At 37.4% G+C, this 106898-nt stretch overlaps 12 protein-coding genes, 1 long non-coding RNA gene and 2 pseudogenes across 18 annotated transcripts; 5 read left to right on the top strand and 10 right to left on the bottom strand.

Annotated features, from left to right (window-relative positions):
* Nucleotides 1-14086: 14086 nt before the first annotated feature.
* On the bottom strand, nucleotides 14087-18523 carry LOC117567438 (uncharacterized). 2 transcript variants are annotated; one of them, XR_007954977.1, is made up of 3 exons: nucleotides 18509-18523; nucleotides 14279-14492; nucleotides 14087-14209 (listed from the first exon to the last, which is right to left on the bottom strand). It is a non-coding gene; the product is annotated as an uncharacterized LOC117567438 (long non-coding RNA). The 2 variants fall into 2 exon arrangements; XR_007954976.1 differs by lacking the exon at nucleotides 18509-18523 and adding an exon at nucleotides 18483-18497.
* Nucleotides 18524-18896: 373 nt separating this feature from the next.
* On the top strand, nucleotides 18897-40324 carry LOC117567436 (KN motif and ankyrin repeat domain-containing protein 2). Its single transcript, XM_034247444.2, is given in 12 exon segments — nucleotides 18897-19078; nucleotides 21953-21996; nucleotides 27842-28116; nucleotides 28231-28726; nucleotides 34305-34708; nucleotides 34767-36019; nucleotides 36021-36155; nucleotides 37935-38450; nucleotides 38523-38769; nucleotides 38834-39046; nucleotides 39131-39331; nucleotides 39392-40324. Coding segments are annotated over 12 exon segments (4113 nt in total). The 5' UTR covers nucleotides 18897-18911; the 3' UTR covers nucleotides 39554-40324.
* Nucleotides 40325-40466: 142 nt separating this feature from the next.
* Nucleotides 40467-42598, bottom strand: LOC117567437 (probable cytochrome P450 317a1). The gene has a single exon (XM_034247446.2). The coding sequence runs from the start codon at nucleotides 42299-42301 to the stop codon at nucleotides 40736-40738; it is 1566 nt and encodes a 521-aa protein (XP_034103337.1). The 5' UTR covers nucleotides 42302-42598; the 3' UTR covers nucleotides 40467-40735.
* A 2001-nt stretch (nucleotides 42599-44599) lies between these two features.
* Nucleotides 44600-46312, top strand: LOC117570014 (probable cytochrome P450 6a21; annotated as a pseudogene).
* Nucleotides 46313-47058: 746 nt separating this feature from the next.
* LOC117570013 (probable cytochrome P450 6a21) lies at nucleotides 47059-48882 on the top strand. The gene is made up of 2 exons (XM_034251429.2): nucleotides 47059-48218; nucleotides 48279-48882. Exons 1-2 carry the CDS (start codon nucleotides 47123-47125, stop codon nucleotides 48695-48697), a joined length of 1515 nt encoding a protein of 504 aa, XP_034107320.1. The 5' UTR covers nucleotides 47059-47122; the 3' UTR covers nucleotides 48698-48882.
* A 1122-nt stretch (nucleotides 48883-50004) lies between these two features.
* LOC117566349 (probable cytochrome P450 6a21) lies at nucleotides 50005-51677 on the top strand. Its single transcript, XM_034245835.2, has 2 exons — nucleotides 50005-51159; nucleotides 51225-51677. Exons 1-2 carry the CDS (start codon nucleotides 50064-50066, stop codon nucleotides 51641-51643), a joined length of 1515 nt encoding a protein of 504 aa, XP_034101726.1. The 5' UTR covers nucleotides 50005-50063; the 3' UTR covers nucleotides 51644-51677.
* A 308-nt stretch (nucleotides 51678-51985) lies between these two features.
* Nucleotides 51986-53843, bottom strand: LOC117566725 (probable cytochrome P450 6a23). Its single transcript, XM_034246268.2, has 2 exons — nucleotides 52751-53843; nucleotides 51986-52697 (listed from the first exon to the last, which is right to left on the bottom strand). Exons 1-2 carry the CDS (start codon nucleotides 53826-53828, stop codon nucleotides 52276-52278), a joined length of 1500 nt encoding a protein of 499 aa, XP_034102159.1. The 5' UTR covers nucleotides 53829-53843; the 3' UTR covers nucleotides 51986-52275.
* Nucleotides 53844-55436: 1593 nt separating this feature from the next.
* On the bottom strand, nucleotides 55437-60094 carry LOC117566350 (probable cytochrome P450 6a23). Of its 5 annotated transcripts, none has more exons than XM_052005162.1 (3): nucleotides 59012-60094; nucleotides 58667-58951; nucleotides 55437-55607 (listed from the first exon to the last, which is right to left on the bottom strand). In XM_052005162.1, exons 1-3 carry the CDS (start codon nucleotides 60087-60089, stop codon nucleotides 55477-55479), a joined length of 1494 nt encoding a protein of 497 aa, XP_051861122.1. In that variant the 5' UTR covers nucleotides 60090-60094; the 3' UTR covers nucleotides 55437-55476. The 5 variants fall into 5 exon arrangements, with proteins under 5 accessions (XP_051861122.1, XP_051861121.1, XP_051861120.1 ...); XM_052005161.1 differs by lacking the exon at nucleotides 58667-58951 and adding an exon at nucleotides 55953-56193 and having other exon boundaries at nucleotides 55442-55892; nucleotides 59253-60094; XM_052005160.1 differs by lacking the exon at nucleotides 58667-58951 and adding an exon at nucleotides 55953-56626 and having other exon boundaries at nucleotides 55447-55892; nucleotides 59686-60094.
* Nucleotides 60095-61955: 1861 nt separating this feature from the next.
* Nucleotides 61956-62480, bottom strand: LOC127565706 (cytochrome P450 6a22-like; annotated as a pseudogene).
* Nucleotides 62481-62547: 67 nt separating this feature from the next.
* LOC117566352 (uncharacterized) lies at nucleotides 62548-66406 on the bottom strand. The gene is made up of 5 exons (XM_034245839.2): nucleotides 65306-66406; nucleotides 64825-65248; nucleotides 64492-64525; nucleotides 63080-64175; nucleotides 62548-63019 (listed from the first exon to the last, which is right to left on the bottom strand). Exons 1-5 carry the CDS (start codon nucleotides 66369-66371, stop codon nucleotides 62604-62606), a joined length of 3036 nt encoding a protein of 1011 aa, XP_034101730.2. The 5' UTR covers nucleotides 66372-66406; the 3' UTR covers nucleotides 62548-62603.
* A 1080-nt stretch (nucleotides 66407-67486) lies between these two features.
* Nucleotides 67487-69338, bottom strand: LOC117570242 (probable cytochrome P450 6a13). The gene has a single exon (XM_034251744.2). The coding sequence runs from the start codon at nucleotides 69319-69321 to the stop codon at nucleotides 67858-67860; it is 1464 nt and encodes a 487-aa protein (XP_034107635.1). The 5' UTR covers nucleotides 69322-69338; the 3' UTR covers nucleotides 67487-67857.
* Nucleotides 69339-70497: 1159 nt separating this feature from the next.
* LOC117569605 (probable cytochrome P450 6a14) lies at nucleotides 70498-72246 on the bottom strand. The gene is made up of 2 exons (XM_034250839.2): nucleotides 71088-72246; nucleotides 70498-71026 (listed from the first exon to the last, which is right to left on the bottom strand). Exons 1-2 carry the CDS (start codon nucleotides 72202-72204, stop codon nucleotides 70611-70613), a joined length of 1533 nt encoding a protein of 510 aa, XP_034106730.1. The 5' UTR covers nucleotides 72205-72246; the 3' UTR covers nucleotides 70498-70610.
* Nucleotides 72247-86463: 14217 nt separating this feature from the next.
* LOC117569606 (probable cytochrome P450 6a14) lies at nucleotides 86464-88088 on the bottom strand. The gene is made up of 2 exons (XM_034250841.2): nucleotides 86945-88088; nucleotides 86464-86881 (listed from the first exon to the last, which is right to left on the bottom strand). The coding sequence occupies exons 1-2, from the start codon at nucleotides 88059-88061 to the stop codon at nucleotides 86466-86468; spliced, it is 1533 nt and encodes a 510-aa protein (XP_034106732.1). The 5' UTR covers nucleotides 88062-88088; the 3' UTR covers nucleotides 86464-86465.
* A 1501-nt stretch (nucleotides 88089-89589) lies between these two features.
* On the bottom strand, nucleotides 89590-91337 carry LOC117569607 (probable cytochrome P450 6a14). The gene is made up of 2 exons (XM_034250843.2): nucleotides 90184-91337; nucleotides 89590-90119 (listed from the first exon to the last, which is right to left on the bottom strand). Exons 1-2 carry the CDS (start codon nucleotides 91298-91300, stop codon nucleotides 89704-89706), a joined length of 1533 nt encoding a protein of 510 aa, XP_034106734.1. The 5' UTR covers nucleotides 91301-91337; the 3' UTR covers nucleotides 89590-89703.
* A 1847-nt stretch (nucleotides 91338-93184) lies between these two features.
* Nucleotides 93185-95351, top strand: LOC117569608 (probable cytochrome P450 6a14). Its single transcript, XM_034250844.2, has 2 exons — nucleotides 93185-94335; nucleotides 94392-95351. The coding sequence occupies exons 1-2, from the start codon at nucleotides 93219-93221 to the stop codon at nucleotides 94805-94807; spliced, it is 1533 nt and encodes a 510-aa protein (XP_034106735.1). The 5' UTR covers nucleotides 93185-93218; the 3' UTR covers nucleotides 94808-95351.
* Nucleotides 95352-106898: the final 11547 nt, after the last annotated feature.

Raw genomic sequence — 106898 nt, 5'->3', positions numbered from 1 at the left:
TGTCTGCGTTTTCTTGTCTTGTTAACGTGCCAATGCCAAATGGTAGTTGCAACCCAAAAGTCATTGGACACGCACACTTACACACACACACACACAAACATACAGAAATTCACACTCGTACAAGCATGCGAAGCCTATAAATAAAGATTAAAATCGGTGTAGTGAGCAAACTTAAACCTGGCTAAGACGTCTCTCTAAGCCGTCTTCCTTTTCTTCTTGCATTTTTGTTTTCTGTACTTTTTTGCACTTTTTTTTTGGCTGCCTGCCTCTGGAAATTGTCAGCAATTAACCCGCGGGTCAGTCAGTCTCTAGTCTCTGGAGTCTTTGGCATTGCTTGCAGTCCTGTGATTTATGCCACAATGTGCCTTAAAGTCAAACACAATCAACCCGGTAAAATTTATGGGACAGCACTGGGCAAGTCAGTCTCAGTCCTGCAAAAGAAACACGTATTGCTATCTGTGCCGCGAGAGCACATATTCATTCATATAATGGCCATTCACATGGTCCAATGTCACATTACTCAGCCTCCGGTTCATTCTCTTTTGCCGTTTTGTTTGTTTTGACGAACAGCTCTCCTATCCCTTAAAGATGCCAAGCATGGCACGCACAGCACTACGTGCGATAAAAGGAAAGGAACCCTAGGACTTCGTCTACCTGAATGTAAGTAAACTCATTTGCATAGGTATGTCAGAGAGAGAGAGTTAGTGAAAGAAGTAAGGAAAATTGTAATGACAAGTAGAAACCCCTAAGATTTCAACTCTTTTTTTACCAATTCTCGGATTTTAGTTTCAGTAAATATCAAATTGTATTTCTTAGAGGCAGGGGTCCCAAGACAAAATGAAGGATGATAATATTTATGGAATACAATATTGTCAGACGAAGAATCCTTATGTTTTTTTTTATAAGTTTGTTAAAAATAATAATTGGAAATGATTGATGAGAAAAATTTTGAACGTCTGAAATTAAAAAATCTTGTTAGACAGTCGTAAAAGGGTAACTCATTTCTGTTTTATGTGATTGATTTCATTTCATTTAAAACTTGCAACAGTAATCATTATTTACAGTCCCGGATTATAAAGAGGAGCTACAATACTTGCATTTACAAAATGAATTATTGTTAAATAATGAATATTGAGTAGTCCATTAAGTAATTCCTAAATAAAATTAAGAATATAATTCGTATATGATCCTTGTTAGCCAGTATAAACAATCAATGCTGTCGACATACCGCTTCTCTTATCTTTCAAGAACATTAATGCTCAGCATGACACCCAAGACAATAATTGTGTAGTTCTTTTCATCGTATCTCCATGTTTCTGCTACTTTTGTCAGTGATGACAAAAGTTCATTCGTTCGTTGCGAACTGCGTGTCTCTTTTTTTTAATTTTAATCAGGTACTCACTTTTATAGGTTTGAGGTCTGTTCCGTTCTAGGACCTGTTTTTATTACACATGTAAATGTTGAATGCTATGATTGGCTGCTAACTGCTCTTTAGACGCCTTGGTTTTTAACATTTACAAGCATAACTTGTTCTTCATTGTTTTCACTGAATTAATGTGATTTTAATATAGTTTTTTTTTTGTGATTAAAGCTTAACGATCAATGAAAACAGGGAATAAACCCGATTCGAAATTCTGCGAAATGAAGTTTCATTTGAAAGTTGGCGTGAACTAATGTTTATGGATGAAATTTATAGTTGACAAAGCTAAGAACGTAAAAATAATACAATATACTGTTAACGAGTTTTAAATTTACTTTATGGACTTTAAAGAATTTTTTTTATATATTCCTAATGTTGATTTGAATTTATTACTGAAGTTAATTTTGCAATTCAAAATGAGATCTAATTTATGTTGTCGATGTCAAGTATTAAATAAATGTATTTCAATCTAATAAATAAAATTTAATTTAATTGAGAAAGCGGAAGAAAAAGTGAAGCACTCAATAAAAGTTATTATTAGTAATTGTTAGTAATAATATCAAATTGAAAGTGTATCTCGATGTAGTAACAGTTTGTCCACAGTTTAAAACTTATTTCCTGCAGTAATTTCTCCAAGTGTAGGCAGTCGTGCTCGCCGTGCGAAACACAACGGAGCATGCACAGCAAAACGGGTAATAAGCAATAACAAACAACAACAACAGCGACGAGTTAACCCATTGAAGCCAACTACAACAACTGTTCCGACTACGACTGCGCTCAGCAGACAGCGACGGACGCGTCGCTGCTTTCTACGCTGACAGCAAGCGCCCAAGCTGCGACTGCGGCTCTGTTGAGTGTCGCACCTGGCGCTCAGTTGTGGGCAGCGCGGCCAGCTAACAACAACGGCAAACAAAACAGAACGCAAAGCGCGACGCGCGTTCAGCATTTTGTTTATTGTTTTTACGAGTCAGAACTTTTTTTTCGTGGAGTTTGCGAGAGAGTGAGAGCGCGAGAGAGATTGAGAGAGTTGAGAACACTGGAAGTGTTTGCGTGCGTGTGCGTGTGTGTGTGTAGGAGAGCGAGGGAGTGTGTCTGTGAGATCAACAGCATCAGCTAGCTGCAGCTTCTCGTCGCCTGGCTGCAACAGTTTCGATTCGTGCGCGTCGCTTGCAACATCAAATTTCGCTTGTTTTCTCGGATTTCGGATTTCGTTTTTCGGTTCTCGGAGTTCGGTTTCCGTTTCGATTACGATTTCGGTTTCGGTTTGTTGTGATTCGTGTGTGTGGGAAAAAAATGCAACAGAAACTGTGTCTGTGCATTTGTTGTAAAACGTTTTGGCGCTTCTAATTTGCGGCAGCTGCTTTTGTTGTGCTTTTAAGAGCAGCCAACAGTGAAACAGGTCGATGCGTAAAAACAAACCTCAAAAAACACACAACCAATATTTAATTGTAATGCACATAACAATCGAGAATAAAGTTCAATTAAAAGAAAATTTAAAGATGAGAATTAAATCATTAAAAATGCATTAGAAGTCTGATAACTCATCTCAGTCATGAAAATTCTTGGAGCCACAGTCGACAGACACCTGCAATGACTAGTGGAAATTTTAGCAGTGGATTCGTGGAAGATGCTCCGTAATGCGTTAATGCCAAGCTTCTCCTCGTGGAGCTGAAGCTGGAAACCGCTTCAAGCTGCCTCATTGAGTTCTGCACTAAAAACAAACCCACGCCATTCTCAAGTTTTGTGTTTTACGAGTATATCATGTGCCTTTTCGATCTTTATGACTTGACTGTAAAGCCAAAATCACAAACCAATAAATTTTTTGCTTAGTTTGGTTTCGATGGGGAATTTTGTTGATTCTCTTTAATTGCTATCAGACATTGAATTTGGCTTAAAAGAAATACCTGACTTAGACACCAACGCAGAAATTATACAAAACAAAAAAAATAATAATACTTGATTCTTTGTGTGGGTTGCATTTGCCTGGCCAACTATTGATTGAAAACCTTGTAGTGTTTAAATCTTTGCTAATCGCAGCCTCAACAAAATTCTTACCATAATTGTTCTAATTGTGAAATTGTTAACAAAGCTTAACAAGGTTATTTTTTTAGAATTCCGATTTTCAAATAGAATTTACAATGTTATGTTTATGTATTTTGCGATAGATGATATTTGAAAAAGATTTTGTCAAGTTTATTTACTATATTTGTGAGATCCCACTGAATTCTATAGAGAACATAAACTTGCCAATTAGACAAGCTTCCAAAATTAGAATATTTTAGTTTGAATATATGTAAATTTTAATGTCGAAGAAATCTTGAAATATTTTCGAACATAGATAAATAAAGTTTTATGCTTAATTTGAAATTTGAATAAACATACATGTTCTTTTTAACAAAATATTAATTTAAAGGGATCATAAACGTTTATTATTTATTTTAAGCAAAGTATCATTTTGAATATAGTTTCGTGCATATATTTTATATAACTGTCAGTTGGTTGACTTTATGATATTCATGCTCACGTCTCGCTAGTCATGAAGTTCATAGCTTAAAGTAATTTATCTAATAGATACTTGAACTGCTCATCAAGCTGACATAAAACAAATGCTGCCTGCTCAGCATAACGAAACATGAGCAGCAAATAACCACAGCATTTATACATTGCAGTGAACTACGGCAACTCAGCAGCAGAATGTGGAGGCAAATGCAGTCAAGGCGCGCTTAATTAACATGCAACTGGCAACTGGCAACAAACAACAACAACAACAACAGCAACGACGACGACGACAAGCTAACGACAACAGCACGTCGAGAAGTGTAATCGAAGATATCAAAAGAAACAAAAGTTGCCGATAGGCAAAAACATCAGCAACAGCAACGACAACGTCGTCAAGCTGTCTAACTAAAGTTCGCCAATCAGTCAAACTAAAGATGCAATGTCCAATGTTGCAAAGACCTTGCCCTGCAGCTGCTAATTAAAGCGCACCCCAGCAACAATTGCAGCATCAGCAAACAGCAACATCGACAGTCACAGCAACAGCAACACAGCAGCAACAGCAACAGCAACATGTAAGTAGCTGCTTGGCATTTGACTTTCTTTCAGCAACTGTTGGTTGGTTGGTTGGTGACTTTCTAAGCCAGTTGCCAATTTGGTGCAATGGCAAGCGACGGTTTTGGCAACATGCAACAGCAGAAACAGCGACAACAGCGGGCAGCCAACTTGCAACTGGTTGTTGTTTATTGCCGCTTAGCTGTCAACAATTGTTTGCCGGGCAAGCTAAGGATGGCTTGCGACTGGGTCGCGTGTTTGACACAAATGCCGCGCATAGTTTTGAAGGCGGTTTGGACCAACTGCGCCTTATGGTCAAAACCAGCATTAAGTATCATTCACAAACACACACACTCTCAAACGTATCGACAGCTTCCTGCGCTGATTGCATTTTAATAAGCCTGGCTGCCGCGTATCTTAGAAATACTTTAGCTGGCGAGGCAAATGTTGCATGTTTGCTTAAGTAGCCGACGGTATAAATCAGCAACAACAGCATCAAAATAATAAGCAAAATGCGGCACGCAAACAATTTCAAGCCAAAAGGTGCTTGACGGGGGCATGGATCGCGTGCCAATGGCAGACAAGGGGTCACAATGGGTTAACTTCGCACTTAATGTGCCCATAAAACTCATGAATTTTGCAAGCAACCCACAGCATAACAAATTCTTTGGATATCTTCTTAGAATACAAAGATTTGAATTATTTTGCGATGCTTATCGTTGCCAGAAAATGTCAGCAAATATTTCAAATTCTATAAAAAAATTCTTTATCTTTCGCTTTATCTGGAAGTTGACTATAAATTAACAGTAGAAGACTTGAATACAATTATATAATTTTGGGCTGGACAATAGATTAGTTTTGATGCGAAATATTTCATTATTTCCTTACATTTTTCATAAATTATTTAATATCTTAGATCTTTCACTGAATACTAATGATTTTTGTTATCTATAATACTTGCCATTTGTCGATTTGCAATGGTCAATCAATTTCGTATAGTGATTTATTTATTTTATTTCAAATTCATATAAAATTTGTTTTTTATTGGACATATATTTTAAAACTTGAATACCATTATAAAATTTGAGCTGGACAATAGATTAGCTTTGACATATTATATTCATCACTACCTTACATTTTCCTTAAATTATTCAATATCTTAAATCTTTCCCCGAATACTAATGATTTTGTATCTAAAATATTTACTGGACTATAGATTAGATTTAATGAGAAATTTTTCTTTATTTCCATATATTTTTCTTGAATAATTCAATATCTATAATTCACTGAATGCTTTGTGATTCCTTATGTCATTTGTTGATTTGCAATGGTCAATAAATTTTGCTGATTATACCCGCTACCCATAGGGTAGAAGGGTATTATAACTTTGTGCCGGCAGGAAATGTATGTAACAGGTAGAAGGAGGCATCTCCGACCCTATAAAGTATATATATTCTTGATCAGCGTCAACAGCCGAGACGATATAGCCATGTCCGTCTGTCCGTCTGTGTGTCTGTCCGTCTGTCCGTATGAACACCTAGATCTCAGAGACTATAAGAGATAGAGCTATAATTTCTTTTCGACAGCATTTGTTATGTTTGCACGCAGATCAAGTTTGTTTCAAATTTTTGCCACGCCCACTTCCGCCCCCGCAAATCAAAAAAATCGAATAACAAGCGTAAATTTAAAGCTAGAGCTGCGAATTTTGGTATATACTATAATAACTATAGTAGTTATGATTCCTGAAAATTTGGTTGCGATCAGATAAAAATTGTGGAAGTTATTAAAGAAATACTTTTGTATGGGCAAAAACGCCTACTTACTAGGGTCTGAGTTGCTTTGGCCGACAATCTGGTACATTGTGCCGTCTATGGTATATTTTGAATGGTGAACTATATCGATATACCAAATATACCATTTGGTATATTTTTAGTATTTTTTTTTTTTTTTTAGTATTTTCGGTATATTTTGAAAATAATACCGCAATATTTTGCCCTTATTAAAAATGGGTAGCGGGTATCTCACAGTCGAGCACACTCGACTTTAACTTTCTTACTTGTTTTGATTTAAATTTGTTTTTTTTTTATTTTTTAACAGTTTTGGACGTATATTTTTATACTTAAATACCATTTTCTAATTTGGGATGGTCAATAGATTAGTTTTGATGCGGAATATTTATCTTTCTTAACTGATTCTAACATACAAAATGCCTGGGAAGATTTTTCGCTGAATAGTAAATTATTCTTTATATATTTTACTTGATTTGCAATGGTTAATCAATTTGGATAATTTCGAATACTGATTAGTTTATCTTATTTTCAAATTCAAATTAATGTTAAATTTACAAAATTTTTTAAAAATTGTATCATAAATGTAGAGAAATTTAGCAAATTTTTATTTTCTGTTTCTTAAATCTATTTAACTTGAAAATCTACAGTCGATTGTGATATACTTTAGTATTTTGTAGGTATACTAATTTGGTATATTGTATGGAGTAAATCACTTTTTTGTATGCTGTTGCCCATTGTCACTCACTTTTCTTCCTATTCAGTGGCGGCGGCTACTTTGATGATCTGTGGCTTTGGCTTCAGCTTCAGCTTCGGACTTTAGCAATGTGTTGGGGTATTGGTTTTTGTACTCGGTTATTTGGCAATTTGTCGATCGCACATTGCAAGTAAAAGAGCATTTATTTCTTCTTTTTCATGAGCTTTGTTATGTGGCATAGTTTTCAAAAAGTATCTTTTATAAACGAAGTGGCTGGTGTTGCACATTGCCAGCGTGTCGCTCAGCTTTTAATAGGCTTAAAGTGGTTGAGCAATGCAGCAGCAGCAGCAGCAGCTTTTCTGTCTGATTGTCTGTCTGGCTTGCTTGGCTGTTCGGATATCCATCAAACCATTCACAGGCCATTTGCCACGCCTCTGAACAACTGTATTAAGAAACAACAATGAGAACAACAACAGAGACAACAACAGCAACAGCGATTGCTGACCCTCGAGCAGGAGTATTGCTTGATGTGAACTTGGCTAACAAAATAATCAAACACAAAATAATAAACAAGCAAGCCGCAGCTATAAATGTCCGACAGTGCAAAAAGGCCATAATAATAAACTTAAATAAACACACACAGACCAGAAGAAAAAAAAAACTACATTAAACATAATGTGAACAAATTTGTGCGCCAGTCAAGTTAACACAACAACAGCCACAACAACAACATTTGCTGCAACCACTTTTTTAGCTGTTTTTGTGGCCACTCATTTTTTTTTTTTTAATTTTTTGTTAGTGTCAGTCATTAGCCAAAATATGAACACCAAAGCCAAGTCATAGTACAAGCACAGTAGTCCATTACAATGTTCAGAGAAAAACGTTTTTTCAAATTTTCCGTCATAAATTACACTTGGCGAAAAACTCAAGGATTTTCTCCAGCTAATTATGTTCTAATTGGAAAACAAAAATACTGAATTAAACAAAAAATACTACAAATTAAAAACAATTATATGTGAAATGAGTTTAAGTAATTCACAACATAGCGGCAAAATTATACATTTTTTGTTTTGTTTTTAAGTTATGTTAAGGTCTGTTATTTTAAACTTTACTTCAATTGGAAGCGTTAAAAATGTTACCATATTAAACAACAATGTTTATTTGCTATTTTTTAAAGCATGTTATATTATTGTAAGACAATTTAATTATTTAATGTTGGAGACTTTTTGGGTTTTCTCAAATAAACTTAAGATTTAACTTAACATTGAAAATTAAATTAATTAAAAATACTATATTATACCAAATTGGATCATTATATATAATATTATAGTACACTTTACAATTTTATTATTTTATGTTTGTGACTTTTTGGGTTTAAGTAATGCAAATAAAGTGATTATTTTTTCATTTTCTTTTAAGTTACGAGTGTGTTAATTATGTTTTAATTATGTCTTGAAAACATAAAAAATTGTATTATTTTATACTTAATTATTTATTTATATTTTTCGAGAAGCATGATATATAATATTATGGTACACTCTACAATTTATTAATTTGATTTTGGTAACTATTGGATTTTATCAACTTAAGATTCTAAGAGTCGTAGTAATTCACTCGATGGTAACAAATTCATTTTTTTTTTTTTTATTTTTTTATGTAATTTTAAATATTTTAAAAAAATTGCTGATTTATTATTAAGGGTAGGGTGTTTTAATGTAATTTATTTTGTAAGACTATTTAATTTAATGTAGACTACTATTAAATGATAAATCTTATATATTATCCCTGTTTTTCTTTTTCTTTTTTTTTTTTTTTGATATATTCACAAGTAGTTGCCAAATGTTTTTGAATTCAGGGTTATATATGTAGGTAAATACATTAATTATCGCATTTATAAAATGCTAATGCATTTTCAAATACCATTCTTCGCACACTTAAGCTTAGACGTATTTACATAAATGCACACGTTTTTCTAATCAATTATGTGAAATCTTAACCAAGCTTAAACGCATAATATCTCAGCAAACGAATTTCGTAGTCAAACAACAATAGAAACTAAGTTGCACAAGTCGTGTCAAAAAAGTGCTTTGAAAGCATTATTTTTGTTATTATTTTTTGTGTTCTCTCCCTCTACGAGCTTTGTTTGTCGTGTTTTGTTTTCATCTGTGTTCGTTGTAGCATTGTTTGAGCGATTTGTTTGAATTTCGCCGGCGCCGACCGGCGACGATTGAAAACTTGGGAAGATGTCTCGCCAATGCCTTCTGCCCCATTGGGTCTCGAAGTTTTGATCTCCGTCTTTCGGGCTCTGTGTGGCATTTTATCCAGTCACGCTGCAAGATGTTCTTGGTTCTCCCTTCTGCCCCAACGATGATGTCGATGCTTGGTTTTGGGTCTGGGCTCTGTTATTATGCCAAAGCCGGTTCCATCATCAGTTTCATTGTTGAAGAATACGTTTTGCCTTGCTTTGCAGTTTCGTCCCGGTAATCGGAGCTTTTGATTTATGCAGTTGCCAACCGAAACTGTTGCAGTTGTTCTTTTTAAAGAGTATTTTTTGGAGTCAATGTGTTTATTATATAAACAAAGAATAAGTTTGAATTTTATGTAATGTACAATTTGTTCTTTTTAAAGAGTATTGTTCGGAGTCGAAGTGTTTATTATAAAAACAAAGAATAAATTTGAAATTTGAGTTATAGACAATTTTGAATAATTAAATTTAAATAAATAAATTAGAATATTAAAAATGTTTGCATAGTATTTATGTTCTTTTAGTTGCTTTTTAAAAAGTATTTTTCAGTGTAAGTGTTCATTATATAAACAAGGAATAAATAAATAATCGTTGTGGTGAATTCTATGAAGTCATTCTTATCATCAGAATTATTCAAATTTAAGAGCATTGCAAAGTCCCGAATATAATATATAATTTCATTTTTCCATTTAACTGTCTGATTGCATTTTGTATATTTATAAGATGCGAAATGCATTTGAGTTTAAATGGATGCAGCACTTGCTGAATTCTGATACATTGTGGGAAAGTTGCTAAGTGGCAGTTTCAGATTTTTGTGGGCAGCTGCTGATGCGAGTAAATCTGAAAAGATGGCGATTATATATTCATATCGAAACTCATTTCGTATGCAACAGTTGTTATGCGATATTTTTGGTTTTACGCTAATACGATTTCACAGCACAATTTTTGCAAAGTACTTGCTCGGTAATTGAAGACGAGTTTTTTGGATGAATGAAATGAGCAGCCTTGGAGACAACTTCCGTTGTTGCCAATTGTGTTAGCTACTTGTTGACTCATTGTCTATTGTCTGGATGTGTCGGAATGCCACTCCGGCATCAGCTTAATGTCCAATTATAATTTGTACAACGGCAAACGGCAAATGTTGCCACTTCAGCGTAGTTCCATTGAAGGTTGGTTGCTTGGTTTGGCCCATTGTACTATACGTTCGTAATCGTAATGGCATAATTATAATGCTTTAGGCCAATTGAAATTTGCAGGCGTGATCTTAAGTGTTGAACAGAAATTGTTTCATAGTTTTGCCTGTGGCTTTTTTTTTTGGTTGCGGTCAAGTGACCGATGATTATATTCAAGTACCTGTCTGCACTTTGATGTTTATGGATGCTGTCGCCCAACAATAGAGTGCCAAAAGTATCCGTTAAAGGGTTTTGAAAATGATATACGCCTATTTCAAGTGTCGATCAGTAGGATTGTTCCATATAATTTGGATTGTAAATTGTCTTGATATTTGATACACCGACATAATCCCTTTGTCCTACGCCACTGCTTGAAACGAGTTTTCATTTTTTTATGGGCTTACTGTGAACTGTCAACAGTATTCAAGACGATCGCAACTAATTATTTACACATCACATAGTTGCTATTTTTGGGCTATCGAATTTCAATTTCGTGTTGAAGTTCTCTCGGGGTGCCTCGTTTGCATATGACACAAATACGATCTCAGATCCCCACAGTCAAAGCCAAATTCAAAGCGAAACTATTTCTCTTATGAGTAAAGCCGACTGGCGTTAGAATTGTTTACAAGTCGTCACCAATCCGGCCTGGCCTCCAAATATTTGCATATATTTTTGTCGTTTTTAGAAGTGTTCCACCTGCTTGACAAACTTGGAGCCGAGCTGTGGACAATTGCGCAGCAACAAATCATCAATTTTAAACTCGGAAATTGTTTCAAGTTATTTTTCGTGTTTTCGTTTCTGTTTATGCGCTCACGACTGGCTCATAAAAAGTGGGCAGAAAGCACAAAAAAATAAATTAAAAGCCAACAAAGAGCATTTTTTGCATTAGTCGCTGTTGTTGTTATTGTTATTGTTGTAGGCAATGTCGATGTCTGCTTTGGCCTTTCAATGAAATCTGCGACTTACTTTCTCCAGCGTGCATTTGAAATTTGAAATTCAATTACGAAACTCAATACGCCCAGGTCTTAAAAGTCGCTTCAACTTATCGCTGGCGGGTAATCAATGCAATAGCGTAAATGTTTATTAATTGGCGGCAAAACGGGCAAAGCGAAGCGTATTGTACGCTCAATTGGCATACCCAACCTCTGGCATACCCAGTATTATTCACAATAGAGCTGTCGTATCTTTCAGAACTGGTTCGAACGAACGATTCACTGAACTGAACGAGTGAATAGTTTACAGTTCAGATCGCTCATTCTTTTAGGTGGTTTGTTTCTTCAGTTCGTTTGAGTGCCACTCTCATTCAATTAAATGTAAGTCAGTTTTTATCAGCATGACCTTTGATGGTTTATAATATGTTGATATACATTTTCAGTCCAAAATCAATCCACTAAAAATTTTAAAACAATAAGTAATTTAAAAATAAATATTGAAAATTAAAATAAAATGTAGGTTCCTTTATACGAACAATAATGGGACAGCAACGAACTAAATTAAAGCAAACTCAACTAAACTCAAAAGGGACGAACTTTATTTGGGAAGGTCATTCACATAGTTCAGGATCGATTTAGGACCATTTCCGTTCGTTTAGATCATTAGTTTTTTAGATCAGTTGAATCTCCTTCTCGCGTCGTTTCATTGATCGTTCATTCTTTTAAGTCGCTTGTTTGTTTAGTACTTTTGAGTCTCATTATCACTGGATTCAATTTTAGTTAGTTTGCCTCAGCATGATCTTTGATGACATATTATTTTGGTATAAATTTTAAGCGAAAATTACTCTATTTTCAAACAATATGTATGTTTTAAAAGTATAAATTGTAGATAATGATAATTATCAAAATTCGAAAAATAATGAATGGTAAACGAACTTAATTGAACTACTGAGTTACTTCACAAAAATGAACTACAATAAAATAAGTAGTAGAGTAGTTTTAAAGAGAGCTCTAAAAATATTGACATAAACTTCTCTAATTGATTTATTGTCAGTTTTTATTGGCAAATTTCAGTTGAACTTAAATTTTAGTAGCTTGGACGTAAACATCAAAGAACCCAAAAGTATTTATAACTACACTTTGAGTCGATCAGTTATGCCCAAATGACATTTGCTGTCAGAATTATCTCAATCAAAGTTCTTCCTCTTTAATTGATTTGCTAACCACTTGCACATGTTTGATATACCCTATAAATCAGCTGGCAATGGGTATACAGATGTGTAGAGATGTGTGTAGAGTTAAAAAAGCGAAAGGAAATAGCGAACAAATGCAATTGGGATGCGGCGTCATCGCATCAACAACATTGGCAGATGCAAATTGCGCATACGCCCCGAGGCACAAAGCGTTAGCCAAATGTCGACTGGGTTTTTCATATACATACGAGTACATATATACGCGAGTAACATTCAGCTGTCGGCTTTGTTGTTGTTAGCTGTAATCAGCCACTACTTAGCAAAATGCTTGTGCAATGATGCAATGTGCGGGAACTTGTCTCCGATTTACAATCCGAGATACGTGCGATCGGACATTGAGATAGCTGACAAATTACGGCCTGAGTTGAGCTCAACAGATCTCAGTTAAGCTGAGCTGGCAAAAAAAAAGTCCAACGACTGTGGGTGGGCAGGTCAAGCGTTGATCATGACTAGGATGATAATAGCTCGAGTTTGTTGCTCACCTTTGCCAGCGCCAGGCTGCGTCATGTCCAGCCGCCGATTGCAATCTCGCTTGAATACTATATTTATGCCTAGGCTCACCCCTCCCCGCCTCCTCAGAGCAGTCAGCCAACGACTATATCATAATTTACGAGCCGAACAAACGGCGTCAGACGTCAGGCTTCAGTGTATTCTGTTTTCGATTATGCGCCTCGTGGCATTTGGCAGGCATAATGTATTTTGTTTTTCTTTTTTTTGTTTTGTTTTCTGCACTATTCTGTAAAGAGCGTTTTTTGTTTTTTGCCGGCCTTGATGGCAAGCGCCTTTGGCGTTTGTATCTTGTATCTTGTATCTCGCTGGCCGCCGTTTTTTTTTTGCTGACCACATGGGGCGGCAGCAGGAAATTTGTTAGCCTGTCATAAAGTGCGCCGAATCGCATAAATTATGATTGCAACGGGCTACGATCGTTCGTTTATCGTTTATCGATCGTGGTGGTGGCATGCAAACTATGGAAAGAAAACCAACCAGCGAAAGTGTCGAATGTTGTTCTAGGAAACATTTTCAACAGCCGACGCCTCGCGGCAAAAGCAATTTCTTTTAATTAATTTTCAACAACTCTGTAAACCGCTCCGACGTCGTCTACAGAGTGTGGTGTGTAGAGTGGAGAGTGTAGAGTCTAGACATAACTCGACAGCACGATATTCTTCACACGCCAACGCAGGCACCGTGTGACAGGTGCTGATTGAAATGACCCCAAAAAAACGGGACGTCACTAAAAATGGAAAATGGGAATGGGAATGTCTTTCACACTTGTCTTGCCTCTTGCGACTGTTTGTAAACTATCAAAAAAGGCTGGAATTTCTTTAAAAAATACACAACTTTCTTTAGAGAACTCAATCAAATTAAATACTTAAACAGGAAAAAGCAATTATCTGCGTAGTGTCAACGATTGGATACTCAGATTCATTAAACTTCACTTGACAATAAATCGCAGTGTGTCAATTTGTTGTCAATTAGTAAGAGCAGCACTCAAATCTCTTTTGATCTTCCTGAAGATATAGCAGTCCATAAACGATTGTAGTTCACTTTATTTGTTTATTGTTTACATGTTTTTAATTTGTTTTCGTTAATGTTTGGCACTGTTTGTAATTTGTCTAAGAGAATAAGTCTTTTATGTAATCAACCATGTCGTCCTGTAAAAAACAAATACATCGATAGCTTAAAGTTTGTTCTAAATGTGAATCAATATTCATCAGACTTACAAATTTATCGGTAATATCGTCCCACAAATTGGCGTTAGACTCTGCCACAGTCAGTGCCAAAAGTAAAGCTGCACATGTGAATATTTTGTTGTTCATCTTGGGTCTTGGTTTTTATGATTTGCTCTGATTTGAAGATGCTTCGGTTGCTGCTGGAATTCTCTGACTGTCATCTTATCTGCCGTGTGCATAATAATAAATAGCTCAACAAAAGCTGCTGCTCCGAAGATAAGACGTAAGTTGTCAAAAAATAGAATACAAAGAGGGAGAACTTATACAATTTGTAAATACTCTGTAGCATAATATACTCTTAGATGATAAGTTTCTTCGAATTTGGAATATTAATTCGACTTGCAGGGTATTCAATAGTCGAGTTGGCCTAGATTATTCAGTGCGTTTATTAATGAAGTAAACAAAATAATATCATCAACTGCCTTGAATATGTTTATGTACATATATTTAGAGTACTTACTCATATATATATATATATTTACTCAGCACAAGATTCTGTCTCGCAAAGCAGATTACCGCAGTGAGGATTATATGACTGCAGAATACTCTTACTTATTAAGTAATTGATGATAAGCGACTGAAAGAGTCAAGGTTTATTCATATGATTCCTAAGAAATTAATCAGTTGTCTTCTTAGTTCGTTTGAACTGCAGGTAAACCCAAGTTGTTTAATTGATAGAGAGTGAGTTTATTATATGCTAAGTATTTATATAGAAGACAATCCGGAAATACTGCTAAGTGCCAGAGATCACCACAGCAGTTCTGTTAAAAACTCTCTTATTCACTTACTACCGCCACAGTAGTTCGACACTCAGCGGGGTCTCTGAAAAAGCAACTTGTAATAAACGTGAAAAAATATAAAATACAAATGACAATCGTTAAAAAAAAAAACAAAAACAACTGAGCAGTTGAGTAAACGATCAACTGAGCAACGCCGGCGGTCAAGCTGGCACATAAAAAATAATGATTTCCAACCAAGGCGGCAATAATTTAAACAATACAAAATTACATTAGCTACAACACATCAATAAAACATTTTCATTGATCTCAACTCGAACACTGAGATTGGACATTGTAGATTGTAAATTGTAGATTAGAGACGCCTCGGGCACCGACTCTTGGGAGGCTATCCTAGGATAGAAATCGATTGGGTGTGACGCATAAATAATTGCAGGCATTCATTTAAACTTTTATGTACGTATCTTTGGGCAATGAGAGATATCTACGAGTATGTGCAGAATTTTTTTGTCTAACGCATAATTAAAAGCCGTGAAGTCCGCAGGCAAAACTTGTTTATGAAATCATTGATACCAAAAATACGATATGAGACGACAACGACAACGGCGACGGCGGGTTCAAACCGGCTCAGTTCTCAGCTCCAATAAGTTGAGGCTAATTTGTTTCTACGCCTTGGCCTCGAGGGCCGTGACAATTTATACCAAATAGAATAAATATCACTGCCAAAAGTCATGAGGCATGAAATTTTGTTGTTAGCTCGTTAACAGTTTGCCGAACCGACTAAATATTATTCAATATTTTTATACGTGCTTCTTTAGAAACACATTTACATAATTTATAAACAAATACATAAATCAATCGGCTTGCCAGATAGTGCACACTTCTGTCTCTAATAATGAAATTAAAATATAATTTCATGGCTTGTCACTTGAGCTAGTTGGAGTTCAACACACGCTTGCATCATCATCATCATCGTCGTATGGTAATCAGCAATCAACTGGAATTTGTCTCCTACTTATAAGGCGGCAATTGTGTAAATACTATTTCCACATAATGAACTATTGATAATTACTGCTGCAGGCAAACAATTAATTTGACTTGCAATTCAATTAACTATTTCATTAACTGACTTTTTAACAACGTGCTGCTGATGGTGTCATCGAATACGGTTTTCTATTGTTGTTTGTATTAACGGGTGGATCGGTAGTTAATATTTTTTTTTTAGTGTTTCGAGAGAACAAAGATGCTTTGAATGTCGTTCGAATTATGAATATATTATGACTAATACTTTTCCCATGATCCTAATATAAAATTAAATTTTCAAGCATATCACGACAATTTTTTAAAGTAAGATTTTCATTAATTTTGTATATTAAGGTTCTTATTTCACGGTAAGATATTCTAGAGTTAAATATCGATACAATCTCCAGTTTTATATTGGTTTCTAATCCTAACAAGTTTGACCAAAAAAATAAGAGCCTTTTCAAAAATTGCAATTTTATATTAACAATCTTTAAATTTATTTCAATAATTTATTTTTGTATTTAATTTAATAATCCAGTATAATACATTTTATAAAAAATATGTATATTCTTGACCAGCGCCTATAGTCGAGATGATATAGCCATGTCCGTCCGTATATATGAACACCTAGATTTCAGAGAGTATAAGAGATAAAGTTTGCCCACTTCCTCCCACTTAAATCTACAATAATTAGGTAGCAAGCGTAATTTTGAAGCTATATTCGCGAATTTTGGTAACTAAAGTCTTATGATTCCTAGCTGCGAGCAGATATTATATATTTATTATTAAGAAATTGTTTTGTATAAGTTAAAACGCCTACTTATTAAAGGCATACAATCTGGTATCTTTTCTACTCTCTGGTATATTTAGAATGTAGTATATCAATGTATATCAATATACCAAGTAAAGCCTTTGGCATATCTTAGTATTTTTGCGGTATACTTATTTGTCATATTTAAAGAATTATACAGCTCTTATTCAAAATGGGTAGCGTGTATTTCACAGTCGAGCAAACTCGATTATAGCTTTTTTACTTGGTCAGCATTAAGATAGTCACATCAACATTGATTTTAAATTCATTTATGCTAAGCTTAAATGTCGTACTAATAATCATACAAACTTTGGAAATGTCTTCCTAATGTGAGCTTCCAAAGTGAAATTTAATTTGATAAGAAAATTGTTATGTTTTTGAACCCATTTGGGTTTTATTCCAAAGCCGATTAGTATTGTTGTTAATTCTCTATTACAATTGGCAAGTTTTCATTGTTTAATTTTCTATATTCTTTTGAATTATACCTTATGGATTTACCATTCCAACTTCTGCTGTCAGTACAGTACTTCAGTACTTCAGCTTGTCAAATCCGAGAGTGTTCGAATTTGAATGCATTTTTTTTTATATTAGCTGCTGTGGCTATTAATTATTTTTAGATCCACGTCGCATATAACCTATATTCATTTGTTTTTAGTGCATTCGCCCACTTTCATGTCGCGCTGAACGTATTTTGGTCTCTCGAACATCGTGTAAACCTCAATTGCGCTCTCGTTATTGTTGTTTCGGTGCATGTCGGAACAAACAGACATCGAGTGCATAGTACGGACAGACTGCATGACATGCAGTTTGACACATTGTAATGACGTGAAGTGTTTAGGAGTTATCTTATCGCCGCATAGAGTGTGTGTTGTTGGTATTTTGGGGCAACAACAGAATTTCTGTGTGGAGATTGTTTACAATGTGGGCAGCTGCACTCGATTATTGAACCTTTGCGTAGCTTGTTTGTGTTCTGTGGTCAAGTGTTGGGCGCGAGCTGTTCTCTAATGACTTTGCTAATAAAAATTCTAATGCTCGTAATTACATTTGTATATATTTTCGTTCATTAATTAACTATTGATCGTAGCAATGCATTGCTCGTAACATCAAAGCTCACTCCGGTAGACGGCGACACCTTTTTGGCTACATCAATCATTTTTTTCAAGGGGTTGCAGCCGCTGCTGTTCCCAGCTAAATTAATCGCAGTTCTCACACACTCACACATTAGTCTATCAATATATGTGTATGTGTGTGTGCTGCACAAACAACAATCCAATAGATACTACGCTCGAGTCGAGCTGTAAGCTATCGCTTATCGGGCATGACGCTTGTTTGGGTGTTCCAACAAGTTACGATGCCGCCTAACAAACTGGCAACTGGTTTGCTGCTGTTGCTGCTGTCGATTGTGTTGTGTTGGACGCTTGTATTTATTAATTATCGTATCGATAGCTCTCTCATTTCTGAGCTTTGCTTAAGGCCGAAAAAAATAAAAAAAATAGCTCTTGGTATTGTCTGTTTTTTGTTCTGTCTGAGATTTCATTGGCGCTCTTTTGTGGCCGTCAGCAAACAACAAATGAAAACAAAAACAAAAACAAACACACATGTATAGCGTACACCTCACACTTACACACACACACTTGCACACTCACGCACACAAATGCACATTTACAGAGCATAAAGTTCAGCGGGAACTGGTAAAGTTTTTCTCTGTTCAGTTCGATTCGAGCGATTTTCGAGCGCGGAGCGTTCACGTTTTGTTCGGTTCCGTTCCGTTCAAGCGAGTGCAGTCAGTCGGTGAATAAGTAACAAATAAATAACAAAAAAGAGTATAAATTTTTAGATTGGTTTTGGCCAAGTGAAGTGCGGCTGACTCAGCCAAATGTAACAAGAAACAGAAAAAGTACTTCTCAAGCCCCAAACGAATCGATAATGGCGTGAAGTTTCGTTGCCAATCAAATATCAGAATTGCCATTTGGCTAAATATAGCATATGCCAATTAATTAAACACACTGCCTAGTGTCAGCTAATAAAGCCATTCGGAAATTACGTATGCAGCATGAGTGTGAGTCTCAGTGATATCGGAATCGGTAGAATCGGGGCAAATGGAAATGGAAATGGAAGTGGTCTACCCGGCGATTTGCTCAGCTACGATGAGTCAAAGTTTGCCCAAAAGATAACACACCTGACACCCACGGAACAGGAAGCCGTTAAGCGATTTTGGAGGTAAAGATAAGCAAACCAAGCAGCCGATAGCCGATCTCTCATAGAGTTGCCTCAATAAGTGTTGAAAATATTAATTAATTGGGCGCAGTTGTGAAGCTGATCACAGATTACACCTAGTGTAAAGTTGTGTAGGTGCTTCAGAGGTGCGAAAGCAGTGCCAAGTGCCAGAGTGTCGAACAAAGAAAAGTAAAAACTTTTGCAAATAATAAATAAATAATTCATACATATCGACAAATTGCCTGAAATTAATTGGCAAAAAGCATTAATAGGCAAAAACCTGTTTGTTTAATTTTAAACCTTAAGCCGAAAACAAAGTGATATATCGTTTGTTTCAATATATTTGAGATTTATGCAGATTGAAAGAGTTTCAAAAACTCATTAAGCAATCAAGCATAAAATTAAATGAATTTGTATGCGATTAAAAACGCTAGAAAAACCCGCGAGAGAGAAACGCCAGCAAAACGCGCCGTGTGTCCAAGTGTTTGTTTTGCTATTGACAACTGTTCAAATAGAACTTATTTATCAGATTTATAAATAAATCAATGCATTCGAGTTGCCGATGGCACTCGCAACGCAGAATGCGACAAATATGCGCGACGCAGTTTGTTGCGTGGATACCAAAAGGTGCACGCAGATACGCAGATACAAAAGTATCTCAGCTGCAGAGATACTTTAGTGTGCTTAGCTCCACACACTTGCGTTGTCACAGGAAAATTATAATAAAATATATCAAGCTGTCAGCATTTTGAGTTCTAGTCGCGGCCCCTTTTGTTGTCATTGTTGTTGCCTCCACTCTGTTCATTTCTGTTCTGTTGTTGTCGTCGGTATTTTGAAACATCTTTGAAACTATGCGCGCCACAAAATCCACAATAATCTGTTTGCCATGCCATAAAGCACAAGGGTCTCAGGCACTGCACTGCACTCATTAGTGAACTTAGCCTCCTTGCCTGCTTCCTCTCGCCCCTTTCGTAGTGACAATGTTTTCCCGGAAAATCGTACACGCGTGGCGCATTTCTCATTTTCAATTTCATTTTCATTTGTTTTACTTGCACGCAACGGAAGCTGCAATTATTTATGATTTGTTTTTAGTTTTGTTTTTCGAATTCATTTTGAATTTGATTCGGAGTCCTTAACCTGATGCAATTAGTCCCAAAAATGGCGATGATGGAGAAACTCTGCCAACGTTCCGTGCATTTTCCCATCTTATTAGATTATTTGCTTGTCATGTTTTCTACGCACAACAACAACAACAACAGGCAACAACATTGTGGCTGATTTAAAATAAAATAAACAAATCATATTGAAAGCTGTCTTGCAATTTGCTGCCATATTTTTCATGTTGCGTTTCTTTCGATTCCAAAAATTATGTAAAATGAAAATTTATGCGTCAACTGATTTATGCGGTTTTCCGTGTCGCATGCATGACAAACCCTCCTCTCCTCCTCCTCTTCGCCTTCTGCTTGCCTTCTAATACTATTATTTTTGAACCCCTTGCCCCCTCTCGAGTCGTGCCTCTCTCGAGTTGATCGTCTGCGTCTGCAGAGTTGCATCCATGTGAAACGAGCGGCGGCGTCGCTTATTTTTGGAGTGCAGACCAAATTAATATGTGTGTTTATGATTATGATACACGAATCGTTATGCTTACACATAAATATTTTCATGCATCTGCAACAACTTTGTCAAGAAATCGGTAAAGCGTGGACCAAGAAATACTACATACATACGTATATACATATGTCTCATATACTATATATACTATATACATGCTGTATTTTATTCTAAATTTATGCACACAACATCTTTAAGATGATCGTTATTTTTGGACAAGTTGATATTATCGGCTCCTCGGCCAATTAGTATTTCGGCGCTGCCGATACTCTACCCAAAGTTCGCACAACTATTGCACAAATTTTGTAACAGTCAAATGAGCACATACGATTTCTTTATGAAAATGTTTTGATTCAAATATTCTTATATCATTAGCTTGACTCAGTGAATATTTATTTTACTTTAATTTAATAGTTTTAATACTTCCATTGTACATGTATGAGTATATTTTTCTTATTAAATACTGAACTATACTTTTACTATTTTATTATATTTTATATTTTTCTAATATATGTGGATTTCTAAGCTTTCTGCTAATGGAATATTGAATTAAGTTCCTAAGTACTTTTCTTTTGTTGTAGAGTTGCTTAATTTATCATCCGTAACTTTTTATACATAGAAGATTTCTTTATACCATTAGCTTGAGTCATTATTAATTTTATTTTAATTTAATAGTATTGATTTATGAGGATATATTTCTTATTAAATATAGCAAAATTCTTTTATATTATAAATATATACATATACTATATATATTTTTTGTGTTTTATATTTGAGGATGGCAGTAAAAGTATAAAAAGTATAAAGGATTTAGATCTTAAATATCTATTTTTTATTACGGAGTTGTCTCATTTATTATCTGTTAATTTTTATATACTACACAGCACTTAAACTTTGTTATTGTAACGCAATACTCAACACTTCAATTCAGTATTCATTACGAAATACGAACTAGTCAACACTTCACTTATTACACACCACTTCAAATTAAAAAAAAAATCGATAACAGTCCGGAAAAATTAAGGAAACGATAACGAAGCGCCACTTGCCTTGATCGTTGCTAGATATGATACTACTATTGTGTGAAATAGGACAAAACGAATTAAATTTGTAAAAAATAAATGTAACAAAGAGAAATAAATGAAATTATCACCCTTCTACAATATAATTTTAAGAAGTCAACTTTTTACCCTTTTACATTTTTAGTCCTCTTTACATATTTGCCATTATCATAACCACATTTCTTTCGCTTTTTTGCATTTGCAGGTCGCTTGTTTTGCGGAGTCAACGCGCCTTTATTGAGGAAAATGGTAAGTACTCGTATATCTGCCATTCGTGGGTTTTTTATTTAGCTATAAAATCGTGGCTTAAGCCCACATGCCACTGAATCGGATGTGGGTCAACTCGACGCCCGCACAGACATCGCATCGAGTTGACTTTAACTCTGGCTCTTTGGTCTTGTTTGGTCTATGGCAACACCCACCTTTTAAGAAATATCTTTGACTTTGCAAATTTGTCGCAGCGGCGTCTCACAGCAATTTACGATGCTTTGCTGTTGTTGCAATTGCATTTTCAACGCACTTTCCATTGTCCAGACACGTTGCCCACATGTGGAAAATTCAGCTGCCTTATGCAAATGCTTTTTGAGACTTGGCTGTCACTTAGGTTGCGTCGTTAACCCCCCCCCCCCCCCCCCCCAAACAAAAATATAACATTTGCAATTTCAAATATTTGAACACTTGTGATTTTTAATTAAGCTTGAGAGCTAAAGCCGGTTTCTGGCTTAAATATTTGGCGTAGATACATTTTTTTGGGCCAATTTATGACAGCGGATATGAGTTGACACTCTTATTTTTTGGGCGTGGGCGTGGCCAGTTTGTTGGCGTTAATTGAAGCAATTAAGTGCGAAATGTAAATGCCAAGACTTCAACTTCAACAAGCTAATTCCTAAGATTGGGCTTATTAGCCACACGCATTTTATAGTTTTAATATTATTTTTTTTTATTATGCTTTATGTGTAAAATTTATGATGACGCAAAGGTAATCATAATAAAGTTACAGTAAGAGCGAAGAGAACAGTCTTGCATTAATTGGGTAATCAAATGCGTAGAAAATGCCATAAATTGGACCACAGTGAATCGTTCCACAGGGAGCACTTTAAAGGAAATCAAAGTGAAAATAGAAGACAAGGCGAAGAAAACTCACGGAAGAAGTCTGTAATTAAGCAAAAATAGCTGCGTGCACTATTAAAATCAAGACCCTATTAATTTCACTACAATTTGGCTTTTGAGACTTGTAATTAAACATTAGCTTAGAGAAATGTTGATGTCTTTCATTTATTTGAAACAATAACCAAAGCGATAAGGCTTTGTTAGTCTATTATTATTATTTTGACAACACTTTAAGTAGATCTAATTTGTGTTAGACTTTGACATGTCTGGATAAAACTAGCAGGGTGTATTATTTTAAAACTAGAATTTGGTAAACTACATTTCAAAGAACTAAAAATATGTTTAAGTTATTCAAAGGATATTTTTTATGGAAGGCATTCAAGAAGATATTCAAGACATTTTGGTGAATCCAAATATAATAATGCTGGACTTTGCTTATATGTGAAAAATGTTTTAAAAATTTTCAAATTGTGCTCGCTTTTTAAAACAAATGAAAAACTAAAATGTTTACCTTTCACACAATAGAATGCAATAGTTAATGACCATTCTTTTAAAATCAAAACTTTTAAAATTTTATTGCCTATTCTTTTAGTTATTTCAGTTTCAAATGGTATATGATTCATTGTCGTATTTTATAAGCTTAAACAAATACCGATATACCAAATATGCTTCACATTACTGAAATTTCGGGTAAATTTTACCGAGTCTTCAATATTATTGTTTTAGCTTTTGTTTCCAAATGTCTTGAGCACACTCAAATTTCGCTTTCTCGCATATAATTTAATTTTGCATATCTCTATTTATTTATTTCAAATAATGTATAGCATAAAATGTAGAGTATTAAATTTGCAAGGCATTGATTGTACAATTTCTTTCGGTTTCATGCTGTATGTTTTTCAATTTTCGCAGTTGTCATTTTGGTCGTGTCAGGCAATTAGATTGAACAGACGCTGCACGTGTTTAGCATAATTATATTTTTGCACTTTACGGTAATTTGTTGTTGAGATTTCTGTACATGTTGTTTTGGATACATTCGCTGTTGCTGCGGCTATTGCACCGTTAACTTCATTAGCTGCAGCTGCAACTACCGCCTACCCGTTGCAGCTTCAACCCAATCTCCCTCGTGTGTGCAACATTGTACATACAGATTGGACAACAAGTTTTCATTTTATTATACCCACTAGTTAAATTGTAAATGGGTATTATGATTTTGGGTGAACTGATAATGGAGGATGGAAACATAAGGTAAAGTATTGTTACTCCATATCAGGTAGTATGTATCACACTTTTTTGTTCACAGTTTAAACCCTTATACGTACTATTTATAAATAGATATAATATGCTATGCTTATAAGAAAGTTCAATCAAATTAAAAGTACATTAAAAGTCGTTCAGAAATGTCTTTTTTTTTACATTGTCTTTACATTAATCCGAGGGTATCAGGAAGTAGTCCAAATTCTCCAACATTGAACTGACTTATTTCTCTTTTGACTCTGGCTGGAAATTCATTCACAAGCCGGCTTCATTTCGTATGCTGGGCAGCTTCTTCGTCTTCGTTTTCGACTTGGTCTTGGTCGCGTCTCGGCCAAGCCGCCCACACTGATAATTTAGTCATTACTAGCGGACGCTGATCATGATGAAGTTGTTGCTAATAATGAGGATACGATGTGGTTGGTTTTTTTCAGGGGGTATGCCATGAATACTTTACGCTGTCAACCATTAAGACCGCAACATCGATTCCCAAGTCTGACTCAGTGAAAGAGTCAGTTCAGCAGTCTGGACTCTACTCGTAATTTAGGTTTACTTGCAACTCGCTTTGCTGCCTGTCCACTGGGCTAATTTCTTAATTTTTATGTGCGCTGTGTGCGCGATTTATGTCAGTGTGCGAATAAATAGGCACCTTTTATGGTGCCTTCGGGATTGGGTAAATTAAGTTGTACAGTTTTGGGGCAACACAGATGTTTCAATGCGAGTCGTGGGCAACGGATTGGGTTAAAAGCTAATGATTATTCATTGCGGTAAGATGACTAAATTGATATATATTGCAATTGATATTTGTGGAATACGAAAATACAAGATTTAAATAAACAACTCTTGAAAATGTTTTCGCGTCATTGAGCGAACATTGCTGTCCACGACGGATAAAAATAACTTGAGGATAGGTGTCCGTTACAATTAACGTAGAGTAATTTTAAGGGATTTCTAGTAATTATTTTCAGCATATATTTTGAATAATAACTTATTAGTTACAAATGTGCAAACAATGTCATGTTTTGCTTAGAAATACGTAACAAAGCTACAGACGAGTGTGCTCTACTGTAAGATACTCTCTGGCCATACAAAAAATACAAAGAATTGCTCATTTTTCTTAAAATATACCGAAAAAAATTCTAAAATATAATAAAAGTCTGTACTAAATATATCGATACTATTACATTTAACATATATCTAATAGTTAAAAATATACCAAATTATCAACCAAAGCATTTCAAAAGAATATACCAAAAAATATAACTGAAGGCTGAAGAAGACTAAATTATAATAAAGGTGGTATTAGATATACCGATATACTATTACATTCAAAATATATTGAAGAGTACAAAATATACCATTCAAATAATATACAGAGAAAATACTGAAATATATTAAAGGCTGTATAAGGCTGTATAACATATATCATCCGGTCCAATTATACCGAATTGCCAATCAAAGTATGTTATATCCACATACTACAATAAAATACTACTACTACAAATTGTCAACCAAAGCATCTAAGACAACAGTTTTTGTCATATAAAGTATTTTTCAATTATTGATAGTTAGGTGAAATACGTGAAGTAAGATGACAACTTTGATTCGGCCTAATAAATCACATGTCTAATATTAATTGTGGAACTGTTGAGATTACATCAATTTTGCCCAAGTGTATTAGGCACTTATCATTTCCTGTGCCTCTTGTTACATGCCTACACTCTTGTTTATACTAGCTCTATAGTACACTTAACTCTAACTATTACCTTAAATAAAGTTGCAGATTGACTTCAGTCAAAAGCATTAGAAATTGCAGCAACAAGCATTTAGACAAGACACAGACAAGCACTTAGCCAGACACTCACTTGGCTACCAATTAGGCGATATTAGACAGACCGCATTCTTAGACGCCCACAAAGCAACGCCCATAGCACATGCCAAACTGAATAAACAGCTGTGATTATGCGTGTGCGTGTGAGTGTGTGAGAGTGTTTGTGGGTGGGTGTTTTGGTGTCCAACACTACAGTGTGGATAATTAAGCCGGCGAGCAACGTCATTAAGAGCACGCCCCCGTAATCGGCCATGGTCATGACTGCTGTTAATTACAACGACAACAGTCTGCTGACTAGCTCATCAATATGCGGTTAATCGGCCTGGCTAACATTGCGGTGCTTGACACACAACACGTATACGCCGCATAGTGCAGCCAACACTTTCACAAGCACACGCCCACAAGCAACACGTTTGCTTTTTATGAATGAATTGAATCGTGCATTGAAAGTGAAACCGTGAAGTGGTTTTATTTGAACATACTTCACATGTAGATGGCGCCACATATGAGACCAAGCAGAAAAGCTTCCTCCATTTCACGCTGCACTCGTATCTGGGCGTTGTTTTAACCGCTTTTCTAACGATAAGAGCCCTAAATGCTGCGTATCTTATCGCCCATTTAGCGGCTTGATGATGAGTTCAACAACAATTTCGATTCTTTTGCCATCGTCCAGTTGGGCTGAGGACGCGCCCGTCAAATGGTCGGCTGAATAGAAAAACGCGTAGCTTGCACATTACAAACGCGTATTTCTCATTATCGATTTAAGTTTTTAATGGGCCAATGCCAAACGCATACTAGAAAATGCTTTGGAATTTGTTGTGGTTGGTGGTGCTCTGGCTATGGTATGAATCGAGGCGGCAACCACGTACTCAGCATAGAATTTGCAGCACAAGTGAGTGAAAGTCGCGTATTCTTATGCTTTGCAGATACAAAAATTCATACCAAGTGCTTTCAATGATATTCTGCTGATTGCGGTTTGAGGAACTCATTGGTATTATCAAAATATTAAATTATATTTTGGATAGTTTGATTGAAATGCTGCCAAAGATAGCTGTGACTAGTTAGATATAAAATTGACTGGTTAAAGGTCGCAAGTACTTAAATGTCGTGGCAACAAAGAATTCGAATTAGGAAAAGGTAATTTAAACAAAGTAGATTCAAATTAGAACTCTTGTTCTAAATAAATCATATAAAATTATGAATTGGGAAATATAAAGTCATTGCCAATTTAAATTACAACTTTCGTTTTCATATAAAGTTTCTTAATAAATAATACAAGACTATTAGGTAATGTTCTATAAAATTATGAATTTGGGATTTCTAAAAACAATTTGAAATTAAAAATATCTAAATATTATGTCTCGTTTTCATAAGAAGGCGAAGTTCTATATAAATAATATCTGAAGTGAAAATTATATAAAATCTTTTTAAAGCAACAAAGTTTCCGAATGAATCGGATGCCGGGTGCCTTATCTAAATTAAGCCAAATTAGTTATTATATGACGCAATTAAATATATAAATATGGCCAGCAAATCACACACAATTATCTCACGGATACGTTCTGAGAAATGCGCTTAGCTTGTCGTTGGTGCTGCTGCTGCTGCTCAAATTACCAAAAGCCGAAACATGTTTTGGCCAACGCAGGTGTGGCACCGACTGCCAAATGCTTCTTGCCACGCACAACAACTAAGCCAGACATTGCCACAACAAAGCAGAAGAGAGAGAAATATGCTGGTTGGCTTTATTGTTTGGGTCTGGCCAATACTGAGAAGCGAAAGCAGATGAACTCAAGACGACGTGACCTTGATAGTGACATTTAGATATACGACTTGTCTGCAGTCGAGATACATTTAACATGCTCATCCGGTCTCCCTTCTCTCTCTCCTTTTCTCCCTCTGTAGCTCGTCAAATGCCGGGCGATAACAATGGCACCCCAAGCTCATCATCGTTGACCGGCTCGGTGCGCAGCTGCAACTGCTGTCCTTATGGCTACCACATCGATCTGGATTTCGTGCGCTACTGCGAAGCTTTGGCCAATGCCAAGCCCAGCGAGAACGAATTGCAGCGTCGCGATCGCCGACGATCACGCAAATCGATGGAGTTTATGCTGGGTTTTGAGAGTCTCTTCGGGGGAGATTGGCAGGCCGAGAATCGAGTGCAGCCCAATTTAGCCGAGGTAAGTCATAATATTCCGCTTTGATCTGTGTGTGTGTGTGTGTGTGTGGAAAGATCAAAGTGTAGTTCACTTTACGCTCGATTAACCTGTCACCTGTTTACATCTCCCTTGCAGGCGGCACATGAAAGCGAACCGGATTCGCCACAACAACTCCCGGCGGTCGGGCAATCGCCCAGCTATCGGCCACGCTCGTCGTCGGTGCCACGCTTCACCTACGGCGGCCTCGCTCCACGTGCCGAGTCACCCTATGGCACAGCCTCTTCCACTTGCTCTTCGCTGCGTGGCGGCATCGAGAGCGACGCTGGCGTCTATCAGCCACACAAGTATACCAACGGATTCAGCCATGCCCGTCCAGCCAACAGTCCGCCGGAGACACGCGCCTTTCTCCACGAGGCACTGGATGAGGTCTGCAGTGACTTTGAGCGCACTCTGGAACGTGCTTCGTCCAAGCGACGCAAGGCTGGTGCCTACAGCTACAGCAATGGCAGCTCACTCTCCATGGATCGCAACAATAACAGCCTAAGCTTGAGCTTGAGCCTCAGCAATGGCCACGGATCGCCGAGGGAGTCGAAGGGAAACAGCACTTGGGATCGCTACTTTGATGTGCCAGGTGAGTGAGAAACTGTCCGATGTGCCAGAAATAGATAAGGAAATACACTTGCCTATGTTCGCCTCGTTGCTGTATGATTCACTGTCTGCAGACGACTTCACTTCACTTTTCTGCCAGATACTTTTGCTTTCAGTTTTCAGTCTTTTTTTCGCTTTTTGTTAGTCAGCAATTAGCGACGCCGCAGCACATGTGACACTTTTACGCACGAAAGTGTGAAAAATTTTGCACAACTGTTGGAAGTTGTTGAATGCTGAATGCTGCACAGTGGAGCCAATTGAATGACAATCTATTAGAATCACATAAAGAAAAGGAAGTGTAATGTGGAGCCAAATGAATAGTAATCTATCAGATTCACATAAAGAAAAGTAAGAGTATTTTTTACTTAGTATTTCGACCTACTGTTGAACTGAGAACGTTATCCTGAATGCTGCCAATTTAATGACAATATATGAGATGCACATAAAAAGAAGGAAGTGTAATGTTTACTTAGTAATTCGGCCCACTGTAAAGCTGACAACATTACGCATGAAGCTGTCAACTTGGCACACAAGTTGTTAGATCAAAGAAACATTTAAATGCGGCTCTAAAAACTCACAGTTTACGATCACAGTTGCTCGTAATTCAATTTTCTGCCTGAACTAAAGAAAATAAAATAAAAACTCGAGTTGCAGTGCAATCAAAACACATTAAGCTGGACAGAAAACCATAGATACAGATACAAAGCTGCAGATGCAGATACTTCGGGATACTTCACGCCGATACACGCAGATACAATCTTTTGCTGTTGCTTGGCATTTCAAACTCAATTGGAGTTTAGAGGCGGCGTGGCAGCAACTTCAAGGCAATTTCAGGCATTTTTATCTTAAATCAATTTTGAAATGCGCATTTGGCGCTCAATTTGCATGCAAATACAGCTCATGTTGTTGTCGTTTTTTATTCGCTCTTTTGCTGTGGGGCTGCTGGCCCGTTTTTCTTGTATTTGTTTATGCCATAAATTTGCCATAAAGTGTGCAAAAAGCAATGCAAGAAATCCATGCAAATAAACAAATCAAATTGTCGCTGTTCTTTTTTTTTTTTTTTTTTGGGGTTTCGCCTGCGGACAATTCAGCTGGGCAGGAGGGAGTATAGAATTGGCATTGATTAATGATTACTGTGAATACATACATACATTTATGAGAGCCCGTACTTTTGTGTCTATTTGAACTCGTAATGGATGGCTTTAAAATTGCCTTTAATCAAATTGAATATTGCCAACAGAAATGTGCGCCAAAACAACACAAAAGTGTTTTCTCAATTGACGCCGACAGATGAAAAGAGCCCAGAAATCTATCTAACAATAGACAAATGCCAAATGCGTGTGCACAGATAATAAGTATTTGAACAACCTTGAGGCCTAAAAGCAACTCTTGGCTCTAGACTGGCGCCAACAGAAGACACTTACAAATTTGCTCAGATAATTATAATTTTACAACTAGTTTGAGTTCTCGTTTAAAATGCAGTAATAACAGTTTTTATGCACTTAAATTTAATATCGAGTACAAGCTCATTTTAAGCTAGTTAGCAATTAATTCGAGTTTGATCGATTAGCAACAGTTATGTGATTGATTGAATGTACTTAAATGTTGCTTAATAGAAACAAGTTTCGTCATCGTCGCCGTCGTCGACAATTGCATAGGAAGTTGCTTTCAACACACGAATTTTTAAATCGAAATTACTCTGCAAATAGCTAAAGAAATACTTCTGGTATTTGCTTGTAAAGTGATTGAACAAACTTTGGTGAAGATCCACCTTGAAATACTTTTGAACGCCGGCCTCGCACTTGTGGCTGTAGCTAAAAATATTTCAGAATCGTTTTGGGTTCGCTTTGGGTTTTCTTTCTTTGGCGTCATCATAACAATCAACAATACTCGTATCATTTAATAATGTGCATTTAGCTTATCTACGAAACTGTTGTTGTCTAGTTTTTCTGTTGCTTTTCGTTTACATTCTGTTGTTGTTGTTTAGATTGTTTAATTAGTATTTACTGAGCGAACGACGACCTTATCGCTGGGGCTCTCTCTCAGCTCTCGAGCTCCCAATATTGCTGCTATATATTTGCTGCTGTTTTTTTTTTGTTGCTGGTGTGTTTTCAGCGTTGTTTTTGTTGTTGCTTCTTGTTAGTAATACATAACATTTGTGTGTTGTGCTGTGCTGGTTTTGCACAAGAGCTGTTAAATAATAACAAAATAGCTGCTGCTAAATGATTTCAGTTTTTTGTTGGTGGTCGCTACTCGAAAATCTCAACGCAGTTTGTCGGCGACTTTCGAACGAAAAGCATAAAATGTGTCGAGCAACGAAATAAAAGCAATTAAATTAGCGAAATGCTTAAAATTAAAATAAGTAAACGAAAATGATGACGAATTGCAAATCGACTAAGATAATAATTAAATGAATAATAAAAACAACTATCGAAATGCTCGCTGGAAGTAACGACAAACAACCGAAATTAAAGCGAAATAAAATTTGATTAAATGCCAAGAAAACGCGATCGAGATCATCAAAATAATTCGCCATAAAAAATCGATCGGAATTATATAAAATTTAACTAATACTAATTTAAGAACACGCGCACATAATAAAAAACAAAATTAAAAAACGCACGTGTTTTCTCAAATTAGAAATTGAAAATCAAATAAGCAAATAATTTAAACGAAATTCAAATTTGTTGACAGCGAAACATAAAAAAGAAATACATCTATACTATATAGAAAAAGAATAAATATACCGAATCTATGAATAATATTATATATGCGTTCTCAATGCCAGTCTTTACGGCTTTTAAGAGAATCAAACAAGAGTTCATGCTGAGTGAGTTTGTGCCCGAGTAATTTTGTGCAGCACTGTAAATGATAACGCGTGACGCTGACGTGACGTTTTTTTATTGTGATTGTCTAACAAATCAAATCAATTAAATATTGTTTATTACTCACATCGAAAATGCCTTAATTAACACAACAAATAAAAGGCGAAAATATCATTATTTTTAATATTTTTTTTCCTGGCTTTACTAAAGTGCAATGTCTACCGCCTTGAACGCTGATTACGCTATTGCTAATAACAATAATGATGCTGAATTGTGCAATTATCTAACTAAAAATCAATAACAAAATCGTTTGCAACAATGTTTGCCACATCCAACGATACTTTGCCGCTGCGACGCCACAAGGAATCGACCACATCGAGGAAGATCAAAATGAAAGCGGAATCGCGGCAAAGTCCACCAAAAAGCTGGTGGCATGATTGTAGGTTCATCATCAGCCAAAGCACCAGCTAGCTAGCTAGCTACTAACTGTATTCAATTTGCATTTTGCTAATTTTCTAGCTCATAAAAACTGATTAATTATAGTTGAGACTTTTGTGCCGGTCAATGCTACCAAACACGCGACTTTGCTATTCGTGCTCTTCTGCTTTTCAGCTTTTCTGCTTCTGCTCTTTTTGCCTGCTTTGCCTTGACCATCTTTTCGACAGCTCAGCCAACTTGGCACCGCCGCAAGCACACACACAATACAAAAGAAATACAAAATAGAAATCTTTTGCTTTTTTCATTTGCCGTTTCTTTTAGTTTTTATTTAATTTCGGTCGTCAACAGTTCAGTGCACAGTTGGTTTACATAGAAATTAAGTAATAGCAGCAAATGGAGCAGCATCAGAGACAAAGTGTAAAGAAACAAAATAATGTTATAAAAAACAACAAAAAATCTTGGCAGCCGGCATAGGCGATGAGTAACAACACTCAGTGCACACTGCTTGCGATAATTGTGCGTATACGTGATTTTATTAGCGCAACGTTTAATATCAACTGTAAAAGCACATCGTGCGTATACGTGATTAAATACAAAATGCAAAGAGAGTAGTTGACCTTTTAATGTATAACATTTTTCAAACATTTATAATACGTATTACACTATATTTTGCAATTATAAAAATTGTGTTTTTATACAATTTTTGGCATATCTAAAATTGAATTAGAAAACTAGAGAACTTCAAAGAAATTAAAAGACATTTAATGTGTGGCACTTATATTTTATTAAACGCACTTATTAACTTTGTAATTTCTTTGTATTTGTCATGACAGAAAACTCGATCATTTCTATCAAATTCAAAGAATATAATGTCAATATTAAACATTTTTCAAAAGTCATATGAATAGAAAACTAGATAATTTCTACAACATTTAAAAGGAAATTATGAGTTCTGTATGTTTTATATATTGTATTGTCAACGCTTTAGGAATTTAATTTAATTTAATTTGAAATGAGTTGATGACCTTTAAGTGTAACTGTTTTCAAATGTTTGTAATGCGCATTATTATATTATTTGCCTTATTTACTCTATGGAATATTCAGTAGTATATTTATATACCAGTTATAGCTTGATAGGTATATTTGAGTATTTTTTGTGTTTCTTACTTGATTTAATTAAATTAGTTGTTTTTAAATATATTGAATTTTCGAATCATTTAAACTTGACAATTTCTTATAATAAAATTAGCTTGCTTTTGTGAAAAGCATTATTTTATTTGTTAACTTTAAAGCTTGCTTTTTCTTTATTGTACTCTTGAGGCAAATAGTCGAAATTTGTCTTACGCATTAATAATTTTTAATATTAAATTTATATTGTTCAAAAAGTAGAGAATTTCTAGCAAATTTTTGGAAATCTTATTTATTAAAAGATTAACTGCTGTCTATCTTTTAATAATTATTATATTGTTTTATCTAATTATTTGTTCGTTTCTATATAATGTATTTCAAGACCTTTAATATAGCCATATGAAATTAGATATTTTCTTATTGACATTTGTGATACGTATTATTATTTTTTTTAATTTTTCTGTATTTTTCTCTATTATATTTTCAAGGCGTTTATTATAGGATTAGAGAACTAGATAATTTCTAATGCCATTGAACATGTGCTGCACTTTTGTGCTATTCATGGTCAGATAGATAGCTGTTACAATGTGTGCTCTTCAGTTGATATCAAGTGGGTAATGCCGTTGCCCCAACGTGCACATATAAATAAATTCGTATAAATAAATGAGTGCTATATATTATGAGTATGTAATGTAGGCAAAATCAATATTGAATAATAATAACAGCGTCGTCGCCAGTCGACGTCGCCGGCTTATCTACAGTCGACGCCAGCAGAGGGCACAACAAAAGGACGGAGGCAATTCTATTTTGTTATTTTTTTTTGTTGTGTAGTATTTCAGTTTTGCCTTTGTCGTATTTTCATTTTTTCTACGCTCCACAGTTTTTGTTTGGCTCGCAAATTATGCGCAGTGTGACACAGTTTTCGGCTAATAGTTAGATAGCGTATCGTATATATACTACTATCATATTTTTTATCACCAACAAAAGAAATCAAATCAAAATGTTTCGAGCTGTTGGAGCTTCAGTAGGCAAATGCACGAGCTTATGGCAAGTCTGCAAATAAAAATAGTTTTGAGCAAGGCAATTGACAGAGCAAGTAACCAAGTGAAGACCCTGAAATAAATTCATATTTTCTATATTCATTTGTATTATTTTCCATTTATTTTTTAGACTCCTGCATGGCGGGCAATCGCTCGCCGCGGTCGAGCACGCCGCGTCTCTTTCAGCGCTCCAATACGCTGCCACTGCAGCAGCGTCCGAGTCCCGCCGAGGTGCAGTACGAGAGCTATGTGCAGGCCACGGTGGCAGCCAATGCCAAGTCGCCAGTGGAACAGCTGGAGCAGCACCAAGCGAAGGCCACGCCACCTCCGCCGCCTCCACGACGCCATCACTTGACCGCAACACCGAAAGCGGAGCAGGCGAATGGAAGTCCGCTGCAGTCGCCAGTCAGTTCCGAGGCGGGACAGACGACGGCGGATGCACAAGCTCTGTGCCAGATACGCGAGCAGATGGCGCTGAGCCTCAAGCGTCTCAAGGATTTGGAGGAGCAGGTCAAGATTATACCCGACATGGAGGTGAGTCTGTCTATTAAAATGTATTAAGATCTGTGTAAACTTTTCTTCTCACTTTTAGCTGGAACTCAATTCGTTGCGCGCGGAGAAGCAACGCTTGCTGCGTCGCAACGAGGATTTGCTGCGGGGACAACGACAAACGCCTTCGCCACCGAGTCCGGGTATCAAGAATGCCTCTCCGGTGCAGTTTACGCCTCAGCGCATCAGTCCCGTTTCCCTGGAGAGTCTGGGCGCACGCATGCGCAGCAATTCCGTCTCGCCCAGCATTATTCGACGCGACGTTGCCACACAGGCGGCCAGCAAGGTGATTGCCACACGAGATGTGGCTGTTGGCGTGCAGTTGGCCACTCGCCATGTGGGCACCCAGCAAGCGGAAGCCATCTACTCCCAGCTGGAGTTGAAGCAGAAGATAGAGCGTGCTCTCGGAGACGCCCAGCAGCAGCGACTGCGTCAGCTCATCTCGGTGGGTACACAGATGTATGTGCCACAGCGGGATCAGCGGGATACGGGCGTGCAGACAGTGCCACAGCGTGCGGTGCTCAAGCACAATGTGGGAATTTCAGCCAAGCCGCAGACACGCGAGAACTTCACCAGTTGCAAGCCGGATGTGCGCAGCGTAGGCAGCTCCGAGCATCGGATCAACGATGTGCTCTGCGAGAAGTGCGCGGTGGTTAAGCGCAGCGTTGGCAGCGGCACCGACGAGCCCATGGAGAAGCCAAAGCCAGTGCCACAGTTACCAGGACGCAGCAATACCTTCAGTCTGGGAGAGCACGAGCAGCTGGCCATTCAGCGCAAGGCTGTTGGCTGTCAGACGGCGATGGCCACAGTGCACACAGCTGCCAGTCAAACGACAACCACAACAGTGCGTTCTACGGGAGCCCAGGTGACTCCGGAGCATCAGCAGGTTGCCACGCAGTGTGGCGTGGACACAAGCAGCCGGCAAACGGACACCAAGGGACTGCAGCGCCTGACACGAAGTACGATTAAGGCGGAGCAGTTGATGGCGCCGTTGTCACGCCCGCAAACGCGCCACACGGGAAGCAATACTGAACCGGAACCGGCACCGGAAGTGGTAGCCAAGCCAAAGCAGCGCACGGCGCATTCGGCTTGCAACACGGAACAGGTGCATAAACGCGACGTCGGCTGTGGCGACATTGTCAAGCCACACATCTCGATCGCCTGTGCGGCCAACTACTGTGATTCCTGCAAAGAGGCCATCCAAGTGCTGGCCAGGGACTTCTCGAAGGCCGACATCCCAGTGGAAGCAGCAGCTGTTAAAGCTACGCCCACTATTCGTCGCTCCAGTTCAGCGGATTCGTATACCACGCCCCAAACATCTCACTAGTCCCAGTCCCGTGCGCAAGCAGTTCCAACGTCAAAACACATACACGGTGCCAACGGTTCCAGCAACCCCGAAGACTCCGAAGGCAGAACGAAAGACACGTCTGAGGTGAGTTTTTATACCCGCTACCCATAGGGTCGAACGCTAGTAGACCTTTGTGGTGATAGGAAGTATATTTTAGAGGTCAAAGAAGCCAGGTTTGTCTGAATGAATAGATCTCTGAGACTATACGAGAGAACACTTTAGTCAGCACTTGTTATATCAATATAGTAAATATACGTTTCAGTATATTTCAGTACCCAGTATTTTTGAGTATGTTTATTCCGTATAGTTAGGCTGATGTCAGAGTGCGAGCGAGAAGCGATGCGATAATATTGGGCGAGAACGAGCGATAAACCACTGCAACCTTTTTTATATGCAATCGCTCGAAAGATGACAGAGTGAGAGCGAAGCGAGTTGCGAGTTCAAGCGAGAAAGCGAGAGCAAAGCGAGAGAGCAGTTTGCAACCTGCTTTATCGCTTCAACTCTCTCAGAGCGTACGATTGTTTTGTTGCATTCTGTGATTTAATTACCGCTTATTTTCAAAATTTGGCCAACGCTTCTCCAGCCGACTACTAATTTTATTTAATATATAGTCAAAAATCGAAATATACATCCTTGAATAGTTAAAAAAAACTTTTCTGGGTGGTTTCTCAAGTCATTATATAAATTTTTGAACTCTTTTTCCTTTCTACTTTTTCGTTTCTACTGCAGTTAAGCGGGTGGACGCCACTTTTTTTTTAAACAAAATTAAGTGTTGCACTTGAAGCAAAAAAATCTTCGTCCGAATCCATCACCATCATATTAATAACTGAAAAATAGAACAATGTAGCTCGCTCTTGCAAAGCTCTCACTCTGACATCTTCTCGCTTTGCTCATCGCTTCTCGCATCGCTTCGCTTCGCTTCTCGCGCGCACTCTGACATCAGCCTTAGATGATAACCGAACTTTTTTGCTTCTATTGAAATCGAAATACTAAATATAGTACATATAAGGGATATCTTAAAGTGGTCAAGAGTTCGTTCATTATTAAATTGCATGAATGAATCAATTCTAAAACTTATGTGCACGGATTTGTTAAGTTGCACATATGTTTAGATAATCGAATTTAACATTATTTTCTTCAGTTTTGTTATTAGACGCTAGTATGCAGTATTTTAAATTAAAAGGAGATAGATATTGTTATAATCTGATGAAGAATTGGTTCGCAAATTTAGATTTTCTATTATTCTCTCATTATGTTCATTTAAAACATTAATAGGTAATTAATATGTGGAACATTCAAAAATATTAAACAGGATAGTTAAATTTGAATATCTCTAAATTTTAATCAAGCATTTGCATTGTTCACATGAGTTCATTCAAAGTTCTATAAGCGCGTAACCACTGTGCCGTCGAGCATAACAAAGCGCGAAAGCTTTCAAGCGCATGCTTTTTAGCCAAGACACAAACCAGCCGCTGGGCCATGACATTTGCGTGCCATGCGCAAAGTGGCTGCCCTCGGTTACAAGTCCGAATCGGAGTGTGAGTCCGAATGCCGACCCAGTCACATTGACCTTCAGCTTCAGCTGAAGCTTCAACGTTAGCCACAGTTTTCGTTTTAGCTTTGGCGCGTTTGCAGCTGCTCTCGCTTCCTTTGTCGCCTTTTGTTGTTTTTTGTTTGTTGTTTGTTATTTGGATTTTCGTTTTCCCCCCAAAATGGTATTTTCGATGTTTTCCGGCCTGAGCAGCTTCACCTGCTATCCTCTCGTGATCAGCGGCTGCTCCGCGCTGCTCTTAACGTGGGTCCAATGGGAATAATAACTTCTTTCCCTTTTACTAAACAAATCAATGCTTGTGTTTCTTACAGCTCACTGCAGGAAAAGCCGCCCGTTTTGGTGCTCGATGCCACAACCGAATCACAGAGCTTCATCAAACAGCCGTCCAGCAAACCAATTGCAACGTCCCACGATTTGGATCTAACCCAGCTTGGCGACGATGAGTTGATTGTGCGTGAGGAGAAACGTGTGAGCATCAGCTGGTCACGTGATCCTTCGCCAGCGCCGTTGATGAGCTCCTCGGCCACGACAACGGCCAGCACCAAGTCCGCCTCGCCAGAGCAAGCGCTGACCGCGTCCAGTGACTCCAATGTAGAGCGTGAAATCTCACAAGGGGCACGCAAAAAGTCAAGCACTCCGCTCAAGTCTAGTCAAAGCGAGGGGTCCCAGGTGACTGTCATCGAAAGGCGGCCGCAGAAGGAGCCAGTTGAGGCCGTCAATGCAGAGGAGGAGGAGGCTAAGGAGGAGGTGAAACTGAAGGACGAGCGACCTCCAACAAAGGCTCAGCTACATCAGCTGGCCCAGTCACCCTCAGAGCCCAGACAAAAGTGAGTAATGGCCTTCGGTAATTGTTTGCAAATATTTGCTTTATAAATTATGTTGTGTTGTGTGTGTGTTAGGACGGAACTGCACAAGGACATGAAGGATGCCCTGAAAGTCATCAACGATTCGCTGCTCAAGAAGCTGGGCTCTAAGCCCTTCTCCTCGTTCAGTCTGAAGGCATCGAAGGCAACCATTGGAGAGCATTGGTTCCGCATTTCCAGCACTGGCAATTCAAATCCACACGAGGTCGAGGATTATCTGGACCACTTTGAATCGTTGTCGGTGCCACTGCTGGAATACTGTGTGAATCTCTCCGATAGCAATGTGAGTTAGAGTTGTAGATACCGAAATGTCAGTGTATATTAATGTTTGCATTAATTATTTATAGGGCAACACGGCTATGCATTATGCGGTGTCTCATGGCAACTTTGACGTCGTATCCATACTGCTGGATTCCAAGGTTTGCAACGTAAACCAAATGAATAACGCTGGATACTCGTGCGTCATGCTCGTATCGTTGGCCAAGCTGAAGCAAGCGGCTCATCGAACGGTCGTCGAGCGACTGTTCCAGATGGCCGATGTCAACATACGAGCCAAGAAGGTAGGTACGAGTCAGTTAGCTGACTTCCGCTTTGGATAATTGCCTAATTTCCCTACTAACCATTCCTTTTCAATCCTTTTGCAGCACTGCCAAACCGCACTGATGCTCGCTGTGTCGCATGGTAATGGGGACATGGTCTCCATGCTGCTCGATGCCGGTGCAGATATCAACATTCAGGATGAGGATGGCAGCACGGCGTTGATGTGTGCCGCGGAACATGGACGCGTGGATATTGTGAAGCATTTGTTATCGCAACAGGATTGCGATTCCCTCATCCAGGATGTGGTGAGTATCCGTGTAGCATCTTACTCATTTAGAACTTTTATTAACTTTCGAATTTTACAGGATGGCAGCACAGCCTTTAAGATTGCATGGCAAGCAGGACATCGGGACGTGGGTCTGATGCTGTACGTGCATGAACAAATGCTCCGTAGCAAGCTGCCCAATCGTGGTGATCCCATACGCAAATCTCTCCCGCTGCCGCTGCGACCGAAGCCAGCAAAGTGAAGCGAAGCGAAGCCATTTTTTGTATTAGCGGCCAAAATGTCGAACAAAACAAATAGTCTTTAAGCAATTTGAAATTAGCATTTCGTAGCGTAGCGCAGCGTAGTTGAGCACATAGCAAAAGCATTCCATATCCGAACGTTTTGTTAATACGATACAATACTTAATTTAGTTGGTGATTAATCCCAAAATACACACACATAAAAGGCGCTCAAAAGCAACCAGATATTTCAACTTGTATACTTATTTGTAAATTTGTTTTTTTTTCTATTTATTCTACATTTAATGTCTAAGGCTAAAAAGCTCACAATTTATCATTTAAGCTTAAAGTTTAGGTTTGTCAATATGCAAATATTACTTCTTAATACAATTAACATATTCATTTGTCCAACTAAGTGTGTACAAATTAAAATACTAATCAAAATACTATTAAACTAGCCTGGGCTACATGAAGTAGCAGCCATAAATAACATAACATATATTGTTTAGGGAACGAGTAGTAGAACCATATCAGCAAAACGACAATGCAAAAACGACATAATTAACCACTAATTAAATACAAACAATTGTAAAGCAAATAATAATAGTAATAAATGAGTAATTCAATTATTTTTGCAGAGCTACTTACAATACAAATGGTCGATAAATATTTAAATAATGGATTTATAGCTCCATGAAGAACACACTTGGAGCGCAGAAGTATATACAGTTTTTGTATGTGTAATTGTAATTAATGAAACATTATACATATATGTATTAATTATACTATAAACTATTTTAAAGAATTTTAAATAAATAAAATTTATGTTAAAGCGTTTAAACACAATTGTAAATTAATCTATTTCATGTTATTATAATGGTAAATATTTAAATGTTGTAGTTACATTTATTTGACTCTCACGTTTGATTTTGATAACTTTTTAAATTGTGGATTCGTTTTTATGATTACCAGTTTTATAACTTGAATTCATTTTTAGTTTTTCATTTTGTTATATTTGTACTATTGATTTAAATTTGCTTCTTTATTGCTTTTAAATTTATTGCATATATTTCAAATTAAGCTTTTCTTCTCTTTCTGTGTTTTAATATCTTTAAATTAATTTATTTATTGTTAGGGCCTGTAATACCACTTTGTTCACATTTTAAATTCATTATTCGTAGACTGTAACACAACCGATGATTTGGTTAAAGAGCTCGTTCCTCCAGTCCAGGCTCGACCACGCCCAGAGGCGTCAACTGCAGCGCAATTCCATCGTCAATGTTGACCAGAGGTCGCTTCGAGTTTAAGGTGAACTCAAACTCTAGGATAAGCAGTGAGAGAGCCAAGCGTAGCTGAAGCTGCGCAAATTGCAGTCCAATGCAATTTCGGGCTCCGGCTCCAAAGCCAAACCAAGTGCTCTGCACCTGTAACGAGTCTCGGGGACTGCCCCAACGGTCGGGATTGAAGCGCTCTGGTTCCGGATAATACTCGGGATCGTTGTGTATGGCATGGGTGGGAATAATTAGAAAGAGTTCCTTGACCAGCGTATACTTCAGATGATCTGGCACCGCATAGTTCTCGAGGACACGTCGTTGTATGTACGGTGTAATAGGATGCATTCGCAGGGTTTCGTTTATGACATGACCCATTAGTGTCAGGGATTGAATGCACTCGTAACTGAGATTGTTGTTATGCTTTGCCATCACCTCCTTGAGTTCCTGCCTCACCTGCGACTGCACTTCGGTGTTGACAGCCAACTCGTAGAGCGCATAGGACAATGTGTTGGCTGTCTGCTCATATCCCGCCTTCAGGAAGACAAATGCATGGGCGGCCAGCTCATGCTGCAGATGGGCATTTAACTCCTTGTCTGCCTCGTACTCGTGTGTGGTTAATTCGAGTGCTTTGATGTCCAGCAGCAGTTGCAAATAGTCCTGACAGCGCACACCGGACGCTTCACGTTGTGCCACAATGTCCTCGAGCAGCGTGAGGAAATAAACTTCCGCCTCTTTCGGTGTGAGGCGTAAGCGCAATCGGCGACAGAAATTGGGAAACCGAATCATAATTAGATTGAGCAGATAGCCATGCTTGCGTGTGCTCAACACCAGTTCAGTCATCTCCTCAAATTTCTCCAGTGGATACTTTTTTCGGTGCTCGGCATTCAGACCAAAGACACAGCTGGCCAAGGCTGCGATAACATATCGTCGCATTAGCTTCTGTATATGAAGTGTGGTGTGTTGTTGCTTCATCAGCGTGGTACTGACCACCAAAAGCAGCTGCTCCGCTTCCTCGTATAGACTGCCATAGAGCCAGGCCATGCGATCGCGCTCAAAGCTAGGATCCAGCTTTTGTCGCATCTCCTTCCAGCTGTTGCCTCGCAAGCCATACAGATCACCTGACAACGGATCCGTTTTCTGATTGCAGTAAATGCCGCGATCATTGAAATTCCAGAAATCCTTAACCATGATCTGACGAATTAGCTCCCGATCAAGGATCAAAGCTCGGGGTTGCAACAAGGCGTAGAAGCCACAGAAGGGACCGCTGCCCTTGAACTTGTTGTAGATGGCCGTGTAATGGGCCGATTTCATGGCATCGGTGCTTAAGCTCTGCGTGACTAGTTGCTTCATGATGGGCCACAATTTTTTTGGGCGCTCATGCGGTATGCCGAGATAGCGCCAATAGTCACGCTGATAACGGAGTGCCACAATCAAGAGTAGGAGAAGGCAGAGCACGATAATGCCCAGAATCATGAAAATTATCCACATATTTTGCATTTTGATGGCAGTTACAAATTCGGGCTATAATTATGAAAGCGAATGCGAAAACAACCGACACATGTGTATACTAAGTATGTAAGCGGGTTATTCACAATTTTTTGGCCAGTGAGTGATTCTTACTGCCCGGAAATTATTCGTAGTCACTCACTCACACTCACACTCATACACTTGCACTCGTATTCGTATTTGTAGTCGCACTCGTTAGCAGTGATCTAATGTCGAACCGCGGTCGCGTTCTCAGCGACAAGTTGAATCTGTTACGTTCATTACCAACCCGTGTTGTTCGACTGACTGCAATTGAGAAATACATATTTACGACACGCTCCAAACAGTCGTGTTGCCGCGTCTCGTCGCGTCTCCTCACGTCTCATTGGGAGCTTTTCATATATTGCTGGCTGGAGTGCGCTACACTAAAGTTATTGCTGCTTATGGATTGAGTTGGCTTCAACTGCTAACCGGCTTAAGTGTGGGTGTTCGTCTGAGGCCAGGTTGAATAGTCATAAGTAGTTGAATATCCGTCTGAGTCTCATGTGTAGGATGAATCAACAATGTGAATGCGAATATGAATGCTTGCGAGTATAATCAAAAATAATCCAATTGGAGCGTCTCATTTAAGTTAAACTCATTGTAGGGTATTTTGCTAAGCTTACATAGCCGATCTGTTTATAGTATATAACAAACTCATACAATTTAAAGTTCATTTTCGTTTGTTATCAGCTTTTATTTTCATTAGTTTTTTTTTTGGTAGATAAAAAAACAGTTGAAATTCCTATTTTATTCTCGTTGAGGTGGGGTTATCTCAATAAAGTTGCACTGTGCAAAAAAAATGAGTGTGCTCTATGACTAAATGAATACACACATTTTTAAAGATTATCGAAATTCGCTAACATATTATTTAATTGTTCACCTTTAATATATTAAAACCTAAAATATTCCAAAAATTTCCAATGACAATCCAATTCAACTTATTCTCCAAAGTCCATTTAATCTCGATTCATTTGATAAAATAGTCGGAGCTTTTTCTTACCATGCATTTGTTTTGTATAGCCGCTGAATTTCACGTCTAATTAGCGGTCTAATGCTACAACAACAATAACAACGTCAACAATACAAAACTCACACACAAAAACGTAAAAAAAAACCAAACAAAACACGGTCACATAAATAAACAAAATAAAAGCTGTTAAACTTTTTCTGTACTAAGTGCTTATATTGTTGTTATTGTTACAGCCAATATCCGTGCTCGAAATCTAATCAACTGCCGTATAATGATATCAATAAGAAAGCTTTGGTTGGGTATGGTCGACTCTGGGAAACGTATTAATCACAGTTTTATTGTTGTTTATTCACTTAAAAATGTGTCTCACAATCATAAAATTGCAATTTTTTTTTTTTTTTAATATATTTAACATTTCTTACTTCCACATTCCAAAAATAAATTTATAATTTATAAAAATTTGTAATACCTAAAACTTTATTTTTATTTTTTGTTAGCCTGTGTTGCAAACTTGCCAACCTACGACACTCATTAAATGAAATGGTAATTTAAATTGGTGGATAAAATGGAAAATGTTGACCTTCCGCTATACAACACTACGCTACATAAAATAAGTTTAACTTAGCCCTGGAAAACATTTCCAAAAAGAGCTGCTAAAAAATATTTAAATTTTTTTAAAGTTCTATTTCAACTTTATCTTAATTTTTCATTTTATCATCAAATTTGTTGTTTTAACTCAATCTTATTTTTATATTTTATCAGGAGATTTGTTTACAAAAGAAAAATTTTTTTTATATAACTAATATTCAAAGTTTCCTGATAATTAAGAAAAAAAAACTCTTATTGTTGCGAATACATTTGAGAATTATTTAAAAGTCATTATTTGGATTTGTTTATACGATGCCCTACTTAAATATTAATGCTTTGTCTTTGAAATTCGTCATCAGTTAGTTTTCCTTTTCATAGAGTTCTGTTATGCGCCAGATGACGTTTAGTTGGAAGAATTTTCATTCACTCAATATATTTAAGTAAATTTAGTTATTATCTGATAAAAGTGTATGATAGTATGATAAGAGTAGACATAATCAATTTTTGATTAACAACAATAAAATTAGAAAACTATGTTGTGAAATAAATGCAGCCTCATAGACTTCACCATTTGAATTGTGCGTTGATATATTAGGCAGTGAATGCATACTAATTTTGTCGGACAGTGTAATTTTTATAATCCTCTCAGCTGATCAGCTGTTTATAAAAAACATGTTTGTCATAGTGACTTTGTTTGTGCTTGCTCATGTTTAAAAGAATGAACATTTTGCAGAAAGCTTTCAGTATATTCGTGAATTTCTAAACTTGCTCATGAAACCCGTAGACCAGTAAAAGACAAAGATGGATATTGGAATTATACTTCTGAGTGCAGTCCTCGGACTAATTGCTTATGTGTTCTATTTAATGCGTAGCAGTCTGAAGCATTGGCAAAATCTGGGAATACCATGTGAGGAGCCTCATCTGCTGATGGGAAACTTGGAAGGCGCTCGGGTGAAACGTTCCTTTCCAGAGGTCTGGCTGCGTTATTATGCCAAGTTCAAGGGAACGGGTCCTTTTGCTGGCTTCTACTGGTTCCGAACTCCAGCTGCATTCGTGTTGGAGCCCTTTTTGGCGAAGCATATTTTAATCAAGGATTTCAATAAGTTCACCGATCGAGGATTCTTCCATAACCCTGAGGACGATCCATTGTCGGGGCAGCTTTTCCTTTTGGATGGTCACAAATGGAAATCAATGAGAAATAAGCTCTCATCAACGTTTACGTCTGGTAAAATGAAATTCATGTTTCCCACAGTCGAGAAAGTCGGCGAAGAATTCGTAAAAGTCTTTAACGATACGGTTACAAAGAGTTCAGTAATTGAAGTGAGGGATCTCTTGGCTCGGTTCACAACGGATGTGATTGGAACTTGCGCTTTCGGTATTGAGTGCAGTAGTCTCAAGAACCCGGATACAGAGTTTCGATTGATGGGACGTCGAGTAATAACCGAGCAGCGTCATGGCTTACTGGGAATTATAATAAGGAATTGTTTTCCAAAATTCGCACAACGCATACGCATGAAAATGACTCCAGCAGATATCGAGGAATTCTTTATGCGTATCGTAAAGGAAAATGTTTCGTACAGAGAGAAAAATAATATACGGCGCAATGATTTCATGGATCAGCTGATTGACTTGAAAAACAATCGCTTATTGAAATCTGAGACGGGCGAGAGCATGAATTTGACCATAGAAGAGGTTGCTGCCCAAGCATTTGTCTTCTTTACAGCTGGATTTGAAACGTCTTCAACGACAATGGGATTCGCGTTATATGAACTAGCTCAACGGCAGGACATTTAGGATCGAGTAAGGGAAGAGATTAATGAAGTTCTAGCCAAGCATAATGGAGAGTTAACCTACGAGGCTCTAAAGGAGATGACCTATCTAAATCAGATTATATCGGGTAATGACGAGTCAATGTGCTCTAAGGCGTAAAATTATCAAAATATTATTGTATAATCTCTAGAAACTCTTCGTCTGTGGACTGTTTTGCCTGTGTTGAATCGCGAATGCCTGGAAGACTTTGTTGTACCAGGCTATCCGAATTATGTTATCAAAAAGGGGATGGCAGTTATAATTCCTGCTGGTGCGATCCATCGTGACGAGGCGCTCTATCCCAATCCTAACGAATTTAATCCGGACAACTTCGAACCTGAGCGAGTGAAGAACCGTGACTCTGTGGAGTGGCTGCCATTTGGTGATGGACCTCGCAACTGCATTGGAATGCGATTTGGAGAAATGCAGGCACGCATTGGTCTAGTGAAGCTCCTAACGAAGTTCAGATTCTTGGTATGTGAGCAAACGCCTATCCCCAGTAAATATGATATTAAGAGTTTTCTGGTGTCAAGTGCTTCGGGTATCCATCTAAAGGTGGAGAAAGTGTAAAAGGCTACAAACTTTATTGTAATTATGTATAAAAATAAAAATTACGTAAAAATTTATTTTTCGAGGTATTTTAGAAATTTTTTCGCATTCAATGTAATGAATACCCAACCTAGACCCTAGAAAAGTGAATTGGGCTAGGTCGGGACCGAATACTCTCCGTTCCCTGAACTGAGGATGACTCATAATTTTGTTGCTTTCGAGCATGACAAAACTAAATACTTGTTTTTTGTCCAGTAATGTTTTTCGCTCACACCTGTTACTGCTTTCACACAAATTTCTGACTGATAACAATTTTTTTATATAGCCCACTCGGCTGATTGCAAAATAAACAGGGTGATGGAACTGCGTAAATTTCACTAATTTAGTATATAAAAAGTAAGAAAGTTACAATCGAGTGTGCATCCGCATTTGATACATGTAATGTAAAAGCGGAACAGTGCGGCATTATCGTTAAAATATACCAAATTAATATACCGAAATGAATATTTGGTATATCGATATATGTACTACTATAATGAGTTATAATACGCTTCTACCTTATGAGTAGCGGGTATACAAATAAAATCGAATGTTTTATAAAAACGTTCGAAATTTTCGGTCTTTTTAAAACATTGTTTTATTTAATTCACCCTGTTGCATACTTCATGTTTGTCAGGCGTTGCCAAAATTAGCTTTCTTATCATAAGTGCTTCAATTGCTAATCGTAGAGCTGATATAAACAATGTTTGTCATTTTGGCGACAAGCAAGAACGAGTAATCTGCCTTTAAAACAGCTACAATTTGGTGCAAATTCTCAGTAGCTTGCGGAGCTCGGAGAATTACAGTCAGAGCTCAGTGTTTCTTTTGGAGTGACCATGGGAGTGGGTTTGGTGCTACTCACAGCCCTGCTGGGGCTGCTTGGGTACGTCTTTCACAGCATGCGGAACAGGATGCAGTACTGGCAGAAGCTGGGAATACCATGCGGAGAGCCTCATCTTCTATTGGGCAACATGAAAGAAGCTCGTACTACACTTCCCGTCAACGAAGTTTTCTTGAAGTATTACAACAAATTCCGGGGCATGGGACCATTTGTTGGCTTCTATTTTTTCAGTCGTCCGGCAGTGTTGATAATGGAGCCATTTTTAGTGAAGCAAATATTGATTAAAGAATTCAACAACTTCACGGATCGCGGCTTCTTTAACAACCCTGAGGATGATCCCCTTTCTGGTCGTTTGGTGCTACTCGACGGACACAAGTGGAGGAGCATGAGGCATAAACTATCATCGACATTTACCTCTGGCAAAATTAAGTTCATGTTTCCCACAGTTGTCAAAGTGAGTCATGAATTTGTCGATGTTTTCGGTGAAATGACGGCAAAGTCATCGATTGTGGAGGTCAAGGAGTTGCTAGCGCGGTTTACCACAGATGTTATTGGAACTTGTGCCTTTGGCATTGACTGCAGCAGTCTTAAAGATCCCGAGGCTGAGTTTAGGGTTATGGGACGGCGTGCGTTGAGTGAAATGCGACATGGTCGCCTTGGAATGGCATTCCTATCTAGTTATCCTGATTTGGCTCGACGATTGCACATGAAGATGACACCAGATCACATTGAAAAGTTCTTTTTGCGCATTGTGAAGGAGACGGTTACCTTTAGAGAGGAGAACGGCATACGGCGCAATGATTTTATGGATCAGTTGATTGACTTGAAGAACAACAATCTATTAAAGTCAGAGACTGGAGAGAGTATGAATTTAACCATTGAAGAAGTGACTGCTCAGGCATATCTGTTCTTTAATGCTGGCTTCGAAACCTCTTCCACCACAATGGGATTTGCACTGTACGAGTTGGCTCAACATCCTGATATACAACAGCGAATGAGGGATGAAGTGAACAAGGTGTTGTCAGCGAATAATGGAGAGCTAACTTATGAAGCACTAAAGGATATGGTTTACGTAAATCAGGTCATATCAGGTAAATACTTGTTATTTAAAATGACTCTTCTTGCTATTCATTTCGAATATTTTATCATAGAAACTCTTCGTCTTTACACTGTGCTTCCAATACTGAATCGTCAGGCTCTTGAGGACTACGTTGTGCCCGGCTATCCGAAATATGTCATCAAGAAGGGCATGCCGGTGTTAATTCCCGCTGGTGCCATGCATCGTGATGAGAAGTTGTATCCCAATCCAAATACATTTAATCCAGACAACTTCGAACCTGAGCGAGTGAAGAACCGTGACTCTGTGGAGTGGTTGCCATTTGGTGATGGACCCCGCAACTGTATTGGAATGCGATTTGGAGAAATGCAGGCTCGTATTGGCTTAGCAATGCTTGTCAAGAACTTTAAATTCAGCGTGTGTGCTGAGACTCCTATACCGATGAAGTATAATAAGTCCAGCTTCTTGTTAAACAGTGAATCTGGTATCTTCTTGCACGTGGAGCGCATTTAAAGGATGTCTTGTCTTCAAGACTATACTCAATAGCTAAAGTTATTGTTTTATTTAGTTCTGGACAAGTCGTTGCTGCAATGGTTTTGTATTTCTTTAACGAGCTTTTTATCTTATTCTGGTTCAGAAATTTGTTAAATGCAAACAGGATCAATAAAAATTATTATCACATTCTTCAACTAAATTAACTCTGTTATACTTTCGCTTAAAAATCTTTTATAGGTATGATATGAAATTACCACAATAAAGCTGATAGCAAACCACAAAAAATTGTGATTACTGACATTTTAAGACTTATCAATCTGGTTTAGGGCTAATTATATCGTTATACGACAAGTAATTTTTAATTCTGCAATATTAAAGCAACGATCAAAGCTTATCGAAGACAAACATACTATTGTATTGATAATGAATTTTAAAATGTACTTGAATGTTTTCAGAATTTGACAACGACATTGTAAAAGAATTAAGTTAAGTACTTGAGCTTAATTAAAATAATTAATTAAAAATACATTTATATTTAGACAAAAATATTATGTAGGTAAAACTATTGAAAATCTGCAACTATAATAATATAAAATAATAGTTACTTTTAAAAGATACAAATTATTTTGTTGGAGATCTTGACAAAGGCTAATATTTCAAGTACTCGCATGAAAAATGCAGGTAGAAACGGAAATTTCTTTTGATAGTTTGGTATAATTAAAAGTATTTACGCACATAATATGTACATTTGTATTTGTATAACTTGTTATGTTCAAGCTTGAACAGTTTTATATGAATTAAAATAAGAAAGAAGTGCAGATACATATATATAGTACTACACATTCTTAAATTATCTGGTTTCATAAATGAATTTTACTAATTAATCTTTATTTTTTTCAAAACTTAATTCTATACGAGTGTTTTTTTCATCTATAAATTTGTGTTACGAAAATTAAATAAACAACAAAGCTTTTAAAGCGTCATGAAGCTGAATTAGCGCCATCTATTGCTCATAGCAACAATCAAGTTAGAAATTGCATCAGATAGATAGATTTCGCGGAGTTTCTTATTTTTATTTATTATAATGTGAATATTGGACAAAGGGTGTCACATTCGTCAATAACTGTTCAAATTACGTTTGCTTTATTTATACTAAAACTTGTAGATTTACTTCTAAGTAATCGGCATGTTGCGATGTAGAAATAATTATCAGAGTGACATTGCAAGCTTTAACTGCCTTTAAAAATACTGCGCCCATCGGAGAGGCTCTCAGTAGTCAACAGCGGTTCATTGACATCGTACACGGGTCGTTCTGCGTTTTCTTTGCTTGAATTTGTTTGATATATATTATAATAATACAACTAGTTGTCGAAGACCCAATATCATGGGAATCGGAATTTTGTTAATCACAGTGTTGATAGCCCTGCTTGGCTATCTTTTTATAAGACTTCGACGCAGCCAGCAGTACTGGCAAAACCTGGGCATACCATGTGAATCACCACATCCAATATTGGGTAACTTGAAAGGCGTCCACACTACGCGCTCGTTCACTGAGATCTGGCTGGAATATTATTCTAAATTTCGAGGAACAGGACCTTTTGCTGGCTTTTATTGGTTCCTGCGTCCAGCAGTTTTCATATTGGAACCGTTCTTGGTGAAACACATTCTTATTAAGGATTTCAATAAGTTCACGGATCGAGGATTCTTTCACAACCCCGAGGATGATCCATTGTCTGGGCAGCTCTTTCTACTGGATGGCCACAAATGGAAGTCGATGAGAAATAAACTTTCGTCTACATTTACTTCTGGCAAGATTAAACACATGTTTCCCTTGGTCGTGAAAGTTAGTGATGAATTCATTGATGTTTTCGGCGATATGGTTGCGAAATCTGAGGTTGTTGAAGTAAGGGAGCTTTTGGCACGATTCACTACAGATGTTATTGGAACTTGTGCCTTTGGCATTGAGTGCAGCAGTCTCAAGGATCCCGAAGCGGAGTTTCGCGTTATGGGCAGAAAGTCTTTAACAGATTTACGCCATAATATATTGGGCATCATGATGTTAAACAGTTTCCCCAAATTTTCGAGACGTATACATATGAAAATGACTCCCGAACACATTGAGAAATTTTTCTTGCGGATTGTGAAAGAAACAATCGCAATTAGGGAGCAAAACAATATTAGACGCAATGATTTCATGGATCAATTGATTGACCTAAAGAACAATCGTTTAATGAAATCAGAGACTGGGGAGAGTATGAGTTTGACAGTAGAAGAAATTACAGCGCAGGCTTTTGTGTTCTTCAGTGCCGGATTTGAAACGTCGTCGACTACGATGGGATTTGCATTATACGAACTGGCTCAGCGTCAGGACATCCAGGATAGATTGCGTAAGGAGTGCAACGAAGTGCTGGCAAAACATGATGGAGAGTTGACCTATGAGAGTCTGAAGGAAATGGGATACCTCTGTCAGGTTATATCAGGTAAGTTCTACTTGATTGACAAGAAATCGGTTATTTGTTATCAGAATGGCGTTCTTTCGCTTTAGAAACTCTCCGTCTGTGGACTGTGCTTCCTATACTTAACCGCGAATGCCTTGAGGATTTTGTTGTGCCCGGCTATCCGAATTATGTCATCAAGAAGGGCATGCCGGTATTAATTCCCGCTGGTGCCATGCATCGTGATGAGAAGTTGTATCCTAACTCGAATGAGTTCAATCCAGACAACTTCGAACCCGAGCGAGTGAAGAACCGTGACTCTGTGGAGTGGCTGCCATTTGGTGATGGACCTCGCAACTGTATTGGAATGCGATTTGGGGAAATGCAGGCTCGCATTGGACTTTCCAAGCTCATAACAAAGTTTAAATTCTCTGTGTGTGATCAGACAACTATACCCATCAAATATGATGTAAAGAGCTTCCTAATTTCAAGTGCTTCGGGCATCTATTTGAAAGTGGAGAGAATTTAATAAATGTGCTTACGAAGTGTATAAATGTGAATATAATTACTATATTACTATCTGCAAACACAATTATGTTTGGCTTAATGCTATTCAAGCGATGCTTGGGTTATGGATCATTGGTTAACTGCTCAACTATAAAATGTATATAGAAAAAGTTGTACTTAAAATATTATAGTACATGACATTGCTTAAAGAATTTTAATTTGTTTATTCTTTGTATACATACATATAATATAAGTCGAAAGCTCACTCACTCTCTTTGCAAATGATAATTGAGCACAGAGAGAGCAGAATTAAAGCTTTATAAAAATCGCTCTCTCTCTCTCTCTCTCTCTCTCTCTCTCTCTCTTTCTCTCGCATATATGGAGAGCGATAATTGATACATTGCGTCGTCTAACAAGTTGAGTTTTTCTACTACATTGTCAACTGGTTTGACATTGTTGTTTGTATTCTTTTTATGGCTGTGTGCTTGAAGAACATTAGAGCTACACATAGCATAAATTGATAAATACACCCTTTTAATAAATAGTATTTTGAATTGACACTGAAAGTTTAAGTATTTCAACTCAATTGCACTTTTCTCACTGTAGCAAATGTTCTCTTTGTCTAGACATTTTTTACAATTTGTAATAGATATTTTATTGCAGTGCTTCCACCCGCAGCTTGAACCCGCCCTTTGTGTGCAATAGAAATGAATGATTCTCGAATTGCATTCGCTGTGGCGTTTCGTCAGCGAAACTGAAGCGAAAATTACGCAACAATGCGATGAGACCCACAGCGACTTTGATGCGGCCAAATCGCATCCCAATACAAATGCGGGGACCTTGACCAAATGGAATAAAGGCACAGCTGGGACGCTGTTGGATGGCCTCGTCACTGAAACGTTCTGGCTGAAACTTCTCTGGCTCCGGATAGTACTCGGGATCGTGATGTATGGAATAGACGGGAATGATGAGCTGTGCCCCAGCTGGCAGATAATGATGCGGATGACCAGGCACTTCATAGCGAGCATTGGTACGGCGCAAATGCTCCGTGGCAACGGGATACATACGAAGGGTCTCTGCAAAGCATTTTTGTAATATTTGCAATTCGTAAAGAGTTTTTAATGCTTACCAGAAATGACCTGGTCAAGATACTTAATTTTCTGCAATGCTTCGTAGGTGAGCTCACCGTGTTCGCTATGCTGAGCAATTGCCTCCTCAATCTCCTCACGCAGCTGGCTTTGTATATGCTCGTTGCGTGCTAGCTCATATAGAGCCAAGCTTAAAGCTGTGGCTGTTGTCTCAAATCCAGCCACAAGGAACACGTACATCTGCGCGGCAATCTCATTGAGAGTCAATCCCTCCTCCGTGTTTCCCGCCTCGTACTTTTGTTTCATTTCCAGCATAATTCCCACGAAATCATTGCACTTAATGTTGTGTTCTTCCCTGTACTTGATGGTGTCCTTCACCAGGCCCATGTAAAAGGCCTCCACATCAGCAGGCGTGCGCTTGAGATGCAGCTTTAGACTGAGCTTGGGGAAGAACAAGCAAAAAATGTAATCATAACGCTTTTTCAGCATGGCATTGAGACCCATTTGCACAAAGGGTGCCTTCGGATCCCGCAGCCCGTTGCACTCTAGTCCAAATATCGCAGTTCCTATCGTATCCGATGTATAGCAGGCCAACAGCTTGGTAACCTCTAAGGAAGCAGCTGCTCCGCCACAGCGCTCCTTTAGCACTTTGACTAGTTCCTGAGCCGTTCGGGTGACTGTTAGAAACATTAGTTTCATTTTGGCTCCACTGAAAATGGGAGTCATTCGTGGTCTCAGGCTGTGCCACTTGGGACCATCAACAGCGAAGAGGTGGGCGGACAATGGATCGTCCTGCTCATTGTAGAATAGTCCGCGACTGTCGAAATTCGTAAAGTCTTTAATGAGTACGCGTTTCAATAGCTCCATATCCGTTATAATGTAAATAGGTGTCATGAGGAAGTATGCCCCCACATAAGGTCCCAAGTGTTTGTACTTCAGATATAGCCTTTGCATTATCTGCGAGGTATGTTGGGTCACTCGCCAGCCCCACATGTTGCCCACTATGGGCAGGGGAGGTTCGTGGGCAATGCCACGACGCTTCAGATAGGAGAAACGCCACTTCATCCATATGTAGAAACTGATACAGACACCCGCGGCTAGGTAAATCGAGACGAACATTTTACTTCAACAAATTAACCGAAACTGTTTGGCAGTTGTCTTAGCGCAAACACATTTATAGTCCATCGTGTAGTCCGTTGACCAGGTCAGGACATCAATTAAAATTAGGGTTTTTGGTATTTTGTATAATAAACAAGTAAGAAAGCTGCTCATTTTAGCTGTAGTAGACCCTTCACTTTTATTTTTTATTATGAGAGTCATAAACAAATTGTAACTTGCGTTCAAATAAATGATGGAAAGATTAAGATTTTCTTACTCACACAAATGGTCGACATGTAAATGAACTCAAGTTAAAAAAACACAAAAAGTATCTAAGGTGTATACATGTACGAGTAGTAGTATCTATGATGTAGGCTTTAAGAAGTTTGGCGAATATTATGGAATTGGTAGGAGATATTACAATTATTCAATGTCTGTATCTTTTACATAAGTAGTTCCTCAGTTCAGAGTGATGATATTTACGGACGGACAGATTCAGAATACATACAATCATGTGCTCGGAGATGTAATAGACTCGTTTTTATTTGTTTAAATTAAAGGGTCTAAAAAATTCAGCGAGTGGATTTAGACGTCTTACTTATGGTACCTTAGACTAATAACGACTATTAAAATGTACCTAATATGCATTGAGAGCACTAATTATGAGCTTGTGGGTCAACGTAATTGTTTGGAACTTATGGAAATTATTAAAGTTAAACGACAATACTTTGAACCTTCCCGCGACAACTATCTTACCGCTTTCGTTTTATTAAATGATAGGTGTTTTAAATATATGACCCTTTAAAACGTTTTAAATTCCTCTAATGTTTTTTTAAACATTAAACATTAATATAAAATTATATTAATTGTTATTTATTTATTAAGTATTACGGTTGTAATTTTAATACATCGGTATCTCAGATTCTATAAATGCTTGTTACTACTAATTAATTCCAATTCCAGGCATTGCTTATTATTTTTTATTTTTTCGCACATTTCAAATATGAACTCAAATAATGTTTGATGTTATGTTGTTTTGTATATTCGTGCACGCTTAATAATTTATATAAATTTTCAAGTAAATCTTAAGGATTAACTTATAGGTAAGTACTGATTGACTGTTAGTTACACACAACAGACAGGATTCGTCTTCCAAATTGTTTTTCAAAAACTTTTAAGTTATCAACCAAATCAGCAAGACTAGTATAGTCAACTACTTAGTTTAATTCCACAGCTTCTGTAGTCTCTGAGATATAGGTTCGGATACGAACGTAAAGTTCAATAGTCTCGGTAGTTGACTTTGATCAAGGGTCCGACACTATTTTTTAGTTTTTTAAATAATTTCTATTTCACAATTTAGAAAATACTTGAGCAGAATCCATTTTCAATTTTCGAATCATATCGAATACTAACTAACATTAATATATTGTGTGTTATAACGCCATTAGTAATAAAACAAAGATAATCATATTTTCAAACAGCGATTTATAAAGACTTTTAATATTAGTAATTTTTTATTTTACTTACAATGTTTTTTTGTTTTAATTTACGAATTATTTAATATAAAATCTTACCTTATGTGATAATAAAATAAAACGAAACGAATAAAACTTTAAATACTAAAAAAAGTAAAAGTCAAGTTTTTTTTTTTAACAAATGAAAATGTTAATTATATCTTTTCGACCTTAAGATGAATGCCATTTTCAGCAGATAACAATAAGTTCTTCTTTACAAATTTAATAGGTACTTGTGTGGTTGGTGAAACAGAAAACTTAAAGTCCTTAATCAGATGGCCCAGACCTACGCAGGTCTGCATTAGACCAAAGCGCGAGCCAATACAGTTCCGAGGACCATCCCCAAAGGGCAGCCAAGTGCAAGATTGCCGCGCCTGGATCGCAGATTCCGTGAAGCGTTCTGGCTTGAACTTCTCTGGTTCTGGATAGATGTCGGGATCATAGTGAATGCCCAGTGCAGGAATAACCACAACACTATCTTTTTCAATGAAATATTTGGGATCATCAAGCGAATAATCCGAGTTTGCCTTTCTCGTTAGATGAGCCAACACGGGGTACTTGCGCAGGGTTTCTGTACAAAGAGTGATCGTTAATATTTACAAAAATGTAATGAATTAGTCGAACTACTTACCCATGACGACCTGTTCTAAGAGTGCCATTTCTTTGATATTATCATAACTAAACTCATTGTTGTGCTTAGCCAGCACTTCTTTGATTTGCGCTCTAAGCTTGTCCTGTATATCCTGATGTTGTGCCAGTTCATAGAGGGCAAAGCCCATAGTTGTGGAGCTCGTTTCAAACCCGGCGACGAAGAATATGAAAGCCTGGGCAGCTAATTCTTCAAACGACAGACCATCCTCAGTATTTCCCTCCTGATGCTTCTGATACATTTCGATGAGCATGTCCATGAAATCATTTCGTTTCTCCTTCGTCTTCAGGCGATAGTCGATGGTTTCTCTGACAATGCGAGTATAGAAATCGCTAACCTCTTCAGTTGTGATTTTCAGATGGAGGCGACGCGACAGTTTCGGATATCCGAATATAAAGAAATCCAAGAGACCAAAATAGCGACGCTCAGTCACCGCACGTTTGCCCATGTCTACAAAATCGGCATTCGCACCACGTTGGCTATTGCAATTGAGACCAAAGGCACAAGTTCCAATTACATCGGCAGTGTATCGACCAACCAGATCGGTAATTTCCAGCTCCTTGGCCGATGGTAACTTCTCGTTGAATACCTTGGACATTTCTTCGGCCACTCTCAACACAATGGGCAACATGTGCTTCATCTTGCCCGACGTGAAGGTGGGCGAAAGCTTGTGCCGTAGATGACGCCATTTCTGACCTTCAATGGTGACTAAAGTTGCCGACAGGGGATCGTCTTCTTCATTGTAGAATATGCCGCGATTCTCGAAGTTATTAAAGTCTTTGATTAACACACGTTTGGCAAGCTCCAAATCGGTGACGACAATAGTCTTCGTAAAAAAGAAATAGAGGCCAGCGAATGGACTGCCGCTATTCTTGTACTTCAAATAATAATCTTTGAAAATCACACTAAGCTGACGTTTCGATGACCAATCTCCCATGTTTCCCTTGGGAAATGTGGGCTCATCGTGCGGAATTCCTCGACGAACCCAGTAAGTGTACCGATTACGAACTGCGTAATATAGCAGCCCGAGAATAATACCAATTAACGCTATGATCAACATTTCACGCTCCGTTGCACACTGAGTTTATTTCAGGCTCAGCACTTGATATTTATAGTCCAAAGCTCTCGCTCTCTTAAAAGCTTTTACTTATAAGAGCGGCAATCAATAAGATAGTTATGAATATCGAATATGGGGGAGTGCTTACAAATATTTGTAACTTGTATTCTAATAATACATATAATTTCAATATTGTTTTAATTATTTAAATTAAAAATGTACCGTAGACGGCACAATATACCAGATTGTCAGCCAAAGCAACTAACCCCTCTAGTAAGTAGGCGTTTTTGCCCATACAAAAGTATTTATTCGATATATATTAGCTGATCGCAATTAATTTTTAAAGAATCACAATTAACACAGTTATTATTGTATATACCAAAATTCACAGCTCTAGCTCTAAAATTACGCTTCTTATTCGATTTTTGTTGATTTGCGCGAACGGAAGTGGGCGTGGCAAAAATTTGAAAAAAACTTGATCTGCGTACAAACATAACAAATGCTGTCGAAGAATTATAGTTCTATCTCTTATAGTCTCTGAGATCCAGTGTTTCATTCGGAGAGACGGACAGACGGACATGGCTAGATCGTCTCGGCTGTTGACGCTGATCAACAATATATATACATTTTGGGGTCGGAAATAACTCCTTCTGTTGTATACATTTCTTACCGGCACAAAATTATAATACTCTTCTACCCTATGGGTAGCGGGTATAACTATTTTGAATTTTAACTCTCGGGCTTACATTATCTTATCTGAGGAAAGTTTAAATTAGTCTAAGCTTTCGCAATGTAACACTCAAAATGTGAAATGCTTCCCCATATCAAATACTCCGAGTATTTTCTAATCTCTTCAACGTTCAGATAGACAAACTTTATTTTGGATTCTGTGCGTGGGCATACACTGAACTAAAAATGTCGCAGCAATTGAACCAAGGCAATGATCGTCTGCATCTTGCCAAATCGCATACCAATACAATTGCGGGGACCATCTCCAAAGGGCAACCACGAGGCAGTGGGACGTTGACGCATATTTTCGATGGTAAAGCGCTCGGGGATAAACTTTTCCGGTTCTGGATACAGATCTTGATCGTGGTGTTTTGCATACTCGGGGATAAGTACCATCTGACCAGGTTCAACATAGAAATGTCGATTTCCCATCGCCGGATAGCAATTGCGTGAAATGCGGGCAATGTGCGGCAGGATAAATTCGGTATTTTGACTTACTACATCTTGTGGTCAGAAATTACCTGCTATGACCAGCTCCATATCGCGGAGTTCCTGCACGACTTCGTAAGTGAATTCTCCGCCTTTGGTCTCAATTTCAGTTTTATTTTTTTTTAAATAACATTTTTGGGTCAAGAGTGACTAACAATATTTTCTTTTAAAAAATTCTAAAATTTTACTTTAAACGATTATTAAATAAAACGAATGAATAATACGTGAAATACTAATATTTTAAAGCATATATTGTAGTTGAGTTTTTTTTTTACAAATGCAGATGTTAATTATATCTTTTCGACCTTAAGATGAATGCCATTTTCAGCAGATAACAATATGTTTTTCTTTACATATTTAATAGGTACTTGTGTGGTTGGTGAAACAGAAAACTTAAAGTCCTTAATCAGATGGCCCAGACCTACACAAGTCTGCATTAGGCCAAAGCGCGAGCCAATACAGTTCCGAGGACCATCGCCAAAGGGCAGCCAAGTGCAAGATGGTCGTGCCTGGATCGCAGATTCCGTGAAGCGTTCTGGCTTGAACTTCTCTGGTTCCGGATAGATGTCGGGATCATAGTGTATGCCCAGGGCAGGAATAATCACAAAACTGTCTTTTTCAATGTAATATTTGGGATCATCAGGTGAATAGTCCGAGTTGGCCTTTCTCGTTAGATGAGCCAACACGGGATACTTGCGCAGGGTTTCTGTACAAAGAGTGATTATTAATATTCATAAAAATTTAATAAATTAGTTAAACTACTTACCCATAACGACCTGCTCTAAGAGTTCCATTTCTTTAATATTATCATAGCTGAATTCATTATTATGTTTAGCCAGTACTTCTTTGATTTGCGCTCTAAGCTTGTCCTGTATATCCTGATGTTGTGCTAGTTCGTAGAGGGCAAAGCCCATAGTTGTGGAGCTCGTCTCAAACCCGGCAACGAAGAATATGAAAGCCTGGGCAGCTAATTCTTCAAACGACAGACCATTCTCAGTATTTCCCACCTGATGCTTTTGATACATTTCGATGAGCATGTCCATGAAATCATTGCGTTTCTCCTTCGACTTCAAGCGATAGTCAATTGTTTCTCTGACAATGCGAGTATAGAAATCGTTAACGTCTTCGGGTGTGACCTTCAGATGGAGGCGACGCGACAATTTCGGAAATCCGAATATAAAGAAATCCAAGAGACCATAATAGCGAGTCTCAGTCACCGCACGTTTGCCCATCTCTACGAAACCTGCATTCGCACCACGTTGGCTATTGCAATTGAGACCAAAGGCACAAGTGCCAATTACATCGGCAGTGTAGCGACCGACCAAATCGGTGATTTCCAACTCCTTGGCTGATGGCAACTTCTCGTTGAATACCTTGGACATTTCTTCGGCCACTTTCAACACAATGGGCAACATGTGCTTTATCTTACCCGATGTGAAGGTGGGTGAAAGCTTGTGCCGCAGATGACGCCATTTTTGACCTTCAATGGTGACTAAAGTTGCCGACAGGGGATCGTCTTCTTCATTGTAGAATATGCCGCGATTCTCAAAGTTATTAAAGTCTTTGATTAACACGCATTTGGTTAGTTCCAGATCGGTGACGACAACAGTCTTCGTAAAAAAGAAATAGAGGCCAGCGAATGGACTGCCGCTATTCTTGTACTTCAAATAATAATCTTTGAAGATCACACTAAACTGACGTTTCGATGGCCAGTCTCCCATGTTGCCCTTGAGAAACGTTGGCTCATCGTGCGGGATTCCACGACGAACCCAGTAAGTGTACCGATTACGGGCTGCGTAATATAGCAGCCCGAGAATAATACCAATTAACGCTATAATCAACATTTCACGCCCTGTTGCAGACTGAGTTTATTTCAGGCTCAGCACTTGATATTTATACTCCGAAGCTTTCATGAAAGCTTTTTATACCCGCTACCCATAGGGTAGAAGGGTATTATAACTTTGTGCCGGCAGGAAATGTATGTAACAGGTAGAAGGAGGCATCTCCGACCCTATAAAGTATATATATTCTTGATCAGCGTCAACAGCCGAGACAATATAGCCATGTCCGTCTGTCCGTCTGTCCGTCCGTCCGTCTGTCCGTCTGTCCGTATGAGCACCTAGATCTCAGAGACTATAAGAGATAGAGCTATAATTTTTTTTCGACAGCATTTGTTATGTTTGCACGCAGATCAAGTTTGTTTCAAATTTTTGCCACGCCCACTTCCGCCCCCGCAAATCAAAATAATCGAATAGCAAGCGTAATTTTAAAGCTAGAGTTGCGAATTTTGATATTTGGTATATACAATATTTACTATAGTAGTTATGATTCCTGAAAATTTGGTTGCGATCAGATAAAAATTGTCGAAGTTATTAAAGAAATACTTTTGTATGGGCAAAAACGCCTACTTACTAGGGGTCTGAGTTGCTTTGGCTGACAATCTGGTATATTGTGCCGTCTATGGTATATTTTGAATGTGGTACTATATCGATATACCACATATACCATTTGGTATATTTTTAGTATTTTTGCTGTATATTTGGTATATTTTGAGAATAATACCGCAAAATATCTTGCTTTTATTCAAAATGGGTAGCGGGTATCTCACAGTCGAGTACACTCGACTGTAGCTTTCTTACTTGTTTTTATTAGAGCGACAATCAATAAGATAGTAATGAATATCGTTTATGGGGGAGTGCTCACAAATATTTGTAACTTGTATTCTAATAGTACATATAATTTCAATATTGTTTGAATTGAAAAATTTTTGTGTGCTCGACAGTGAGTTATCCGATATAGTACCACATTAAAAATATACCATATGTTAGATGGCACAATATACCAGATTGTCAGCCAAAGCAACTAAGTAGGCGTTTTTGCCCATACAAAAGTATTTCTTGAATAACTTCTATATCTGATCGCAATTAAATTTTCAAGAATCACAATTAGTACAGTTGTTATTGTATTACCAAAACTCGTAGTTCTAGCTCTAAAATTACGCTTCTTATTTGATTTTTGTTGATTTGCGCGAACGGAAGTGGGCGTGGCAAAAATTTGAAAAAGACTTGATCTGCGTGCAAACATATCAAATGCTGTCGAAGAATTATAGTTCTATCTCTTATAGTCTCTGAGATCCAGTGTTTCATTCGGAGAGACGGACAGACGGACATGGCTAGATCGTCTCGGCTGTTGACGCTGATCAACAATATATATACATTTTGGGGTCGGAAATAACTCCTTCTGTTGTATACATTTCTTACCGGCACAAAGTTATAATACTCTTCTACCCTATGGGTAGCGGGTATAACTATTTTGAATTTTAACTCTCGGGCTTACATTATCTTATCTGAGGAAAGTTTAAATTAGTCAAAGCTTTTGCAATATTGCACCCAAAATGTTAAATGTTTCCTCATTTCAAATACTATGAGTCTTTTATTTATGTTGATACGGGTAAGAATACTTAGCTATTATGATGGAACGAAATTTTGAAGTATTCAAAGTGTGTAAATAATCGGAAATGATGAAAAAAAAAAATTTTTTTTAACGTGAATATAAAATTAACAATTGAACTTAAGTAAACAAAAATCTTACGAATACTTCACAGATTGATGATTTCATTCATTTTGTTTATTGAACACAGCACTAACTGGCAAATACAGATAAGTAATTCATTTTCTTGAGATTTTCTTACATATAGTATGTCTTTACTCCTATTTTCTAATCTCTTCAATTTTAAGATAGACAAACTCTATTTGGACACTGAACTAAAAATGTCGCAGCAATTGAACCAAGGCAATGATCGTCTGCATCTTGCCAAATCGCATACCAATACAATTACGGGGACCGTCTCCAAAGGGCAACCACAAGGCAATAAGACGTTATCGCACATTTTTGATGGTAAAACGCTCGGGGATAAACTTTTCCGGTTCTGGATACATATCTGGATCGTGGTGTATGGCATATACAGGGATAAGTACCATCTGACCAGGTTCAATCTAAAAATGTAAATTGCGCGAAATGCGGGAAATGTGCGGCAAGACGGGATACTTGCGTAAGGTCTCTGAAAGACCGATAGATTCGGTTTCATGACTTACTACGTCTTGTGATCAGAACTCACATGCTATGACCAGCTCCATGAAGTGCAACTCCTGCAGGACTTCGTAAGTGAATTCTCCACCTTTTGCCTCAATTTCAGTTTTAATTTTTTTACAATAACATTTTTGAGTCAAGAGTGTCTAACAATATTTTCTTTTTAAAAAATTCTTAAATCTTACTTAGCAAAATGAATAAAACGTGAAATACTAAAATGTAAAATCATATATTGTAGTCAATTTTTTTTGTTCAAATGCAGATTTTAATTATATATTTTCGACCTTAAGATAAATGCCATTCTCAGCACATAACAATATGTTTTTCTTTACAAATGTAATGGGTATTTGAGTGGTTGGTGAAACAGAAAACTTAAAATCCTTAATCAGATGACCCAGACCTACGCAGGTCTGCATTAGACCAAAGCGCGAGCCAATACAGTTCCGAGGACCATCCCCAAAGGGCAGCCAAGTGCAAGATTGCCGCGCCTGGATCGCAGATTCCGTGAAGCGTTCTGGCTTGAACTTCTCTGGTTCTGGATAGATGTCGGGATCATAGTGAATGCCCAGTGCAGGAATAACCACAACACTATCTTTTTCAATGAAATATTTGGGATCATCAAGCGAATAATCCGAGTTTGCCTTTCTCGTTAGATGAGCCAACACGGGGTACTTGCGAAGGGTTTCTGTACATAGAGTAATAATTAATATTAATAAAAGTTTAACAAATTAGTTAAGCTACTTACCCATAACGACCTGCTCTAAGAGTTCCATTTCTTTAATATTATCATAGCTGAATTCATTATTGTGTTTAGCCAGCACTTCTTTGATTTGCGCTCTAAGCTTGTCCTGTATATCCTGATGTTGTGCCAGTTCGTAGAGGGCAAAGCCCATAGTTGTGGAGCTCGTCTCAAACCCGGCAACGAAGAATATGAAAGCCTGGGCAGCTAATTCTTCAAACGACAGACCATCCTCAGTATTTCCCTCTTGATGCTTCTGATACATTTCGATGAGCATGTCCATGAAATCATTTCGTTTCTCCTTCGTCTTCAAGCGATAGTCAATGGTTTCTCTGACAATGCGAGTATAGAAATCGTCAACCTCTTCGGTTGTGATTTTCAGATGGAGGCGACGCGACAATTTCGGAAATCCGAATATAAAGAAATCCAACAAACCATAATAGCGACGATCAGTCACCGCACGTCTGCCCATGTCTACGAAATCGGCATTCGCACCACGTTGACTATTGCAATTGAGACCAAAGGCACAAGTGCCAATTACATCGGCAGTGTAGCGACCAACCAAATCGGTGATTTCCAACTCCTTGGCTGATGGCAACTTCTCGTTGAATACCTTGGACATTTCTTCGGCCACTTTCAACACAATGGGCAACATGTGCTTCATCTTACCCGATGTGAAGGTGGGTGAAAGCTTGTGCCGCAGATGACGCCATTTTTGACCTTCAATACTAAACAAAGTTGCCGACAGGGGATCGTCTTCTTCATTGTAGAATATGCCGCGATCCTCGAAGTTATTAAAGTCTTTGATTAACACGCGTTTGGTCAGCTCCAGATCGGTGACGACAACAGTCTTCGTAAAAAAGAAATAGAGGCCAGCGAATGGACTGCCGCTATTCTTGTACTTCAAATAATAATCTTTGAAGATCACACCAATCTGACGTTTTGTTGGCCAATCTCCCATGTTTCCCTTGGGAAATGTGGGTTCATCGTGTGGAATTCCTCGACGAACCCAGTAAGTGTACCGATTACGAACTGCGTAATATAGCAGCCCGAGAATAATACCAAATAACGCTATTATCAACATTTCACGCCCCGTTGCACACTGAGTTTATTTCAGGCTCAGCACTTGATATTTATAGTCCAAAGCTCTCGCTCTCTTGAAAGCTTTTACTTATAAGAGCGGCAATCAATAAGATAGTTATGAATATCGTTTATGGGGGAGTGCTCACAAATATTTGTAACTTGTATTCTAATAGTACATGTAATTTCAATATTGTTTTAATTGAAACATTTTAAATTACAACTATTCTGAACCTTAACTCTTGGACTTACATTATCTTATCTGAGGAAAGTTTAGATTAGTCTAAGCTTTCGCAATATTGCACTCAAAATGTGAAATGCTTTCCCATATCAAATACTCCCAGTATTTTCTGTTCGAACGAATACATGGTTCTTTATTTTGATACGGGTAAGAATACTTAGGTACGATGATGGAACGAAATTTTGAAGTATTCCAAATATGTAGTAATCGAAAATGATGAACAAAATTTTTTTGTTTTAAACATGAATATTAAAATAACAATTGAACTTAACTAAACAAAACTCGCATTAATATTTCACAGATTGATGATTTCATTCATTTTGTTTATTGAATACAATAGTGGAAGGAGTAACTGGCAGAGGTCGTAGCAAATTCGGATAAGTACATTTCTTTTTTCGTGAGTAACAGGTGGCTTAAGTATTTTTACTACAATTTTCTAATCTCTTCAACTTTTAGATAGATTCCAGTGGCCGGCGCGAGCAATATGTTGTGCTTGACAAACTCTATTTTGGACTCTGTACGTGGACAGACACTGAACTCAAAGCGTCGCAGCAATTGAACCAAGGCAATGATCGTCTGCATCTTGCCAAATCGCATACCAATACAATTGCGGGGACCATCTCCAAAGGGCAACCACGAGGCAGTGGGACGTTGTCGCATATTTTCGATGGTAAAACGCTCGGGGATAAACTTTTCCGGTTCTGGATACAGATCTGGATCGTGGTGTATGGCATACACGGGGATAAGTACCATCTGACCAGGTTCAATATAGAAATGTCGATTTCCCATCGCCGGATAGCAATTGCGTGAAATGCGGGAAATGTGCGGCAAGACGGGATACTTGCGTAAGGTCTCTGAAAGAGTGATAAATTCGGTCTTTTGACTTACTACATCTTGTGGTCAGAACTCACCTGCTATGACCAGCTCCATGTAGCGCAGCTCCTGTACGACTTCGTAAGTGAATTCTCCGCCTTTGGCCTCAATAGTCTCTTCGATTTCTTGGCGCAGCTTCTGTTGGATTTGTGGTTGCTTTGCTAGTTCGAAGAGCGCGAATCCCAGAGTGGATGCCGACGTATCGAAACCGGCGGCAAAAAAGATAAACGCTTGAGCGGTCATCTCCTCCAGCGTGAGTTCACCCCGGTGCTTCATCTCGATGAGCAGATTCATAAAATCGGGGCGAATAATGGTTTTCACCTCACGCTCCTTGACGGTATCCCGCACAATGCGCATGTAAAAGTTGGTGATATCCTTGTGGATTTGACAGAGCCGCAGTCGTCGCGCCAAGTTGGGAAAACTCTCAATGAAGCCATCAATCAGTTTATTGTGTCGCCGATCCGTGAACGCTCGTCGTCCCATTACAGCGAACTCGGCGTTGGGATTACGGAGTCCATTGCAATCGATGCCAAAGACGCAGCGACCAATCACATCGGTCGTGTATCTGCCCATTAAATCACTAATCTCCAGAATACCACAGATGGCATTCTCAGCTTGCTCGGCACAGACTTGAGCCAGTTCCTCGCCGACGGCGCACACGGTGGGAAACATATACTTCATCTTGCCCGAACTGAAAGTCGGAGACATCTTCTGACGCAGAGGCCGCCACTTGGGGCCATCGATGCGAAAGAGATGCCCGGTAAGTGGATCATCGCGTTCATTGTGATACATGCCACGGTCTTCAAAGTTGGCAAAGTCTCGGATCAACACTTGTTTGGCCATCTCCACATCGAGTACCAACACCACAGGGCGCATCATCATGTAGAAGCCCACGAAGGGTGCTCCGGTGATCTTGAAGCGTTCATACAATGGCGTCAGAATATCTTTGAAATGTCGCGTCTTGCGGAATCCTTTCATGTTGCCCATCGGGAAACTTGGTCGCTCATGGCTGATGCATCGACGTGACCAATAGCTAAGCCTGGTCCGCACATACCAGAAACCGATGGCAAGCGAAATTAATAGCAGCGCAATCACATCAAGCATTTCTCGCGTTTCATTTGCAACTGTTCTGTCTCTTCTGTCGAGCCTATGAAGCTCTTCTTAATCAGCTGCGGTACAAAGTGCACTTTCTGAATTCGCAATGCATCGAGGCAAATGTCGTTGACTTTCACATACCCATTAATAAGTATTGAATTTTTTAAAATACGAATGTGTATTTAGTTATTTGGCAATATGGGTAATTTAGATAAGACTTGACTAAAATTCTATTATAAATAATGTATTGAAATGAGTAATGAAAATTTATGAAATTTAAACTATATTTCGTAAATTCAAAAGGTTGAATGAACATTAGTTTTTAGTATACTATTTACCAATTTGTTCTTTTATATTATTTTTAATGTAATCTTTTCTTTATCAGTACTATTGTGTGATTTTTTTAGATTTATGTATATTCATTTCATTATGTTATGATAATTTTAATATAAGAAACCTTAGCCTCATCTTATTTGATCTTTACTAAATTATTATTTTCCAGGCTAAAACAAACATAAGAGCATTATTTATTTAATATATATAAAATTTGTTTTCTGATAATATTTTTAAAGTAAATTTCTTTAGTTTTCTCCTACAGATGGGATAAAAATATTATCATATATTAAAATACTTACTACATACTTATTTAAGCTACATATCATTCTACCTTCTTTTGAATTATTGATTTACAGGGTAGCATGAACAACCAGTACAGATAACCTCTCCAATACATACGCACATAGTTGTCTTTACTAACAGCCCCCTAGAAGATCAACAAGTGACATTGAAATTCGCATATACATAGATTCAAGTTTGTTTGACATACAAAGAGAGAAACAATTAGAGAGGGAGAGTGAGATTGAGAGAGAACATAAGAGAGAATAAATTGCGCTTTGAACCTGAAAAACGTCAAATATATAACTGGATCGCGTAAGAAGTTGAAGCTGATAAAAAAGTGAAGGCTTTTAAAGTGCGATTGCAATATTAATGCATAATTTCCTTTCGCAATGTGTTATAATCATTGACATTCATTCTATACAACTGTTTAAATGCGTATTTAGTTTATTTTAAATTACGTTAACTAGTCTAAATATTAAATAAATATTCAACAAAAATTATTATTATTTACAAATATCACATTTATTTTCAAATTACAAAGAAGGGTATACAACATTTACATACACGTTCACTATATTGTTATTGTTGATCAACTCAAACAAACAGAATGAGAACACAGAGAATGACATAGACAGAGAGAATCTGAGAATAATTTCAGATATAAACAGACGGCGATAATAACAATTTGAGCTTTCAATTTATGAGCTTATTTCAAGCTTTTTTACTTGTGATGTTGATTTTTTTGAGTGCGTAGTTTCGTGTAGGTTAGGCATGAACAGTTTTTATTGCTGCTATTAAATTGTTTATCTTAAAGCAGCGACCCCGACCTATAGTAACAATTCTGTGGAACACACTCGCTTATTCCGATTAGATGCCATCAGAGACGCTTCATTTTTAGGTGAATGCCTGACTCGGTAGCAATCAGAAAATTGCGTTTATAGAATTGTAGTGGAATTTGAGTTTGTGGGGTGACGTCAAAATGATAATGACGCAGCAACATTACAATGCCAATTTTAACTTGCATCAGGCCAAATCTTTCGCCAATGCAAATACGGGGTCCATGTCCGAAAGGTAAATAGGCGAATGGATGTCGTGTCTTGATTGCATCGGGATCAAAACGCTTTGGATCGAAACGTTCGGGATCGGGATAAAGTTTCGGATCGTGGTGGATGCTGTGCACTGGTATCATTATTCTCGTTTCTGGTTCTAGAACAAGATCGCTATCCGGTACTTTGTAGCTGCTGGTCGAGCGTCGTAGAATGTGTGGCAAAATGGGATATTTGCGCAATGTTTCGTCGACCACCTGACTGAGGTAAGTCATCTCTTGCAAACACTCGTAGCTAAGTTGTTGATTGTATCGCTCCAATGTGGCATTAATCTCCAGACGCAGTTGCTGCTGGATTTCGGGATTAAGCGCCAACTCGTACAGGCAAAAGGACATCGTGGTCGAAGAGGTATCGAATCCAGCCAGGAAAAATACCATTGCCTGGGCCGCAATTTGCTCGAAACTAAGCCCAGCCTCACTGGCTAGCTCCATGAGCAGTTGAATAAGATCATTGCGTTTAATGTGCTCGCGTTTCCTATACTCTAGGGTCTGACGCACGGTTTCTATAAAGAAGCTGCTTACCTCGGGCCGAAAGAGACGCAGACGCAAGCGACGAGCCAGACTCGGCTGAGCAAACATAAACGCCTGGACAAAGGTGTTGTGAAGTGGTTTCTCAGTCACCAAACGACCCATTTGGCGGAACTCTGAATTGGGATTTGAGAGACTGTTGCATTCCAGTCCAAAGGCGCAGCTGCCGATGACATCGGTAGTGAATCTAGCACAAAGATCCTTTGCCTCGAATTCACCCAGCGACTGTTCTGCTGTACGCGACAGTTGTTCTCCCACTTTTACGATTGTGGGAAACATGAATTTCATTTTACCCGAACTAAATACCGGTGTGAGGTGTTGTCGTAGCCAACGCCACTGTTCCCCATCCAGAAATAGCAGATTTCCAGTTAGAGGATCATCGCGAACATTGTGAAAAAGTCCACGATCCGCAAAAGACTTAAAGTCTGTGATCATGATCCTCCGAATCAAATCCAAATCCATCACAAAGAGCGCTTTGCTAAAGAATGTAAAATAGCCACAGAAGCGTTCCTGAGTACTGAACTGGCGATAGATGCGTTGATTGATATCCGTCCAGTGTAAAGTTCGTGCGAAGCCTCGCATATTACCCAAGCCAAAGATGGGCTTTTCACCTGCTACACCGCGCCGACGCCAATAGGCATAAAACTGATGCAGCCAGACATAGACAAGGCCAATAAAGATAACCAGTAATATAAGTAGCGTCAACATGATGATTTCAGCTGGTTGATCGCATTGAAACTGACAACTGTTTTTTTACGTAAACATTTAGAACAGTGAAAGCTTTCTGTATGCATTTGTCTCACATGCTCTCGCCTTTTTTTGCTCTCGCTCTCTTATTACTTTTCCCAACCCCCCACCTTTCCAAATACATATGTACTACGAGGTAAACCGGTGGTAAAATTATTAATGCATTAACAATTCCATTTATGTAATTTTATATGTATATGTGTACAAATATAGGAATACCTGATAGCAACAGCAATTTAATACCTACTATACGGTATACTCATTGTTTTTAATTGCTTTACAATTTCGAAGTATTTTCACAGTCTGGTCATTTACAAATCATTGATTAGATATCTACTAACAACATATTTTAAATCTAATTTGTGTAAGTCATACTCGGTAATTTTTTATTTAAGTGCGTATTTATTTTGTCTATGTAAATTATTAAGAATATAATCAATATCAAAGTTAAGCCGATATGTGTAAATTATCCGTGCTTTTGTTTGGCTAGAAACTGATTTCCATGGCCAGCACTTAATACACAGTATTTTCTAGTCAAACAATCTGAGCTTTGACAGCTCAATTGTATTTTTAGTTGAAATTTGTTTACTCATTTGCATTTTCTTAATCCGCCAAGGTAATATCAGCAATTATAATGACTTGTTTCCAATACTGAATTTTCGATTTAACTACTACTTTCTTTTCAATAATATTTCTGTTTTATTTTTTCAATTTGTTGAAGAATATTTTCTAGTAGTAAGTTGAAGAATATTTTCTAGTAGTAACTCAATGATGAAGTTTTTATTATTGTGGTCAGATTAAGATTAAAAAAAATTTATTACATGTTTGATATGAGAGCTAAATTCATTTTAGACATTTGTTTATTATTATGCTATTTACGTTCTATTATCATGCACCTTTTTATAGGCCATTGATAATACAAATGTTCCTAAATATAGAATTGAACTTTAAAGAAACCATGATGAAATTTTATTACCATAAATAATCATAGGTGGAATTCCCACTTAGTTTACCATTTGTTTGCTAATTAGTGTTCGCCAAACAGAATAAAAATGTCAGAATGACATTGCAAATTTGTCTTGCTAGATTTACACATTGATGTAGCGCGTATTATTAAATGAGTAATGCACTGGGATATCTGCCGTTAACTACATCTTTAATATTTTAAATTTTTCACAAACATAATGTCAAAATAATACAAAGGACAATTTTACGAGATATACAATGCATGAGAAGAGAGTTTATTTTCGTCAAATTTGTTCCACCTTCAGATGAATGCCATGCTTACTACTTAATGTGAAGCTGCGAGTTTCAAGAATCAACGGTATTTCGGTGTGATCAGACACGCCAAACTTAAAGTGACGCAATAGCGAGATCAGACCAATCTTGGCCTGCATTTTTCCAAATCGTTCACCAATGCAGTTGCGAGGACCATCTCCAAATGGCAAGTAGGCATATGGATGACGCGCCTTGATAGCTTCTGGTTCGAATCGCGAAGGATCAAAACGATCGGGGTCGGGATAATATTCGGGATCACGATGAATGTTGTGCACGGGAATTAGGAGTGTTGTTCCTTTCTCGATGATCTTATCAGTGCCAGGTACTTTATAGTCCTCACCAGCCACACGTAAAAGATGAGGGAGGATCGAGTGTTTTCGTAGGGTTTCTAAAATAATAAATAAGATTACAATTTTAATTGAATATATGTATATACTTATAACTCTTACCTAAAAGTACTTGTTCTAAATAAGTCATTTGGTTCATTGCTTCGTAAGTAAGTTCTCCGTTGGATACATCTTTTAGAACATTTTCAATCTCATCGCGTAAACGCTGTTGAACATCTTGTTGTAGAGCCAATTCATAAAGGCAGAAAGCCATGGTGCTGGAGGATGTTTCAAACCCGGCAATAAAGAAAACGAAAGCCTGTGCTGCCATCTGCTCTAGAGTCAATCCTTTTGAGAGATCAATTCCATTGCCTCGACGAGCTTCCTCCTGATTTTCTGCACGCAATTGGATCAACTGGTCAAGGAAATCGTTCCGCTTAATGTTATTCTTAAGTCGATAATCAACTGTTGATCGAACAGCGTTTATGAAAAAATTGTGGAGATCATCGGGCAAAGCCTTTAATCTCATTTTTTTAGCGAGATTTCCATTTGTGAATATGAAGCTTTGAACCAACTGATTATGACGCGGCTTTTCGAACAACATACGACCTTTGGAACGGAATTCTGCATTGGGATCCGCCAAACTGTTGCATTCTAAGCCAAAGGCACAAGTACCAATAACATCCGTGGTGAATCGGGCACACAGTTCCTTGATCTCCACATCTCCTCCATCTGTGGCCGCAGCACTTGCATATTTACCCATTGTGCTAGTCAAATGATCACTGACCTCAACGACAGTGCCGAACATATGCTTCATCTTGCCGGAGGTGAAAACCGGTGTTAACTTATGTCTCATGGCTTTCCATTCTTCGCCCTCGAGAGTGAACAAATGTCCGGTTAGAGGCTCGTCACGAACGTTGTTGAAAACTCCACGATCCTGGAAGTTCTTGAAGTCCTTAATGAGAACTTGTTTGACAAGATCAAGATCGATTATGAAAGCGACTCGTTTGAAAAACATGAACATTCCCGCGAACGGCGCAGTTCCCTTGAATTTTTTATAAAGTCTGCCATTAATATCACGAAAATGATATTTCCTTCCAAGGCCTCTCATATTCCCAATAAACGGAAGAGGGCGCTCAAAAGGCACTCCACGATGATTCCAATAGTTGAAAGAATTCTGGTAGAACTTGTACAATAAGCCTATTGCCACACCCAGTAGGGCAAGTGTTAACAAAACCATTTCGAAAAATTAACAAAACACAGTTCTCGTTGCTTTCTATCGTAATCCACCAAATTGGTACTGAGCGTTAAGATGAACTTCACTCGCTTATATTCAGAACTGTTGAAAAAGCTTTCAAAGAGAGCGTAAGCTTTTTAAGATGATTGCGTGAGAAAAGTTTGTTTTTGCTCGCTCACTGTGATAGTGTAATATCTGAATTAAAGTAGTCGAATAATATAGTCCCTATATTTTATTTAAAATTAATTAATTTTTGTAAATTAATATTAACTAAAATTATGGTATATTATTAAGATTGTAAGTGAAAAAAAATATTTAGTTCATAGAAAGGTGTTCATAGAAAGGTGCTAAAACGTACATTAGTATATCAGCATTGTTGATTGCAAACAAGACAGATGACTCAGATACTGTACTGAATTTGCTTATGAAATTGTTTGTGTATGTTTGGTAATTTTTAACATATAAATCGATAACGTTATGCTCGATAATTTTGTGACCAGGGGTCGAATGATATACAGGCAATAGAAAGCATTTTTGATCCCATCAAATATATATGTATGTATGTATGTACAAATATATATTCTTGATGATATGAAGCTAAAATGTTTGTTGGACACATGTGGTATTGATCAGATCGATTGTTGCAGTTGTGCAAAAATATAGAAGAAGTCGAGTGTGCTCATCTGAGAGATACCCACTAAAAATTGTTAATAAACACAAAACATTGTTGAATTTGTAAAATAAATACTAAGATATAGCGAAGGCTACATTTTGTATATTAACAAGCTAATACATTCAAGATACCATAGAGTATAAAATTGATCAGATTGTATATCAAAGCAGGCCTTTTTATACCCGCTACCCATAGGGTAGAAGGGTATTATAACTTTGTGCCGGCAGGAAATGTATGTAACAGGTAGAAGGAGGCATCTCCGACCCTATAAAGTATATATATTCTTGATCAGCGTCAACAGCCGAGACTATATAGCCATGTCCGTCTGTCTGTCTGTCCGTCTGTCCGTCTGTGTGTCTGTCCGTCCGTCCGTATGAACACCTAGATCTCAGAGATTATTAGAGATAGAGCTATAATTTTTTTTCGACAACATTTGTTATATTTGCACGCAGATCAAGTTTATTTCAAATTTTTACCACGCCCACTTCCGCCCCGCAAATCAAAAAAATTGAATAACACGCGAAATTTTAAAGCTAGAGTTGCGAATTTTGGTATATACTATAATTACTATAGTAGTTATGATTCCTGATTTTCCTGAAATTTGGTTGCGATCAGATAAAAATTGTCGAAGTTATTAAAGAAATACTTTTGTATGGGCAAAAACGCCTACTTACTAGGGGTCTTATTTGCCTTGGCTGACAATCTGGTATATTGTGCCGTCTATGGTATATTTGGAATGCGGTACTATATCGATATACCAAACATACCATTTGGTATATTTTCAGTATTTTTCAGTATATTCAGCATATTTTGAGAAAAATACCGCAAAATATATTTCTTTTATTCAAAATGGGTAGTGGGTATTTCACAGTCGAGTAGCTTTCTTACTTGTTTATACCCGCTACCCGTTGGGTGGAAGCGAATTATAACTTTCTGCCATGGGTGGTCATGTATTTTGAAAATTACAGGCCCGAATTTCGGTACTTATGTACAATAAGAACTATAATCTTTATGATTCCTAGTTTGCTTACGATCAGATTAAAAATGCAGAAGTTATTTAAGAAAGAAGTTATTTGTGTAGGAAAAACGACTACTTACTACGGGTCTTAGTAGCTTTGTCTGTTCATATGGTATATATGGACTCAATGGTATGTTATAGCCTTTGGTATATTTTTGTATTATTTACCGCCCTGTTTTTGTTATTGTTATTGTTCAATGGGTAGCGGTTAGATTTCTTATAATATTTCAACAATTTTAATCCGATCGCAACCAAACTTTAATGAAAAGCTTCAAAATTACGCATGATATTCAATTTTGTTTTGGATTTGCGGAGACGGAAGTGGGTGTGGAAAAATCTAAAACAAATTCGATATATATATATATATATATGTATGTATATATGACATTCCGGCCTCCTTCTGCCTGTTTTATATATTTAATTTCACAAAGTTAAAATACAATTGAAGTTTTATAGTTGGCTTGTATATCAAACCGACAAATTCGCACTATTTATTTTAACTTTATTCGCTTAAAAGGAGAATTGAAAATGAAGCTTTCAAAGAGAGCGGGAGCTTTTTAACACATTGCGGGAGAAAAGTTTCTTTCTTTCTAATTGTTAACATATTTGTATACATCAAAACCGACAACATGTAATGGACCCATACAGTAAATAAAAAAAAAAACAACAATAAAATTTAAAAACTTAAAATAACCCCAAAAAAATAAATAAATAATACGTTAGCATTTGAATTTAAATATTTAGGCGCGCATAGGCGTACGTTAGATACGTGACAGTGGAGAGTTACAGCGTTGTAAGTGACAGATGTCAATTCACCATGTGGTGAATTTCGCTCTCACTTGGGCTAGTTAAGATCTGCACTAGCAAGGTTAGATCTTTTTCTATCAAGATCTCTAAGGAAGCAGACGCCCTAGCAATTCTGTATATCCACCCAGAACATCAAAAGTATTAAGGCCTCGTGGCCAAGAAGAAAAAAAAAATTATTTAATCTTAAATAATTTTGTCCATCCCCGCCGCTTTTGCCCCAAAAAGCTGGCATTAGCAGAATACTTCAAAGTGCCGTCCAGGCAAGGTAAATATTATAAAAATAGGAAAAAAAATAATTAGTTGCAAAAATTTCATAAAAAATTGTTTAAATCAGGTGTCCACTTATATATACAGAGGAAACAACAATCTTTGCTACCAGCCAACTGGCTAAGGCGACGACCGACAGCAGCAGCAGGGAGCAGACAACAAATAAATAATAAATTAAATAATTAATAAAATAATAAATGTAAAAAAAATAGAAGTGCAAGTGTGTGCATAGCGAGTGCAAATCGCTTTAAAAAAAAAAAACCGAACAACATTGCGGCTGAATCTCAGTTAAAATCATTAAGATACTGAAAGCCCAAAATCATATGAGCATAGGAGAAAAAGAGTAATTAAAAGCTTAAATAAGTTGGTGAACAACGTGAGCAGACAACAAGAAAAAAAAAGGCGCTGAAGCAGTGAAATATACATTGTGTGTGTGTGTAAAAATATTAAAAGAAAAAAATTAAAAAAAAAAAACTACACTCGACAGAACATTTTTTGTTGTTTTTTTTTTCTGTGCCTAATAATGTAAAAAACCAAAGTGTCGTAAGACAATCAAGTGCAAATCGTGAATTGGTAAAATAATTTAAAATAAAAAAAAAAATTTTAACAAAACCAACAACACCAACATCGTCGAGAAGGCCTTCATCGAGGAAAATTGGGTGAGTGAGCAAGGAAAGTCGCAAGGCGTTAGCTACCACATCGTTAACACCTTTGTGTTGGCCAGTGTAGCCGCGCTGTGATTGCCGACGGCTTGCGCACTTTTCTTTTCATTTATTATTCTATCTCTTGTTATGTATTTGCATTGATTTGCGATGACAAGTGCATCAGGTAACTCATCTGCCTAGTCCAGAATAATAAAGACGAAAATAAAGAAAAAGCAGAAATGAGTTAACTGATTGCCTTTTCATTAATATTCGTATTTTATTGTCATGTATCGCGATTGCGATTTCTTTTTCAGGCGCGGAGAAAAGAAATAAGAATAAATGTTTTGTCAAGTGTATTTTGCAATCGTATTTAAATGACAACAAACCAAATACAAAATATATAACAGTCAGTGAACATTAAAAATAAAACCACACAATAATATTAAACTGCTCAGTGAAATAAAATAATACAAAACTGTACGAATGAAGTTGTTCTAAAACCTACTTGCTCGCATACAGACTTACTTGCGCTACCAAATGAAGTTGTTCTAAAACCTACTGCTCACATACTTACTTGCGCTACTAAATGAAGTTGTTCTAAAACCTACTTGCTCTCATACATATTTGCTCTACCAAATTCAATTGTTCTCAAACCTCGTTGCTGAGAGCAAAAACCTAAAACATGGAATATGAAAATGAAATGAACAATTCATTACAACTAAAATAAAATAGTATAAAATGTATATAAGAATTTTAGATACTATTTCGCATGCAGTAGCCTACACACATTAAAAATTCTGAATATTTGAACGACTTTCTTATACATATGTACGGCCACTCATAATGATAATTATACTTGTACACATATTCTAATACTAAGTTATACTCTAGTTTATTTGGCAAATCTGGATACATTTTGTTAAAATAACTATTCATTATTATGAATATACTACATTTCCATTTCTTTCTGCTTGAATAATTAAATTTTAAAATGATGATGAAATACTAAGTTTTCTTTTCTGATGACATGGGAGCATAAGAAGGGGTAAATAAAAAGCTGCGTTTGGGGTCTTCCCTTAAAAAAACATTAGAAGACTATGGCTGGGTGGGTAGCGAACAAGGAGAGTGACATCAACACCTTCGTCCTCTCCATTTAGGTACACTACTTTTCTTGTGAGTTTTCTTTTCAGTTTCAAATTAGTTTGTTTAATTGGCCATAGTTTACTTGGTTTTGTGTTAGGCATGTATGCCTTTTATTGTATTCGCATGAGGATCGTTCCATGCATATTTGATGAGGGACTCTATAATAATTCACCGCAAGCATAGCGATCATCAGTGACAGCAACAACCCCCCCACATCCCGGAAGAGCTAAGGGTTCAAAGGGTCCCGCTCGGCTGGTGATGATGATCAAGGAGCCGCACACGCAAGTAGGAAAAAAAGCAGTGTGGCGGCGCGGCATGCTGCAAGTAATTCTGGCACCCAACAAGGGGTTGATATTACAAGAAATTGGAATTTGGCCCAACAACGGTGGGACAGTTGTTACAGGAATTTTTGGCGCCCAACGTGGGGCAGGTGTTATTATGGCATTAATTTGCTAGTATTAGCACTGGTCCCAGATTAATAGCAGTTGTACGAAGCTTGAAAGGATTTAGAAATCTACTGGAATTCGATTCTGTATTAGCACATGCTGATTGAAGTCGACCGTAGCAAATTCTTTTTCCTTTTTCCGTTTCATAAAATTTTTTTTGTGATACAGATGATAGCCTGACCAAAGAACTATAATAAGACTTCATAGGTTGTGGAAAATTGGAAAAAAATTGTTTCAGTTTTTGTTTCAATTCTTCATTAACTTATCGAATTTTATTGGTCACGTACAATTGAAATTAATTAATTAGCTCTTTGTCTTCGATTGAATTTGTGCTTTATAATTGCATTCAAGGTGAATTTAAATTTTGCTTACTCTTTGGAACTCGAGTATTTGAGCATTTGAATACATCGACCAAGAGAATAGTTGAATTTATTTATTCAGTTTGTGTAGCAATACGAATTATATAGCCTTTTTCATGAGCAAGGGTTTTCTCTGTGAACAATTACGTAAGATTCGCTGTAAAGGTATTTTACTGGAATACAATGTTTTTAGATGCAAGTGTGTCTCATTGTCCGTAAAAGTCCTTTTGGCCGAGTTTGATGGTGTTGTTTATTTGAAAAGGAAACCTTTGGTAGTTGAAATAGCCCATTAACAAGATAGATATGTTACAAGAATAAGTAGTGAAAGCCAATATATTTACCCTTACTTATGTCTCCCAAAAGAAAGTCATCAGAAATAACTATATAAAAAAAAAAAAATGCCACTTGAACATAGTTTTGAGTCCAACCGGAATCAGCAACATGATAGTACGGCTGCAAATATCTGTATTATTTGCGGGGAAATCATGTTGAATACACAGCCGTGTGCTGTTACAAATTGTCACCACGTATTCCATAAAAGTTGTTTGGAAACGCGAGTGCAAGTCCATAAAGAGTGTCCCAGCTGCTTAGTAGCAGTTCAACCAAAAGAATGGAAAGTAGTTGTTGGCAATCATTCTCCAAACTCCAAAAGCGACGATGCAAATCCAACGCAACGAGTGGTTGCAACTGGATATCGCCCGGTTACTCGATCGTTAGCACATCAGTTGGAATCTTTGAATTCACAGGCACCAAAAGGAGCCGAAGCGCTGATCCCTATTGACGCTCCATCTCACGATATTTGTCCTCCGCCTGGTAGTACTTCAGCGAATGTGAGATTACAGGCAAATCGGAATCCGAATGCACCCGCTAGAAGAGGTCGTCCAACAAGACAACGAAGATCAAATCATTCTCAAGCGCCACCCAATTTTCAGATAGATGTAGAGTCCATTGTCCGAGAAACGGTTACTCGCGTTTTGTCCTCTATGTCAGGTTCGGGAAGTCTAGGTGCTCCAAATGGCCACGTAGCTCATCGTGAAACACCGATTACTCCACGAAGTAGCCGATCCACTAATCTTATACAGAATTTAGGGCCACATAGAATCTCAGACATTCTACAGAAATGGGGTGTCCGATTTGATGGTACCGCCGAAGGATTATCTGTTGAGGAATTCTTATACAGAGTACAAATCCTAACGCGCGAGCATTTTGAGGGGGACTTGGAAATAATAAGTCGAAATATCCATCAGCTGTTGATAGGAAAGGCAAATAGTTGGTTTTGGAGATACCATAAGAGTGTCCAAACTTTCAACTGGCGAGAATTTTGCGTAGCGTTCAGAAATCAATATCGCGAGAGCAGATCAGTAACTGAATTACGGGAACAGATTCGATCACGTAAACAAAAGCCAGGTGAATCCTTCGACGCGTTTTATGAAAGTGTTTGCAAACTGATGGACAGATTATCCGTTAGTTTTGCAGAAGACGAACTGGTAGAGATGATTCAGGGAAACTTACAGATTGACATGAAAGAAAGACTTCTGTTTGAAGATATCTCTTCGATTTCCGAGCTTCGTCGTTTGGTACATAAGCGTGAACATTTTCTGCAGGATATAGGTAGAGCACGTCAGCCACAAGTCAAAGCTGGTGCATATCGAGTATACGCCCTGGATGACGAGCAACCCGAAGAAGATCCTGAGAGTGACAAACAGGTTGAGATAGCAGCCATACAACATAAAACACCATTAGTATGCTGGAATTGCGATATTGCTGGCCACATTTGGGAGAATTGTTTGGCTGAAAGAAGAGTTTTTTGTTATGGATGCGGGGCTCCGCAAGTATATAAACCAAATTGCCAGAACTGCAAACAAAAGCAGGAAAACCGGCAAAGGGGGCATCCAATGCAGGAAGGATGTCCCAGAAATAGGAGATAAGTTGAATATAGAAAGTAATACGGTTAGAATTTTAGAGCGAAAAGCAGATCCATTAACTCGTTCTGAAATACAAAATAGTTTTAAGCCTTATCATGAGAGATTAAGAGATTATTATATAGCTAGAGAGAGAATTTTTGCTGGACAGGGGAAGAAGAGTCGTCGAAACACTATTCGTCAACGAAAATATTTTAAGTTTCTTAAAAGCAAGAAAGCTATGATGGTGTCAACCATTTTCCAAAATAATGTTGACCGTCGTAGTTATGCAAGTGTTTCATTCTTAGAGTTTTCCGAACTTGGCTTGCTTGATACTGGAGCAAACATCAGTTGTCTTGGTGATTCTTTGGCTGCGTTGGATTTTTCAAATCATCCCAATTTTAAGCCAATAAAGTCGCAAGTTCGAACAGCTGATGCTAAAGTGCACCAGGTGTATGGAATTTTGAAAGTACAAATGAAATATAAAGACAAGGAAAGACAGATAGATCTTTACATTATTCCATCGATAGCTCAGAAATTAATACTAGGAATAGATTTCTGGCGAGAATTTGAACTCGCACCAGGAGTAATTAGTTCAATTTTGTCGGAAGAGATAGAACAGGATCAAGCTGATGATACATATCCATTATCCATGCAAGAACGACAGCAATTGGAGGCAGTAAAGGAGTTATTTCCAAATTTTGAAAGACAGGGATTGGGTCGAACGGCGTTAATTAAACATAACATTGAAATTGGTGATAGTAAGCCAGTGAAGCAGCGTCACTATCCAGTGAGTCCTGCAGTTGAAAAGTTGATGTTCGTAGAAATTGATCGCATGCTTCGGCTTGGGGTAATTGAACCATCGCAAAGTGCTTGGAGCTCTCCAATGCGCATGGTTGTAAAGCCAAACAAGGTTCGATTATGCTTGGATGCTCGAAAGCTAAATGAGGCCACCCGAAAGGATGCTTATCCGTTGCAAAGCATTGAAGGTATCTTCGCTCGACTTCCAAAGGCTAATTTGATTTCTAAGCTAGATCTCAAAGATGCATATTGGCAGATAGAGCTTACCGAAGAAGCGAAACCTTTGACTGCTTTCACTGTTCCAGGTCGATCTTTATACCAATTTACCGTCATGCCCTTTGGTCTTTGCAATGCTCCTTCTACAATGTCGAGATTAATGGATGATTTAATCCCGCCCGATTTACGCCATTGCGTTTTCGGATATCTGGATGATCTCGTTATCGTTTCCGAAGATTTTTCATCTCACCTTGCTGTGTTAATTCGCATAGCAGATCAATTTCGAAAGGCAAACCTTACTTTGAACGTTTCTAAAAGTCACTTTTGTGTCACAAAGGTTAATTACTTAGGATATGTGATAAGTAATGGGGGAGTAGCAACCGATCCAGAGAAAATATCTTGTGTACTAAACTGGCCTACTCCCAAGAACTTGAAGCAAGTTCGAGGTTTCCTCGGAGTTTGTGGTTGGTACCGAAGATTCATTAAAGATTTTGCTGAAATTTCGTGTCCCATTACCGAAGTGTTGAAAACAAAAAAATGCTTTAAATGGTCGTTAGAAGCCCAGGAAGCAATGGATAGGTTAAAGACATTGTTAACTACCGCTCCAGTGCTGCAAAAATGCAGATTTTTCTCGAAAATTTTTCTTACACTGCGATGCCAGCGATCATGGTATTGGTGCTGTATTAGTGCAACTGTCAGATACAGGAGAGGAACGGCCACTGGCATTTATGTCAAAAAAATTGTCGAAAGCTCAAAGAAATTATAGCGTAACAGAAAGAGAGTGTCTTGCAGTAATTTTAGCCGTTGAAAAATTTAGATGCTATCTCGAACTACAACCATTCGAAGTAGTGACGGATCATTCGAGTCTTTTATGGCTAATGCGACAGCAGAATGTATCTGGCAGATTGGCTAGATGGATACTTCGTTTACAAGCGTTTAAGTTTACCATTTCGCATCGAAAAGGCAAGGATCACGTTGTTCCAGATGCATTGTCAAGAATTAGTGAAGCAGAGATTGATAGCGTCGAATGGATAGGTCCAGAAATTGATTTAGATTCTCCAGCATTTCTTGAGGCTGAATACGTAGAACTAAAAGACTTAGTGGACGCGAATACTGAGAAATTCCCTGATTTGAAGGCTGTAGATAAATATGTCTACATTCGCACCGAACACCCATCGGGAAACGCAGTTCAAGATATGGATGTTTGGAAGTTATGGGTGCCGGAGTCACTACGAGTTGCAGCTATTCGGCAAGCGCATGATTGCGTAGTATCTTCTCACGGTGGAATGCAGAAAACTATTGAACGATTGCGAAGGCACTTGTATTGGCCAGGTCTATCTAAACAGGTGCGGGAATATGTGCGTGAATGTGATGTTTGCAAAGAAACGAAAGCGCCAAATATGACGTTACGACCTCTAATGGGTCAGCAAAGTATATCGTGTAGGCCTTTTCAAAAGTTATATATTGACATACTTGGTCCTTATCCACGAAGCAAGAAGGGTCATATTGGGCTGCTCATCGTTCTTGATCATTTCAGCCGATATCATTGGCTATGTCCGTTAAAAAAATTCACAACAGCAGCTGTTGACGAATTTCTTGGAAAACGAATCTTTGCAGAGTTTGGTGTTCCTGAGATCATTGTAAGTGACAATGGATCTCAATTCAAATCGAATGAATTTAAATCATTTTTAACAAAGTTTGGAATAATTCATACTTGCACTGCTTTATATTCGCCTCAAAGCAATGCTGCCGAGAGGGTTAATCGCTCTTTGCTAGCAGCTGTTCGCTCGTATCTTCGAACTGATCAGACAGAGTGGGATACAAACTTGACCCATATTTCTTCAGCTCTACGATCTTCTTTACATCAAGCGATTGGCTGTTCGCCGTATAAAGCTTTATTCGGATTTAATATGATCAACCATGCTGGTGATTACAAGTTACTGAAAAAATTATCTGTATTAGAAGAGTCACCCCTGCTGAATCCAAGGGATCAGATACAATTGTTGCGAGAGGATATTAAGCAAAATAGTCGTGCTGCTTATGAGCGTAACGCTACGCAATACAATTTGCGAGCAAAGCCAGTTGCTTTTAAAGAAGGCCAAGAGGTGTTTAAAAGAAACTTTTATTTGAGCAATTTCTCGAACAATTTCAACAAAAAGTTAGGTTCGCAGTTTACCAAGTGTCGAATAAAGAAGAAAGTAGGTACTGCATACTATATCTTGGAAACATTGCAAGGCAAAGAAATCGGCACATATCACGCCAAGGATTTACGCAGCTAATTCCATCTAATCGTGCCTCGTAGACTCGTTAGATTATCTGGTTTTGTAATGGACCCATACAGTAAATAAAAAAAAAAACAACAATAAAATTTAAAAACTTAAAATAACCCCAAAAAAATAAATAAATAATACGTTAGCATTTGAATTTAAATATTTAGGCGCGCATAGGCGTACGTTAGATACGTGACAGTGGAGAGTTACAGCGTTGTAAGTGACAGATGTCAATTCACCATGTGGTGAATTTCGCTCTCACTTGGGCTAGTTAAGATCTGCACTAGCAAGGTTAGATCTTTTTCTATCAAGATCTCTAAGGAAGCAGACGCCCTAGCAATTCTGTATATCCACCCAGAACATCAAAAGTATTAAGGCCTCGTGGCCAAGAAGAAAAAAAAATTATTTAATCTTAAATAATTTTGTCCATCCCCGCCGCTTTTGCCCCAAAAAGCTGGCATTAGCAGAATACTTCAAAGTGCCGTCCAGGCAAGGTAAATATTATAAAAATAGGAAAAAAAAATAATTAGTTGCAAAAATTTCATAAAAAATTGTTTAAATCAGGTGTCCACTTATATATACAGAGGAAACAACAATCTTTGCTACCAGCCAACTGGCTAAGGCGACGACCGACAGCAGCAGCAGGGAGCAGACAACAAATAAATAATAAATTAAATAATTAATAAAATAATAAATGTAAAAAAAATAGAAGTGCAAGTGTGTGCATAGCGAGTGCAAATCGCTTTAAAAAAAAAAACCGAACAACATTGCGGCTGAATCTCAGTTAAAATCATTAAGATACTGAAAGCCCAAAATCATATGAGCATAGGAGAAAAAGAGTAATTAAAAGCTTAAATAAGTTGGTGAACAACGTGAGCAGACAACAAGAAAAAAAAGGCGCTGAAGCAGTGAAATATACATTGTGTGTGTGTAAAAATATTAAAAGAAAAAAATTAAAAAAAAAAAACTACACTCGACAGAACATTTTTTGTTGTTTTTTTTTCTGTGCCTAATAATGTAAAAAACCAAAGTGTCGTAAGACAATCAAGTGCAAATCGTGAATTGGTAAAATAATTTAAAATAAAAAAAAAATTTAAACAAAACCAACAACACCAACATCGTCGAGAAGGCCTTCATCGAGGAAAATTGGGTGAGTGAGCAAGGAAAGTCGCAAGGCGTTAGCTACCACATCGTTAACACCTTTGTGTTGGCCAGTGTAGCCGCGCTGTGATTGCCGACGGCTTGCGCACTTTTCTTTTCATTTATTATTCTATCTCTTGTTATGTATTTGCCTTGATTTGCGATGACAAGTGCATCAGGTAACTCATCTGCCTAGTCCAGAATAATAAAGACGAAAATAAAGAAAAAGCAGAAATGAGTTAACTGATTGCCTTTTCATTAATATTCGTATTTTATTGTCATGTATCGCGATTGCGATTTCTTTTTCAGGCGCGGAGAAAAAGAAATAAGAATAAATGTTTTTGTCAAGTGTATTTTGCAATCGTATTTAAATGACAACAAAACAAATACAAAATATATAACAGTCAGTGAACATTAAAAATAAAACCACACAATAATATTAAACTGCTCAGTGAAATAAAATAATACAAAACTGTACGAATGAAGTTGTTCTAAAACCTACTTGCTCGCATACAGACTTACTTGCGCTACCAAATGAAGTTGTTCTAAAACCTACTGCTCACATACTTACTTGCGCTACTAAATGAAGTTGTTCTAAAACCTACTTGCTCTCATACATATTTGCTCTACCAAATTCAATTGTTCTCAAACCTCGTTGCTGAGAGCAAAAACCTAAAACATGGAATATGAAAATGAAATGAACAATTCATTACAACTAAAATAAAATAGTATAAAATGTATAAGAATTTTAGATACTATTTCGCATGCAGTAGCCTACACACATTAAAAATTCTGAATATTTGAACGACTTTCTTATACATATGTACGGCCACTCATAATGATAATTATACTTGTACACATATTCTAATACTAAGTTATACTCTAGTTTATTTGGCAAATCTGGATACATTTTGTTAAAATAACTATTCATTATTATGAATATACTACATTTCCATTTCTTTCTGCTTGAATAATTAAATTTTTAAAATGATGATGAAATACCAAGTTTTCTTTTCTGATGACATGGGAGCATAAGAAGGGGTAAATAAAAAGCTGCGTTTGGGGTCTTCCCTTAAAAAAAAACATTAGAAGACTATGGCTGGGTGGGTAGCGAACAAGGAGAGTGACATCAACACCTTCGTCCTCTCCATTTAGGTACACTACTTTTCTTGTGAGTTTTCTTTTCAGTTTCAAATTAGTTTGTTTAATTGGCCATAGTTTACTTGGTTTTGTGTTAGGCATGTATGCCTTTTATTGTATTCGCATGAGGATCGTTCCATGCATATTTGATGAGGGACTCTATAATAATTCACCGCAAGCATAGCGATCATCAGTGACAGCAACAACCCCCCCACATCCCGGAAGAGCTAAGGGTTCAAAGGGTCCCGCTCGGCTGGTGATGATGATCAAGGAGCCGCACACGCAAGTAGGAAAAAAAGCAGTGTGGCGGCGCGGCATGCTGCAAGTAATTCTGGCACCCAACAAGGGGTTGATATTACAAGAAATTGGAATTTGGCCCAACAACGGTGGGACAGTTGTTACAAACATGTTGCTTACATTATTATCGCGTAAATACTCCATAGAATTGAATGGTATTATAACTTTGTGCAATCTGGACAATCTGGTATATTTTATATTATATTGTATGTATATTTTAAAAGTGATTGTATATTTTTCTAGACCAAATATACGTTTTGGGATATTTTAGTGTTTCTGAAACTGTCATTTATTCTCTTTTGTGATGAATTTGATGAAATTGAGAATTTAATTTCCTTTTGTAAAACTACATTTTAATTAGTCGGCTTTCATTTACTCAAATATTAGCAGGGCAAACGATACTTGCGCAACATCATACCTATCGCTTGTTGTTTTAAAATAAGTTGGCACTTCCACTTATTTGGTATTCAAATGGTCTAATCTATTTGCAAACACTCATGTAAAACTAACATTAGCGGACTGTTCACTAAAGAGAGCATCAGCCATCGGAAAATCGTAAAAAAGTACCAAAATAATGTACTAACAAATAGTAAATATACCAAAATGTTTATCTTTTACAGTCAGCGAGAAACTGCTGCGGGAATGCGGAAACACTGCAATTATATCAAAGACATGCGCCATTTAAGGTTTTGAATTTTTCTTAATTTCAGTAGATTTAAAAATGTTTGTCAATGGTAATAAAGAATCATGTTACATTTATATTCAATTGAAAAAAATTTGATTAAAATATAAATATCGACATCGAAATATTAAAGTACAAGGCCGGCGTAGTCTAGTATGAATGTGTTGTTGTATATATTACCATAACTAATCTTATGTAGAATTCCTACAAAATTCGTGATTAATATTGTTCGCCAAACAAAATGAAAGTGTAAGAATGAAGTTGCAACTAAATGTTATCTTCATAGAATTACACTTTAAAATTAATTGTGTAGCGAGTTCAAGTATAATTAAATGAGTACAGCTTTGGAATTTTTGCAGTTTACTTTATTTGTAATATTTTAACTTTGCGTAAAAAATTATAGATATTATTATACGCATAACACAAAAGGAATTAAATAAAATATAATGCTTGTTTTTTCTCAAATTTTGTCCACCTTAAGGTGAATGCCATATTTAGTGTTCAATGTGAAGTTGCGGGTTGCAAGGATTAACGGTATTTCGGTGCGATCAGATACGCCAAACTTAAAGTGACGCAATAGCGAGATCAGACCAATCTTGGCCTGCATTTTGCCAAATCGTTCACCAATGCAGTTGCGAGGACCATCTCCAAATGGCAAGTAGGCATATGGATGACGAGCCTTGATAGCTTCAGGTTCGAAACGCGAAGGATCAAAACGATCGGGATCGGGATAAATTTCGGGATCGTGATGAATATTGTGCACAGGTATTAAGAGTGTTGTTCCCTTCTCGATGATCTTATCAGTGCCAGGTACCTTATAGTCTACGCTTGCCACCCGCTGTAAGTGAGGTACAATTGGATGTTTTCGCAGCGTTTCTAAAGTCGAAATTAAGTCAAATATTAGAAAATTAAAAGAGTAGATCTGCTTTTATCTTTTACCTGCAAGTACTTGTTCCAAATAAGTCATTTGGTTCATGGCTTCGTAAGTAAGTTCTCCATTGGACACCTCTTCGCACACTTTTTCAATCTCATCGCGTAAACGCTGTTGAATATCTTGCTGAAGAGCCAATTCATAAAGGCAGAAGGCCATGGTGCTGGAAGATGTTTCGAATCCGGCAACAAAGAAAACAAAAGATTGTGCTGCCATTTGCTCAATAGTCAGTCCTTTTGAGAGATCAATTCCATTACCTCGACGAGCTTCCTCCTGATTTTCTGCACGCAATTGGATTAACTGATCAAGGAAATCATTCCGTTTAATGTTATTCTTAAGTCGATAATCAACTGTCGATCGAACAGCGTTTAAAAAGAACTCATGCAGATCATCTCGCATAACCTTCATTCTCAATTTTGCAGCGAGCCTTCCATTGGTAACTATGAAGGCTTGAATTAGCTGGTTATGACGCGGTTTCTCTGCCAACATACGACTTTTGGAGCGGAATTCAGCATTGGGATCCGCCAAACTGTTGCATTCTAAGCCAAAGGCACAAGTACCAATAACATCTGTGGTGAAGCGTGTACACAGTTCCTTGATCTCCACATCTCCTCCATCTGTGGCCGCAGCACTTGCATATTTACCCATTGTGCTGGTCAAATGTTCACTGACCTGAACGACAGTGCTGAACATGTGCTTCATCTTGCCGGAGGTGAAAACCGGTGTCAACTTATGTCTCATAGCTTTCCATTCTTCGCCCTCGAGACTGAACAAATGCCCCGTTAGAGGCTCGTCACGAGCGTTGTTGAAAACTCCACGATCCTGAAAGTTCTTGAAGTCCTTAATAAGAACTTGTTTGACAAGATCAAGATCCATTATGAAAGCGACTCGTTTGAAGAATAAGTACATGCCCGCGAATGGCGCAGTGCCTTTGAATTTTTTATAGAGTCTGCCATTAATATCACGAAAGTGATATTTATTTCCAATGCCTTTCATATTGCCAATAATAGGAAGAGGGCGTTCAGAAGGCACTCCACGATTCTTCCAGTAGTTAAAAGTATTTTGATAGAAGTTGTACAATAAGGCTAATGCCAAGCCCAGCAGGGCAAACGTTAAGAAGCCCATTTCAAAAAATAACAGAACACAGTTCAAGTTTCCTTATAATCCGTTAAATCGGTACTGAGCATTTAACTGAATTTACTTGGCTTATATACAGAACTGTCGAAAAAGCTTTTAAAGAGAATGGAAGCTTTTTCAGTCGATTGCGTTAAAAAATTTTGTTTTTGCTCGCTCACTGTGATAGTACAATAACTAAATGAGAGTAGACGAATTAAGTAGCCCCTACATTTACTTTGGTAATTGTTCGCATATTTGTATACAAAACCGGCATCTTATTTCTTACATGAAGGGTATTGTAACTCCGTAAAAGGAGGAGGAGGAAAGGAAATGTATATAACAGGCACGTTATAAAATATATATATTTTTATTCAGCATCAACGGCCTAGACGATATAGCCATGTCCATCTTTCCGTCGGAACATCTAGATCTCTGAGACTATAATAGGTAGAGATATATTTGTTTTCGACAGAACTTGTTATGTTTGCAGGAAGATCAAGTTTGTTTCTCTGCTTACATACAATAAAATCTATAGTCTTTATGATTCGTGAAAATTTGGTGACGATCAGATAAAAATTGTAAAAGTTATTAAAACAATACCTATGGGAATAAACCTATTTACTTTTGTAAAACTACATTTTAATTGTTCGGCTTTCATTTAATCAAATATTATCAGGGCAAACGATATTTGATAAACATCTTATCTATCGTTTGCTCGTTTAAAATAAGTTGGCACTACCACTGATTTGACATAAAGAAGGCGTAATCTATATCCGAACTTCCATAAGCGGTTATTTCTGTTAAGAAACCTTTTTTGGGCTGACCCCTTTTTGGGCGTCGAACTGCTAAAAATCAATTTAATTTAATTAATTATTGGCAACCAAGGCAAAATGTTTAAAGTCTCTGAGATCTAGGTGTTCATACGGATAAAAGGACAGACAGATGGGCATGTCTTTTGACGCTGATGAAGAATTTATATGCTTTATGGGGTCGGAGATCCCAATTCAGACTGTTTAATATGTGCATTTACTGTAGCTAATACCTTTCTACTCTACGTGTAGTACGCGAATTGTTGAATATGTAATACACCGGACTTTTCAGAAAATGTCCTTTCAAGTATGTAGAATAGCGGAAATGCACCTGAAAACTGACACTTATCAAACCCATTCAAACTTTTGGGTTTTGAATTTACCTTAATTTCAGTAGTTATAAGAGTTTGCTAATGACAAACAAGAATCAAGTTCACAAATTTCAATGCAATTCCAAATTTCTATCAAAATATAAATATCTAAATACAAATATTAAATTGCAACGCCGGCAAAGTTGCGAGTCTAGTGTGTATTTATTGTTGTGCATGTTACCATAAATAAACCTATTTGGAATTCCCACAAAATTAAATTGATAAATATTGTTCAGCAAACAAAATTATACTGTAAGAATGAAGTTGCAACTATATGTTATCTTCATAGAATTACACTTTAAAAATAAATTTCTGCGAGTTCAAGTGTAAGTGAGCAATGCACTGGGATATCTGCTGTTAACTTTATTTATAAAATTAAAAATTTTTACAAATCATCTTATTAAAATTAAAAATAAGGAATTAAACAAAATATACAATAAACATATACAATATAAGTTTCTTTTCCTTCCTTCAAATTTTTTCCACCTTGAGATGAATGCCATGTTCAGTATTCCTTAAGAAGTTGCCGTTTGAAAAGATTAATGGTATTTCAGTGCGATCAGATACGCCAAACTTAAAGTTACGCAATAGCGAGACAAGACCAATCTTGGCCTGCATTTTGCCAAATCGGTCGCCAATGCAGTTGCGAGGACCATCTCCAAATGGCAAGTAGGCATATGGATGACGCGAATTGATAGCTTCTGGTTCGAATCGTGATGGATCAAAACGATCGGGGTCGGGATAATATTCGGGATCGTGTTGAATATTGTGCACAGGTATTATGAGTGTTGTTCCTTTCTCGATGATCTTATCAGTGCCAGGTACCTTATAGTCTTCTGCCGCAATACGCTGAAGATGAGGCAAAAGCGAATGCTTTCGCAGTGTTTCTAAAAATATCAAAATAAAATTACACAATGATTTAAATAAATATCCTTTCAAAACAACTCTTACCTGAAAGTACTTTCTCCAAATATGGCATTTGGTTCATGGCTTCGTAAGTAAGTTCTCCATTGGACACCTCTTCGCACACACTTTCAATCTCATCGCGTAACTGCTGTTGAACATCTTGTTGTAGAGCCAATTCATAAAGGCAGAAGCCCATGGTGCTGGAGGATGTTTCGAATCCGGCAATAAAGAAAACAAAAGCCTGTGCTGCCATTTGCTCAATAGTCAGACCTTTTGAGAGATCAATTCCATTGCCTCGACGAGCTTCCTCCTGATTTTCTGCACGCAATTGTATTAACTGATCAAGGAAATCATTCCGTTTAATGTTATTTTTCAGTCGATAATCGACTGTTGATCGAACAGCATTTATAAAGAACGCATGCAGTTCCTCTGGCATGAACTTTATCTTAAATATTTTAAGGAGATTTTTATTGATAGCTGCGATGACTTGCAGCAGCTGGACATTTCGCCTCCTTTCGAATATCATGCGACCCCTGGCGCGGAATTCAGCATTGGGATCCGCCAAACTGTTGCATTCTAAACCAAAGGCACAAGTACCAATAACATCTGTGGTGAACCGGGCACACAGTTCCTTGATCTCCACGTCGCCTCCATCTGTGGCCGCAGCACTTGCATATTTACCCATTGTGCTGATCAAATGTTCACTGACCTGAACGACAGTGCTGAACATGTGCTTCATCTTGCCAGAGCTGAAGACTGGAGTCAACTTGTGCCTCATGGCTTTCCATTCTTCGCCCTCGAGAGTGAACAAATGTCCAGTTAAAGGCTCGTTTTCAACGTTATTGAATACTCCACGATCCTGGAAGTTCTTGAAGTCCTTAATGAGAACTTGTTTAACAAGATCAAGATCGATTATGAAAGCGATTCGTGTGAAAAACATGAACATGCCCGCGAATGGCGTAGTTCCTTTGTACTTTTTGTATATCCTGGCATTAATGTCACGAAAATGGTATTTACTTCCAAGACCTCTCGTGTTCCCAAAAATCGGAATAGGGCGTTCAGAAGGCACTCCACGATTCTTCCAGTAGTTAAAAGTATTGTGATAGTAGTTATACAATAAGGCTATTACCAAGCCCAGCAGGGCAAACGTTAAAAAGCCCATTTCGAAAAACTAACAAAAGACGATTCAAGAGTCTAAATAAGTCGCCAAATTGGTACTGAGCATTTAGCTGAACTTCATTGGCTTATATGGAGAACGGTTGAAAAAGCTTTCAAAGAGAACGGAAGCTTTTCTAGTCGATTGCGTTAGCAAATTTTTATTTTTCTCGCTCACTGTGATGGTACAATAAATATCTGAATTAGAGAAGTTGAATCATGAAGCCTCTACATTTGTTTTATTTGTTTTATTAATTCAAATTATCTTGGATTTATGAATATTGCATTTAAAAACATATAAAGTATTTAGCTGATCTACTGAGTACAAAAATCATTTTAGTATATCAACAATGTGATGATTGCCAACAATTGGCTGATAACTCGGGTATTGTATTGAATTGGCTTATGAAATTGTTGGTGTGTGTTTGGTAATTGTTAACATATTTGTGTGCAACAAAGTCGACAACATGTTGCTTTTGTTATCATCTCAAAAATGACTCTATATTTTATACCTACTACCCATCGAATTGAAGGTTAATATGTATATTCTGTACATTTATTATCTTGATCAGCGTTCGCTGGCGAAAGTGATGCGCGCAGATCAGAACGATAGCTGCAGTAAAAAACAAGGATGTCCTTCAAGAAATTATTTGTAAGACAAAATTAACATAAATCGGCTACCGGGAGTTATTTGCTTTACAGATAGACTGGAATACTTTGTTCTCCATGGTATATTTTGAATGACATCTAATATTTTTAAATATACCTTTTATTTTAGTATTTCGTTCGGTATATTTGTACGATAATACTAGTTTATTTGTAAGAATATGGATTTAAATTTCAAAATTGAGTTTCGCAAAAATCGAAAGTAAAAATACTAATGTATGCTGAAATGTATGTTATATTTGATATTTCCAATAATATTACATACAAAATATATCAACGATTGCAAAATACACCAGATTTTTAACTAAATCTATATATACTTGAAAGTTGCAACCATTTTTAGCCATATAAAATTATTTGCCAGATCGCCACCAAATTGTCCGAGAAAACAGTACTTCTAATATAATTACCTAAAATCAAATATAGCTTTCAAATATTGCTAGTTATTTGTTTTTTTTTTTATTTACAGGTAAATAATTAAATTCAATATTTATTCTCGTCACAAAAAATGAGTAAAATGAATGAATAAAAAAAATAACAATTAAATAAAGCATAACAAATATCAAAGTTAAAGTAGATAGTAAGCTCAATGGTTTAGTCATCGTAATCACTAACCTGGTGCTCCATTTTAGCTACCCCAACCATTATAATGCCAAACATAATCAAACACTTTAGTTACGTTCATAAAATTCAATATCTCTGTTCAATACTCACTATCAACTTGATAGTAACGCGACGTAGTACTGATAACTTTTTGGAACAGTCATTGTTAGAGTAGGAATAATGCATTTGCTTGAAAGGGGTAATTCTTTAGACTTAATCTTATCGAAATAATGAAAAATGAAATACCGAAAAATAACTACTCTTTCTTAATGGTTCGAGCTATAATCATATGTGTAACGAATATATTTAAAAACATTTGTTTCAAATAAATATATAAATGCGGACTAAATTAATGAAGTTTAATCTATTAAATGGATCTGAATTACAATAATTTTGCAATTATTTTAATATTAGGTTTTAAATTAGCAGAGTATTAAAGCTTCGGCTCATAGCAAATAATCTTATCTGTCTGAAATGGGAGAGCGCAAAAACATTTCTTATCTCTCACATTTCTAGCGTTGCATTCAAGTTGTGTTGTCATTATGAGAAATACTATATTTCCAAATTTCTCAATAAAAGCTAATCGCACACGTCGAGTTCTTCAGTTTGTTTTCGGCGGTTGTCAATGCGGCTAAAAGTTTAACAATTCGCTAACCATGGCGTTTCTAACAATTGCTCTTTTGTGTATCGCATTAACATTGGTCTACAATTATTATGTGAATACCTATACCTACTGGAAACGGCGGGGAGTTCCCTATGAGACACCTCTGCCATTTCTGGGCAATATGAGGGGAGTTGGAACAGAAATCCATTTCAGGGACGTCTATCTGAGATATTACAATCTCTTCAAGGGAAAGGCTCCATTTGCGGGCATGTTCATGTTCATCAAACGAATTGCCTTTATTATCGATTTGGATCTTGCTAAACAAGTGCTTATCAAGGACTTCAAGAACTTCCCGGATCGTGGAGCTTTCAACAATGTTCGCGACGATCCACTAACTGGAAATTTGTTTTCTCTCGACGGTGAGGAATGGAAAGCCATGAGACACAAGTTGACCCCTGTCTTCACTTCCGGCAAGATGAAGCACATGTTCAGTGTTGTGGTTGACGTTGGCCATCGACTAACCTCAACGATGGGTAAATATGCCAGTGACGCCGCTGCAGATGATGGCGATGTGGAGATCAAGGAATTGTGTGCTCGATATACAACCGACGTGATTGGGTCCTGTGCCTTTGGACTTGAGTGCAACAGTTTGGCCGATGCAAATGCTGAATTCCGTTTGCAAGGTCGCATGATATTCGAGAAATCGCGATATCCACGAATTATGCAAGCTTTTATCATCACCAATGCAAATTTGGCAAGAAAGTTACGCTTCAAGGGCTTGCCCGACGATATTTCCAAGTTTTTCATGGATGCCGTCTTAAGCACAGTCGCTCATCGGCTTAAGAATAACATTAAACGGAATGATTTCCTTGATCAGTTGATCCAATTGCGTGCAGAAAATCAGGAGGAAGCTCGTGGAGGCAATGGAATTGATCTCTCAAAAGGACTGACTATTGAGCAAATGGCAGCACAGGCTTTTGTTTTCTTTGTTGCCGGTTTTGAAACATCATCTAGCACTATGGCTTTCTGTCTTTATGAATTGGCTCTTCAGCAAGATGTTCAGCAGCGTTTACGCAATGAGATTGAAAGAGTGCTGGCGGAATCGTCCAACGGAGAGATTACCTATGAAGCCATTAACAAAATCACATACTTGGATCAAGTGATATCAGGTAATTTTAACCTTTTGTATGGTATTGAATGATTCTTATTTTGGTTTCCCTTACAGAGACACTGAGAAAACATTCAATTGTGGCGCACTTAATGCGAGTGGCACAAGAGGATTACAAAGTTCCTGATACCCAACTAGTTATCGAGAAGGGCACAACACTTCTCATACCGATCTACGCTATTCATCGGGACCCAGAGATTTATCCTGAACCCGAACGTTTTGATCCTTCCCGTTTCGAACCAGAAGCAATCAAGGCCCGTCATCCATATGCCTACATGCCATTTGGAGAAGGACCTCGCAACTGTATAGGAGAACGTTTTGGCAAAATGCAGGCCAAGATTGGTCTGGTCTCGCTCTTGAGGCATTTCAAATTCAGTGCATCCAAGTACACAGAAGTGCCATTGGTTCTCGATCCAAGCAGCCTCCCGCTCTCTAGCAAAAATGGCATTCACCTCAAAGTAGAAAGACTTTAAAATGTAATTCAATGCATTTTCATGTCTAACTTTACGCAGACAACTGTTAGTTTATTGGCATTTACCAAAAGTTAAATATGTAATTGTTTAACTTTTTACCGTGGCGGCCATTTGATAAGACTAAGTGTTATCGAAGCTTTAGAGTCGAAAACTAAATGCTTCGATACCAATGGTTTAATATGAGTTATAAAAATGTAAAACGTAACAATGAAAATTTTATGTAAATCTTATCTCAATGTAAAATTGTTATAAAAATGAATTCACAGTAAATAGTTCTTAAATGTAAGTACCTATGTACAAATTGAATGCAATTTATATTGCAAAAGGTCAACCCAGCTTTAAGGAACATTATTCGTTAGTAGTTGCTCGAGTTTTCATAACTTAATCAATAAGAATTAATATACTTTCATATGTAAATATTCGTTTCAACTACGAAAAATGTCTAAACTAATTATTCATCTTTTATATAATACTGCGTTTACAGCGCTTAAAAAAGTGCTTATTTTGTAGACAAACAAGAATAAATCAATTGTCAAGATTTGAATGAGATAAACCTTTATTTGGTTTCTGTTTAAGTAGTCAACATCTTCGCATCTCGAATTCGAATAGTTTTCATTGTTGATAGTTAATATGCTTATGTAAATATTTGCTTCAGCCCGCTATCTATTCCACAAAAAAATTTGGTTGTGAGCAAAGAAGTTATTAAAGAAATAATTTTATATGGCAAAAACTGGTAGCAGCTAATAGATTTGTATACCCCTTATCCATAGGGTAGAAGGGTATTTATGTAACAGGAAATGTATGTAACAGGTAGAACGAGGCATCTCCGACCCTATAAAGTATATATATTCTTGATCAGCGTCAACAGCCGAGACGATCTAGCCATGTCCGTCTGTGTGTCTGTCCGTCCGTCCGCATGATCACCTAGATTTCAGAGACTATAAGATAGAGCCTTAATTTTTTTTTTCGACAGCATTTGTTATGTTTGCACGCAGATCAAGTTTGTTTAAAATTTTTTCCACGCCCACTTCCGCCCCGCAGATCAAATAAAAAACATCTCCTTAACAGACTAGGGGTCTTAGTTACTTTGGCCGACAATTTGGTATATTCTTCCGTCTATGGTATATTTTGAATCTGGCACTATATCGATATAAAAAATATACCGTTTGCTATATTTTTAGTATTTTAGTGTTTTTGGTATATTTTGAAAAAATTCCGCAATATTTTGCTTTTTTTCAAAATGGATAGCGGGTATCTCACAGTTGAGGACACTCGATTGTCACTTTCTTACTTGTTTTTGTTTTGATTGAAAAACTCATATATGTAGTAGTATATTTATATAACAGGTATTACTTTTGTTTTATTTTTCAGTATTTTAGCTATATTATACCTATTGCACCATTATTTTTTTTTTAAGAAAATGGTATCGAGCACACGCGTCTGTAGCTTTCCTACTTGTTTATAGTTTATAGTTTGAGCGTTAGCAATTTTTATTAACTATCGAAAGGGGCTTGTTATTTGAGTATTTTTATTTCGCATACTATTTTGTGTTCAACAACGACCCATTGAAAAAAGTAATCAATTGCTTACTTGATAAGATTATTCTATAAGTGTGCTCAATAAGCTAATCGACAACAAGTGATGAGTCCAATAGGAAGTAGATACTGTTAGTTAGTGCGGAAGCATTTAATTATTTCATTAATCAGTTGAAAAATATATAATTGATAGTTATCACAGTGATATTGAATGTTAAATCCTTAAAGTGTGATGGGATTATTTTCATTTTTCTGCAGGCTAAATTCCATCAAAGGTAATGAATCGAAACATTCAATCAACGCACTTCTCATCTAGTGCTTTCCTTTCCTGCAGTGACAATGGGAAGAAAAGAGACTGATGGCAATTTTTCAATTAAAGTCAGCTTTATTTGTTTTTCTAATTGGAATGCCAACAGATCTACTCTTCATGCAAAGCTCTCATTGTCACTGTAGTATTGCGCTTTTGCTATTTTGTTGTTGTCGCTACACGTTGATTGTGTTGCCTTTTGGCATTTGCTTTAATTAAATTCGTCCAGTGGTAAATCAAATCATGCGTAAAGTCAATGAAACTAACATAAAATTTAGACCCCCGTCAGGGTCAATTGACAAGAGGTTTCCAGGCCCCGGTTGTCTGTGAGCTTTATTACAAAATCGCGCGCAAATTTATGCGAAAGCGATTAGAGGCACATTAAGCGTTGATTTTGGTGGGCAGCACCGCCGGATGCTTTAAGCGAGGTCCTGCTGCTATCCCATCCTGGATGCTCGTCCTTTTGCACGTGCACGGGGATTGTGCCAATAATAAAACAGCGTCGCGCCTAAGAGCGCGCTACAGACGACGTGTTGACGCTGTGGCATGTGCTAACATTGTGTATAAACAGAGTGTGTGTGTGTGTCTGTGACGGTGCTTAAAGGATTTTGGCATAATGCCTACTGCCTGTTTTATGCCGCTAATGCGCCATAGCCATTTTCGAACAGACATAAAAATTGTAATGCCGCGTTTTAGGCGCATAAAGTTCACAGCAGGGCAATCGATAGAAAGAGAGAGTTAAACAAAAATGCTTAACTGGGTTTTAGGTCAAAGCTTAGGCTTTGTTCATTGTTTCGAGTAGCTGCTTTAAGGATAAACCTCAAATTTGCCAATTCATTAAAACGTAAGGCGGATAAGAACGAGTTGGCATTTTGTATTGTATTTACATATGTATTGAAAAATTAATAACACTTTTTCAAATATACTTTATTTCCCCTTGCAGCAAAACTTTCTTACCAAAAAGATAAGCAAATTTACTGGTCAGAATTCAATTCGAGTAAACCAATTAACTGGATTATGTTAGATAATAAGAACTTTGGGCTCCTTGTGGACTTCCTTGCTAAACTTAAGCTTTAACTCTAGTCCTATTTATGAGACCGTCTGCGATATATGTAATTTATTTGGCACTGTTTGCCAATCTCGTATAATTTTTGGTTGCCTGTTTTCTCGCAGCTATTCTGTGGACAATAAATGTATAAAGCTCATGGAATTCGATGAGAAAATTACAAACAAAGCCAATGGGACGCCACAAGAAATTGATTGCTTCGCTGTCTATCAGTTCGCGACAGTGTGGGAGGGCGGGAGAATTACTGTGGATTGGGGTTTAGGTCAGCTGTTCGACTGGCATCAAAGAAATGGTCAAATTGTAGCCTAAAGCAATCCGCTGAAAACTTTGTTCTTTGCTTTTAGCCCAGCACAGCTGCCAGTTGTACAATTGAAATTGTTGCGAGTGCTGACCTAGAGAAGAAGAAATGATTTCGTAATAAGATGAAAATATATTTTGATATATTTTTTGAACTATAAAATGTACAATTCAATACTTGCAACTTACAATAGATTTAATGCAGAAATTGATATTAGTGGATTAATTTTTATCAGTTAAATCTGTTCATGGATAGCCAAATAAACCAAAATAAAATAAACAAATGTGGGAATCCCAAATATTAGAATAAAAGACAGATGTGATGAAATAATTTTCAATTAAATTTTACTGCTTTAAGTACATTTTTTACGCTTGTACAACTGTAATTATGTCTTGTTTTACTAAAAGTTTCGATTTAAGTACCTTTTAATTATGCTTGCCTTCAAAATGTAATAATTGAGCTTTGCATACTAAAAGACAGAACAAATATTTCGAAAATTTGGTTCATCACTAATGCGACTTATCGAAATGTTCGAGTAAATCTCTTCGAACTTTCAGTGCTGTTAGTTTTTGACTTTGTTGCATGTGCTGCAATTGTTTGGCAGCTCTGCTACGTGAAACTTTTCTCCTCTTTCGTACATTTTCTTCAGTCCAGTCACGAAAATACACCAACTAGTGTATTTTCACCCTTCAGGGCGCATCGGAAGTGGAATTTTTTGGCAGCAAACAAATTAAATAATTAGCAGCAAGATATACTAAATGAATGAGTGTTGCGAGTTTCCAACTAAAGCGCTGTAAGTAAAGCGTTTGTTCTTTCGGACTGGTTCCATTAAGTTGCTAAATTACAGCAATCTCGCATTTTAAAGTCTCGTGTTTCGGTTCGATTTGCTGGCAACAACGAAGATGCAACATAAAAGATGTCCATCAGTCTGAAACTCAAGTAGAAAGAGTGCAGGTGCGTGATGGACTAAAGAATTCCCTAGCTAAAATTATATTGATTACTTGAACTTGATATTGACAGAATAATTTGATGTAAAACATTAAATTTAATCATATTGATTATTGATGCAATAATCTGCTGTATCAAATTACAAATACGCTTACCCTTAGAGATGCCCATTGATCATTTCTTACTACCACAGGGTATAGCAATTTCATCTACTGAAGCCGCAGCTTCCGTGGCTGTTGATGACTCGAAAATAACCAAAGAGGACTCGGACTTGGCCATTGATTTTCGGTCAATTGGCGTCGTTGTCTTGTCCGAAAACAGCTGCCATGATGTTGCGTTAAATTATATTGAATGATTGCGTGTCCAGCTCCAGTTTGCCATATTTCACTTCTCACAATTCCTTATTCTTTTTTTTTTTTAGATTACTTTAGCATCGATGATGGCATCATCATCATCAGCAGCAATGCAAAAACTGTGGGAGCAACAGCATAGCGCCTCACCATAAGCACAGGCAGGCCGCCTATTATGTTATTTACATTTATTATTGATTCAAAACAAATTGCTTAACATTGACTAATGAGCGTATATTGTGGCCGAAAGGTCAAAGTGTCGATTCTGGTAACGTAAAGAGCACGTAATTATGAGGAAAATTTGTGTTGCTACCTTCCTGAAAAGGTATTTTAATTTGGTCAATGTTCCTGCTTGAGTGTCTCTGCAGAATTCAGAATCGAAGTCGCTTCTTAAATGGAGGAAGAGTACAGTTCAGTCGGCGACTACAACGAAAGTGGTGTTTAGGTGTGCCGAAATGGACCTGAGATTTATGTGCTGTGTATAGATAAATCATGCTTAGGTAACAATTCATTATGCTTAGCTAAGAGTCGCTTCAAGTTCCCCTACGAAATTACCATAGCATATTTTGTTGTGCAGCCGGTGTCCGCTGAAAAGGTGTTGAGTTTTATGACCTTTGGAATGGCCGTTTCAGTTGGTGCTTTGCCTTAATAAATGGCCACAACTAAAGCTACATAAATTGCTAATTATTTAAGTTAGCAAGGTGTCCAATGCTAGCAGATGCCTGCATTTGGTGCCAAGTGCGCTGACAAAGCAATTTGCAAATTTAGCAGGCGCCACTTTTTTATTTCACTTCCTTAGTATTTTCCGCTGAAAAATGTTTATGGAAAAAAATAGGAGACGTATAAAATGCAAAACCGCAGAAAGATAAAGTTATTTTCTTTATTGCTATGGGTAACCAATCGAGTAAAACTAAGTGGATGTCAGAAAACAATGAAAGCAAGAATAAAAACAAGTAAGAAGAATGCTAGCCACGAAGAGTATTCGACTGGAAGATACCCGTTTATTCTTGTTGTATATATGGCTATCAGTATACAAGTATACCAACAGTAAATGATTCGACCCCATTTTACGACTATCAGTATATATTCTAAGTATGAAAATATATCAGATGAATTTATCAAAAATACTAGATTCGACTTTTGAGGACTTTGATTTTGAGGGAATACACAACACGCACAGTCATATATTTATATCAGTATACAAATATACCAAATTAATAGACCCAATATAACAATAAAAAACGACATCGGAATATCTTCTAAGCCTTGCATCCAAATGTAACCATATTTTTAGAAAACAGCCATAGTTCAAAAGTTTAAAATTTGTTATTTCAGTCGGAATTTTTCATTCGAGAGGAGTAGATAACTTTAAAAAAAAGTTCTTCTTTTACATTTTCGTTTGTCACGAAATTGCCTTTTAAATTTTTGGTTGCGGTATACGCGAAAAGAGGATAGAATATATTGATATTTTCTAGAAGCTCTTTAATTCGTTGGACACTCTTTTTATGGCTTTCGACAATTTCTATATTTTCAGGGTTGATTTAATTCCATAATTCCATTTTTCATAATGAAAAATGTTTCCATTTTTGTACGCACTTGTCTGGTCTGAGCAATTGATGAAATGTTATTAACATTTTATTTCAGTAATTGAACTTGATTTGATGCAAAGATTTAAAATTAATAAAATTCGTGTTTTTCAAATGTGAGTGGTTGGAAAACAATAAATAAACATCATTGGTTTAAGTTGATACCATCAGCGAGTAATGTGGGCGCATGCATTTATTCAGATTTTGCTGGACACATGCATAAATTCTGGCTTTTTGATCCAGGCAATCCGAGGATATATGTTGTGGACACCATCAATTTTCCGAATCGTTTGTTGCCCACGCTTTGGGCTGTCAAATGGTCGAATATAATGCGCACATGGGCAGTTCGCTTGTCCAGTTGTCGCATTTCAGGCATATTGATCGATCATGTAATCAAATCATTGCCTGATTTATAAAGGAAAGAATCCAAGTCGCAATTTTATGCATGCGTGGGAGAAAAAGACACGTCGCTCTTTACGTGTCGCTTGACAAATCCTTTTGCCTTTGCTTTCGCCAGCGGCTTATTGCTGTGACTTTTGCCTTTGTCAGCTGTCGTACTTGCTTATTGATTAATGGCATTATGAGTTGGCACTTAACAGAGCTTGGCTCACATGGCGTATGAGCATTTCAACGCTTTATATGCAGTAGCTGCCAGCAATGAAGTCTGAAGCCTGGAAGCACCGACAATGACTGCGCTGCCATTGTCAACGAGGTTGTCAGCGCAAGTGGCGCACATGTTACTGCCACTCACGTAGCTGCTGCTGTTGCTACTGCTGCGAGCACAGAAAGAGAGAGAGAGAGAGAGAGCTGGAGATGCTCGTGTTGATGCTGATGCACTCCAATTTGCCAACCAGGTCATCATTCTGGCACCAACCGGAAACTATTAGTCGCTTAACACCTTGATGTCGCCAACAAGACTCGTCTCGTTTGATCCGGACTTTTCAAGCGCTGATATTCTTGTGTGTGTCAGTAGTATTTCTGCTTCGTTGCACTCGATTGAGTCGCAAAGTGTGTGGCTAAATGACAGCAAATGCGTGTCTGTGTTTCCTCATTACCAAATCTTGCTTGAGGCAATCTGAAATTCTATGCGTTCTCGTTTTATTATATTCAGAAAACTCCGGCACGTCGTTGTTTCAGTTGTTAAAAGTACTCTTTAATACCCGCTACTTGTAGAGGTGAAGGGTATTCAAACTTTGTGCCTGCAGGAAATGTATATAACAGGCAAAAGAAAGCATATTAGAACCTGAAGTATATACTAGACGATATAGCCCGTCCGTCTGTCTGTCTGCAGAATAACAAGCGTAATTTTGAAGCTAGAGTACATAAAATAATAACTACAGTATTTATGATTCTTCAAGAATTGGTTTCGAACAGATTAAATTTTTAGAATTTAATTAAGAAATATTTTTTTATGGGGAAAACTCCTATTTACTAAGGGTCTTAGTTGATTTGGATGACTTGGTAAATTTTGCAATTACTCTATGAATATAACAAATATAGCACTTGGTATATTTTTGGTATTTTTGCGGTATATTTTAACATTATACCGCACTGGTTTGCTTTTATTCAAAATGGGTAGCGGGTATCTCATAGTCAATACACTCTCGACTGCAGCTTTCTGACTTGTTTTATTTCACAACGCGTTTGCAGTAGAAAACTGGCAGCTCCAAACGGAATTACAGTTATGCAAAAAGTTACAGCAGTGATATATTTTTAGTATGCATGCATATTTCATGGATTAGTCTACGAAAAGTGAACTAGTATCCCCATACGAAATAAAACAAAATATGACTAGGTTGTTAAACTTAAACTTAAAGTCATGCGATGGGGCAATAACTGACCTTTGCATCAACTCTGACATTTGAATCAAATTCATAGATTGCTCCATTTAAACGAGAGAGTTTGCCCCAAAACCATGTCTGCATCCAAATCGAATGACATTAACCTTTTGGTAGCATTTCGCCTGAAGCTCACTTCAATTTGGATTATTTGCTGAGTTCATTTTTTTTTTTTTTGTGTTTTCATTTTCCTCTGCAGTTGATAAGCCAAATTAAATTGTCGTTTTACTGCAATTATCATATAATTCTTGTGTCGTCTACATAAGTGGTTGAAGAGTTTTCCCAAAAAAAAAAGAAAAAGAAAAAAGTTATCTGTGCGTCATTGACATTGGAACTGAAATTGGAATTGAAATTGAAATAGAAATAGAAATTGGCATGGACCTCGCCTCGGTTCGCTTTACTTTGCTGGGGTTTGATTTTATTGAGAGAATGGTTTGATAACACGTTCATTGACACTGGGATTCTTTTTGTGCGGCTCCCGTTATAACTGAATTATCTCTAGTTATGTCGCTGTCTGTCTAGTTGAACCGTCGAGTCGATGACATTCCTCGTCGACTCTAATGGCATAACTTAAGAGGCTTAAGACAATGCGTATGCTCGGCCAGATTCGCATTGCAGGCCGCCAGCTGTTGTCCTCTTATTATATGTACTCGTAATATATATAATTTCGCTTGTTGTGCTTTTGTTGTAATTTATGTGTGTGTGCGTGTTTGGTTGTCTTTTTTTTTTTCGTCGGTTGTGTCAAAGTCGTTTGGCGTAATGACAAACGCAGCCAGCCAACAATTGTAAAGTACATGACACGGGTCGTATACATTATATTTTGTGGGCCAACTTTTCGCGCACAAATTGTAGATAGATTTCGTACGAGGGGCGGAAGTGTCGTTCACATCCACACACGCATTCCAGCAGAGTGGCCAATTTCCTTGAGGGCATCTCTTCTGTGTGCCGTGTGTCTGGTTTGGGTAACTGGGTAGTTGAGTTATATGTGCAACTTAATTTGCTGCTGCCACACCTGTGGCTTCCAAAGGCAGCCAGCGACGCGATATCCTTGGCCCTCTTTGACGTAAATTTATGAGAAGTATATACGTATGTGGTATATATGTATATATATTTATGTACGTATGAGCATGACATACAACTGCTGCAACATTTAATATAAAATATATTCAGTTTTATAAATATATGTGCAGATGTATTTAGTTGACATCTGAAGTGATACACGAGCTAAGAGCAGCATAATTTACGCAACATTTAAGAGAAGCAGCCGAATTTAACATCATTCTGTTCTGCTAACAGTATGTCAGTGGGTTACAGCTGTTAACAGTACGAGTGCAGCATCAATGCCATTGGGTCAAGAGCGGCAGCTGTTAAGGTGAATGCTAACAGAGCTGTGAATGTTATACCCACGTGTTGCGTGGCACTCGCTTAACAGCGTTCTGTTAAAATATCCCTTTTCAAACAAAAAGCGGCTTTTACATGAAGTTTGCTTAGTATGCAACGCATCGGCGTGATCGTATGACGTGTGGTTTATTTGTCGACTCGTTTGCTGAATGTAGCTTCCATGCCCCGAAACCAAAAAGAGCGTAACCCAAAAAAGTTGTCGCTACAAAAGCGACGTCGAGTCGACGGAATAATTCATTGAGAATTGTGAGTGTTGGCATTGCACTCTTGTGTGTTTTGTTTGTGTTTCAACATGCTTTGTGCGCGCCCCTTTGTATGCAATGATATTTGTGTTTCTCTTCTCTGGGCTCACCGAGAGTTTCGACTTTAAGGTGCCTACGAATTTATGCAGTCAGCCAACTACTAAAAGTTTATAATTAAAAAATACTAAATTACAAAAAGAGTTCAGTTAAATATTTATACTTTCCTGTGCCAACGAATTTGTAACTCGAAAAGAGAAAAAATGTTATAAAATTTTAATAATTTATTTAAAGAGACAGTTAATTTGTATTTAACAGGTGAGTTCTTTTGTTTACGTTAATTAATATTTAATTCTTTAATTTGTTGTGTACCAACTATTATTATTTTGATACTCACTTCAAGCACTTGCTTGCACAATGTTAAATTCCCGTCGCCAAAAACTTGTTGGCCCAGAGCCAAACAACACTTTCTTGACTTGTTGCTACAATTGTTTGGATCACAAAACAATTTGCACTATCCGAAAATATGGGAGTCGAAACAAAGGCCCAAACATGGATTTATGACCTACACGTGTGTGGCTGACACACACACACACACATTCACACAGATACAGAAACATCGAACGCTTTCTATGTGCTGCAAGGACACAGTTGTATATATATAGAAGATGTTTACGCTGGACACTTCAGGGCTAGAGTTTATGTCCGCTAGCCAAAATTTATTGTTATTGATTTAGCACATACAGATTACTGTGGACACTCAGACAAGTTGAGGCACTCGAGATTATTACGCGACCCTTCATAAATAAATGGCCATATAACTTTTTGTCCGGAATGCTGGAGTTTTTGTGGCCGCTCAAATGACTTTCATCAAAATGGACACAATCAATGTTTATAGTTCAACAAAAAGATATAATAAAAACGGAACACAAGCATTTTTTATTGCAAAAATTCCAAATGCAGATATTCAATATTTTACACATAAAGTGTCTGTGTAGATGTAAACAAATTAATGCTTAGAAAGAGATCAGCTATTTAATTAATATTTGTATTTGTTATACAATCAATATAAATCACTGCTGGCGAAAATACTGAAATTCAATTCGTTTTCGGATAACTATCTAATCATTGAGATTGTCTGCATAACAGCGTTATTGGCTGAGAAATTGTGGTTGCACCTTCCTGATTAATAACGCTATCCAAGGGGACTGAAAATGCAATTTGCATAGTTGCAGCTATGTAGTCAGGCATAAGGAGAAATTAATATGCATTGTATGTTCAACGACAGCAAATTGGGTTCTCATCGAATTTCGTAAAGTGCTTTCTACCTTGGCTCTCCCTCTTTTCTTTTTGCATTTACGAGCATAACAGTGATGACAACTATTTTCAGTTAATTCTTGTATATGATGTATAGATGTGCTGTTTTAATATATTTGGTATATTTTCAGTATTTTTGAGGTTTATTAATTCGGTATATTTTACAATTAATACAGCATTGCTTTGCTTTCAGAATTTAAGAGTTAGAATGAATATCAAGAAGTAGACTTCGATAGGCGTATCGATACCTATCGATATCATAGGTAGGGTTGCCAGATTCATATTCGACAAATATTCGATATCTGATTAGATTTTTGCCAGGTTTTCTCAATTCATGCAACATTTTAAAGGCCTCTTCTTCCGTAACTTCATTTTAAACAGATCAATTTTGAACTAAATGCAGATAGTTAAAAGTTAACGATGGGCTGCGCCTTTGAGAAAATAGAGAAAAGTGTTTACTAGATATAGAGAAATATGTCTTAAATAAAGAAAAAAACAAGTTATGTATGGAAAGCAGTGTTAAATTGAACGTAATGTCATATCTATTCTATTCTCTCTAATCGGTATCGGCAGAGTAGAACAATAAGTAAGGCTCCTATTGTTTTCATTGATTGAAGTGTATTTAGCTTTACTCAGAAATATATAAGCCTAATTTGTATTCAGCTTGTTTGATTAAGCATCTTTTCTATTTGCACCTAACAATGATATGATATCTACTCAGAGGTACTAATAATAAGAGAAATTGTTGACTAACTGGTTGTAAAACAATGCATTTAGTATTCTGTGGGTGGTAATTTCAACCAGTGTCGACAATTGTGTCCATTGACAATAGCCAAGGTTTGTGGAATTAGCGAATCGATCTCATTTTGTGTGCATAGTATTCCTATTATTATGCATCAGGTGAATTGAAATTGAAAACAGCATCGAATGTTGCTTTGTTATGGGAATTGCGAGTATATATTATAAATTCGAGAGGACAAAATACACAATTATTTGGATGTGCATTCAACTAGAATGTCGTTGGATTTTAAAGCCAAAGTCCGGTAAATATTTTCAATGCAATTCCGCTTCAACAGGTCTCACAAAATTTTAAACTCTATGCATTAGTGAAAGCGCAGACTTATTATGAATGCTGTTCCGAGTCAAAAAACTTTTTCCAGTGCACATTATTTGTATACAAACAGGATAGCAGCAATGCAGCTCAGC

Source organism: Drosophila albomicans, chromosome 3, assembly GCF_009650485.2.
Source record: "Drosophila albomicans strain 15112-1751.03 chromosome 3, ASM965048v2, whole genome shotgun sequence".
Classification (NCBI taxonomy): domain Eukaryota; kingdom Metazoa; phylum Arthropoda; class Insecta; order Diptera; family Drosophilidae; genus Drosophila; species Drosophila albomicans.
Note: the sequence above shows the minus strand (reverse complement) of the source record. Positions and strands in the feature narration are given on the sequence as shown.

What these genes read in the sequence shown, in the direction of transcription:
- LOC117567437 (XM_034247446.2), bottom strand. Translation starts at nt 42,301, where the DNA reads ATGCAAAATATGTGGATAATTTTCATGATTCTGGGCATTATCGTGCTC.
- LOC117570013 (XM_034251429.2), top strand. Translation starts at nt 47,123, where the DNA reads ATGGGAGTGGGTTTGGTGCTACTCACAGCCCTGCTGGGGCTGCTTGGG. An exon ending in CGTAAATCAGGTCATATCAG is followed by an intron (nt 48,219 to 48,278) that starts GTAAATACTTGT and finishes ATTTTATCATAG; the next exon opens with AAACTCTTCGTCTTTACACT.
- LOC117566349 (XM_034245835.2), top strand. Translation starts at nt 50,064, where the DNA reads ATGGGAATCGGAATTTTGTTAATCACAGTGTTGATAGCCCTGCTTGGC. An exon ending in CCTCTGTCAGGTTATATCAG is followed by an intron (nt 51,160 to 51,224) that starts GTAAGTTCTACT and finishes CTTTCGCTTTAG; the next exon opens with AAACTCTCCGTCTGTGGACT.
- LOC117566725 (XM_034246268.2), bottom strand. Translation starts at nt 53,828, where the DNA reads ATGTTCGTCTCGATTTACCTAGCCGCGGGTGTCTGTATCAGTTTCTAC. An exon ending in TCTTGACCAGGTCATTTCTG is followed by an intron (nt 52,698 to 52,750) that starts GTAAGCATTAAA and finishes AATGCTTTGCAG; the next exon opens with AGACCCTTCGTATGTATCCC.
- LOC117566350 (XM_052005162.1), bottom strand. Translation starts at nt 60,089, where the DNA reads ATGTTGATTATAGCGTTAATTGGTATTATTCTCGGGCTGCTATATTAC. An exon ending in CTTAGAGCAGGTCGTTATGG is followed by an intron (nt 58,952 to 59,011) that starts GTAAGTAGTTTA and finishes CTCTTTGTACAG; the next exon opens with AAACCCTGCGCAAGTATCCC. An exon ending in CCTAATGCAGACTTGTGTAG is followed by an intron (nt 55,608 to 58,666) that starts GTCTGGGCCATC and finishes AGACCTGCGTAG; the next exon opens with GTCTGGGCCATCTGATTAAG.
- LOC117566352 (XM_034245839.2), bottom strand. Translation starts at nt 66,371, where the DNA reads ATGCTTGATGTGATTGCGCTGCTATTAATTTCGCTTGCCATCGGTTTC. An exon ending in CATGGAGCTGGTCATAGCAG is followed by an intron (nt 65,249 to 65,305) that starts GTGAGTTCTGAC and finishes TCACTCTTTCAG; the next exon opens with AGACCTTACGCAAGTATCCC. An exon ending in CTTAGAGCAGGTCGTTATGG is followed by an intron (nt 63,020 to 63,079) that starts GTAAGTAGCTTA and finishes CTCTATGTACAG; the next exon opens with AAACCCTTCGCAAGTACCCC.
- LOC117570242 (XM_034251744.2), bottom strand. Translation starts at nt 69,321, where the DNA reads ATGTTGACGCTACTTATATTACTGGTTATCTTTATTGGCCTTGTCTAT.
- LOC117569605 (XM_034250839.2), bottom strand. Translation starts at nt 72,204, where the DNA reads ATGGTTTTGTTAACACTTGCCCTACTGGGTGTGGCAATAGGCTTATTG. An exon ending in TTTAGAACAAGTACTTTTAG is followed by an intron (nt 71,027 to 71,087) that starts GTAAGAGTTATA and finishes TTATTATTTTAG; the next exon opens with AAACCCTACGAAAACACTCG.
- LOC117569606 (XM_034250841.2), bottom strand. Translation starts at nt 88,061, where the DNA reads ATGGGCTTCTTAACGTTTGCCCTGCTGGGCTTGGCATTAGCCTTATTG. An exon ending in TTTGGAACAAGTACTTGCAG is followed by an intron (nt 86,882 to 86,944) that starts GTAAAAGATAAA and finishes TTTCGACTTTAG; the next exon opens with AAACGCTGCGAAAACATCCA.
- LOC117569607 (XM_034250843.2), bottom strand. Translation starts at nt 91,300, where the DNA reads ATGGGCTTTTTAACGTTTGCCCTGCTGGGCTTGGTAATAGCCTTATTG. An exon ending in TTTGGAGAAAGTACTTTCAG is followed by an intron (nt 90,120 to 90,183) that starts GTAAGAGTTGTT and finishes TGATATTTTTAG; the next exon opens with AAACACTGCGAAAGCATTCG.
- LOC117569608 (XM_034250844.2), top strand. Translation starts at nt 93,219, where the DNA reads ATGGCGTTTCTAACAATTGCTCTTTTGTGTATCGCATTAACATTGGTC. An exon ending in CTTGGATCAAGTGATATCAG is followed by an intron (nt 94,336 to 94,391) that starts GTAATTTTAACC and finishes TTTCCCTTACAG; the next exon opens with AGACACTGAGAAAACATTCA.